Source organism: Brienomyrus brachyistius, chromosome 1 (assembly GCF_023856365.1).
Source record: "Brienomyrus brachyistius isolate T26 chromosome 1, BBRACH_0.4, whole genome shotgun sequence".
Lineage (NCBI taxonomy): Eukaryota > Metazoa > Chordata > Actinopteri > Osteoglossiformes > Mormyridae > Brienomyrus > Brienomyrus brachyistius.
In genome coordinates, this window is record NC_064533.1 from 24,075,833 (window position 1) to 24,182,280 (window position 106,448).

The 106,448-nt window shown below is 43.2% G+C and overlaps 4 protein-coding genes and 2 long non-coding RNA genes across 6 annotated transcripts; 3 read left to right on the forward strand and 3 right to left on the reverse strand.

Annotated features, from left to right (window-relative positions):
- The first annotated feature begins 1,293 nt into the window (after positions 1–1,293).
- acaa1 (acetyl-CoA acyltransferase 1) lies at positions 1,294–7,197 on the forward strand. Its single transcript, XM_048971026.1, has 12 exons — positions 1,294–1,693; positions 1,936–2,029; positions 2,246–2,303; positions 2,390–2,469; positions 3,215–3,257; positions 3,463–3,561; positions 4,438–4,518; positions 4,667–4,857; positions 5,402–5,581; positions 5,810–5,865; positions 5,974–6,119; positions 6,667–7,197. Exons 1-12 carry the CDS (start codon positions 1,514–1,516, stop codon positions 6,740–6,742), a joined length of 1,284 nt encoding a protein of 427 aa, XP_048826983.1. The 5' UTR covers positions 1,294–1,513; the 3' UTR covers positions 6,743–7,197.
- Positions 7,198–7,199: 2 nt separating this feature from the next.
- Positions 7,200–35,483, reverse strand: dlec1 (DLEC1 cilia and flagella associated protein). Its single transcript, XM_048970757.1, has 38 exons — positions 35,231–35,483; positions 34,833–34,973; positions 34,343–34,499; positions 33,545–33,655; positions 31,286–31,479; positions 30,423–30,604; positions 29,008–29,092; positions 28,388–28,475; positions 26,808–26,981; positions 25,915–26,051; positions 25,488–25,580; positions 24,934–25,024; positions 23,856–24,018; positions 22,063–22,255; positions 21,720–21,796; positions 21,027–21,189; positions 20,077–20,170; positions 19,705–19,835; positions 19,204–19,362; positions 18,945–19,075; positions 18,195–18,348; positions 17,992–18,105; positions 17,793–17,908; positions 16,879–17,118; positions 16,432–16,499; positions 15,948–16,099; positions 15,191–15,306; positions 15,036–15,106; positions 14,220–14,413; positions 13,995–14,132; positions 13,137–13,259; positions 12,108–12,202; positions 11,904–11,988; positions 10,092–10,286; positions 9,846–10,007; positions 9,483–9,636; positions 8,209–8,320; positions 7,200–7,551 (listed from the first exon to the last, which is right to left on the reverse strand). The coding sequence occupies exons 1-38, from the start codon at positions 35,315–35,317 to the stop codon at positions 7,434–7,436; spliced, it is 5,058 nt and encodes a 1,685-aa protein (XP_048826714.1). The 5' UTR covers positions 35,318–35,483; the 3' UTR covers positions 7,200–7,433.
- A 7,633-nt stretch (positions 35,484–43,116) lies between these two features.
- Positions 43,117–46,575, forward strand: LOC125704968 (uncharacterized). Its single transcript, XR_007381308.1, has 3 exons — positions 43,117–43,309; positions 45,525–45,654; positions 46,317–46,575. It is a non-coding gene; the product is annotated as an uncharacterized LOC125704968 (long non-coding RNA).
- A 5,592-nt stretch (positions 46,576–52,167) lies between these two features.
- On the forward strand, positions 52,168–81,145 carry plcd1a (phospholipase C, delta 1a). Its single transcript, XM_048970920.1, has 15 exons — positions 52,168–52,511; positions 55,454–55,612; positions 66,119–66,347; positions 67,175–67,304; positions 68,513–68,741; positions 68,880–69,081; positions 69,318–69,462; positions 69,560–69,712; positions 71,023–71,163; positions 72,048–72,204; positions 74,612–74,728; positions 76,410–76,588; positions 77,114–77,249; positions 78,645–78,794; positions 80,455–81,145. Exons 1-15 carry the CDS (start codon positions 52,460–52,462, stop codon positions 80,544–80,546), a joined length of 2,271 nt encoding a protein of 756 aa, XP_048826877.1. The 5' UTR covers positions 52,168–52,459; the 3' UTR covers positions 80,547–81,145.
- Positions 81,146–81,606: 461 nt separating this feature from the next.
- vill (villin-like) lies at positions 81,607–102,860 on the reverse strand. The gene is made up of 20 exons (XM_048970862.1): positions 102,717–102,860; positions 98,945–99,027; positions 96,879–96,953; positions 93,995–94,188; positions 92,790–92,898; positions 92,089–92,199; positions 91,651–91,856; positions 90,255–90,333; positions 89,608–89,706; positions 88,771–88,924; positions 86,983–87,083; positions 86,749–86,886; positions 86,496–86,654; positions 85,804–85,983; positions 85,411–85,556; positions 85,174–85,318; positions 84,138–84,326; positions 83,476–83,547; positions 82,888–83,142; positions 81,607–82,278 (listed from the first exon to the last, which is right to left on the reverse strand). The coding sequence occupies exons 2-20, from the start codon at positions 99,014–99,016 to the stop codon at positions 82,165–82,167; spliced, it is 2,598 nt and encodes an 865-aa protein (XP_048826819.1). The 5' UTR covers positions 99,017–99,027; positions 102,717–102,860; the 3' UTR covers positions 81,607–82,164.
- A 2,133-nt stretch (positions 102,861–104,993) lies between these two features.
- LOC125704974 (uncharacterized) lies at positions 104,994–105,932 on the reverse strand. The gene is made up of 2 exons (XR_007381310.1): positions 105,685–105,932; positions 104,994–105,368 (listed from the first exon to the last, which is right to left on the reverse strand). It is a non-coding gene; the product is annotated as an uncharacterized LOC125704974 (long non-coding RNA).
- Between the last annotated feature and the right edge of the window lie 516 nt (positions 105,933–106,448).

The window sequence follows — 106,448 nt, forward strand, 5'->3', positions numbered from 1 at the left end:
CATATTGAAGGCAGCACAGAGCAGGAAAGGATGCCAGGAGGAAACTGGAGTACCAGAAGGCTCCTACACAACACAGGAGGAACATGCAATCTCTGTTCATACGGAGTGGGACTCAGACCTCTACCACAGAGGTGAAAGCCAACACTAGTAACCAATAAGCCCCACCTCCCCACCACCGTAGTATGCGCAATCGTTCAACTTAATAAAGATACATTTAAAACACACTATTATGTAATATATTATAGATAAATATGAATTTATGACACTTTAAATGTATTGGAAAAGAGGTACACTTCACGAAAGAGTGACTTTCTGGATTTTATATTCCTATTTAAAATGCTGACATGATGGTTTTGTCTGTTCACAGATCAGTAATAGTTGTTCTGCTCATATATTATTGATAAGCCGTAGTACTATAATCTACTTAAAAGGTGCCTGGAAGCCGCGAAGGTTCACTGATGTTTGAGGCCTGTAAAACGGCCTTATGAACCGTATTTTCTAAACAACAGAAAACCGGTATAGCGAATACTAGCTGTTTAAGCAGCCAGTCTTCCACGGCAGAAAGATCAGACATTGCCTCGTGCTGCTACATCTTTCTGTATTTTCAGTTCATTTCCAATTTTAAAAAGGGGGAATCACTGTGACCACTGTGCATTTCATGAAGCACTTGCCCAATCACTCTTTTCTTTGATAGATTTCCCTCAAGTTCCTGCAGAGGTGCCACTTTCACACACGTTTAAACATGTTGATCGCTGCACAGAACAGAATTAACCACAGCTCCTAAAATAGCGAAGTGGCTTGCAGTTAAAATTGGGAAATCGTGCAATTAAAATTCCCTGTTAACTACAACAAAATATCGTCTCCTTCCTTAATATTCATACATAAACACTTAAAACACACACACACACACATATATATATATATATCCATCCATTTTCCAAACCGCTTATCCTATTGGGTCGCGGGGGGTCCGGAGCCTATCCCGGAATCAATGGGCACGAGGCAGGGAACAACCCAGGATGGGGGGCCAGCCCATCGCAGGGCACACTCACACACCATTCACTCACACATGCACACCTACGGGCAATTCAGCAACTCCAATTAGCCTCAGCATGTTTTTGGACTGTGGGGGGAAACCGGAGTTTCTCTCCCTCTCTTTCTTTTCCTTCATACAAAAATTATTATATAAGTGATTTTGTTCTATTTGGTGAGTGCACGTCTGAACCGACCTCAGATTCCGACAGTACAGCATAGTGTTTTAGAAAAACGCGGTTCAAACCGACTTTAATGACCCTCTTTACATTCCGTATTCATGGGTGCGTGCCAGGAGCTGTACAAGCCGTCAAAGTCCAGCTTGATCCGTGACAAGCAAACGTAGGAACATTTATCGTTTACGACCCTCCAAATTAATTAATTTTCACAGAAAGTCAGCGATTCCGTATACGCGGTGGGTGACCGCTGTCGATTCGCGTAACCGTAATTCGGCCGCTGTTTACTGGTGCAGGTCCTTAAAATGCATAGGCTAAGGGTCGTTTCTGGACACCTGTCACCCCAAAACCGGCTTGGACAGTACAGTCATGCCCAAATAGCCAGATCGGAGTGCAGCGCGTCGTTCCCAGTTTCTGCGGATGATATCGTTGTGGTCCACGGGCTGAGGACAGCCATCGGAAAAGCTAAGAGAGGATCCTTCAAGGTAATAGCTCACTTTAAAGTATATTAAGTTATATCTTGTTAATTGTACCGGGAATACCTTTCTCCAAACCTAGCTCCATGCAGCTGCACCCAAACGTGGCGTGTCGTGACTAATTGTTGCTCGGTTCCAAAACACTAAAGCAGAGGTTTTGAAGACCAAGATTGACGCGGATTACGGAACTCATAAACGCTTCCTGCCTCTTAGTTTGGTTGCTCAACTGAACGCGTGTGATTCCCCGGCAGGACACTACCCCCGATGAGCTGCTGTCTGCGGTGATGAGCGCCGTCCTGCGGGACGTGGGCCTTTCGCCAGACAAGCTGGGGGACGTCTGCGTGGGTGAGGAAGGCACAGTGTCGGCCTCCGTTGTCTGACTTGCGGCTTACGGTGTCGAGCCCAGCTTTTGTGATGGGCAGTCATAGTTTTCAAACTTTTATACAAACCATTGTGGGCAGAGAGAGATCCTGTTACAAATGTACACTGCCAGGGTTCCGTAGGTGGCGTAAAGGTGTCCTATGGTTATATATAGTACATCTTTCCACTCTTCTTCTGTAGGTAATGTTCTGCAGCCTGGTGCAGGTGCCCTCATGGCCAGAGTAGCTCAGTTTCTCAGGTAAACCAGCTCTGCTTCAGTTATGCTGCAGGATTACACCCAGCATCCTCTGGATATTTATACGGGGTTTCTTTCACCCTTAACAGTGGTTTCCCAGACTCCGTGCCCATCTACACCGTCAATAGAATGTGTTCTTCTGGCCTACAAGCCCTCTTCAATGTAGCAGGTAAAGTCCTTTTGTAATTAAAGTATGAAACATTTTGCTTCTTCCACAGTATATTGCTATTGTCTTAATAAACCTATTTAGAAAAGGTCCAAAGGTGAAACCACTCTGCTGACCTTGGGACTCGAACCAGCAACCTACCGATCACAGGCACAGTACCCTAACCCCATGAGCCATGCAACACCCTCCATTTTTAAAAGGTTTTGAACTTTGATTCAGAGCACAATTTACTCATAACATACTAATATGGTTGATATGGGGCGCCACACTGCCACAGCAATTAGTGCTGCTGTCCCACAGCAAGAAGGTGAGCAAGGGTCGGCTGTAAGACTTTGTGGAGTTCGCACGCTCTCCCTGTGTTCGCGTGGGTTTCCACCAGGGGTTCAGGTTTCCTCCCACGGTCCAAAAGCATGCAGGGCAGATTTATTGGCAAGTCTAAATTGGCCCTGTAATTGTGTTTGTGTCTGTGTGCCCTGCGGTGTGTTGGCGACTACCCTGGCTTGGTTCCGCCTGCCTCTTGTTCCCGTGACCCTGGTTGGGATTAAGCAGTGGTGGATGGATGCTTGATATGTTGCAAATCAAATATATTGGTTGGACCACCTTCATTTCCTTTGTCACTTGCATAAACAGTTATTAAAAGTAAACAGAAGGATGGTTTTATACTTGTATGGATGTGTTTGCCTAATGCTGCTGCTCAATTACAATAATACTTCTTCATGTAAACTGCAAATGATTGTTTCCTGTCCAGGTGGCATCAGGAATGGATCATATGACCTTGGACTGGCATGTGGGTGAGCTTCTCGAGTGAACATAGACATCACTCCTGCATCGTCCATGGCAACATAATTGGCAATTAATAAGTGCCGTGAGTTGGTCGTTTGGCAGCAGGCCTGTAATTGCAGTCACAGTACCAGTAGGGGGCAGGGCAGGTGATGAGGGACACGTTTGACACTCCGTGCCCTCTGACCTGCTGCTGTGTCTCTGTGTGACCGTCAGAGTGGAGAGCATGAGCCTACGCTCTGTGGGAAACCCAGGTGATGTCAGCTCCAGGTTAATGGACAACGCTAAGGCCCGGGACTGCCTCATCCCCATGGGGTAAGGATGACCCCGAATGACCCCCCCCCCCCCCCCGTGCTCTGCTTGAATTCCGATTACAGGCCTCACAAATGCTCTTCTGGATGAATGGGCAAAAAAATCCACAGATACACTGGAAAACCTTCCCAGAAAAGTGATAGCTGCAACTCCATATTGATGCCTATAGATTTAGAATAAAACTTCCTGTAAGTGTAATGGCCAGGTGCCGCAATACATCTGTCCATATATATATATACACGCACACATACAAACATTATTAAAGATGTTAAGTCTGTACTGTTTACTTTATTTTATTTTAGAATGTTAAGTCATTAATTCGTCTGTACTAACACTGCATAATCTTTAAGACCCAATCTATAACCATTGCAGAAAGGAGAGACAGGTGGGATTAATCAGTGCCCCAAACCTGGTCATGTGACTCCCAAGACTGCTTTGACCACCCATCCCCCACCTACAGGGAAACCCTGTAGATATTAACTTCCATAACTCATGCTGAAAGCATCAGATTTTAGTGCAGCTTCAAATTCTTCGGGGAAAAGTCTTTCATTCTTTGGTATCACTTTTGGAAAGCTAGTTAAATTCGTTTTTAGTGGATAGTGGATTCTTTTCTGAAACCACGCCTGCCGAGTCCTTTATACAAAATGACCTATTTGACCTTCAGCAATTGAGAGGCTCTACTTTACTTTTATGAAGCCTCTCTTCCTCAGTCACATGTACCAAGATCAGCCCCCCTGCCAGCAGAGCTGTACAGGTTTAAAAAGCGTCCGTGCTCAGAGATTGACTCTGCAGACTCTCCAGCTCTCATCTTGGGGTCCCTGTGGGAGCATCTGTAGCATCCGCCGTCTCTCTCAGTGACCGTCCATGTCCGTCACGCAGAATCACCTCGGAGAATGTGGCGGAGAGATTCGGGATCTCCAGGGAGAAGCAGGACACCTTTGCGCTGAGCTCCCAACAAAAGTACGATTAGCTCCCTACAGAACGGTGGCTTATCCGCCATTGTAGCTATCATTTGATGCATTAGGTGGACGTCATTGACCATTAATCGTTATTTAAGCTTCTGTCGGGCATTTCTTTGACCTGTAAAAGGATTGTCACTGTGTTAAAGAGCCAGCAAGGCGCAGGAGCGAGGCGTGTTCCAGCAAGAGATTACGCCGGTCACCACAAGATTTGTGGATGAGGACGGCAAGGAGCGGACCATATTGGTCTCCAAGGACGAAGGGATCCGGCCGGGAACTACCGTGGAGGGGCTTGCAAAACTCAAGCCGGCATTCAAACCAGACGGCAGTACCACCGCAGGCTAGTGAAGAGTCTGTGTACAAACTTTGCCTTTTGGAGACCATGTTTGAGAAAAAGTATCCACTAAGAGTTCAAAAAATTCTCTCTGCGCAACTGTATAAATGTGATGATGGACACACAAGAAGATGCACATAGTTCTATCGGGTGTATAATAATATTTAGTATATAGTAACATTAAGTAATCATAAAGGTGTCTTAAAAAGAGAGGAAATCTATGGAACTGTGAAGATGTCAAATGTATCAGCTCAGAGGTGATTCTAGAATTTTTAAAGGTGGGAGGCAAAGGATGGGCTAACCTCGTCATTAGCCAATGATATGTTTTGAATTGGTGAGTGACAGAGGGGGGCACTCTGGGGACCAATCAGCTTTTAGCTGGGGTCAGTGTGTCTGTAGCCCCACCTTGGTACATGCCCTTGTATCAGCTGTAGGTGGTTGTATAAATCAGGCATGTTTTTGCATGTGGATCTCATGTCACTCTCTCCATGCGCTTGAAGATCTGGTACGTTCCACAGAAGGTGGCTCACAATGGCGTGTCGACCCGCAGGAAACTCGAGCCAGGTGAGCGACGGGGCAGCGGCAGTGCTACTAGGACGCCGGTCCATGGTGGAGGCACTGAATCTGCCCGTGATGGGGGTGCTGAGGGCCTGTGCCGTAGTGGGGGTCCCCCCGGACGTCATGGGCATCGGGCCCGCCTACGCCATCCCTGCAGCCCTGCGGAAGTCTGGTGAGTTTGTTGCCTTGGCTTCCAGAAACACCCAGAAGGTGACGTCGTGCAAAAGGACGATCTTTTGGTGGTTTTATCCAAGGCTTCTTACAATCATCGTCCATTTATTCAGCATGTAATGTATATCGGAGCAGAACTTGTCTCTAGGACTTGAACCCATATCTTTCCGGTTACACTTCCACAACCAGAATCACCATGTCTTCTGACCTAAGCTATTTTATCCCTCAGGGCTGTCCGTGGCTGACGTCGACGTCTTTGAGATCAATGAGGCTTTTGCCAGTCAGGTAAGTTCACCTCGAATCTTAGATCACGGGTAGATTTCACTTATAGCATGGAGGGAGGGGGGGTCCTCTTGCTGGCTTCACATTGTTGGACGTGGCCTGATCCTCCAGGCTGTGTACTGCGTGGAGAAGCTGGGCATTCCTCGGGAGAAGGTGAACCCCAATGGGGGTGCCATTGCCCTGGGACACCCCCTGGGCTGCACCGGGGCCCGGCAGGTGGTCACCCTGCTCAATGAGCTCAAGCGGAGGGGCAAGAGGTGAGTCCAGTTGTACCAGTGATTGATTTGTAAGGGTTAATGCATGACAAGCCCTGCATTATATATTTTTAAATACATGCCTGCAGAGGCAACATACTTTGTTTACTAGCTGAAAACGCATTTATTAGTTCTTTCTTCTGCCAATGACCAAACATTTATGTTTAGTTCCCATTAATTTTAAACTGTGTGTTATGTCTGGAATTTTAAGTAATGTTAGTTCGAATTTTAGATTATAACAGTGTATCGATTTATTGCGGTTCACCTGGCTGGTACTACATGTGTAGTTATAGAGAATTACACATCCATCTTGACCAGTCAGAATCGAGAATCCTACAGCACCTTGCCATGCCCAGTAATGCTGGAGATTCAGGAGCTTCACTCCTTAACTGGTTCAGAAACCATCAACAGAAAATGTTTATATTTTATGTATTTTAATTAAATGACATGTTCATTTTAAAGGAAGCAGGATTGAAGTTGTAAGTTACAGAGTTTCTTTATTATATTTAAATATAAGCCTCTTTTTTTTTTAATCTTTCTAAACTTTCAGAGCATATGGTGTGGTGTCAATGTGCATCGGAACAGGGATGGGGGCAGCTGCTGTGTTTGAATACCCAGGGAACTGACGCTAAGGGGGGGGTGCGATTATCCCAGCAGACGCACACAGCGGCCTGAATGTGTAAACTGATGGACCATGGTGCAAAGAAAACGGATAATGAATGTTTATTACTGTAGTAGTAGGCTGTAGTTTCACACCGGGGGCCTTAATCTCACAAAAAATCCTTTTTGGTACATTACCTTTGTGCAAAAATGTGATTTAGTTAAAAAAAAAAAAACTAATGAAAACTTTTTGTGAAAACTTGGAAAAAAAAATGCACTAAAAGGATGGAAAGTTTCTCCGTGGACGGGACCAGAACACGTGACGGCGTGTGAATCCTGTGTCATGTTCCATTTTCACGGGAAGTGATTTGGGAATGAGAACCAGCTGCTGCTTTCTGGAGGTACAATAATCCAGGCTCTTCATTCTTGCGCAGTTGTATGGTCTCCACTGTACTCTGATGCTAATAAAACTTTGCTATGAGTTTCCTGATTCATGTTGATGATTTATGCACTAAACAATACAGCATACATTCACAGGTAGAAATACAAAGCACGTGATCATTTCTGAATTTACTATACCTGCAAAGGGCCATTTTAATAATAAATGTTGTAGTTATTGCTAGAATAATTCTTTGTATTTACCAGTTCCCAGCTGGGGTGGAGTGAACACAAGATGACTCAGATTTGTATAGTTCTGTCCAGATGCAGCACTGTCCTTTAGTCTGCATTGACATAAGCCTCATCAAAGGAGCCTCTTCCCCAAACTTGAAGGGAAATGGGCAGCTCTCCCAGAATCCCTTGCACTATAACAGTGGCTCTGGCCTCACTCGTGTCCCTGTGGTTGGGAAACACATGGTACACAATCGGAAGCTAGATAGTACTTATACATTTTGCAAGTCAACTAACGAAAAATTAGAAAAAAGTGGCAGAATGAAAAATGATTGGTCCAGAGAGACAACCAATTAGATTGTAGAGCAGGTGGGTCCAACCAATCAGATGTCATGATCCTGTCATCTCTAGCTACTCGGACCCAGCTCCTCTACAATCTGATTGCTATCTCTCTGGACCAGTGATTTTCTGCTCTGCCCTCAGAACATTTCTGTGTAAATAAAACTCCCATTAGTGTTTTGCCCACTCTCTGCTACTTATCACATCCATGTCTGACAGAACCTAGAACACGATGATCCTTCCACTGATGCCCCAGCAAATGTGGCCTTTGTTTCACACAGCCTATAGAACAACAGTCTGGGGGCAGGCTTAGTGCAAATTGGGCCAGTGATTTCACACCAATAATAGGAATCTGAAGGGCTCGGGGAAAACTGGACCAAGGACACTCAGTAATGACTTCCTTAGACACACCTCAACTTTTCTCCTGCTTAAATATAGTTTGAGCTATTTAACTGTGCATTTACAGCACACCTCTAACTGGCAGCTAACTGATGAGGTCTGTAAAAGGTTATCTTACAGTTAGCGAAGAGGGATGAGCCCGTACCTGGCAGTGAAGCTTATCTGGAGAGGGTGTCTACAGGAGCACAGCGGCAGCTTTGGCCTCAGGACACCACGGCTGGGGGTCACCTCGAAGGAGCCACCTCCCCCCACCGATTCTGCGAGGGGACAGAGATGGAGGACACATGTGGCTAAAGCCTAGTAATATGGCAGGTGTTTAAATCCAGATGGATGCTGGGTGGAAATGATGGATAACCAGTCTGGGGGATCATTTCTTCAGAATTTCTTTAAAGTCGAAGTACGAATGGGTGATCTTGCAATAGCTGTTACTGCTAACCTGCTAATTTTTCAGTTCAATTTATTTTTATATAGTGCCTTTCACAACAGAGTTATACCAAGGCATTTAACCAGAGTGCCATTCCAATACTACATCATTTATACAGAACAGAAACAGGGAAATTTTGTATCCTACGTTAAAAATGTATATGTACTAAATAATAAATTATAAAATTAACGGGCGGCGCAGTGGTTAGCGCTGCTACCTCGCAGCAGGAATGTCCTGGGTTTGATCCCAGGTCCTTTCTGTGTGGAGTGCCGCTCTCCCCGGGGGCTCCAGTTTCCTCCGACGCTCCAAAAGCATGCAGGATTGGTTCATTGGTGAGTTTAAATTGGCCCTATAATTGTGTGAGTGTGTGCACCCTGTGGTGTGTTGGCGCCTGCCCAGGGTTGGTTCCCACCTGCGCCCATTGTTCCCGTGATCCAGTCCCCCCCGCGACCCCAGTTCGGATTGAGTGGTTTCAGATGATGGATTATGGAAACATTTATATATGCAAAAATGTCTGCATTTAATTTCAAAAACATAAAACGGCATCCAATAGAGAGCAAAAACAAGGACTGACTGGGACTCCAGGTTGGGAAACACTGATCTGGAACCCAGAGATCCCACAGTCCATAGGCATCTATTTAGCAGACGCTTTTATCTGAAGCAACAAGCAGGGTCAGCCAGTCCCTGGAGTAACTGGCGGTTAAGGACCTTTCTCAGGGGCCTAATGGTGACATCACTCTGCTGATCCTGGGATTTGAACGAGTAACCTTCCATTCACAGGCTCAGCATCCTAACCTGCCAAACCACACTTTATCTCCCTGCGTACAGCACACTTGACGTCAATATACATTTATATTTTTAAAAAAGCAGCAAAACCACTGTCAGTGGTCAGATCAGCAGTATAACAGAACTCATTTAGTCAGCTGCAGGTGCGTGGGTCCCACTGCTGAGCTGTACAAGGCTCTGAGCCTCAGGACCCCATTGGCGGCCGTTACCTATAGTGGCTGCCCAGTGACTGCTGGACCTTCCGCGGTTGGAGAGGATGACTTCTTTGACACTGGTCTGTCCCACGTAACATGTGCCAAAGTCCAGGCTGTCGGGTATCAGGTGGAGAGTGGGCAAGGAGAGGAAGCCGCAAAGAGGCACCTCCTGGTGGCAGACGCAGAGCTGTGAGGCGCTATATCAAATCACTAAATCGATGTACTGGGAATATATGAATACCAGAGTATAATGTCTTCAGAACTGCATTTATTAAAAGCCTGTATTGGTCAGCAGGGGGCAGTATTGCCCATTTGCTGCATGGAAAACATCAGGGCTCATCATGACAGATGCTAATCTGCTGACTTGACACCACCCACCTGTACACTTCCATTGCTGTACTCCACTAGCAGGCTTTGATGGAATCGGAGGCTGCGCCCCCCTGTCACGCTGCTTATCAGCTGTGGAGTGGGTGGGGTTTCTCCTGGGGGTGAACCCGGAGTGGCCAGCAGGGACAACGAACAACAAAAGGCCACTTTGACCTGCGGGTCAAACAAGAAATCAGGAAGTGACATCAGGAGGATGGAAGTCCAGGGGGCTTTGTAGATATAGCGGCAGAATCTGACCTGCATGTTGTGCCGGGGCTGGAGGACCAAGTACGGGGGCTCCCTGGGGTGTTCGCATGGGCTTTGGGTGTTACTCCTCGGCCAAGGCGGAAGGACACAGAAGGGAGGCTGGACGCTGAGTCTGAAGTAGATAGGCATCTCTAGAGGGTTCCTGAGGCGAAAGCTCCGGGTCGTCGCCGCTGGCTGTTCCTCCACCTGCAAGCACAGCAGCTCAGCAGGTGGAGCCAAGCATCTCGGCCAGAGCTCTGCGAGGCATCCAGCAAGACCTCTGTCTGCCCCCGCGTGCTTCCTGAATCGTAAACAAGCGGTAAAGCTGCTTGCATTTTACAACATGGGTTCCAACACAGCCATGTAGCTGTAATATCTTTATTCATTTGTCTGATGCTTTTATCCAAAGTGACTTACAGCAGGAAGAATGGTTACAATTTATGTGTACTCCCTGAGTACTGAACCCATCACCTTGTGTCATTAGCGTAATGCTCCACTTATCGAGCTACAATAATAGTAAAAAGAAAAGTAGTAGTAAATAAGTTACAGCTTATAATGAAACACACTGAATTCTTTTTTTTCCTACCTGAGATGAAGAAAGGGCACTACTGTATATCCTAAAGGGCTTTTTTTTATCAACAAAAAAAACATTTTCAAGGTATGGAGGGTGTAAACATTTAAACTCAGTGGGCGGGCTCTAAACAACCTGACATCTGACTGGTTACATTGCAATCAAATTCTCATTTATAACCATAATTGTCTGTTCCATCCTGGCACTGTACTGCATGCTAACTTAATCTTAAATAAGCTTTCCTGCCTTTAGAATAACACTAAAGCTTGGCCACCGCACATTGCTGGCTATAGCTAAACTTATTGAATCGGTATGGCTGCTACAGCATTTACACAACCAAGAAAATGTATGGGGCTCTGCTCATGACATAACGATAAAAATGATATGCATCAATATAGATCATGTTTATGTTAATAAATGGTGGGAATGAATTACAGGAGTCCCCCTGTATCCATGGTTCAAGTTATCTGCAGTTAATCTTGGTACAGAAAAGGTTAAATCTGTAATAGTTACAAAAGAAAATAAATCTGTAACAGTATAGTTTTTCATACTTCCTTTGGGTATGAAAAGCATGATTTTCATTGCTCTGTCATCCTTTGATACATGATATTTTTTCATTGCTCTAACATCTCTTGACAATTAGGCTAAACATCAGAATACCTTTCATTTGAGAAAGAGTCTGGAAGGTGCAATTTACATTTCCTCAAAATCAAATAGGGTGATGCAAAGGCCATTTGTTGAGTTAAAATGGAATTACCTATATGAGATTTGCCACAAAACCCATCTCAAGGTCCTTTCCACAAATCGCCCAGCAGCCCAACCCACCCTCCCCCACCACCCACCCACCCTTTCTTCCCCAAGGTGTCCTTGGAACTGAGAAAAATGGGCTTGCGTACGACGCCGATTAGGCACCCCTAAGGTCAGCCGTGTGGGTCACCAAGAACGGGAACATCACTAAAACAGAAAGCCATACATTAAAGAACACAGCTGTACGTGAGCTGGGAAGTAATCAAGAAGATGAGTAATGAAACTGCACCCACATGACACACATATAAATCTCAGGCATGCAGAGAAATTAAATATAAGTTTCATGGGCGTAGTATGACCTAATGCTCATAAGAGTAATTGGTGTGGGAGGTTTTAAATGGGACAGAGAATCAGCGAATCCCTGGATGTGCAACTTGGAAGAATGAGTGAGATTTATTTCCAAACTGGCACCCCCTGGTGGTTTGCCTTGGGATATGTGTGCTCACCCCTTGCTCTGTTCCCGTCAACAGCAAATCGCTGGCAACGGCATAGAATTCGAGCATCTTGTCCTCCTCTGTTTCGACGCACAGGCTGCCAGGGGGAAGAGGAAGCAGGCTGATCAGAAAGCCTGCGTTGGGTTAGTGACCTGAGAGTGAACCCTCATTGGTGCTGTGGGCTCATGTGACACACTCGGGTGGGCAGTCACTCACAGGGCAGCCTTCACGTTGGCCTGCAGGTCCAGCCTTAAGGGTTCCAGCTGGAGGCCCTGTGCTCGCTCCACCCTCCCAGGAACGCAGCATGTTTCCTGAAACCAGGATCAGTTACTCAGCTTCTGTGATATGTATCGGATATAATAAAACCCAGGGTTAATGCATAGTCATCAATCTCCATAACCTTCTGAAGCATAAATACAGGGGAAAGGGACACCCTGGGCGGGAGGCTAATGTATTTCAGGGCAACATAATCACTAGACTATGGGCAATGTGAGAGACCAATTCAGCTTTATCGCACATGCAACCGCACATTTAAAAGAAACAAGATTAAATTAAAACATTGATATAATTTCTATGGGCAATTTACAGAAACAATTTCAGCCAAACCACAGACTTGAAATGCAATGAAATCATTTAATTTCACCATTTCATTTCATTATTCTGGGCAATTTAGAGTGACCAATTCAGCCACATATTCATACCACATATTCATTGCAATTCATACTACATATGTACCCAGACTGTCACATGCATATTCAGAATAAATGAAATTTATACATTCATAATTTCATTTCATGTCTGTGGCTAATTTAGAGAAACAAATTCAGCTAAACCACACATCTAAATTTAAATGAAATCATTTCACCATTTCATTTCATTCCCATGCACAATTTAGTGGCATGTTTTGACTGTGACAGGAAGTCCTCACAGGCACAGGAAGAACATAACGAGCCAGGGGTGGGAATCAAACCCATAACCTGGAGGTGAGAGGCCACAGTGCCAGCCACTAAGTCCTCAAAATTACCTTCTCACTATCTTTGAATATTTTGCATTAATCACAGTTTACAGTATTTTACATGATTATATTAGATAAATATCTCATTCTGTTTTTTAAAGAGTGAACCACCCCCCCGCCAATTCCCAATTTCCTGACTATCCTGTGACCAATATGGTAAAATGTGCCCCCGGCGATGTTTTGATTTAGCACACAGCCCCAAGGCACATCTGGCCCTAATGAGGCTTCACCTTGCAGTCCAGGCTCATGAAGCCCAGGCCAAAACCCAGACAGGCAAAGTCCCTGGTCGACCCCGAGAGAGTCAGCGGGGTGAAGGACACATGGACAGTGGAGCTGCCCCCTGCTGGAACCACCTGTAAAAAGACAGTGACACACAGTTCTGAGCCGGGCTTGTAGCCCAGAGCCAGATCTGGGTGCAATCCCGTCTGCTGGCAATTACTGCTTCATGGTTTCCAAGGACACAAGCAACAGGAACATCCATCCAGCCACCTTCCGTAATCACTTATCCAATGCAGAGTAGCGGTGAGCCTGGAGGCTATCCCAGAATGCACAGAGCACTAGGCGGGGGACACGCTGGATGGGATGCCAGTCCATCAATAGACATACACTGCTTAACACACAGATACAGACACATATACTGTCCTAAAAAGGCAAATCACAGTTAATACGTGGGCCCTGAAACTGAGTAAATAAGGGTGTTTTGCCTTGGTTTTAGTGTGGATTTTGTAGCTACTATAATATATATAGTATTTTCTTCAAAACCAAGCACCCTTGAACTAAAATATTTGTGTCAAAGTACACAAAGCCTAAGATACCCAATTTCAGAATTTTGATTAAATATGCAGTTACAGTGTTTTGTCTTTGCATAGCAGTATGAGAAATTTAGAGACAGGAGTGGGAACATCCATGACCTAAGCAGAGTCTTAATTAAATAATTAGTCAAAGCGGCCAAAAAGCAGTTCATCTTAAGTCCTTTAACCGCTAATGTTGTACAGAACAGTAGCACATTTCCTTATGGAGCAGAAGTGCAAGAGCTCAGGCCTTCAGGGCCACATCGAAACCCGCAGGCTCTGCGACGGGGCGGGTACCATCTGCTGCGGGGTGATGCAGTACGGGAAGTCCGACGCATTGCCCTCGTGGATTCTCACGTGCACCGAGATCAGCTTCCTGGGTGGCTTCAGCCCACAGCTCTCCGCCTCTTCCTCATTGGACTCCTCCTCAGTAACCTGTGGTGCGAGGAATCAACCCGCCTTGATTCCCTGGCCTCCTGCGGTCTTTGGGGGCACCGAGGCGGCACGTCGTCATGGACTCACACTCTCGCTCACGACAGAGGCACTTGTACCCCCTGTGCTCGCACCATTGTTCCCACCGGATCCAGACTCGCCTCCCAGAACCTCATTCCCATCGGCGTCCTTCAGGGGGAAGGGGTCCCCGTACGTCACCAGCAGGTCCAACAGCTTCATGTCGCCCCTCTCCTGGTTGAAGGTCTCCCAGTCCAGACGGATATCTGCCACACACCTGGGGCTTCACCATCCCTCCATCACAAGTTTCTATACAGCAATGTTTCTCAACTGGGGGGTCGCAACCCCAAAAGTGGGTCACAGGACCTTTTTGTATCTAGTTAAAAAAATATATATTTTTGATTCTTTTCTAATTTTAGATATTTTTTAAACAGTCTATGAAGGCTCTGTGCTACTGTTACTGCATACATTTTTAGTGAAATAAATTTGATTCAATATTTTTTGGTTCTTATCCCAGTCCTCAGGGACCCCCCAGAGGCTACAGGCACAAGGCTGGGAACAACCTAGGATGGGGTGCCAACCCATCACAGGGCACACTCACACACCATTCACACACTCACACGAACACCTACGGGCAATTTGGTAACTCCAATTAACTTCAGCTTATATTTGGACTTTGAGGGAAACCGGAGTACCTGGAGGAAACCCCACGATGAGTCATGGACCACATGCAAATTCCACACACATGGAGCCATGGAATAGACTAGAATCTCGCTGAGGAGTGAGACAACAGTGCTAACCCCCTCACCATCATGCCACCCCTATTCTGTAACTAATTCTTATAATTATAGTGGGGGAACATAAACGGTGTGAGAAAGGCAAACTTACCATAATGGCTGGTGTTGTTTATGCGAATTACCCGCGAGACCGTATCTCCCCCAGAGACATGAGTGCCAAACCTGACAGACCACCAGCATCGTTAATTACATGAAACCCGTCAGCCGCCTCTTAACAACTGCCCTGATGATGGAAAAGCTCTATACCGGATGACAGGTCCCTGTGTCTGATTCTCTGACTGCGGCCCCATCAGCTGGAAGTACAGGGGACAGCCTTTCACGGTCATCATCACGGGGATGAACACTGGCTCCAGGTCTCCCACCTAACACGCCAACAAAAGGTATAATAACTGGCAGAGGGTAGCTCATTAATATTCATAAAGTAAGCATCGCATAATTGGCTGGTGTGTAGGCTGCTACCTGATTGGCCTATGAGAGGCATTATGAATATTCATTCAGACTGTAACATATATACATATATATTCTTCATGAACTGGACACTGCCATGACGTTCTTGGGAACACTTTTAGTACACAACTGTAGTTAATATTACAGGTCTTTCTACTATACAACTGAAAATTGTTGTACCCAGAGTTGATATACAGACGATCCTCTACTTATGAACTTCCAACTTACGAACTTTCAGACATACGAACTAAGAGGACTGTAAGTCCAAATTGTGTTCCTTGGGCTCCCAATTCCTGTCTGCAACATCAATTTTATTTTCTGCGAGCTAATTCCGCCTAGTACGACTTCCGGTCGCTACTCCCTCCGCGCAGCAGCGTAACCTGCGTACTCCCAGCATCCTAGTTCTTTGTAATGGCATATACCCTTAAAATGATGCTGAATAACGACTGGTGAACATTTTAAGTTGCGAACGGCCGTGTATATATATATATAGCAACTCAGGGTACAATATATTGAGTGCTGACCCTGCAGTACAAAGCCCCGTTCCTGCACTTACTTTACACACGAGACGGTCCCTGTACTGGCCCCACATGCTGGTGAAGGCAGTGACATCCACGATCTGGGTTTCATAAGGTCCCAGTGTCCCGGAGGCCGGCTGGATGTAGAAGGTGGCACCTTTCCCATGAGCCAGCAGAGCACTCGCAAAGTCTAAGGGTACAACATCTGGGTCACTCTGGGATGGGTCACTTCTGGATGGGTCTCTGTTTATTGTTTTTTGGAGACCATATCCACCTACACGAAGGTACTTCACTAAAACAAACTGGATTAATTATCTCTTTAAAGGGAATGACAAGTATGTCTTTTAGGTACTTTTCACTAGCAACTTCACCTGTTTGATTTAAAGAGACCGTATCCAAAAACTTTCATTGGTTTTTCAATATTTTTGTCAGATTCTCAGAATCCCTTGCTCTGCCTCTGCTTGAAGGCTATTTTCATTTCATGTATGAAGATAGTTTGAGGGTTTCCTCAAAGTCACATACCATCATGTGCTTTCTTCTCCATTTTTTTGGCATGCAGAGAGTGCAGTGGCCTTCTTGAGTATGACGTCCTGAAACGTAGAGTCAATCAGAAGGAAACAGTGAATAACAACGAATTTGCAGAATATTCTTCATGAACCGGACATTGCCCTGACTTTTGGTGCCTAACTGTAGTTAATATATGACTTTCTACTATACAAATGGAAACTGTTGTACCCTGAGTTGATGTACGGCCGAGAAGTTTCTAAGATGAAAGTTCAGAAAAGGCCATGAAACTCATAAAGTACTTGCAAGTTTTTGGCTGATTTCAGATCTTTTTTGAACACACCTTTTAAATACACTCGTGATTTTGGACCATATTTGATCTCTACAGCTTGCTTTAAATTAAATTAATTCCCATTCACATTTATCTAACATCTGTCCCTGATTTCAGACATTCATGGGTCAAACCTCGTGCCAGGCACAGAGATGAGGCCTATCCTGTGGCCAAACCGCGAGACCTCATCTGTGGGTGGTGACGGAGCACGTGACACAGCTAAATACTCTGCCTCCACGGTAAACCCGGCAGTGACAGCCGTGTGATTGGTTATCGCCAGCCGCTTAGTGACGGCCCTTTTCAGCAGAATGTCATCTCCAAAGTCCAGCATCAGCGCAGAAGGGTCCTGTGCTTCTGGGCTGTGAAGGAGAATCCTGCAAAGAACATATGATTACAGTAGACGGGTGAATATGGTTCTTATCATATGAAAACTATTCCTAATCAGCAATTATTTTATTTATTTACCCCCAGACTACAATGATAACACAACAATAATAATACATTCTCAGCACTGTGTACAATTTGATATATTGAGGTAGACCAGGGCACTACAGTGTGTCTGTCTTTGTTCCAATTTAGCTATTACTGATTTTTTCATTTCAGTACAGATTACTAAATTAGATGAAGTAGGCAGTAAGAACTACAGTCTCCCAAGTATGATTATGTCAGGATTAATTGTTACTCTGTTATGATTTTACAAACGAGTAAACTGGCGTTTTTTTACTTTCTTATTGGTTGATACCCTTAAAAAATTGCAAACATCAATCCGCTGTCCAATCACTTATGCAGTACAGGATCACTGGCAGTCCTTGATAGTATGTTAGTCCATCAACGGGCACACACTGTGGGGGGAGGGGTGGTTCAGAACCTCAACCTTGGAAGTGTGAGGTAGCCATACTATTGTCTGACACCCACCCTTTGTAGGTATGTGAATGGCAAAGCAGCATCCTAACCCCACGCATCCAGGTCTCCAAACTACAAAACAAACTAATTTCTGTCCATAACTTGACCATCTGTTATTCTGTTGCAGCCTGTAGGCGCCTCGTACCCATCAGGGAGCGAAAAGGAGACGCGCAGCTTCTCAGCTTTGCAGAAGATCCCCAGGAGCAGAGGATCTCGCATGCCTTCAACTTTGCAGACAGCCACCACCTCTGTCAGCTGCATCTACAGAAACGCGGAGGAGACCCAAGCGTTTGACCTACGGAGCAGCGCAGGGTGGAAAAACGAGGCCTGCCTGCTGCACTTACGTCGGTGTGGGCTGTGAACTCCACGGCTACTTCCAGCTCGGCGTTGGGGCCTAGGATGCCAGTGCAGGGGGAGAAGGATGCCGTGCAGAGGGACGCTTGCTGACCTTGAAGTTGCTAAAAGAAAGGAAGGAAAGGAAAATAACTTCTGAAACTCCCCCACGAAGGCATCTCTGCATCCTCAACGGCTAGGAGAGTTTCCTCACCTCCATCCAGGAGAAGCACGTTGGTAGGAGGGTCTGGTTGAAGAGGGTTGCTGTTCCTTTGGCTGGGACACCCACAAAGAGCTCCAGGATCTCCAGCTGGCAGCGGAGAAGGCAGACCTGCGTGGACTGCACGTCGGCCTGCACCAGCAGGTTGCTGCAGCGAGCATGTTGGTGCCATTAACAACCGCATGTATGCAGGATGAAACGTTATACCCATAATGCACTGCAGCACTCCAGCATGCAGAAACATTATACCTATAATGCACTGCGGCATTTGGGCATACAGAAAAGTTCAAAAGCTGTAGTATATATTTATCTCAATATAATGTACACATGTGAACATAGAATAGTGAATATAGCTAGATCTTCATCCATCCATCCATCCATCCATTTTCCAGCTATTTATCTAGGATAGGAGCATAGCGAGCCAGGACAATATTCTAGAAAGTACCTGGTAGAATACAGGAGACACACTGGAAGAATGAGAGTCTATTGCTGGTTAATAAATAATCAGTTGTTCATAATGTTCAAGGTTATGAAACCAACTTGCCCTGGGTATTACACAATTAACAGAGTTAAATGTGTTTACGTGCCATTCAGGGTGTCCCCTGCCACGCATCCAAGCATTCCAGGTATAGGCATTTAAGCACTTTGTGGGTTTAGGGATTTGGTGAAACATTACACTGGTTTTATTGGAAATGGACTTGTGATGCTTGTCCCAAATAAAGGCCTCCCATTTGCATTCCTCACCAGCCGGTTCCATTCTGCACAGCCAGCTGCAGTACCGTCTCAAAGTGCTGGCAGGCCACAGGCTTGAAAAAGACATCTACAGCACAGGAGGACAGGGGGGGCAGGACTCCCCTACAGGGCTCCACTGTAACCTGTGTGCCCAGTAAAACCACAAACATCCCCACTAAGTGGCTGCTCCAATAAAGTCACCTGCTTTCTGCATGACATCACTATATATTTAGAATGATAAAATGGACACAGTGACCAAGAGGGGAGGTACCTGTGCATCCCCGGGGCCTCTCATCTCACAGCATTCCTGAAGCGTCCAGGAAGCATCCAGCTCAGTGCTATTGGTGACCAGGACACTGGAGCAGACCTGCTCTCCCAGCCTAATTAGCCCAAGGTCCAGACTGGGCACGCTGATGGACAGCTTAGGACCCTAGATCAGGACCCCCGATACAGCAATAATGAGGGTTTACCAAAGACAGCATCCACAGGGTATGTTTTCCAAAAGACATTGTGATACTGTTAGGAAGCCTGACTTTTGGTCACTGGGGGTCTCACCTCAACAATAACAACAACAACAACAAATTTTCAATTATGAGCATGGTTATCGGTATTTTTTCAACCAATCACAGAATATTTTACAGCAAAAATTAAAGATAAAACAGAAATACTGCATTATAGTTTGGATAAAGGAACTTGTTTTTTTCTCTAATGGTCACTCACACAGCACAGAAACGGCTGTACGGTTTCCTGCCTCCAAACCCCCCCCCCCCACCTTGAATGCGGCCTGCACCACGAGGACGGCAGCTGGCCGGCAGTGCTCTATGTGGCACGGCAGGTGGCACGTGAATGGCCCAGGCACCCGTCCAATCAGCACCAGCTCCAGATTGCAGCATTTGCTGACACCTGGGAAAACAGGTGAGCCTCGATTACGCCCACACAGGAGGGGCGAGCTGCCTGGTTAAGGCTTTCAAATAGGGAAATTATTTAATTCACATACACTATGAGACCAGCAGGTGGCATAGCGGCTAACAACATGAATTAATAATTAAGACTGTGGTTCCCATTAAGGACTCCTACTTCTATGCAAAGAAGTGATAATGGAATCTTCTTGGAGGGAAATAACAGTCAGTTTACGCAATCTTACCTATTTCACCTGCAGGGGGCTCCACTTCCACTGTGTGGCAGTCACTTATCCTATCCCACTGGAATCGAATTCCTGATTTGCTGTTGTTCCACATCTTTAAATAATATAGAAGTTAATGTTATATAAACCGATAAGGCAAAAAAGTCATGTAAATATAGACCAAATTTAAAGAGTAAGGATGGGAAATCAGGCCCCACCCAGAATGGGTGGGGTTACCGTATACCAGCAACCAATGAAAGCCCAATTGTCAAATAAAGTAATCAATGAGAAGGGGACCAAACCATCTGGTGATTTCCTGTATATGGTCATACCCAGCAAGGGTTCCAAAGCCAGGAAGCAATGTATACATATACAGATATCTGTTATTACATGAGTTTATATGGGAATCTCACATTCTACACCATATCATCCCCTACATCTTAACATTCTGCATTGTGGGGTAAAACATCTGAACATGCTGGTGCTTGTTACTCGGTTAATCCACATTGCTTATTTTTAATTTTTGAATATCCATTCCATTCCCAGAATTATGGGTGAACATGATGACAAGGAAGTGTTTATGAAGGGGGTTGGGACACTGTGCTTGTAATCAGAAGGTTGTCAGTTCAAATTCCAGGATTAGCACGGTGATTTCACAGTTGGGTCCTTGAGCAAAGGCCCTTAATCCAGAGACTGCCTGACTGATTTCTCAAATGTACATTGCTTAAGATAAAGGTGTCCGCTAAACGTAAAATGTAAAATGTCAGGCCTTCAACATTAAAAAAAACACCGATGGTAAAGATTGATCTTATAAAGAGTTTATTATGCTATATGTGCTAAAGCTTTGATCAGGTGTCTTGTAGTGATCTACCTGTCACACTCACTCTCCCATAACAGCCGTTATGTTCATTGTAGTATTCCGCATTACATGAGGCTCTCAGTCACCTTTCAGCAGAATGCGTATACTGTACCTTGAAGCTCTTTCTTACGGCTGCACCAACGTAGGTCTCCCCAGGGAAGTGGATGGCGTAGGGCTCCACAAGGACCTGGTGAGGCTCCGTCAAACCTTTGACCTCAATCTCCATGACAACCATGTCATTCACATTGGCCGCTCTCTCCAGATGATGAAGTGTGCTGTGGTTCCATGGCAACAGAACCGCGGAGTTACATATACAGTAGTGTATATATTCAATGTGTGTATGCACACACACATACACACACAGGACACATAACTGGTGCTCAAGCAATCATTTATTCATACCGTACATGTTAATTTCTTGTCATAATAGCTCACGTAATTATTTTCCATGCATTTCTGCTTTTATGACAGGAAGTTAACTTTACACCATGAATGTGTACTTGAGTACCAGTTACAGTTATGTCAATCCCTGCATATACATACATACACAGATTCAGGCATCCATAATAATTTAACCCCATTTAAAAGTTAGAATTCCTTGGCAATAATTCAGAGAGAAAATCAAATGTTACCATAACTGCAATTTAAACCAATATGACCCAACTTAACCTGGGATTAACAAAGCCATTAGCCTAAATATGAACTCCGAATTAAGAGCTCTATCTCATTTATACCGCGGCAGTAATATAGTAACTATTTTGCCCCAGAAATCCGAGACTTAAGCTTGTAGTAATTTGGCTGTTACCCATCGCTGTCGTGTTCCTCAGGAGGATCAGGGATGTCCATCAGCACCAAGTGAAGGACACTGTGGTAATCCTTCAGCTGAAAGGCAACAGCAAAGGACTTTGGGTAATTCTGGGGAATGACCGTAAAACGGTACCATTTCTTGAGGACAGCTTTAACCAGCTTATAGCCTAGTAGCTCCGCTTAAAACTGTCCATTTTTGAGAACTTAAAAAAGAATTGCTGAAATGAAACCCAAGGGAGTCAGAAATAAACAATGCAGGATTCACACCAGAGTTCTTAGTATTCACTCTACTCCATTTCAAGGGCGTCCAGTGGTGCTGATCGCCCTCAGGCTGTGGGTACCTCCTCAGGGCGATAGCTAAGCAGGAATCGATGATCCTGGTGGGGGAGCAGCTGGCCGTCTGCTGGGCTGATGTCGAAGGCGGAGTCCATGTCCACATGGTGCTCCAAGCAGGGGGGCTCCGCGCTCTCCCCGAAAATGTGAGGCTGTAAGTTGGGTTGCATGATTTGCCATCGGAAAGGCAGCACCAGGTGCCTTACAGGGACAAAAGCGATGACAAGCTGAATTTAGCTTGCATCTAACATAATACTTGATAATAAACAGGAACCACCTAGGTTATAAGCTTTGCTTAATTTAATTAGCTTCCCCAAAAGGTGTTCTGTCAGCTGAATGATAATGGTATGTGAATTTACATCCTCAGTCTGAGCTTTCTGTCAGCATCAATTTCAATTTGAAGAATTACTCAAGAAGTTCATATATCATATGTCTATACCAGTTTCTATACCCGCTTGTCCTATGCAGGGTTAGGGTTTATCTTATCATATTTTATCTAATCTAATCTAATAGGGTGCAGCTCTAGGTTTTACTATAACCTTGTCTTTTTTGGTTGAAGAAAACTAAATTTAGGATATGTGGTCCTTGTTTTATGTAAACTCTTTAAAGGGGAATAAATTTAATTATAATAGGAATAATAGGCATTATTTTATCTTTAAGTGTCATTTTCTGAAAAAAATGTAAGTAGGCAGGCCCATGGCCAGAAATAAATGTTATGGGGTGTCCAGCCAATTGAGAAGATTTTGCTGATTGGGAGGGGGGATGTCTATCATGAACACAACTGGGGGGTTCAGACTAATTTTGGGGGTGGAATTCAAACTAATAATTTTATTATATGTCAATGTCCTTGCAAATGATTCTTATTGCGTAAGTCTGTAGAGGGCAGCATTTTGTCATTCTAAAAATCTTGTATTTTCTGGATTTCAATATCAGCTCCTATGTGGGAGGCTTGTGTCTCAGCAGGCTAAGCCTCTGTGTCTGTGATCAAAAGGTCTCCAGGTCTGTGTTTGTAATCGCCAGGTCTGTTTCTGTGATCAGAAAGTCGCCAGGTCTCTGTCTGTAATCACCAAGTTTGTGTCTGTGATCAGAAGGTTGACAGGTCTGTGCCTGTAATTGCCAGGTCTGTGTCTGTGATCAGAAGGTCGCCAGGTCTGTGTCTGTAATCGCCAGGTCTGTGTCTGTGATCAGAAGGTTGTCAGGTCTGTGTCTGTAATCGCCAGGTCTGTGTCTGTGATCAGAAGGGCGTCAGGTCTGTGTCTGTGATCGCCAGGTCTGTGTCTGTGATCAGAAGGTCACCAGGTCTGTGTCTGTGATCAGAAGGTCGTCAGGTCTGTGTCTGTAATCGCCAGGTCTGTGTCTGTGATCAGAAGGTCGCCAGGTCTGTGTCTGTAATCACCAGGTCTGTGATCAGAGGGTAGCCAAGTCTGTGTCTGTAATCGCCAGGTCTGTGTCTGTGATCAGAAGGTCGCCAGGTCTGTGTCTGTAATCGGCAGGTCTGTGTCTGTTCACCAGGTCCAGCCTCAGCAGAATTGTCACATATAGTCACAATAGTCTGCAGGCCCTTTTGCACGGCCCTTAACCCCCAGCTCCAGCTGCTCTGTACACGGGTTGACCCTGTGCTGTGACCCCCAAGCTTGCTCTCACCTCTATATATGTCTGGGTGTGTCATGGAGAGCAATGTATGGTAGGTGAAAAGAGAACTCCCACTTTGGTATTAATAAAGGCTCAGTATAGTATACTACAGCATGTAAATGTGACTAATCATCCTTCATTCAATATGGGGAGCAGATGAGTGCCTCACGTATTGTTCCGGATGATGAGCTCCTTCTGAAGCGTGCACTGGGGGTTGGTGGGCCCAAAGCGAACGAGGTGCTCCGATGTGAAGTCACACAACTCGCCTGGCATGGGCCACTCCTCCCCACCGGTGACAGACACCAGCTGGAGGGTGACGAGCTGCCCAGTACCTGATGACACATACCAGAAGAAAGACCTTCACACAGCACTGACCATTCCATTTCAGACATACAGAGGCTAGATCTCAGCTTTCAGTTAACTAGTCCAACTATTTTCAACAATCTTTTATCAAATGAAGGCTAGAATGATTACAGATACACTGTGGGGTGTAAATCAGCCTATAAGAGGGCAATCATACACATTAACCCACACATATAACAGTCAAACTTAAATGAGAATTAGAACTAAAATTAGAATGAACATTATTCATCCTAAATCGATATTCTGGAATCCACAAACCAGGATCTGCGAAGCAACAATGCTACACAGTAAACCATTACTGTATCCTGCTAAAATAACTTAGCCCAAAACTAAGCTGGTTTCCCAGGCAATAATTCTCAGTTATAAAAGTTTAGAAAAAAACATTTCTGCTTCATTCAAGGAGTAGATTCATTTTCTGGGAACCACTGCCCCCTCTGTTTCCACTTAAACACTGCATGCACATGTCGCTAAATACATTTGCATTTATATTTCGTCATGATGTGAAACACCAATGGATTAATGTTTATTTGTTCAAATATGTTAGTCTGTAATCCCTAAGGACAAAAACATTTAGACATTTCTTAGATACAAAAGTCTGCCTAATTATCAATATATATAGATGTTAATAACAAAATCAGCAAATAAATCAGTGTGAAACCTAGCAGGAAGTACAGAGTGAATGTACACAATGTAATAAGCAACACATTAACTTAGAGTTGAAGAAAAATATTTCAATATCTTCAATACGTGTTACAACCATCATTATAATTTATTATAAATACTTCAAAACTTAGTACCTGTGCTTTGGTTGCATTTATTAGCAGATAAAATCTATTTGAGAAGGTAAAAGAGGACAATCTAGTCTGAGGAGCCCATGATCACACCTTGAATGCTGATGTCTCTCACTTGACAGTTGTCACAAACGACGGTGAAGACTTCAGAGAAGCTGTCAGCCATCGTGGGGAAAAAAGCTACCTGGGTGATGAAAAGCATTACAAAACTTCTCTTAACTCATCCCCGAAGGTCTGCACCCCGCAACACTCAGCTGGGGGGTGCGGGTATACAGGCCTGTGCTTGGCTAACTTTCAGGGGCATCATGACGAATGCAGTGATGGACAATTATGAAAAATTACTTACAAAGAATTTAATGAAAACCAATAAAACTTCATTAATAAACAACTGACATTTTTTTTAAACAAAAGTGTGATTTTTAGGTGAGGCAAATTTTATTGGCTACTCACTGGGTGTTGTGGTTTGATATCAACCAATCATCTGCATTTTTTGAATGTATGTTTAATCTCAGCATGCATCGTGAAGCAGAAAAATGTATGCTGAGGGGAGCAGGCTTCGAAAATTTCGAAAGCAAAAGAGAATAGACAAAGCTTTGCAGGCACCCCGACAAGCCCGAGACAGGTGAGCGGTGGGGGCTCCGCTTTACCTCCACAACTGTGTCCTGGCCGGGCAGGAGCTCAAAGAGCGAGGGACTGACCCCGAAAGGAGGCAACTCGGCAAAGCTGGCTGTCACCACAGCCTGGGAAGAGACACACAGAAAGATAGGATGGATGGATGGATGGATGGATGGATGGAAAAGCTCAGAATATAAAAATTCACATTGTTTACATTGTGCACTGCATATGAAGTAAGAACCCTGATTATTTGGCAGTAATGTGAACAGTATAGTTGCTGATACACAACAAATTATTCCTCTCAAAAAAAAACACTTTGACCAGGCTTGAGTTCCTTAAGGAATAATAAAGTTTAATGAAACATCTATAACAAACACATATATTACAATTATGATATGATTGATTGACTCCTTAACCTATTTACAATAAAAATAATATAAAACAAAACATGCGTATCACCCTGAGGCTGGATGCCGGCCACAGTTTCTTGGGCATGATGCAGAAGGTGCCTTCGCTTAGGCCCACGTTGCGACACTGGAGCTCCAGGACCTTGGCCCCGCCCACCAAGCAGTATCCACAGTCCAGCACCCGGGGCACTGGGGAGTGAAAGCAAGTACATGCAAGTGGTAACATACAGTACGAAAGGACAGCCACAGACACAGATCGGGAGAACCTGAGTACATTGAGACAACGCACACAGAGTTAGGCTTTTAATAAAAACTTTTTTTAAATGGTACAAGGCACAGTATGAGTGCATTACTCTGCTTACACCACAGTTATGACAAGTTTTGCTTACAAGTTTTTACCTAAATACATCAACTTTACATTTGCAATAACAGATTTACAGTATTAATACAGTACTATTGCTTTCTTCCAAAAATGATTAAACATTTCCATTTGGTTTCTGTATATTTTACATTGTGATCTACATACGGAATTTTAAGTAACATTAGTTAGAATTAAAGATTATAATAGCACAGTAATTTACTACTGTGATTCACCTGGCTTACACTATGTGTGCCGTTACAGAAAATGAATCGACAGACTGCCAACCAAACACATTTGAGAATTCACCAGTGCCGCTATAGAGTTATGTTTAAAATCACCAGCATGGGCAGGCAGTAACACGTAGTCCCCAGTGGGAATATTAGTATCTGAACCCAGAGGGCTGAATCCGTGTGGATTCTCAGCCACCCCCACAGCCGCAGATTAATCCATCCCTGGAGACTGGCAGCCCCCGCCTGCCTGTGGATTCAGACTTGAGTCGCAGGGCTCCATCTGTCCCCCGCTAATCTACTCCAAAGATTTGATTCCAAACAAATATGTCTGGGAGGCGAATGCGCAGAACTCACAAGTCAGGATGGGAGGAGGGCGTCGAGCCTCGATGGGAACAATGAGGGGATATGAGTCCTGAGTCTCCACCAGGAGGCAGTCCTGAAAATTGGCCAAGGAGTCCGGGGCGAACAGCACCGTGTAACGGCAGCTCATGCCAGGGGCCACGATACCCCCGTCTCCAGGGAATTTACCTGGAACACCGATGCTCTCATTAAAACGCAAAATCGATGCATCGCCAGCACAAAAACAGAAGAGCAGGAAATTAAAAACAGAGGAAACTGCACCAAACATTCCCAGCTGCTTCAGGAACAACAGCAGAATACTAAAAACGTTAGTGTACAATATCTACAGTATAAAGCTTAAACATCTGTATTTATTCATGTACAGTTTTTACTTTTCTTTTTTTTCTTTTCTTCTTTAGGTTTTAATTTTTATTGTCTTATAAATATCATTTTAAAGTACTTTGAACAGCATTGCATCTGAATTTTGCTATATAAATAAACTTGCCATGCTTTCCATTACAGGTATCGTCTAATCACAGGATCCCTTGCACCAAGCCGATCACGGCACGTATGATTTGTCACAAATAGCGACATCCATTAGATATGAATAAATATGATTGACAGTAACAGAAAGATGCACTACTGGATTTCACATTGCAAGAATCCACAGCAGCCAAATCAATACCCTAATCAGGTGGCATGTGTATTTCATATAAAGTTTATAACACTGGGCCTGCATTTTTATTCAAGCCTGTGTAAATTTTCTTGATGTAAGACATCCTACTGCTATTTCTTTCAATAGATGGCGCTGTCTGCTCATAGCAACCTTTAATACTAAATGGTGGTTACATGAAATGCAAGAGTGTAAGACAAGCAACACATATATATTAAAAGGCTAAAATATATAAATCAAACTGTGCCTGTATCAGCCTTTTACTGGATAGGACACTCTGAAAAAAACAGATGAAGAGAATGGTAAGTGTGTACTATACTGTTGCACTGCTGCAGGGCCAGTGTGTGGTTCAGTGGATTTGGGTGCTGTACCTGGGATCAGAAGGTCACTGGTTCTAATCCCAGATCTGGCAGCGCAAGTTCACCATTGGGCCCTTGAGTAAATCCCTTAAACCCCAATTGCTCCAAGGACTGTCAGCATTACATCACTTTGGATAAAAGCATCTGCTAAATAAATAAATTGCCTTTGGAAACAACTTACTAAGTAAGGCCTAGAACTTAACAGGTAAAACTCCATACTGCCTATAACAGGGGTGGGCAATCTTATCCAGAAAGGGCCACTGGGTTTGCATGTTTTTGCTGCAACTCCCTAATTAGATTACAAATTAGAGGACTGATTGGCTGAAGCGTCCTCACACCAGGGTTTGAACAGCTGACCTACAGGTTATCCCAAAAACCTGCATACACACCGGCCCTTTGCGGATATGATTGCCCAACCCTGGTCAATAAGTATCTAGTGCCCTTCCAAACACTAAGCCTAGATAGACAGTGAATGAACACCAGACTCTGGCAGAGGTGTGTGCAGGCCCAAATGCTGTGGAGGAGAGGCTAGAAGATGAGCGGAGCAGGAGGTGCAGCCTCACCCAGGCCGAGTGTGAAGTGAGGCGTGCTGGGGGGGATGACGCGGACATGCCGGCTGGCTGACGTCACGTTCCTCAGCTCCACTGGGGTCTGCATCCAGGAAGTGGCCCCACAGAGGGTTAGTTAGCCAGCACCACAACGATGGAGGGAAGGGAGTCTAATAACCACTCACCCCCAACTAAAAATTCACAGTTATAAAGTTTAGAAAACAACATTTCTGCTTCATTCAAGGATTAGTTTCCAAAACATTGATGCATTAATGCTTATTTGGTAATTCAAAAGTAAAGATGGTAGTCAATTATGGTTAAGGATGAAAACAGACATTTAGAGCAGTGTTTCTCAAGGCAGGCCTCAGGGACCCCCAAACAGTCCACATTTTTGCTCCCAGCACACAGCATACCTGCACTGGGCATGAAGTGTTCTTGACTGGCTGGGAGCTGGAAGGGAGCAAAAATGTGGACTGTCAGAGGTCCCTGAGGACTGCCTTGGTAAACACTTGTTTAGACACTTCTCACATGAAACAATAAGACTAATTAAGAAAATATACTGATCTTAAGGACTATCAGTAAAAATTACAGCAGGAAGTATAGATTGAATGAGTGCAAACACGATAAGGATGTACCTCGTAAACCTGTCCGACTCTGTATTGGGAGAAGATGATGGAGGAGGGGCTGGCGAGAAAGACGGGAGCCGATTGGTCGGGAACGCTGTTGGTCACATGGCAAAGATGATGTGACCGGACCACCGGGATGGGCCAACATAAAAACGAAGAAATCCTCCCGTATAACGTATCACTGGACTTTTGCTTTCAGGCTACCATTCTCAAGTTACAATTAGCCACGGCAGCATTTAGCGGGCAGTAAACAGAAAGAGGGCCTGTGTTTCATCAGGCTTTGGAGGGCCCTTTGAGCCCAGGCCTGCTGTTTTGTGTGTGTTATGAACATAAGGTTTCTTCATGGGTATAGTAGTGTACAAGGAAAATGAGACGCGAATGTACAGAGGGAGCCTGTTTGGCAAAACACAATGACAGGTGGTTTTCACTGCAATTAGTTTAGCTGGTTATTTACAGGGGTGGAACCAGGGATTTTCTCTGTCTGGTGAATGGAGGTGCTTGACTTTTCAGTGAGGGTACTCCGGAATTTAGGGTTTAAGGTTAGCCACAGTGTAATGTCTACCGCAACACCCCCGACACACGAACACAAACACACACACAAATGTGCAATACCCACTCCACCATAGTTACAATGACATCTAGATGGTAAACACATGGCGAGATACCTGAACTATAGTATTCACACATTATTATAATAATTTTTTTGAATGAACCACATACATTTCTTGAGGGTGCTAAGGGGGTGCTATGCCTGTGACAGGGATAGATACAGCACCGCCCCCCCCAATCCCCCCCCCGGCCCCGCGCCCAGTCCCTGAAGAACAGTTTGAGAAGTCGTACTTTTCTAGCTATCCAGCAAGATACCAGCAACTTTTCGGAGAACAGAAGACATTCTTTTTAGTTTCTATTGCATTACTCTTAAAGTTCATATGCTCAAATGTACATTTTTTTCTTGTGTTTTTCCCCAGAGTACATATACTGGGTTGTGGTGGCTTAATGGTTAGGGAAGTGCCATGTCATGATGTCACATATGGATTAAATGCAGAGGACACATTTCGAAGTGTGCTGTGCTGTGGTGCGTCAACACTGATCACGTAATTCTAATTCCAGATAACTTCAACCATTTTCTTTGACTGCCTAAGCCTTTTACACTCTGAACGATCACCGAAATGGTTATCATATGATACGTGTTGCAGTGTTTCTCTGTACCAGTTATTCCCTGTTCTTAATCGTTTGCTTTGGGTGTGCTGGGAACTGGGAGGGAGAAAAACTGTGGACTGTTTGAGGATCCCTGAAGACTGGGTTGAGAAACACTGGTGTAACTGGAAGGGAGTTGGTGGAAACTTGAGTAAACCTACCCAATCAGACCTCAAGCCGCATTTGAACAAAAAAGCCAGCGGGCGGAGGGTTAGTTTGGGACGCACCTCTCCCCCCCATCCGGCGCCTTGGTGGCCTGGACGAGTGACTTTCCCCCGCGGGACGCCCCATGAGGTAGGAAGCGAGGGTTGCGTAGGAAGTTTCCTCGCTGGTTCAGCCTGTGCAGGGCGGCCTCGACTTCAGCGCGGCTGCTCCCGGTCAGTACTGTGACCCCTGCAGGCCTGCCTGTCTGCGCACGTGTAGCAAACAAAAACGCACATGTGCAGAACTGCCCGTCGCTATGGATGCAGTTACTGTAACTAGTACAACTGTGTTTAAAGCAGGTGCCAGCTGGTGAACGCAATGACTGAAGGAAAGTGTTAAAACTGGCCCAAAAACGCTTCAGATTCAACTTCATTTCTCTGTCCAGAAATGTCACACGTAAGTAATGTTTTCACAAAAAACCGGCATCTCTTACTCTTTTTTTTCTTGTCATTTTCCACACTGAAATTATCCATTGAATGTCATCTTACAGCATTCTTCCACTGAAATATTGGTAATTTTCACCCTCAATTATCTCAGAAGGGTACGAAAACCCCACTAAACTAGGTAACAAAATAAAGCTTGAAAAATGACGTTTGTCAGGAGATTTGTAGCAAGTAAGAAGGCAGAGTCAAGCAGTCTCTAGAGCAACTGGGGGTTTAGGGTCTCAGGGGCCCAACACTGACATCGCTCTGCTAGGAGATCTGAACCGGTGACCATCTGATCACAGCATCCTAACCTGCTGAGCCACACATAGCCCCCTACAGAGAAGCTAAAGTAACGCACACAAATGTGGCACCCAAATTTCTGTTACACTTAGTCATACATAAGTTAGTTAAAAACTTGCCCACATAGACAGGATAATTATGTTAAATGCTAACAGACTCACTTTGCTGGGAACTTTGTTGCTTGATGCAATAGACTCTGGAGTCGAAGGAAGAGTTAGGGTCCCCTCAGACTCCGGCAGTTCCAGTGCCCTCCTGTCTGTTTCTGGGCTCACAGTGTACCCATCATCCTTAGCCAGGCTGCTTATGCGCATATTATAAGCAACGGTCGCATTGGCAAAGCCTGGGGCACATTTTCCTAGTGGGAGAAGCACAAGGGCAATTCTGGTGTTATGGATGTGATTTAGGCTCATTACAAAGAAATGGTCTCAGAGCATGAACACTGCGTGTCTTTCCATGTAACCTCTTGGGATGAATATGGGCAAATCCCCAAAACTCCATCCACTTTGTATAACTGCTTGTGCTTCCCAGGGTCATGGGGGGGTCTGGAGCCTAGGGGTGCAAGGCAATGACCAACCTAGGATGGGGCACCAACACAGTGCAGGGTGCACTCACACACCAACACACACACACACACACACACACACACACACACACACACACACATAGGATATTAGGTAACTCCAATTAACTGTAGCATGTTTTGGGCTGGGGATGGGGGGTTTGGGATACCTGGAGGACGACCCATGATGACATGGGCAGAACATGCAAAATACACACATGGCGCCATGGTGAAGACTTCAGTCCTGGTCCCAGAGGACTGAGACAACAGTGCTAACCACTGCACCACCGTGCTACCCCCTTCTCACACCTCATCTATCAATTTACATGTTAGAAACGTGGCATTTTACAAGTGTAATGGCTGTTACATCAAATGAACAGTTGCACGTTACTGCCCAAAAATCAAACCAATAGCCTGGAAGGACAAATGAAACAAAAGAATATATTGTTATGGGCGTATTATTATGATTCACGTTATATCAATTCGTCACATTCTCATTAAATATTTGGTAGGTGTATTGTAGCAGTTGTGTTGGGCAGGCTGTTACATTACAGACTTTGGGTGAGCCTGGAGCCCTTCCCAGGAAGCAGAGTGCCAAGGAACACCCTGGGAGAGATACCTGCCCATCACAATCACACACACACACACACACACACACACACACTGTGAGAAACTCACAGCCTGTTTCTGCCACTGTAACTACGGATGCACCCATCTGACTTTTTCAGTTCCAATAATAATACCAATACCTGGGTTTCGGGTATTGGTCAATCCTGAGTACCGATCCGTTACTGGTGTTTAATTAATAAACTGTATGTCTCACTGTGAGGAGGAGATAGATGATTCTGTTATGTTTACAGAACCATCAGTCTTAAATACTTGACAAATTCTGTTTTCCTAACTTTGTGGATTCTTAATCTTCTGGATTAAGAATAGTGAAAATGCAATCAGGGGCGGCGGTTAGCATTGTTGCCTCACACCTCTGGGTTCAAGTCTCCGCAGGTTCAAGTCTCCGCCTGGGTCACGTGTGTGTGGAGTTTGCATGTTCTCCCCATGTCGTCGTGGGGTTTCCTCCGGGTACTCCGGTTTCTCCCCACAGTCCAAAGACATGCTGAGGCTAATTGGAGTTACTAAATTGCCCGTAGGAGTGCGTGTGTGAATGCATGGTGTGTGAGTGTGCCCTGCGATGGGCTGGCCACCCATCCTGGGTTGTTCCCTGCCTCGTGCCCATTGCTTCCGGGATAGGCTCCGGACCCCCCGCGACCCAATAGGATAAGCCGTTTGGAAAACGGATGGATGGAAAATGCAACCAGACACGTACACTTCCCTTTCTTATCACAAGCTGTAGCGAGTGCACAAAACAGTCCAAGCTACCGACTCCAAATTCACCCATTTGCTTTTTATCATATTTCTCGCACTGTGTGTAATTGCGTGCGCTTTGTGTAGTGGGATTTTACACTAAACGCTACTGCAAAGGCTATGCACATGACGTCACAACAGGCGGAAGTCACTGCGCTCACACCCACTGAGTAGGAAATAGACTGAATGGCAACTAAAACACAACTAAAATGGGAAAGAGCCATCATGGCGGTTGATTGTGCAAATCGATTTAACAAGAAATAGCAGCTATGTTTTTACAAACTACCGAAAACTAAACAAGCTTTAGATGTGGACTGGTCACATATGGCTGATACCTGATCTGTCTAATTATGTTTGGATAGGTGCCAAAACCAATCTGAATATTGGATCGGTGCACCCCTAACTGTAATCCCTTGTGAACACGAGGACACACACAAAGGTGCGAGAATCAAATCTCTGGAGGCGTGAGACTGGTCAAACATTACAGACACACGTAATTTACCTTTAGGTGCTTTAATGAGCTGTGCAGCACCTGTGCTGTAATCCTCCGGGCAAATCAAGTTGTTGCTTTTAAGGAGGCTGTTGTCCACACTCCACCTGAAAGCCGATTTAACTAGGAAAAAGGACACAGACCTCTTATACATAAATTCTGTTACCTAGCAGCGGGTAACTCTGGTGCTTTGAGGGCATTATCTAGCTTCTCATACCCCCAGGCATTAAACAGCAGTATGCGGTATATTGACTTTATTTCCAAAAGCCACCATCATGTGGTCCCCCACAATAAATGTTGCCCATGGGGCCCCATGATAATATTTCTTCTAGTGTAAATACTGAGGTATATTCAAGGTACAGGTACTGGCACATGCGTGAGGAAGTGGGGTTTCTGAGAACTTCCATTCAAATGATTGTGCACTTTTCTGAGGTTGTCAATGGCCCTTCTTCATAACCAAAATGCAAAAGTCACCCGATGGGACAGCCCTGGATGGCAAAATTTACTGTTACCCAGAGTCCCATTCCTTGTCTTGGTGCTGCACTGCCCCGATGTACAGCAGTATTTCACTGTAATATCGCTCAAGCCTAGTTGCAGAGTTCTGCTCTTAATCCTATTAGATTATCGTATCACAGGCAACGTGACACCCCACCCCATGAAGGATAGTAGTCCACAACCCAATCATCAGCATAATTACTTTCAAGCAACTCCAAACCCTAAAATCAGGTGATCCCCTCTTGAAAAAGCAGGTAAATATCTACCTGAACAAACATCAGAATTCGTAAAGTGTTTCTCATAAAAGCAGAATACCTGGAGGTAAGCCCAGTTCACCGTAGGCCTCCCCTACACCTTCCAGTAAATTGGAGCGCGCAAACTCTTCCGCGGCCGCGGCTCGCACTCGCGCCTGTATGATGTGCTTCTCCAGCGCGTCCGCGTCCCTGAGCCGCCGGTTGTACTGCGCATGCGCCTGCACGGAAGCGCGGTCCAGCATATGGGTCAATGGCAGTGGGTTGAACCTACGTATATACGTATACTTATATGTATACTTATATGTGTTTGTAGTTATACATGCATGGGTGTAAATTATGGGGGAACGGGGTTCTACCCCCCCCTCCCCTATTATTAAAAACAGCCGATATAACCCCTTAAATGGGTGGAGACCTCAAGCACCCCAAAGCACGACCAAAAGTTATTCCTTTGTATACATGCGTTTATCTCAAGTATATTTCCCACTCAATGAAAAAACAAAAGAACAAATAAAACTGCATTACATGAAGTGCTAAAGATAAACTTTTAACACCTGTTCAAGGTCGTCCAGGTACTTTTCATGGTAGCTGTTATCTCCTCTTCGTGACTTCTTAAGCTTGGCGACAGTCTCTTTCGAAATAACCTCTGATGTATATATGTATTTGTAGATATTAGCCAGAAAATGGGATATGTCCTGATGGCAAGAAACAAAAAAAGCCGCCGTTTCAGGAAAAATTTGAATCTATTTATGGCATAACATAAATATACAGTTTATATGTTTATAAAAACAAACAAAAAGCTTTAAAATGAAGCTGAAAGCTGAGGATCTTCTGTTATTAGCAGCATATACACTGGTAGTTAACAGTTGAAATTAGTTACAAAATGATACGATCTACAAGATGAACGCAGCCACTTACCAATTTCACTTATGGTTAATAAATTATGTCCTACCTGGGATTTGTCTGAAGAAGGTCTGTGTCTGCTAACAGGTGGATCACAAACGTGATGAATTTGTGATTCGGATTTTTGTTCAAACATGGTACAAATTTTAGAAGAACTGCCAGTGACAACTGGTTAAGTAGACGAGCGTAAACTGCACACAACCTTAACAATTAGGACAGAACTTTTTTATGAAATGTTTTTATTAACCATTTTACGATTTTGGGAGACCTGGATAACTGTTTTGGCGTCTGGGCGGCCATTAATGTATACGCAAAGTTACCAAGGGAACCTTAAAGGAACGTGCTCATTAAAGGCACAACAATATTTATCCAACCGACTGAAATTCACTTGGATTGGCGTTTTGAAAAATACAACGTCTTTGTTTTAAAAAGGACCAAAACACACATGCAGTGCATGATCAATTAAACTGCAATTCAGTCGGTAATTATTCATGGTAAAAGTGCTTCGACTCTGTATTTCCTTGGTCTCTTGCTGCTAGAAAAAAGGTTACAGCTAAACTGTGGTAGCAGCCTTGGAAGACAGTCCTGTTCTTAACCTTGCAATCGTGTTAGGGTCAGGACCGACCCGTTTGCAAGTTTACAATGCATAAAAAAGCAGCACATACATTTGTGTACTGCATCAAGGCTTTTTGACTTACTTGAAACTAAACTTTTTTTTACTATTTAAACAAAATATATTAAACCAAACCAAGGCATGCACATGTAAGGCAAGATAAGACCAATTCAGTTTATTTATATAATTCTCTTGAGGTTTATTTTACCATTATTTTTTATATTGAAAACGAGAGGTATGCTGTCAAAAGAAAGGTCCAGAAAGCCTCACCAAAAATCTTAAAACCAATCTTTTCATGGATAAGGAAGCTTAGCAAGGTAACCAAGAGGTAAGAAACAAATTGGATGATAATTGTTTTGAGGGTATTTTATGGCTGATTTAAGACACGGGTCGGCACCCGTGGGCTGCCGAATGACGAGAATTGTTTTTTATTGGTGTGTTACACATGGGACTGAATCTTTATTAATGAATCTGAACTAAAGTAAGCAAGAAAAAAATCCCACCTTTACAATAACGTACCTGAGAAAAAAAGTTGTTAGACTGGAAGTACAACTTCTAGCAGTCTAAAAAACATGGCTGTAAATTGTAATTGTTCGCCTGGGCAAGACCACATACTTTTACAGTGACACATCACCACCAAAGTATCTTCAACTGCTCCTGTATTTTTGTCTGGCATTTCCGCAGCCTGACCGTAAATTTTGGGATCGTATTCATCCTTTTATTTTGCAAACATCGTCTCAGTTAGTCTTTACAGGGACATCTCGACCTTAGCTGCATTGCGTATGATTAAGCATATACTTTCCTTTTACCTTTGTGTCCAAATAGCATGTTGCAAGACTTTGCATGTTGCTAAATTAAAGAAAAAGAAGGCCAATTTATACAATACTACTGATCCCCCTCCCGCCCCAAAATACATTTATAACTTCCCGATGTCACAGTGGAAGGAGTACATGATGTTGCTCCCGGCTGTGTAGCAATACTATGTAACGCAGCGCGACCACCTGCCAAAACTGCACGTTCTATAGCCTCTAAGTGAGCGGAATTCGCCATGTTGTCCTGCACCAGGCCTAACCTCCAAACACTTAGCTCGCTCTCGTCGGGACCGCCCATTTTTACGCAGATGGGCGTGGCTAATTTACATACGTTCTCAACATTTAGAGTATATATTCCATCCATCCATTTTCCAAACTGCTTATCCTACTGGGTCGCGGGGGGTCCGGAGCCTATCCCGGAATCAATGGGCACGAGGCAGGGAACAACCCAGGATGGGGGGCCAGCCCATCGCAGGGCATATTCACACACCAGTCACTCACACATGCACACCTATGGGCAATTTAACAACTCCAAATAGCCTCAGCATGTTTTTGGACTGTGGGGGGGGGGGAACCGGAGTACCCACAGGAAACCCCACTTTGACATGGGGAGAACATGCAAACTCCACACACATGTGACCCATGAGACTGGAACCCCGGTCCCAGAGGTGTGAGGCAACAGTGCTAACCACTGCACCTCCATGCCGCCCCAAGTTAACATTTAACATTTATATTTAACATTAACATTTAATATTTATATATAGACATACCATTTATATTTACATATGATATATGAATTTTGAACATAATCTACACAGAAAAAAAATCAATTGACTTCTAACTAAATGTCAGAAAATTGCACTAAAAAAAGTGGCAAGTACAAACATTTTTAGTACCTTTACAAACGGCGCCCCGTATGTGTGTGTCTTTCTCTTTTGCTAATAAAAGGAGAAACCAACTGTTTAGATCTAATTATCACTCCCAAGATGAACAATATGAAGAATATATAATGCCGCGGCAAATCAGTAGCCCCTTTTAGCGAAGGGTGTCTATGTAGGGGGTGGCGCAGTGGTCAGCACTATTGCCTCACACCTTTGGCACCGGGATTCGAGTCTCCGCCATGGCTCCATGTGTCTCGAGTTTGCATGTTCTACCCGGGTTTCCTTCCCCAGCCCAAAAACAACTTGAAGTTAATTGGAGTTACCAAATTGCCCGTAGGTATGTACATGTGTCCCCCGCAATGGGTTGGTTTCCCCATCCTGGGTTGTTCCCCGCCTTAGTATCCATAGACTTAAGACTCCCTGCAACCCTAAATGGAACAAGCAGTCACAGAAGATAGATGTATATGTAAGCTTAAAGAACTCTGGTACTATGGTCATGATTATTTTAGAGTATACTCTTTCTACTTATAAAAACGTTTAGGTTTAAGTACACTATGATGTTTGAACAATGACAAAATCCCCTAAAGACACTTTTCTCAGAACATATTTATATCGGGACGAATTTGCGGATGACTACGTCACCTAGAATTAATTATTGTCCTCCTGTTACAGACATACATATGAGGTGATTGAGGTGTGGATTGATTCTGATCATGTATGGACTGATCATCCTGAGATTCAGATACGTCGTCCATGATTCACCTATAATATTATTGTATTATGGTTAAACTGCATAAGCATGTTTGTTTTCCCCTCTCTGATCACTTATAAAACTTGTTTTTCACAAATGACTGGTTTCAGAGTATCCTTATCTTATGTGAAAGAATCCTCGTTCTGGGACGCTTACCCTATTCAAGGACGTTCACCATGTTTCCCCGGGTTTGGAGGGGCTTGCTGAGGACAGGGAAAGGTGCTGCTCAATATGTTTTGTACGCCACTGGTCAGTGTATGAGACACCTGCCTTATCTTCATGGGAAGGGAAAGCACTGCTCAAGGATACCTGTTTAATTATTTTGGGAACTGCACTTAGTTAGTAAGTGTGTGATTATTTTGCATTGCCTTTGATCCAATGTCTTGGTATTGATTTTAATGTAAAGTCATTTTGTATTGCTTGTAATAAATAGTTTTTAGAAGCGAGCCTAAGTGTGCCTGTTTGTTCCTTCGAGAGTCCTATATCCAATCAAATCATCTTAAAACAATATTCCTGTTGTTACACAAGGCAAGGCATGACTGTATTTAAATTGCTGTGTGCTACTTGTGCTACTTGTGCCAACTTGCGTGAGCTTGCCCTGTCCTGAGTGTACCCCGCCTCCTACCCTCACTGCAGGTTTTAGGATCAGGTTCCACCACAAACCTTACACTACTGGTTCAAGGCAAGTGAATGGATGCAAACAAACAATGCACAGAAGATAAAACGAGTAGTGTTTTTTAAAAGCACATTTTAAATCAAACGTGTTTGAAAAAGGCTTTTGAAACACAGAGGTATATTGTTCGGTTGACTTGATCTGGTTCTACTGGTTCTCGACAAAAGAGAAGCAGTGAGAACAAAAGTGGGACACTTCCACATATAATACAAAAAAGCTCCAGTGTTTGGCAACCAAATGAACACAGGTACTACAGTGTCAGAACTTATATTTTAGATCAGGGGCACTCAATTGGGGAGTCCCCCACGATAAAAATGAAAAACAATAACTAATTATTACTTCTGTTCTAGTAATGGAATTGGTCTTTGGCAATGGAAGATAATGTAAAACAGGTACATGTGAACACAAGTAGCCTATGGTCAAGTATGCATATTGGCTGTGTCTGAACTGAGGGGCTGCATCCTTCTAAGGCTGCAATCAAAGACTGAATGCATCACAGGCTCCTTCAAATGCGATTTAGGAATGTGTCCTCCTTCTGCCAAGTTGCGAAGGATCTATCCATTAGAACCGTTTGCAGCCTAGAATATCCCAAGATTCACTGCATGGACTTTCAAAGGACGCAGCCTACAAAGGCTATATATACCGCGTCCTTCGAAGGATGCAGCCCCCGAATTTAAACACAGCTAATGAGAAACAATCTAAGAACAGAAGTACAGAGGACAGTAAAAATGCATGGATGTTGTCCTTAGTCTGCCCCAGGTATCAAGGATGCTTTGGTTGCATCCTTGGCAAACAATTCAAAAAGTTAATGGGGGGCACAGTCTAATTAAAAGGAGAAACGATCATGTAAGCGAATTTTAGCATTTTAAATATAAACTAACTGTCAGTGTCATGACAAGGGCAGGCAAGAGGGTGAAGGGAGTCGTGGAATCAGGGAACAAGGGATTTATTAAGGATAAACATGATCAGGAACACAAAGAACACTAATAACATAACGACGTCAATGACCGGACTGCGGAAACATACTCTAGCGCGGACTTAAATACACAAGACTAATTAACAACAACTAGAAACAGCTGTTAACACTGGGATTCCACACGAGGTAATAGGGTGTGGCAGTCAGCTTCCAAAATCCTGATAAAATCACAAGTAACTTTTTGCAAACATATAATCTAAAATGCTTTCATTGCAGGATAAATACCAGCACCAAAGCCACAACATACAAAATACAGCAAATGCCTTTTACAAAGGCTATTGAGATCGGCATATTTACTAACCTGTACCTGTACAGTGCTTGAATCTACAAGAAGTTCGATTATTTTCGATCTGAAAACTGGTTAGATCTATTCACTGAAAAGTACCGGTTTGAAAGAATAAATTGCACATCTCTATTAGCAAGACCGCTCTTGCCAAGACCACAAGTGTGATCCTTGCTTTCTTGATATTGAGAAACACCCATTTAGTTTTTACTGGTTAACTTGGAAAAATAAATGGCATACCTGATGATGGGGTTCTATAGGCCTACATATATATCCATCTTCTGTAACTGCTTGTTTCATTTAGGGTTGCAGGGAATCTGGAGCCTATGGAAACTAGGGCAGGGAACAACCCAGGATGGGGTATCGACCCATCGCAGAATAAAAATTTCACCAGTACAGATGGAAGCAGAGGTGCTGAGGGTGAATATGAATATTTGTTAAACATAAAATTTGTTAGTGTAAGTTCTGAGGGTGAGGGAAAAAATGTAGTGGTACATTAATTATATCACAATGGCTCAGAGGCTGCATCATGAAAATTTCTCCAAGAAGACTACTATTGTTGACTATTGTTGACTACCGATGATGGTCGTATGGGCTCAAAACATCTGTAGTTTAGCACTTCTACACTGAATGAACACTGGCTGAAGCAGCTAACATGAAGAGTTGATTCCGGTTAGAGAATCAAAGGACTGGAGGTCTTCTTATATTTCACTGAACTTTAATTAGCCTTGAAAGTAGATGAATGCCTATAGCACGGCAAAGTCTTTCCCCAACCCTCAAAAGGCCGGTAACTTCATCATACTCAGGTGCCAGGGAATACAGACGACTATCTGAGGGAACGGGCCATTTAGCCTTAAGAGCCTTTACTTCCTGTGGAAATGAGTCCTCTTGGGCCTGGGCCAGACAGATCCTCTCTGCTGCGATGAAGTCTGATGCCGTACATGGGAGGTTAGTATCAGAGGCAGCCACCCCGTGAAGCTCCTTCCAGGTTTCAAACTGTTTAGGGTCAGGCAATTGTGTATTAGTCACTGCTGAAACAATTGTAATGAAGGCACTCTTCTTGAGTAACCTTGATCTGGTTCGACCCAAGCACTAGGCTTGATCGGCTGTTGGTCAGGAGTTTTCAATAGGAAGTCCGGTCCTAATCCCCATTGGTGGGGCTGCATTAATGCGGCCAGGATCAAACCCCTGGTAATGTGGTCTGCTGGGTTTTGGGTTGAGTCGACATACCTCCAGCTATCCACGTCAGTCAGGTTCTGGATCTCGGCCATGCGTGTTCCCACAAAAACATTATAGCGACAGGATTCAGATTTCAACTAATGCAGTACGGTGGTGGAATCTGACCAGCAGACAACCTCGTGAATTGGGAGAGTCAACTCTGTCATTATCACCCTGGCTAACTGAGTACCGGTCAGTGCTGCACTCAGCTCCAGTCGAGGCATTGATAGGCATTTCTTGGGCGCTAGTGGGACCTGGCCAAGACAAAGGCAAGGTGAATATCCCTGCTGTCATCTGTAGTGCGCAGGTAGGCTACAGAGCCGTATGCTCTCTCTAGTGCTTGCAGAAAACATGGAGGGCCCTGATAGCAGTATGTGTATCAGCACATGTTGGCGTGTAGGGTCTTGGGAACTGTATCTGAAGGAGATTCAGGAGTTCTCCAACCCAATTAAGCCACTGGTCTCATAGGTATGGGGGTTCAGTCAAGTGATCCCAGCCTAAGTCTTGCTTCCAGAGGTCCTGAATGAGAACCTTTGCCCTGGTGGTGAACGGGATGATAAACCCCAGAGGGTCATACTGGTTGGTGTGGGTCTTGTACAGGTTCCTCAGCATGGGCTGAAGAGGGTCTGAGGTGCGGTGTTTATACCCTAGCGTATCAATGAGACAGTTCCACTGTAGATTAAGCGTGGGCTCTTGTAGGTCAGTACTGCTCCGTGACAGCCACAGTTCATTGCTGGAAGATCTGGCGTTCGGTGGGAGATGCTCTACGACTGAAGATAAGTTGCTTGCCCATTGCCTGATTTCAAAACCTCCCTCTGCCAAAACCTGTCTCAAACCACCCACCACGGCCCAACGGGATTCGGTGTGCTATGGAGGCAGTTATCAACATAGAATGCCTGTGTGACAACTTCTGCCAATCCCGCAATATTGGCCTTATGATTCTGGACGTGTCGTTAGAGGACGTAGATAGCACAGCAAGGGCTAAAGGTTGTTCCAAAAGGAAGTACTTGCCATTCATAGATAGCCAGTTCCTCTTCCTGTTGCATGTTCCTCCAAAGGAAGCGCAATACTGGTCGATCACGAGGCAAGAGGCGTACCTGGTGAAACATACTTTGTATGTCGCCACTGACTGCAACTGTGTGCTGGCAGAACCTCAGCAGGACATCTAGTAGAGATAGTCCCAGTGTTGGGCCAGGCAGCAGTTGTTCATTGAGTAACTGACGCTGATACTGGAAGGAACAGTTAAAGGCAATCCTGTCCTTACCATTGTGATGCATCATGTGGTGCGGGATATATCAGGACTCTGAGGTCTTATCAGCTTCCTCTGGTCTGATCTTGGCCACATACCCCGCTTGTTCCAACTTGCGCATTTCAGAGCAGTAAAACTCTGCTCTGGTGGGGTCTGGAGCAAGCTTACGCTCTGTGCTGCGGAGACTGGGCAGTACTGCTTCCTTTGGTGCATAAAGAACAATGACTGGTGAGTGCCAAAGGAGAGGTGTTGCATAGAGCTGTACACCGTCTGTGTCAACCCTGACAGTGGCAGTTTGCAGCAGGGTGTAAGCTTGCTGGTTTAACTTTGATCAGGTTATCGCTTTCTCACAATATGGCAATGTGTCAATTTGCCATAAGCGCTGTACATTTTGAGGCAGCTCTGAATTGGGTGAAGCAGTTGTAATATGTAGACATTGTTGTTCATCATGCATAGGACTCATTACGCCTTGAAGTGTCCATCCGAGTCGGGTGCATATTGCGATGGGTCCTCCTAATGGGCCTTGTTGAATGGGTTGTAAAGGAGTGAGTAGGTGAGGCATGTCGAACCCAATGAGCAGTAGTGGCTTCGCTGATAGGCTTAATCCATCTGCGGAGAAGGCATTGGAAATCAGGTATTTTTCAGAAGGCCTTGATAGCGAGGACACCTCAAGTGAGTGGTTATTCCCTTTAACTGTTTTATGTTGTAGTGGACTGTCTGCAATTGGAAGTAGATGAATTGTTTGTAAGTGACAGCTGGTTGTTCAGGATGTGAGATGCAAATGTGTGTGTGTGTGTGTGTGTGTGTGTGTGTGTGTGGTTTATGGGAACAGAAATAAAGTTTACATTAGTATTTAGCCATGTTATAGATATTACCACATCAGAACAACAAGTACTACAATGATACTATTAAACATGTTATCTACATAACAGCTGCATCGCTGTTTATAGCAATAGGAAAACTACGACGGTAAGTTTACTTATTAAATACTGCTCGTGTAATGCTAGGTGAACAGTAACCGGCAAACTGCATAAATGTCAGTTTCTTACTACATAACTTTAAGTCTAATAATCAGTGTAAGACAGGCAGAAATAAGTACAAGCAAGGTAATAAGCGCTCTTAACATAACTTACTTTCTTTCCATGAATGCACGTAAGGGACAACAAACAGCGAGTCTCACAGCATTCAAAGCACATTAAAGGGAAAATAGGAAAGGTAGCGAGTCTCGCAGTGTGCAACGCTTAAACCGAGAATGGGAAACAAAACACTTAACTTTAGTTCCACCCTTTAGACTTTCTGACATGATCTGTCATATCTTCATATTACTTTCATACTGCTGTGACAGAGAACTCTGGAGAGATCCCAGTGCCGAGCAAGCAGGTAGCTTTATTAGAACCAGGGCAAACAGAAGCAGAATAGAGAGACAGAGATGTGGTTGGGGTCATAGAGCGGAAGGTCAGATAGGCGGGAAGTCAATACAATAACCAATAAGATTGTAGAAAAGGTGGGTCCAAGCAACTAGAGGAGGTGGGACCAAGACTTTTGATTGGTTGGCCCGACCCCTCTAATTGCTTGGATGCACCTCCTCTACATTCCGATTGGTAATCTCTCTGAACCAATCATTTTTCATTCCACCCTCAGAACATTTGTTGTGCAAGTAAAACTCCCATGAGCTATTGGCAAAACGCAGATATTACTCCTGGAAAACAACTTCTTCTACTAGACCAAGCAGAGCCAGGGGTAGAAACATTCTTCATGTACAATTACAGATTTAGTCCATTAATTTATCATTTTTTCATACAAGTGCTATTACATGTGTACATAGTACCCATGACAATTCAGGAGGGCTGAATACTTTCTCTGCTGAACAAGAGTCAGGAATTCCAGTTTCCTAATGCAGTCCAAAGCATGCAGTTAGGCATAATAACACTGCAAATTGCACCCAGTGAGGGTGTGCATGTGCCCTGCAATTGACTTGGTATCCCATTCCAAATGTAATAAATTAATTAAAGTAAATGACAGTTACTCAGATTTGCCATGTGTGATGAAAACAGCAGCAAGTGTAAAGCCCTAAGCCCATTAAAAGTCTCATAAGAGGTTTTGCGTGTCTCTGATACATTTCATTATACACCACTCAAAAATTAAAGGAACACTATGAAAACACATCAGATCTCAATGGGAAAAAATTATGCTGGATATCTATACTGATATGGACTGGGTAATGTGTTAGGAACTAAAGGATGCCACATTGTTTGATGGAAATGGAAATTATCAACCTACAGAGGGCTGAATTCAAAGACACCCTGAAAATCAAACTGAAATAATGATGGACTAGACTACTCCATTTTGCCGAAATTTCATTGCAGCAACTAAGTAGTTTGTATGGCCCCCATGTGCCTGTATGCATGTCTGACAACGTCAGGACATGCTCCTAATGAGATGACGAATGGTCTCCTGGGTGATCTCCTCCCAGATTTGGACTAGGGCATCACTGAGCTCCTAGACAATCTGAGTTGCAACCTGGTGGTGTCGGATGGATCGAAACATAATGTCCCAGAGGTGTTCTATAGGATTTAGGTCAGGCGAGCATGAGGACCAGTCAATGCTATCAATTCCTCATCCTCCTGGAACTGCCTGCATACTCTCGCCACCTGAGGCCGGGCATTGTCATGCACCAGGAGGAACCCAGGACCCACTGCACCAGCATAGGGTCTGACAATGGGTCCAAGGATGTCATCCCGATACCTAATGGCAGTCAAGGTGCCGTTGTCTAGCCTGTAGAGGTCTGTGCGTCTCTCCATGGATTTGCTTCCCCATACCATCACTGATCTGCCACCAAACCGGTCATGCTGAACAATTGTTACAGGCAGCATAATGTTCTCCACAGCTCATTTCGTAGGGCTCTGGCAGTGCTCATCCTGTTGCTCAAAGGAGCAGATACCTGTCCTGCTGTTTCCTGGAATCTCCTCCATCTCCTTGAGACTGTGCTGAGAGACGCAGCACACCTTCTGACAATGGTACGTTATTGACTACCTGTGCAACCTCTGTAGGATCCAGGTATCACCTCAGGCTACCAGTAGTGACACTGACCGTCGCCAAATGCAAAACTAGTGAAAAAACCGTCAGAAAAGATGAGGAGGGAAAAATGTCAGCGGCCTCCACCTGTCGTTTAATTGTTGCCCCCCTAGTGTACCTGTTTCATTAACACCAAAGTAGCTGAAACTGATTGATAACCCCCTCTGCTACTTAACTGACCAGATCAATATCCCAAAAAATTTAACTGACTTGATGCTATACTAAAGTGTCCCTTTAATTTTTTTGAGCAGTGTATAATTTCATAATTTCTAAATTATTTACGAATCATCTAGGTCACTGGTTAAAATAGACTTATCACCTGAGAATGATTGGTATATGCACTGCTGCATAAAATGTACATAATACCCCCGTAGCGTAGGGTTCCCTACGAGTCCTCGAGATTCTAGTCACAGTCCAAAAACACACGACGGTGAACTGGAGTTACCAAATTGCCCGTTAGCGTGAATGGTGTGTGAGTGTGCCCCGCGATGAGTTGGCGCCCCAGTTGGGTTGCTATAGGCTAAATGTATATTTTGTATTGATATGCCTAAAAACATAACTGAAACTTACTTGCAATTTATTATGTCATGTATGCTCTTTTTAGACTCCTGGCGTGGCTTCACCGGCGCACCGAACGTTCAGCATGAATGCGGTCGCTCTGGGTGTGGATTACGCAAGCAGTGATTCAGGCGGTGCCACAAGTTTCTGCTGTCACTCATCTACTTTCATTTGATCGGGTGTTTTATCGTCGTGTTCATCTACTGGCAACTGAATATATGTCAATTTAAGATTTTACGGCGGCACGGAGATACTCAGATAAAACACAAATAAATGGAAGAATATGGCTTAGCTGCCAAATATGGTAAGCTATATGCACCATCAGCTTTTACGCTTCCATTTACGTGGTGTCTATACTGCAACGTATGGCAGTACTTAATGCTTGGGGTTAAAAGTTAACTTTTTATTTAAAGCCATGTTACAAATATTGAATGTCACGTTTGTGTTGTTTTTCTTTATCTTTGTATTCTTTCTTACTTGTATCAAAAACTTCCAACTGGAAATTCTCTATTAAGATGTACTAAGCCGGTTATTGTAATCACGGTTATAATGACAAATTCACACAAGAATGTATTCAAAATTGAAAGTTTTTTAAGCAACTGAATTATTCAGTAACTAAAGATATTCATTGACTACAAAAACCGGTTAGAAAATGTATGGGTGGATGGATGGATAAGGAGGAATAAATATGGATAAGGATATGGGCATATAAAACATTTTCACTACAGCACATTTGGATTGTTATGAGATATTAGTACTATTTTACGTTTCAGGACCCGTTTTTCTCAGTTGTATCAGGGCTCTGAAGTCTCGCGCATTGACCGTGAGATACTCATTTCGATTAATTCACACACTCACATAGCACATCTTGTGTTTCTCACGCTTAGAAGTAAGGACCGCGGTTAAGTTGGTTTTATATTCTGTATTCGCTAGGGTTTTGCCATTCAAACTGCTCTATCTTACTGAACATGGAAGTAATTCCTTTCAGATTATGCTCGGATTGTAAAGTAAAATGCGTGGAATATTTCACACTTATAGATATCAACATGAATGAAAAATACAAAGAAAGACACGACTATTCTATTGCTCACAAAAAAAAACTGCAAGAAAACGTAGGAACTGTCTCGAAAGTGCAAAGACCATCACCAGAACACCACTTGTATGTCACCTATAACCGTCTGTCAGTATTGCAGTTGGGTAAATTGTAATAACTCCTTCATTTTAAAACAAATCAACATTGAACCAAGTTCAGTGTGTTCACCAAGTCCTGTCTAATCTTTCACACCCTGAGTGAAAATTTTCTGAAGAGTGAAAGAACACTAACTAGTTTGATGGTATGTTACAGCCTGAAGATCCTATTAAAAAACCATATTTAATAACCACAAATGGCTTCCCTTCAATTTTTTAAAAAGAAAAATGGGTGTGAAAGATTATACAGAACTTGAGGAACTAATTTAACTAGATTTGATGTTTGATATACAATTTATCCAACTGCAATACTGATAGCCGGTTGTATGTCACATACAAGTGGTGTTCTGGTGATCTGCATTGTACTTTGAAGACGGTCCCTGAGTTTTCCGGCAGTTTCGTGTGTGCAGAAGGATATTCGCCTCTTTGCTTTTTATGTTTTTATTCATATTGCTGGACAATGTGAAGTTATCTAAAAGTGTGAAATATTCCCCTCGTTTTACTTTCCAATCCGAGCCTAATCTAAAAGGAATTACTGCCATGTTCAGGAACATATTGCCGTTGAGATTGCAAAAAACCTAGCAAATATCGAATATAAAACCAACTTCACCGCGGTGATGTACCGGATAACGCCCCCCAAGATGTCCCGTTATATGGAATTAATGGAGTAGGCGCAAGTATACGGAGTAGTTTTCCGCCGAGTTCATAGTTATCCCAAGTTATACAATGTTATATATAATAGCCATCTACTAGCCAATCAGGAAATAGCATTTGTTATTTCCGGGGGAATTACAAAACAAGCTACTATACTGTACTGTACTCCCGCTGCAAGCACGTTATTAACCATGTTATTAGCCATCGGCTAGCCAATCCGAAAATAGCATTTGTTTTTCCGGGTAAGTTTCAAAATAAGTTACATGGGATCTGGCTGCAAACACATTAGGTCTATTTAATGGAAAATTTGTGGTTGCCTCGAGTAATACAGCATAGCTGTCTTATAGCCTGCTGCATCACCTAGGCAACCCTTAGAGCTTAACAAGTAGCATTCAAGATACAATACTTTTACTTTTTTTTTTAAATTAATTGAGACATAGCAAGCATGTAAATTAGACACAGTTTAATGGGCATTTAGTAGCAACAGAAAACCCAGAGAGATTATTTTATCATGGTTAAATGGTTAACGCCTTGACTAATGTCATTCAACTACTGACACCCAGTAGCTCTGGCTCCATTGACTTCTCAGTTGATATGGTTTCACTTGGCATTACCGGATGCTCAGCTCTTGCATTTTACCTTCAGACTCTAGCTACCACTAGATTCTCTAGCTTTTTTGGGACTAAACACTGGATTTTTATAGCTGTTGTTCTTGTACTTGTTCCTAGTGACATCTTTGTTATTGTTCCTATTATTATTCACTATTTTTGTTGACAGCTGTATTCTTGTGATGTATTACCAGTAGGACTGGGAATTGATAAAAAAATAATGCTAAGTTGTCTGTGATTTATCGTGATTAATTAATCCTTATATCAAAAGTAAAAATTCCGTAGTAATAAATCCATTGCAAAAATTACTGCGATAAGAGAAAAAAAAACATAATGACATAATTTTAATATACCTAAAAAGTTAAGGTACTGTCAGTTGCTCTACCCAAAAAACACTCTATTTCACCATAGTATATTTCTTTCAAGCAAATTCACAAGTTTGTGAGAATGACCCATGTTTTAATATTTATTTAATGGTTTAAGTTAAACTTATGATATACAGATTATTAGTTTCAAACAAAAATACTTCTTTCAAGCAAGTACAGGATGAATTTTTGTGCTTTCAGAAAGACTCCATGTCACAATAAGAAAAGATAAGGTTTTGTATCAAAAGAAAGTTAGATGGATTTTTTTAAATCAGACACCTAAGCGAATATTTGCATATTCCACAAGCGTATATAATAGCAAGCGCTCAACAGACGAATCGACAGATAGTTTATTCCATAAGTTTTTAAGGCATAAGCCTTCAATAAAATTTAGCAAATTACGATATTTTTATACCATGTATGCGCTATGCTCCTACTAGCAATTATAAAAAAATTTAATAAACCAGGTAACATTGGCTTTCCATGGGACACTAATCTGAATGTTTTGATTTTAGCTCTAAATACTGGAATTCTATGTGACGTCATAACCTACACTGTCACTCTGTTTACAATGAGGAAGGAATACCATACACTACCAGTCAAAAGATTTTGCGCATCATCGGTTTTTACCACTTTTCCATATATTTCATAAACAGCATATATTTTTTATTTTTGTTAAGCATTCTTTCTAACATGGAAAGAGTATGTAACAGTGCATGTCTGATATCTGATTAACTGGTTGTGTGGTGATGGCATACTAAAATTCCTGGCTATGATTTAACTTTAAAACCACTAGTTAACTGTTTAATTTCAGAATGCCTCATTGTTTTCTGCTGTTATACCTGCTAGAGGAGGTTATTTTGATTAATCAAAGATATGACATCTTCTTGCTAATAAGGGTACTCAAATGGTGAACATACTGTAAAAAAATTTTGTTAGCAAAGAATATTGAGTGTATTTTTACTAATTATTAAGTGAGTAACATGCAAATGTAGAAAATTTCAGGGTGTGCAAAAACTTTTGACTGATAGTTTCTCTATTAAAATCGTTGCTTGTACTATTCTCCTTTCTGGGTAACAAAATGCTTTAATGCCGTCCAAGAAATAATAACAAGTTGTGGCTTTAAAATTAAGGCAATGCGTTAACGCCAACATTTCCCAGCTTTAAGTCATACTCGTGGGTTGTCTAGGATAAGGGCATCTGGTGACCCATTCACATGAGCACATCTGACTTTTGTAGTTTTGGATTTTAGCCTGTTGATTGTGATCAATTAAACGGGAATATTTGGGGCTTGCTGAAATTCGGAAACTCCCAAACAAGGCTTAAACCAAAAACAAGACTAAAAATAGTTTAGATCACATAAAATCATGTAATATATGATTATTAGTAATACATAGTATTTGATAGTGTGAGTGCATCTTTAGTGTTAAATGTCTTGGCTTAGGTAGGCCACGCTGCGCCTGTTTGTCTCACTCACGTGTTAGCTGCCTTTGGTAACCGTGGAATCTCGCGTTTCCCGCAGTAACTTTTAAACTCTTCAGTGGCGTTAGTTTTGCACTTTTATTAATTGATACAAAACATAGTGGTTCGGTGCGTGCAGTACAAACTTAATAAATAAAGGAGTATAATTAAGACGGTTTGCGTGTTAAACAAAAAGCTTTTGATAGGAAATTACAAAATTATTTGACATGCGAAGTGTTCAATACAGTACTGTTTGTTTAGAAATTGGTTATAAATAGACTTGTATGATATCGTTCAGGCTTGCAGACTGTTATGGGTTGAGGTTAGGGCTGCCTGTCCTTCGCGAATTTTAACTTTCCCGGAGATCTGCCGCCCCTACCCTCTCGAACGTGAGGGGGTTTTAAATAAGAAAATTTTGATGTGAATGCCTTCAGCTGACCACACACACATAGACTAACAAAACACACATCCAGTACATCAGGGTGTTTTCTTATGTGCAATTTTTCATTGATTGCAATTCCACGGTGTTCTACATATATTTTAATTAATATATTTTCACTCTGTGCTATAGTTTTTACCCTATTGTATTTTATTTTAGCTGCTCTATTCTCCCACTGTCCACTTTCTGCCGTGACTATGCAAATTTCCCACTTGTGGGACTAATAAAGGATTATCTTATCTTATCTTATCTTATCTTATCTTATCTTATCTTATCTTATCTTATCTTATCTTATCTTATCTTATCTTGTCTTAATGGAGTGTCATGTGCTGGCTGTTGTATTACTTAAATGAGGCCCAGTTAATTATTTACATATATTACACGGGGCAAAATCAAATATAGAGACTACAAGTTCTTTCAAAGTAGTTTCGTTTGCTCACCTGTACATATGCACTCCCTAGGATAGCCGTTCGGCTGCCTATTCTGGGTGTCTGTTCTCAGCAGAAGCAGCCCCCAAGTGGAATTGTCTTGGTGTTGATACGAAGAGAGCTGAGGTATTCAAAACGTTATATATTTGGGGTAATAACCACTGACACTCAAGATCCAATTACTGTATACCTGTTGTAATAACGTCATATTATCAGTCAGATACACTCTTTCAACGCTTATATAACAGCTTGGTGTATTTCAACTTGTAATGGTGCTAGTAATTGTTATATATGATTTACATGTAGTGTCAAACTACAGGTCCATATATTTCATTTCAATATTTTCAGTCCCTGGTAGTGCTCTTCTGAAACTCTTTGGAAAATCATTTAGCACAAAATGCTGCTGTAACACACTGTATACATCTGAACCTAAGGCGATCAGGCGACACTTACACATGATGGCCGGGATTTATTTAATACATTAACGGATGGCGAATGCAATCCTCTACAACGTAAACTTCTTAAGATAGCATTAAAGAAACGATACCAAGTAATAGCCAGCGTAAATCATATTTAAAGAACGTTTGGGAAAATGCTGTACACTTCATTTTAGATATTACTATATTTTAGATTTTTATTTAAGTCTTAATTCCAACATACAGTCACAATGCGAGCGGTTCGGCTGAATTCAGCCACGTCAAATTTCCTGTTGAGTAATTAATTTCGTGTCTTGTCCTTTTTCTTAGAATCGATTTTTGTTCTGTAATTGATAAAGGTTAGAATCGGTACAACAGGGTGAACGGAACACGGAACAAGGTGAATGTTCAGAGGCGTTTTGAACTTTCTTTTTCCTTTTTGTTTCTGGTCTTCACTGGGACTCCCTAGTCCGTGAAGAGCACACGCCCCGAAAGACTGGCAGGAATTGGGAAACGTCATGGATATTTCGTGCAAACTTTCCGGCCTTTGCTCAAAACCATACGCCGCAGTTTCGGGAAGGTTTAAATGCCTTTAGAGAAACATTTCGAATAGAACAAAACGGACAGATAATGTCGCAGGCGGAGAGTGGAAGTGTTGGATTTGAAAACGGGAAGATGACAGGTATGCAGAAACTGCATTCCTTTTCACAAAGCTAGTTATTTTTATGACATATGAGGGATTATACGACTGGTTATTCTGAGTTTGCGGGCGGTTTAGTTCCTTTCTGATTTGTAATAGGCTAAGTATTTCTAAGTGAAATAATCGCATATTGTTCTATATAGCTGTTCCTCTGTGGTCTACTCCCTTGTACGTGTTCTGACAAGACGTCTACACCGGGGCTTCAAAAAAATTGTTATGGCACTCGAAACGCCCGATAGTTTCCTTCTTCCAGGAACAAATCTTATGCGCTAGCACTTGGATGAAATGTATGACAGTAAATTGTGTTTTGCAGATTTTGTTGTACAGCACATGACGGGCAACCGTTACACTTAAACTTTACAAACAGTACTGTTCTTTTTCGTGAATAAATGGGGGTGTATTATCGCACAATGATCATAATCTTATGTGAATCAATGCAAATTGAAAGAGCATTTTAATGGAGTGCGATCTGTGGATGTCAAACTCTTTTAAGCTACAGTGACGCCATATAATGACCGATTGTTCTTTCGGGATCTACTGGAATCCTAAGTACATAAGAGAGGATTGGGATGAATTTAGGGCGAACTGATCATTTACTTAATTCGTCTAATTCCCTGATTCTAAGACACAACACATGTCGGCTAAAATGGCGACATTTAATTTTCACGTGAATGGTCGTGTTAAATACAACACTACAATTTAGTTCTTTCTTTTGATGAAGCAGATTTTACCTACAAACTGTGACTTGATTAAGTGAGGCACGATGTATTGCTATAGAAATGCTTCCCAGCCCTGTACTGTGCAGGACCTGCATAAGACAGGTAATTTCAGGCAGAGCAAAACAAGTTACAGTTAGCCATGCATGAGATGATGGACTGAGATTAACTTCTGAACAAGGCTTGTCAGAATATCAGTAACAGCGATTCTAGAAAAAGGGAAAATACAGATTGAATGAAATGTAATTTGTATGGTTTCCCAAATAGCGTACTGTAGCTAATTGTATTGTGCATAGCCAGATCTGTACTGGGATTAATTATTTTTTCCACTGGGGGTCTTACCTAGGGCCAAGATATTTGTGGTATATATTTTCTGCCTTCAGATTTTGTCCACAGTTGTATGCTCACTTGGGTCTTGTGTTCACAGCCGATGATGAGGTTCAAGACTTGAGGTCACATATTGGGGCTCAGACTTAGTGACGCTTCTTCTCACACGCAGACGTTTTAAATAGTGGTATTAAATAAAGAGGTCTGTACATCAGTCGCTTTATGTTGAATATAAGGCCACTAATTGACATCGGTGCCGCCATACGCACAAAGGATGGTCGTCCGTGGTAATCCATAACCTTTAATTAACCTTTAATAATAAACTTTAATTGCTGAACATGCTACGATGCCACCCATAATCGGTCCATGCCTTCCAGTTACAGCACCACTCCAAACACTGGTGTTAATGGTAGCCTATGCATGGGACGGTGATGCCGGTCGTTGAGACACGGTGTGGGATCACACGGGGTGCTGTAGAGAGTCCAGTACCTGTCTCTGGATGGCAGGCGCAGATGTCATGGGGTTCTGTAACGCTGGCCACACAATACGACGATCCTCCCTTGGTGTGGTCTGTGTTGGGCGACCGGAACCTTCACGACGTGTGTGGGTGCCCTCACGCGCCCATTAGTTCCAACATTGGGCGACTGTGACATCCGCATACCCCACATGCCGGGCAATTGGCCGGGCAATATGACCATCCGGCCTCATGCAAAGCCACAGTGCGACCCCTTTCAAACTCCGGGAAGCGCTGGTAATGCTGTCTAATGCGTCTACAAGGCATCCTCTGTGTCTCGTCACTAGACGTGTCAGGTCTTTGCAAATCAAATCATTTACATACCCACCGCCTTCAACACGTGTACCAAATTACATCCAAATCGGACCATTACTTCTGGGTGCTTAACTGAGTGTGTGTGTGTATATATATATATATATATATATATACTAGGCCTATAGGGAACATTTGTTCGGTTTGCCCCACATGTAGGGATACTGTTTAAAACCATATACAAACAAATTATTTAACCAATTTAGAGTTATATGTTTATTATTTATTATTATATTGTCGATAGGCCTAAATGGACTGCGATCATTGAACCACGTTCCAGTCTCAAACCAGCGTCCCGATGACATGTGTGTTCTCCGGATATGTAGGCTATGCATTAATAATAAACATAAGGGCTGTTTTCCCTATTTACTTTTATGTGCAGTAATTGGTAAACTAGTAGGCCTAACTGTACCTAATTACTAATTTTCAGTATCTTGATCCCGACTGTCCCCAAAATGAATGATGCGCAATGCCCTGGAGATATATCGTTCCACTATTCAGTGGCAATAAAATTAGTCGGTAAGAAATTTAACTGCAGCAACCACGCCACACGCCAAAATTTACAGTGAGAAACCCCCAGTAAGCCAGCATTAGGCTTGGGCGGTATGCTTAATACTGTCATATGTTGCAGACATCATACTGCAGTATGCTATGTGATCTGTGTGATAGTCTGGCAGTGTTTTTAAAGGCAGGATTATGGCATTTCCTGATAAAATTAGCCAAGCAGGGTTGGGGGGGGGTGTTACCCTAATATGTTTGTTTCCAAGTTAATTAAAGCTGCATTGTCAGCTTAGGCAGGTATAATACACAGTGAAAGGAAATGGCCGGACAGACTTTGCAGTGCTGAAGACAGAGTTTTGCTCTTCTGAATTTCTAACATTAATATAGCAAATAACCATGTCAATGCTTTAAGACTTAACACTTGCCTTCAAAGGAGTGACCTTGGAAACTGCAGGATCACAGAAATCCCATCCTGAATGAGGACTTATGGAAAGTACATGGATGGATGGATGGATGGACTGTTTGCTCGACATGACATTCTTTTCTGTTCTCAGGCTTAGAGGGGAACACAGATGTTACGTTCATACAGACGGGGGGGTACCTGACAAAGATACGTTCGGCCAAATGGCAGAAGGAACGCTACTACAAGCTTCTGGATGACTTCAGCACCGTGTGGTATGAGTCGAGGAAGATGGTGGGGCGCAAGCAGACCTGTAAGTGTCTTTTCTTCCTCACATCTGACAAGCTTCACCTTTAACATACATAGCAGATGCTTTTGTTCAAAGTGTTATATAAGTGAGACAAACGGCACATTGCAAACATTTATGCTGTCAAGGAGACGACTATACTGTGAGGAAATTACCAATATGTACCTTTGTTTGTCACTGGGGCTGTACCTTCAAGAGTCTGCCAGTTGTACCCTTAAAGCGGTTTTCAGGCCGAACGCAGCACGCGCTGCACTTTGAAACCTGTTATTTCGTATGGCTCCCGCAGCGCGTGAACGGTTTCGCCAGGTGTGTTTTGACAGTTAACGTAGTTTGTCGGCAGTCGTATGTGTGAGACAGCGTGTAATAACTTCAGACCTTCTTATGTTTCTTAATTGAAAGAATGACATACGGAGGTATAGTTTTAATACACATTGTATTGTTACAGTAAACTTACATTTTCTCCACTTATATAGAGGATGAGTGTACAATGAGCAGGGAGAACCTCAGGGACAGATATATAAAGGAAATAAATAAAGTGAGAGAGTGGTGCAGGGGAAGACCAGGAATCATCCTGGTCTTCCCCTGCAATATTTGACCATCATGAGCTTCCTGGAAGCCTCATGTCAGGGAGAGGGCCACCTCCTGTAACATGTCCCCATCCCTGGAGAACAGACCCTCTAGTCCCCAGGTCATCTCTGCTCCTTTGCCAGCGTCAGCACCTGGCCCCGCCTCTGATGCTGACAGTCAAGCTCTACCTGACTGCAGTATTTCCCAGCACCCTGACTACCTCTTCACTTCTGGCCCCTGAGTCTACATTACGGGAGCCTTCATCTTCAGCCCCTACTGTGTCTCTGGAGCCTGGACCATCCACCTCAGTATACTGCACCCCAAGGCCTTCCCCAGCACCCTCCACTTCAGAGGGGTCAAGACAGGCAAAGAAAAAGGCAGAGAGATGAGTCTGAGAGCAAGATCTTGAAAGTTCTCGAACAGTCTACGGATGTGTTATTTCTGCCCCACGTCTAAGAAACCCGCCACCAGAAAAAATAAGTGAATTGAAAACTGAGCTAGTGACAGCTTTACACAGGGAAGGCAGATTAAGTGACACATTTATTTTTGAGTGTTTCAGTTTTTTTTCCACTGTTACTTTTCCAAGCCGATTAGTTAATTCCTTAAACGTTCGTGGCCTTTCAAAAAAGATTTTTTATTATGAATTAAGCTACTGGATGTAATGTATATTATTATTATAATTATTATTAAACAAGTTCATGTTGCATTCCTCTCATGAAGTGATTTATAAATTACTGCACCTTGTCTATTAAAATTTGAAGTCGAGACAAATATTTGGTGCAATCACATTTCAGTTACTGTTTTTGGTTAATTTTATGGTACATATCTAGCCATGTGATGCTGCATTTTAAGATGCAATGGTTTTTTTCTATATAGTAATTTCAGTACTTACTTTCCATCAGCATTGATGAAGTTATTGCTTTTGGTTTTATAATCACTACAGAATGACTATGCTAGCAAAAATATGAGTTTTACCAATTGAGTTCTTAAGCTGGTCATACATGCTTTGGGATTGCACACAGTAGGGGATTGACTTCCTCTAACTATGAATGCACAAGCTGATCAAACCAAAAGTAAACTGCCCTTTACACGAGTCCATGTATGGTTCTTAAAAAAGCCTTTGTTATTTTGATGAGGAAGAGGAGCAGCATGTGTGGCTTGCAGAGATGATAGGTGGGTGTGTCAGGCTGCAGTCTACTGGCAGGGCCTCTCTCCGGCGGCGGAGGGAAAGTAGCTATGGCCTCCCGGGTGGAGGAGCTGGCACCCGCTCTTCTCAGAGGTTGAAGGGAAGGGATCTTCTCTTCTTCGTGTGAAATGGGAGCTTCTGGTGTGGAATTCCACCACTGAAGGTTGTGAAGGGACACTGCTGCTTTCACACTAGCGTCCACCATTGTGGAGCTCAGTTACTTTAAATAAATGCACAATGAGGAATATTTTTGTACCATTGGGGGTACATTAATGTTACTTGTACCTTGGGGATGTTCCTCAGAGTCCATTTCTGTACCTAAAACTACACTAAGACTTTACCTACAATTAGGGTTCAATTGGCAGACCATTGAGAGTGACAAGCAAAAATACAAATTGGTACTCTGACTATGTTTGTGTAAGTGCTGCTAGGCTGAGCTTCCAATAAATGGCCCGGTACAGAAACAAATAAGATTATTCAATGACCAGAAGTGCAACATAAGAACATTCAGGGAACCTAAAGAGGCATCGGGGTGGTAGAGGAATTCATGAAACAGATGGGTCTTCAGGCATTTCTTGAAAGTGGAGAGGGAATCTAATGACCGAATGTGGTTTGGTTGCTCATTCCACCATCAGGGAACCAGACAAGACAACCATCAGGAGTGACTCTTCTTGCATGGTAGAGGGAGCTCTAAGCACTGTTGGCTTGCTGACCAAAGGGGGCGAGATGGAGATGGTTGGCTTTTTGATGGAGATGGGTGCTTGTCCATTTATGGCCCTGCAAGCAAGCACTGAGGACTATAATTGATGAGAGCACCAATAGGGAGCCAATGAAGATAGAGAAGGAGGGTGTGGCATGAGGACCCTTAGGCTGAATGAATATTAGATGTAGTGTCATTTTATGAACTCTTAAAGAAAAGTAAGAAATCCTGAAGTATTGGGGGGGGGTTGTGAGAGGCACAGCAGGTTAGTCCTGCGCCCGCTACCCCCAGGAGGTGTCAGATAAATGTTCTTACCCTGCATTCAAATCCCAAGCTCCCCTCTGAATTGGAATTGTATACAACTCCGGAAAAATTAAGAGACCACTCCATATATTTTTTTTTAAATCTGAATTTTTAAATCATGGTTTGATCCTGGTTCCGCTGGCAGAAGGCTACACGGCAGGTCACTTCCAGGCTCAAAATTTCTAAGACAGCAGTACATGAGAACAAGGTGAAGCAGGAGAAACCAGCCAGGCAGTGGGCAGAAGCGACTTTCTAATGTCAGAGATGACGTCAACTTATCCGACAGCTTCTCATGAACCGGAGGATGACATCAAGTGACCTTCAAAAGGAATGGGAAGCATTAAGTGCAGGTGTGAAGTGCACTGCTGGAACAGTTCTTGTCAGGCTATTAGAAGTAGGACTGTAGTCCCATAAAGCACAGAAGAAGCCCTTCATTAATGAATCACAGACACAAACCCATAAACTGAAAAATGAGTGAAACTGTGCTGTGGTCTATTAATTTTTTTTCAGAGCTGTATATTGCCTTGTGCAGACCAACGTGGCTCCGGAGCTGGTACCGGGCTTCATCCCCAATCCAGAACTGGTTCCACATGTTTCCACCACAAAAAAATGGCCCTAAGCCAGAAACAATGGGTCCAGCACGGCAGTACAGAAAAACAGGTCTCAGAATTTGAAACCGTAACATCAGCAAAAGTGGGACGAGGTATCGCGTCCAAACCTTCTGCATACCCGGAAAATTCAATCCATAATTGATATAGTTTTGTCTAATATTACCCATAATGACAGGGAAACTTGCCAGATGATTAATGGAAAAATGTTATATGGTTTTTTTTTTTTTATTTTGTGGAAAATGCAAGATTGACTTGCTGGCCAGATTTAATAATACATAATAAACATGTCAGAGGTCGAATAAATAAAATATTGTGGCGTTCGAGTGGTGAAGAGTTAAGTGTCTAGCCTATTATTGTGTGATGCTTTAAAGGACATCGGTAAAGCAGTGAGCGAGAATAAATTCACTAAGACACAGAGACTTTATGGAGACAGACATGAAAACATGCAGTAGAGACAGAGCACAACAAGTCATATCCTGAAAACTTTGGTCCGGCAGCTTATAAAATTTTTTAATGTGGAACAGACCTGTCACGCCAAGGCTCGGGCGAACAGGCGATCGTGTGGGCGGTTGGCCAGAAACCAGGCAGGATCGGGGAAATCGGGGGTTTATTTGGGGAAAGGATCACGGGGAACATGCAAAGGCTAGGGCAGACCAACACTACGCACATGAATCACGTAATGACGGACAAGGGTAACCAGAAGGACCAGGACTTAAATAGGACATGACAGGATCAAAGTAATCAGACACAGGTGGAGACGATCAGGGAAGCACACGTGGGTAAGCAGGGGGCGTGGCACACACGAGGAGCGGACGAGCCGGGCATGACAAGATGAAAATGAATGAAAAAAATGGAATACATATGAACCTTTACTATACTCTCACTTCAGCCTATGTAGCATTTCTGTTCCATTCTTTGTGGAAATCAGTGGAAATGTGGGCAGGTTCTCAAAAGGTACCAAGCAAGAACCAGCCCAGCATCTGCACTAGCATTGGCTCCGTGTTTGTGGAAAGGAGGCATATGTGCGTGCAAAGCAGAGTAAGATGGGATATGTGAAAAGAAAAGATACAGCATCGCAAATACAGCATCATGTCATTCTGTAGTAAGAGCAACATGTGAGAGCAATAAACAGCATGAAAAAGTGTCCTCTATTCTCATTGCAGATGTTTTCAATGGAATTTTAATTGGATATCGGCCAAGAGAAAGAGGAAATTAATACTATAGATTTCTAGCAATCTAGGCTGTGTCTAGATTCTCCGAGGGTGGGGTGTGTGTTTCTGAAATGTTTTTCGGCTTACTGCATTCCTGAAATGGTCAAAGTTCAAATGGAATGCTGTAGAAAAGCAGGTTTGGACAGGAGAGACTGACACACACTTTGTCAGTGTGTGGCTCAGCAGGTTCAGACACTGTACTGCATGATTGGAAGGTTGCTGGTTTAAATCCCAGGGTCAGCCCAGTGATTTCACCATTGGTCCCCTGAGCAAGGCCTTTAATCCCCAATCGTTCCAAAGCCTGGCTGATACTGCTTTCCCAACTGTACGTCACATCTGCTAGATCAAAGTTCCCCAGTCCTGGACAACCCAAATTAACCGGAGATGTCAGCTTTTAGATATAACCTCTTATAATCTCTTATTTCAAATATGAATCCATTACGATAATTTCTACTCTTAGCAAAAACTCCACGCATAATATGTTGTTTAATAAACTGCTCAGTCATGCCTTAAATTGAGATTAAATTCTGTGTTTCTTCTTATTGGTTTGAAAGGAAGCTATTTCCTTGTAACTTGTTTTTTACTTTTTAACATAATAGAAACACTGTATGCTAAGAATAAGAGTAACATGCAATTAATTATACAACCATTATCATAAAGCCAAAGTGCTTCTTAGGTCTGTGTGCAGTAGTTAATGCAATGGAACAGCTGTCATCAGAACAGAGGTAGTACTCCAACAAGGTTTCTAATATTTAGAGGCTATATGAAGTTTACAGAAATTAAGCAGTAATCTTTGAATAACGGAACACAGGTTGGAAGTCTGTAATATGGCTGGAATAGAGTACAGTCAAAGAGTTTAGTAGCGCATGACAGTTGCTGCATGCTGGGGGACTTGGAGGTTGTCTTCATGAGTGTCACTAGGGTTTTTAGTGGTACTGTAGGTGTAGATACTGTCCTGTTGACTGACAGGTGATTTTTCTTAATTGGATGGCATCCCAGCAGATGACGAGCATCATTGTGTTTGGCTGTGAATATTGAATAAAGTGGAGATACTGCTTGGATTGGATGTGACACAGGAGGACGTCCTCCTGTAGGGAAAGAGATCGTTTGCCGGAAATAGGATTCCACATAGCAGCAGCTGAATACCACCTGGGAAGAGACAGCAGCATTTAGGGACTCTGGCCCCAGCTGAAAGTTTATTGGTCACCAGCAGAGGTGGAGATTTCAGGTCCAGAGAGTACAAATCCAAACCAGGTTTTTGTTTCAACCAACCAGTTGAGCATAAAGAGTCACAGTCACAGAGTACTGAACTGGTTGGTTAAAACAAAATCCTGGTCTGGATTTGTACTCTTTGGACCTGAAATCTCTGGTCTCCAGGGTGCCCACCTCCCCATCCCTCATTAGTTATTTATCTGGATCATTAGCTAGTGATAAGGTCGTTGTATGAATTATGGCCGCTCTTATGCCCCCCACCATAAAAAAATGCTATATAATTGCCCCAGGGAAAATATTTGGTGAAGAATGGTGAATAGGAGTGTCAAATGCTGAAGATAGAACCAGGAGAATGATTGCAATGGTTAGAAAGGGTATGAGATAGGAATGTTTCTGTTTGCTTTGTTTCAAGAGCTCTGAGAACAAGAAAGAGTTAGCCGATAATACTAGTGTTTTGACAACAGATGGGCAGGAGCGATTTTGGGTGGAGTTCCTCAGGAGAGATGACTCATGAATCTTTGTTGGCCCTGAGTTACGAACCAGCAGACGGGGACACGATGACGTTAAAGAACTGAAGTTACAGGAGACTCCGGAAGGGTGGGTGTAGGGTTGAGAGTAACTTGAGCTCAGAGCTGAGTTTAATAATAAAATCTGCACTATCACAGAAAATGGCAAAGTAGCTCAGAGTGGTGGCACGCGAATCTAACCCCAGCTTTCTTTGTATGGAGACTGAATGTCCTGCCAGACATTCCTTTAGGTCTTCTAGTTTCCTCACACAATCTAATCAGACACGGTCAGGTGATCTGGCTTATCTAATTTACCTTTCAGGTGGCCGCATGTAAAACAGATCAACGAGAACAATCTGTCAGATACTTAAACTGACGCTGCAGCCTTGTTTGTGCAGTCATGCCACAACCCTTGAAAGCGTGGGATGTTTTTGATGCAGCAAACCCATACACAGAGTGGAAATACACAAATGCTTATTTGTAGTTTCTGCCCATGAATTGCAGGTTGTCTGCACATCTTTAAATTTCGATGTGACCTGATATATAAATGTGGATGAACTTTTTCAGACAGTCTTCCTTCAAAAGCATTCATGATTGCAAAGTCTTTTGTTGTTATTTCTGCATCATTGCAGTAGTGATGCATGAGAGCACATGTTCTGTGTAGCCAGTCGTGGACAATGGGTAGTATCCAAGCAAAGAGAAACACATCACCCCAGGGTATGCCAAAACGGTGATCACCATTCATTGACGTTGCATTGCTACTGTAAAAGGACATCCATCCCACCGATTTTGTCTGATGCATGCCGCTATCTGTAGTCTGTTATTCTTTTCTGATTGACTAGTGAACTGCTAATGTGGAGCCATAACTGGACGAAAGACTGAAGGGCAGGTAGAGCTTAGCATAGTCTCCATCGATATGGCCGTGACTAACTTATCTCCAAACACATCGTCAATTTTCATTGACCTGAAGCTGTAGAGTTTGAACTTTCATCCATCCTCTAGGGTTATGGTCACAGTGGAACTGGAATCTGTCTTAGGCAGTATAGGATAAAAGGCTGGAGTACAAAAGCAAATCAGTATTTCAGTATCAGTATGAATCAAAAAGTCGAGGGGGATTTTTGTTTACTTGTTATTTTTTCTAAATGGTGTGATTCTCCTTCCCATTTCTCAGTTAAAGCATCTGTTGGTAGTTACGTATGTAGACAGTGTGGTGATTAATAACTTAACAGCAACGACTTTGCCTCCAGATGCAGGAATCTTGACATTGACTGTTCATGAATGAACTATATTAGTAGCTTCCCCACTCAGGATGAATATGAACAGTCACATGCCAAGATCTTATATTACATTGCGAATATATTTCTATTAGGCCAGTTGTCATTTTATGGTGCTTTGGGATTGTGTTTTGCATGGTTTTTCTTCTTTTTATTTTCTGTTGAAGACTCTTCATTATAATTAACATATTTTATGTATAATGATACTTATGAGTTTATTTGTTTATTACTTCCAGCTGCACTAAATAAATCATGGATATGCACTCAGTTTTGTTAAATTGCAGGTATTTCTATGTTAAAAACTTAAAGTCTTATATTGTAAACAATCTTTTTTGCTGTTCAGGGGCTTGGAAACACTATTACACTTTCATTCTGATTTGAATGTTTCTAATATGTTGCTTTTGTCTTGCGTGCCTTTCTGTGTCCTGACAAGGTCTCTGTTCACAATAGCCTACACAATTTGCGATACCCGCAGGCTCACTGGGCGCCACAGACAAGATAAGAGGATAAGAGGGGGTGCTGTAGCGCGAGTTTGGTAATCAACTCCTTCTGTCTGCTTCTGGCTTCTTGGAATGACAAAGTCAGCAGTATGGAGACTAGATCAGCCAAACTTACTTTGCATTAGCTTTCTGTAAAAAAATGACTTATTTCTTTAGCTCAGCACCACCCCAGATTTTGACTGAAACATAAACAACAACATCTCTAAGATAGGGTGGTTAATCAGTGGGGAAAATGGGGATAATGTCTGTTTCTCACACATAAATGCAGACTTATATCACAGACTACTCCCCTCAGCTACTTCCTCTCCAGCCTCTTTCTGATTGGTGGAGAGCTAGAGGCAGCCGGCACTTATCACAGCCCAGGAATTATCTCTCCTTAGAGGCACATCTGGTGTCCCGAGGCGGTGTGTCCGTGGAAACTGGGGAGGGCAGGCATCGATAACCTTCTCTGCTTTGGGCTGGTGCTTCTCTTTAAGATAGCAGGCTGAGGTCTCTGACAATTCAGATAAAGTAGCTGAAGGACTTGTGTAAAAGTTTTTTGCAAAGATGTTGTAATCTGTTGGTGTAACAAATAGATGCGTAGTGAATTGGTTTAAAATGGCTAATTAATTTTGCCATTGAAGGGATAATATCCCACCACCCAGTTTCCAAACATTGATCCAATATATGGTCAAGGGCTGGAAGTAGAATATATTATTTGGTCCTGCTCTGATATTTCATGTCTCTTTCAAGTTCAGAGATCAGGGTGATGAAGGAGGTTCTGTTTGCTTTGATTCCTTTTTTAGAGAAAGATATCGTGGTCAGTCTCTTATTTATTGTGCATACAAAGGATGAACATGTTTAATGCGCACACTGCAAAAGCAGGAGATGCTTTGCATGCTCCTATTGACATTCTGGATTAGTGGCTGTCACTCTAATAAAAGGGCTTGCAATTAATGCCAGATTGGTTTTCAGTCACTGCAGCATCTGAAACACGCTCTTTGAATCACACTGCTCTGTAAGCAAACAATATGCTGGCCTCCGTTTTCCAGGCCACTGCAGAACAGAGATAACATGCACTCCTTTGTCGTGCTGCCTGAACACTGACGTCACACCTCAATTTATGCATAACGCAAACATACTGAGTCCATTTTTTGTTGCTTTTGAGACAAGACCTCCATTGACCTAAAGTCAGGCTTCCTCAGCATACAGTACATGCAGAAAAGTACTGGGACACACTTCTTAATCATTGAATTCAGGTGTTTCATTCAGACCCGTTGCCACAGGTGTATAAAATCAAGCCCCTAGCCATGCAGTCAGTCTTTTACAAACATCTGTGAAAGAATGGGTCGTTCTGAAGAGCTCAGTAAATTCAAGTGTGGTACTGTCATAGGATGCTACAGTTTGTGAAATTTCTTCACCGCTAGATATTCCACAGTCCACAGTAAGTGATATTATTGCAAAGTAGAAGCATTTAGGAACAAGAGAAACTCAGTCACAAAGTGGCAGAACACATAAAGTAACAGTGGGGTTGCCGATTGCTTAGGAGCATAGTGTGAAAAAACACTGCTGACTCAATAACTGCAGAGTTCCAAACTTCCTCTGGCATTCCCCATAGCAAAAAACTGTGTGCCATGAACTTCATGGAATGGGCTTCCATGGCCAAGCAACTGCATGCAAACCTCACATCATCAAGCACAATGCCAAGTGTTGGATGGAGTGGTGTAAAGCACACTGCCAGTGGACTCTGGAGATGCTCTGTGTTGTGACAAATCCGGCTTCTCTGTCTGACAGTCTGATAGATGAGTCTGGGTTTGGCAGATGCCAGGAGAATGTTACCTGACTGACTGCATTGTGCCAGCTGTAAAGTTTGGTGAAGGAGGGATAATGGTGTGGGGTTGTTTTTCAGGGGTTGGTCTAGGCCCCTTAGTTCCAGTGAAGGGAACTCTTAATGCTTCAGCATACCAGGACATTGTGGACAATTTTATGCTCACAACAGTTTGGGGAAGAACCTTTTCTATTGTAGCATGACTGTACTCCAGATGTCCGAGTACTTTTGTCCATATAGCATATGTTGCAGCATTGCGAACCAAAACTCATTCAGCATTCATGTAATCCAGCGAAGAATATTAATTTTTAAAACTCCGGAAATTGTTATCAAAAACATATTCATGACTTTTTGGACATTTGCTCTTCATGTACAGTTAAATCACATGAAAGGTCAATGATAACTGTTATTATAATAAAATAACAGACTATGTATTAAATGTTAACATGCAACTGTCTAAGATATTCAGAGTGTGTTTTTGTCATTGTAGCTTGCAGAGCATTGTGTGTTCATCCATTAATTGGTCACCACGAGACATTGCATGATATAATTCTTTAAAAGGTGTGAAGGAACACAGGGCAGACATTTACTGAGGAGATAGTTGACGTAATTCCTGTCTTTTTCCTGATCGCAAGTCTCCGTCACCGATGTCGACTCGGTGAGGCACGGCAGGCAGACGGAGGGTCTGCAGCGGTTCGTGGGGGAGAAGCTTGATGGCCGCTGCTTCTCCATCATCTTCAAAGGCCGGAAGGAGAATCTGGACCTTGTCGCAGGATCAGAAGAGGATGCATCGCACTGGATCTCAGGCCTTGAGAAGGTTGTCAACATGATGCAGCACTTCAGTCGACAGCAGAGCAGCGAGCAGTATCCTTCCATGATCCCCTACCCTTCTGTCTTTATATGCTCTGAGGAAAACAGGGTTATATCCAATACGATAATAGATGCCCATATATGAAGAGTGAACTCTGTCCTTATAGGATCAAGGGTAATGGTCACACCCACTGTGATAGATGATGCCCATATTTGGGGAGTGAAGTATGTACTTATAGAGTCAGGGGAAAACAAACACCCACTGTGATAAGTAATGCCCATAAATAGAGAGTGGGCTCTGACTTCATAGAGGGTATGCACTTGATGGTTCTGAATAAAAGCAGTTCACAGCAAGTGTGATAGGTGATGTCCAAACGTTTGTTAAACATGAACAATCTACAGCATGGGTCTCAAACTCCAGTCCTGGGGGGCCAGAGCCCTGCACAGTTTTTGGTTTCCCCTCATTTAACACACCTGACTCAACTCCTTGTGCTAATTACCACACAGCTCTTGAGCTGAATCATTTATGGTGAAACAGAGAAAGAACTAAGCCAAACAGGGCTCCGGCCCCCCCAGGACTGGAGTTTGACACCCCTGATGTAGAGGATGTGCCACCAAAATTTATATTTAAAAAAATCCTTTCAAAATGTCAATTTAAACTTGTTCAAAATTGTTTTGCTGAACCTAAACTGGTAACAAAGCTTGCCTAATGCCAATAGTGGGCATTGAGAAATTATGTAACCTAATATTTTTTTGGCTGATTGGTCCATTTTTCAATCAGCCATTACATGGCGTGACTGAGCTTCCTTGATGTAGCGCAAGGCTATTTTCTTAATTATATTTTCTTGATTTTGGCTAGAATCCTTACATTAGTTGTTTAGCTGGATCTTCACCTGCATGCGCAAAGCAGACAAGGACAATGACAACAGGATGAACCTGAAGGAAATCAAACACTTTCTCAAGCAGATCAACATCCAGGTGGACGACCATTACGCAGAGCAAATCTTTAAGGTGAGGAAGAAAGACATTCGGCACATTATATTATATAGAGCATTTATAACATTTAGAAGACACTGTAGTTTTATATATACAGTACTGTACAAAAGTCTTATGCAGTTAAAGAAAATCTTTAAAGCTATTTATCTAGGTAGTAAATGTAAATATGTACAAAAGTCTTATGCAGTTAAAGAAAATCTTTAAAGCTATTTATCTAGGTAGTAAATGTAAATATGTCCAGAAAAAAAATGTGATATGCCAGGAAACGGTAACAAATATCAAGAATTTCTTCTGTACCTCAAAATGTTACTGATTTTGTTGGATTGCTAGATGAACACCGCTTCAGTTCCCAAACCTCCCCACAGGGGCACCCCAGTCAGTCCATGTATCCACAAAATCTTACCAGCAACTTTTAATTAGTTAAATTATTTGATCAGGTAATGTGCGCGAATGGTGTTCACACCCGTCAGTTGGTCGGTACCCTGTCTTGGTGCCCCAGGATAGGCTCTGCGACCCTGCATAGGATAAGCAGATATGGAAAATGGATGGGATGGATGGAATATGATGAGGCATTCATTAGCTGAAAGTTTTATGTCAGTAAATTAGTCAGCAAGTACTTGGATATATTGTGTTGTTGTATGGTGACTCTAGTATAGGTATCGAAATGGCTAAACTGACACGTTTTGATCAATATAACACAACCACTCTCGTTTAGCAACTACCTCAGTTAGTCACCTTCCACAAATTTGACATCAATAAAATTCATGTTCCCAATGCAGGCATTTATGACCAAATTTCATATGCCTCACAACAACGTGCATACCAGAGTCAGAGAGATCTCTGAAGTGGAATGTACAAAGTGCGGGTAAAAATGTCCGCTTCACGAAGGATTAAAGGACAGCCGCAGTCACGCCCAGGCAGGCATGATTTTCACTTAGCGGCCATTTTGTGTTTTCCCTTAAATACAATCATATCTAGACATATAACAGATCTGCATGCAGTTAATTGTGAGACAGCTGGTACTTTTTGGCACATATATTCATTATAGAAAGTCTATACCCAGTCCTCAGGGGCCCCTGACAGTCCCCATGGTGGCTCCCTCCCAGCTCCCGGCCAATCAAGCACAGCAAACACCAGATACTGGTGTGCTGGGAGATGGGGTCCCCAAGCACCGGGATGAGAAACATTTATAACAATTACTCAAATTTTGATGTGATACCTAGCAATGCGACACCAATGGTTCAGGCACGCTGGAGGGGGCCGAGATCATGAAGTTTTACAGCATACTGACCAACCGGGAGGAGATCGACACCATCTACAATGAATACGCCCACACGGACGGCCTCATGGGTGCCACAGACCTGCTTGACTTCCTGCTGAATGAGCAACGGGAGCAGGCGTCCTTGGAAAATGCTCACCAGCTGATCAGGAATTATGAGCTGGACGAGACAGGTGAATGAGTTGGAAAACTCAGCCCTGACTTGGGCTCGATTGTATCCCATCTTTGTTCTTGTTTGCTCATTGCCAATATGCAGTACAATTCCACAGTGTGGTATTCAGTTTCAAACCTGTTCTTCTTTTGAACTGCAGCCAAACAAAACCAGTGCATGACCAAAGACGGCTTCCTAATGTACCTGCAGCAAGATGAGGGTATGATATTCAATACTGCGCACAAGGATTTATATCAAGACATGAATCAGCCCCTCAACCATTACTTCATCTCATCGTCCCATAACACTTACCTAATGGAGGATCAGCTGAAGGGGCCCAGCAGCACCGAGGCCTACATCCGGTACGTATGCCGAACCTGAAGAGTTAGTGTCACCTCTGAGCCTGGCAAATGGGGGGCAGTCTTCATGTGTCAGGGAGCCAATGAAATGCCGAAAGGCTGGTGCCGGTCCTCTTGATGAATCATGTGTCGCGTAGTCCTGTCTTCTGGTGATGATGTCTTCTCTTAGTATCTGTTAGGACAATGGAAGTCCAACTTGTTTGTTGGGCTGTGGGCCTCACTGCTGCCATCTTTCTCAGAGCACTGATGAAGGGCTGCCGCTGTGTGGAGCTCGACTGCTGGGACGGGGTCGATGGTGAGCCGGTCATATACCACGGCCATACTCTCACCTCTAAAGTCCTCTTCAAAGATGTCATCAAAGCCATCAAGGAGTACGCCTTCAAGGTGTGTCAAGTGTGTCCACTGCACAGTCTTCACACAGAGATTTATCATGACATTCATCTCTGAATACTCCATTTGTTTGGCTTGTCTTTGTCCCCAGGTCTCTGAGTTCCCAGTCATCCTCTCCCTGGAGAACCACTGCTCCATCGAGCAGCAGAAACGTATGGCCTATCACATGATCAATATTCTGGGCAGTGCCCTGGTGACGGAGCCCTTGGGAGACACGATGCCCGCCAGCCTGCCCTCACCACATGTGAGACACTGCATTCCTAGTAGCCTTGGACCCACACCTTCTAGAATATTCTACTACAATCAACTACTTATGACACATTGCACGTTAGCTGAGAAACACTTTCCCTTCTGTTGATACAAAAAGCTTTTAAAACAGTATAATTGGTCCTGAAAATAGTATTATCCAGTGCCGTGGGACTGTAAATGCTTAATCCACTGGTTCACTGTTGACATCTTAGGCAAATTTGTATGTGTATTTTCCTTTATACCCATCTCATTGGTCCTAGAAGGTATAGTTATAGGTACTATTATTAACTTTTTATTGCTCTGTTTCTGTGGATAGCTTATATGCATGCATACACTGAGGATCATCACAGGACAGACCTTCATTGGGTAGCTGAGATGTAGAGTGTGGATGAGTATAGTTTCATTAGAAAAGGTGTACAGGCTTTGTAGTAATTGCAAGAAAACCACAAAGTAAATCTACGTGTAGCTCCTGCTTCCTCCATCACTGGAGATACAGAAAAGAACTCTGTGCAGCTGGTTTTAAACCATTTTGCAGATATTTCTGTGTACTTAGACTGAGATAAGTATATCGATTTCTCATTTTTGACTTTGAAACAAAAATCGAGCAAATTAGAGCAAATTTTTCATCTTTAAGTAGCTGGTTCCAAGTTAGGATCGTTGCTTACATGATCGGCTGTAAGATGGCCCCTCTGAAAACCACAACTTAACTGGCTGCTGCTCAAAATGGTAGAGTGGAGACCTGACATGGGCATCTCAAGTGGTCACCTTTGGCATGATTGGCCTTCAAATCGCTCTTTGTACAAGGGTTTCGTTCAGTACACTGGGAAAGAATAGTGAGGAAAATGTCATGTGAAATGGAGATGAATCTAATGGCTTGACCGCAAAGCATGTAAAAAATGTGAGCAGCTGGTTTCAATTTGGGTCCGTTCTTATAAGCAACGCTTGTTGTGTGACGAACTTGTAAATGGACCCTCTCTTATATGGATGGGATTTTTTTTGTTTTTTAGATTCATGCTGAACATTGCCATAACAGCACATAAGTTATGCATCAATATAATATAATAAACACCTCATATGCTAAGTCAAAGCTTATTATACTAGTTTATTATTGAGACCCCATGATAGATTATTTACCTGGTTATTTATGGGTGAAAACATACATTTCTGAGTGCTTGTGGATGGTATTGGTGTAACGCTTGGAAGCGTAAAGGAGGTCATCTTTGTTAACCGGAAGCTTTATGTTCATTGACGTCAGCAGAGATAGTATGAAATTCTAACTGCACTGCTGGCTTTGGTCATTGGCAGGAACTGAAGGGCTGCATCCTGGTCAAGGGTAAGCGCATGAACAAGTTGGACGTGTTCTTCAACCCCAACAGCGCGATGGATGAAGGTAGTGTTTCCGAGGAAGACGAGGCTGCTGAGATGAAGGAGGAGTCCAAGCCCAAGGTTTGTAGGCCCTGCTTCCAAAGCTAGGATGTGTGTTTCTGTTACTATGTAACGTCTTAATGGATGTCCGGGTCAAAACAAGGAAGGAACTAAGCAGAGGAAATCATGCTGTTCATATTGGTTGAGTGTTCGTGCCATTTGTTGTGCACGTCTTCAAGTTTCAAGTTTTACTGTCACGTATTCAGAGGAACGGTCAAATTTTTATGCCACAGTTGCAAGGTGGGGGACAGGTACATGGGGGAACAATGGGACAAATGATGGTGCAATAAGACAGACACTACAAAACAAGATGCTGCAGTTATAGGTGTTGGGGGACGTTTCATGCTCAGGATGCTGAAAGTCAGAATGACCAATAGACTTTACTGAGGTTCTTTTGTATAATTAGCAACCATCAACATATAGCTACACATAGTGCTATTTTTTTAATGAAACTAACGACCCGGGTTCGCTACCCTACAGATAATGCATTACCACCAAGAGCCAGAGGGGGTGCTGAAGCACCCTCAGCACCCCTACTTCCAGTGTTCCTGGGTGCAATATAAGAATTAGTGAAAGAAAGAATTAGTAATAAATAGGTGATGCAATGGGGATACAGATGTGCAGATAGACCACAGTATAGTAAAGGAATTATGTTACATGGAATAATGGAATAATACGTCACATTATCACTTTTCTGGGCACGGTGGAGTAAAAAAAAAAACCTGAATATTGGTTTTTCCACAATTGCTATTAAGTCCAAATTAGACCATAATTCCACCTAATCTAGACCACACACACACAAATATGCACAAAATAAACAAACATGATTGCAGCAAATTCAAGATTCAAAGTGATTCTTGGCTGAGTGATGTCAGATGTTTAAGTAAGGCATGATTGATTTCCAGAAATCCAACATGAAGCTGGCAAAGGAGCTCTCTGATGTGGTCATCTATTGCAAAAGCGTCCACTTTAAAGGTTTCGAGTATGCAAGGGACAACCAGAGTTTCTACGAGTTAGCGTCCTTCAAAGAGAGCAAGGCGAACCACCTTGGCAAAACATCAGGTGAGGCCATGAGTCGCTTTGTGACAGCTCTTCTTAAACACTTTTATCTTTCAGGAACACAGTTTCATTATGGAAACCCTGAAGGGCAAAACACACCAGCAAATATGAAAACACACCAGCAAATACAAAAACACAACAGTAAATAAAAAACACACCAGCAAATATGAAAACACACCAACACATACAAAAACACAACCGCAAATACAAAAACACAACAGCAAATATGAAAACATGCCGGAAAATACAAAAACACTACAACATTAGCAGCACTGAAAACAGAAAGCGTATGTATTTACTGATCCTCACGTTCTTGATGCTGATTGGACAGGCAGCCTTCCAATCAGCTGATATTCATAACCATAGTTAATGCAAAGGTACATCCTTAGGAACTTTGAACATGCTCTTTTCATGTGAACATACACTGCTTTGTCTGTATCTTCTCACTGCAACTCTGCATCACGACTTATTTTTCTCGTGATCTAAACATAGCCTAAGTTGTTTTCTCAAAATCACAAAATAAAAGTTATCTCGGTAAAACAAAAGTTGTAATTAAACACGGGAACGCCATTTGTCTAGAGTAAGAGGGAAGCAGATTCCATCTACCATAGGCTACGATTGAACTTAGGCTTAGATGGTGAAAGCCACTGCAGAAAACTTGTAAATCTCCATATCCATGCAGAAAGAGAATCCGGTCATCAGGAGGAAATACTCCATTTTTTCCATGGCACTTTACCTTTGGAAAAGTTAAATATAAAAGACGGAGACAAAGAGACTCAAGTAAGCAAAATAGTGTGAATATGGCGTGCCTTAAATGTCAGTCTATTGTTCCATTTGAGTGAGAATTTTCTTCATGGTTCCAGTTGGAGGCTTGTTTCATATTGTGCCTTTAAATATGTTTCAATGAGAAATCTCTTAAATCATGATCACTTTATTTACATGCATCATAGAACTTGGTGAAAGTGAAATTCTTGTGCCACAGTCGCAGGGGAGGGAACAGGTGCATGGGGGACAACAGGACAAAACAGTATAATTGGTGCAATAACAGATGGGACAGTGTGGGGACTGGAACAATAAATATATTCAGCATGCATAAGTTTGTGCAGATTAGGCTCAGTGCAAAGACTATCGATAAAAGTGCAAACAAATACGCAAACAGTACACACAAATGTGTGAACTTCTCCATCCTTCTTGGCAAGGAAACAAGTTCTCCCGGGAGTAACGGACGTAGGAGTGGCTGACTTAGTGAGTGATTATAAGAACACAACAGCAAATTAATGGATGTTGAAACAAATCTATCTGCAATTTAGCTATAAAACACAGTCATTTATGTGAGATCAAACCACAACAAAAACAGGCAGAGCACTGTAACGTTCACATTACAGCCCAGAACAAAGTAATGGCTTAATGCTGCCATTATATGACGAAATTAAGACAATAATATATAAATGATGGTTAAGCAAGTGATTTATACTTGTGCTGATCTGTGAATGAACCAAAATATTTCATCCCCTTCAAGTCATCCATGACATTTGAAAAACCGTATTATTCACGGTATCCTCATAACTTACAGTGGGAGGTTCACATCCATCAAAGTCTTTTGATTTCGCTGCGTATAGACATATCTAATGACATCCGTTTTCTCTTTGTATCTTTTGCTTGCATCTGGTACCTAAAGATGTTCCTAAAGTATTAACTATAGCTACGACTGTGAGCTGATTCACAGGCTGCCTGTTCATTCAGTAATAAGCAGGTGATAATCAGTAAGTACATCCATTTTCAGTGCTGCTAATGTTGTACTGTTTTTGTATTTCTTATTTATTGGTGTGTTTTCATATTTGCTGGTGTTTTGCCCTTCATATTTCACAGTAAAGTTGTGTCTTCATATTGAGGGTTACATCAAAGTTGCCACCTTGGATAGTTTGATAGTTTGTGTGTGTGTGTGTGTGTGTACAGCACTGTGCAAAAGTCTTAAGCAGTCAGAGTAAATGATTTTTAAATGATCTTCATGTTGATGTAAAACCATGATGTCAAAGTGTGTCAGCTTTCAAAACCTCTCTTTAAACTCACCCCAGGATACCCAGGAACAACCATACAAAAATTTTTGACCCAACCACTAGCACATCTAGTTTGGCTAATCAATACCTCACTGAGTCATTTAACGCCTTTAATAAATTAAGTGAGCTGGTAATGTCATTTAACAAATACATGGAATGGCTGAGGTGCCCCTGAGCAGAGGTTTGTAAACTGAAGCCGTGTTCATCTAGCTATCCAACTTTTTTTTCTAATGTAAAACTGTATATATTTTTTTTTCTGGAGAAATATACACTTACTAAAATTATCTTAACCACAGGTCCTCTGTATGTTAATGTTAATGTTAGGGTGTTTATTCTGCTCTCCTGTCTTCCAGCCAACGCCTTTGTTCGTCACAATGCAGCCAAGCTGAGCAGGATTTACCCAGCAGGCTCCAGGACGGACTCGTCCAATTATAATCCTGTGCCCATGTGGAACGTCGGCTGTCAGATAGGTAACAGGCCTCGCCCAGCCAGCCGCTAAAATCAATCGGCTTTTAACAGCATATCAATCACACATGGCTTGAGAAAATAAGTACTGTACTTACAAGCTTCCTACATACCTGGCCTTTCAGGAATGGGCCAGAGACAGATGATAAGCCCACTCAGATTCAATTCAGCCACATTTATTCCTTTCGGCTGCTATCAGAAGTCTACACACCCTTATTGCATTTTCTGCTTTTGTTGACAGAAAGGCGCAATTGGAGTGGGATTAGTTGTACTTGGGGACGTAATGTAATTGAAGCAATTACCAATGAGGTCCATAATTTTAATTCAATCTGAATGTTCCACGTCTGTAATCACTGCAAGTCTCCAAAGTAAAAATTCTGCAGTGAAATGGCCATCTTTGTTTCAGTGAATATGGACGTCTGTGATAATAGCAGTTCCTGTTGGAATTATCATATCGGTTATAAGGTCATGTAAAGGCACACATTTTTTTAAGGCAGAAACAGCATTTACCCCCTAAAAATGGAGCCTGAATGGGTTCTGGTTTTTCCGTATAAATGTGTGACAACCTAAACCTCTTCTGCGGTAATATTTTCAGTAGGTGCAGCGCAGTACACCAATTTGTAAGCTACTGTATGGTTGTGTTTCATTAGCATGCTAACGGGATATATAGCCCAATGTTGAAAATTGTATCGTCATTTGCTTACGATACTCACTCGCTACAGCATTAACTTTTAGATGGGATTATTTTAATCTCAGCTATCTTTGGTAATTTGGGGAAATTACTCACGTTTCTTATGCTGTCCAAATTCACCAGACCACTTTGCAAACTACATACTACAAACTACATCTCCTTAGGTAAAACTAATCCGAATATAGCTAAATTATAAAATCATAGCAAATGACATCAGACCATTTTCCACCTTTATAAAACATCTTGATAGTGTTATAGCCAGCATCATTATGGTTAAACCCAAAGAATTTTAGAAGAAAAACTTTAGTGCAAACTTACCTTTTCACAGCAAATTACCTTTCACTTCACTTAAGGTAAGTCTTTTTGGGCAGGTTCCTCCCACCTCAGAACTCCAAGATTTTACAGTTTTTCTCTGACTCTCTGCAAAAATGTTCAAGCCCCAGCAGCAAGATAATCTCCTACATACAGGGCTCTTAGGTCACAAAAGTTTAAACAGGCCCAGAAGTACTTTTTAGGAAGCAATAGCTTCCATGCCCTACAGCTTAGACTGATGGGAAATATTCAAAATGGCTGCAATATGCAGGGAGTGGATATCTACTGTCAAAAATGCCTGCAGCTGCTTTAAGGTTTCCTGTATCCTAACTGACAAGCTGTTTATGTACCTGGCCATCAGTTGAGAAGGAACCAGATCAGTGTGTTGTTTCGGTGGGGTTAGATCTTCTCTACTCCTTAGAGATGGCCTCCACAGCGTACCCTGACATAGCTAATGTGTTTGAATTCTTTCATATCTCTCTGCTGAATTGCATCATTCAGAGATAACATCTTGTAGCCAACGACTAGGTCAGCATCATACAACCAAGAACCATGCAGGAGAAACCTCAGATCTGCTGATTTGACAAGGGGTTGGACCTGTTCAGTGTGGCCGCTTGTTGCCATTTATCTTCTGTTCAGACTCTCTCTGCTCACCAAAATCCTCTGCCCCATCCTGTCCACAGTGGCACTGAACTTCCAGACACCGTGCTGCGAGATGGACCTGAACCAAGGCCTCTTCCTTCCAAACGGGCGCTGTGGATACATCCTGAAACCCAACTTCCTGCGTAACAAAAACTCGGGGTTTGACCCCAATGGCCTGTCCCCGGAGCTGAGGATGCAGACCACGATCTTCCATGTGATGGTAGCAGAATCTTCACATTCATGTTATTATTTTGGGATCATTTAGAATTAGGGTTATCTTTGCTCATCTTCACTGCAGTGTCATTCTGGTCATTAGGGGCCTTTTAACCTTGCCAGTCCATTAAAGAGCAAGCTGTAATATGTTTGAGAATTGAACCTGGCTTGAAATGCTCCAGTAAAACATCTGTCCGTACATGGTTGGTAACCTTTAGTCACTTCAGAATAACTCACAGTAAGGAAATATTTATGTCTACATTTTATTGATTTAAGTGATTCTTTTATCTAAAATGTCATACATTTTTTGAGAAAGCAGGGTCAGATGGTCACTGGAGCAGTTAGAGGTTAATCACCTGGGATTTGAACTGGTGACCTTCATCTCACTGGTGTAGCATACTAACCAACAATGCCACATAGCACCAACATTGCTGCATGTTAACGGTGGACCTTGGTGCTTCAATGTAATGTGTGTCATCCTGCTTCAGTTCATGCTCACTTTCAAGTATGTAATCAGGTTCTGCTCCTGCAGGTCATCTCAGCACAGCAGCTGCCCAAACTGAACAAAGAGCAGCCCAGGTCCATTGTAGACCCCCTCGTGAAGGTACAAATCTTTGGCGTGCCCAGTGACACGGCAGAGAAGAAGACACACTACATCAACAATAACGGTAAGTCTCCTTCACCTGACAATGATCCTGTTCCCTAGATGCTGGTAAATCCCGCCAACCCTGGAGTATCTACACCACTCAGATTTTCTGAAGCTCTTCAAATACAGAAGCAGTATGATATCTTCTGTAACTTAGTGTAACAACGATCCAATCAAATGAAGACCAGTTCAGGTAGAACGAAAACCAGAAGCATGTCTGTCAAGCCTCAAGACATGTTTATTAAAAACTCATCCATCAGTTTATCCATTAATCCATTTTACAACCACTTAATCCCATTAGGGTTGCAGTTTGTATATTTAATCTATTTAAGATCTTCACAGGTATAGCAGTAATTATCATCATCATCTGCCTGTCAAACTGGCATTTCCACAATTGCAACCATAACCAATAGGATGATAAAAGCAACTTGAACTGTAATGAATAAAAAATGCAAATAAATCATGATCTACAAAAAACATGTAAATTCCTGATCTCAGGAGTGTTAATGCAAATTTACAGAGTCCTGTGTCATGCTAACTGTGGCTTGCTAACACGCTAAGCAAAATATTTCATATTCGTCCTTCATATTCGTCCTTACAACTGCTTATTCTGAGCAAGTTTGTGGGACATTTTGTGTCAATATTAAAAATTGTTTTTGTACAACATCCATCCATCCATCCATCCATTTTCCAAACCGCTTATCCTATTGGGTCGCGGGGGGTCCGGAGCCTATCCCGGAAGCAATGGGCATGAGGCAGGGAACAACCCAGGATGGGGGGCCAGCCCATCGCAGGGCACACTCACACACCATTTACTCACACATGCACACCTACGGGCAATTTAGCAACTCCAATCAGCCTCAGCATGTTTTTTGGACTGTGGGGGGGAAACCGGAGTACCCGGAGGAAACCCCACGACGACATGAGGAGAACATGCAAACTCCACACACATGTGACCCAGGCGGAGACTCGAACGTGGGTCCCAGAGGTGTGAGGCAACAGTGCTAACCACTGCACCACCATGCCGCCCCCTTTTGTACAACATATGTGGTATATTATCATTTAACTGTACTTTGCTTATTTTTGTGTTATGATTTTAAACAAAAAACAATCATGGTACATGTTTAAAATGTACAACTTCTGATTTCAAAGTCTTTTGACGAGTGGTAAGCAAAGCCTTGACAGCTCATCACCCCCCCCTCCCCCACCCCCATCGTATACCCCAGACTGATTTCGTGCCTGTGTCCAAAACTGCTAAAATGATTTAGCCAAGAGTGGGAAGTTAGTCCGGATACATACGTGTGGTGTTACAGTACAGTCATCCATACGATAGCAAAGCTCCCTACAGACACAGCATCTACAAACCACCTGTGAAGCTCCTCAGGAATCACAAGCAAACTTCTAAACATCCATGCAGGTTTCAACCCCATGTGGAATGAGAAGTTCAAGTTCATTATCCACGTCCCGGAGCTGACTCTGGTGCGCTTCGAGGTGGAGGACTACGACACCGCGACCAACAACGACTTCATCGGACAGTACACTCTGCCGTTCACCAGCATACAGAAGGGTGAGTACAGCAGGGGGTCTCACCCTGGTCACATCACCTTCAGCTGCAGAGCCTTATGGTCACAGTGAGCTTCTCTGGGAGCCACCAGCCAAGTTAGATACTCAGAGATGGCCGGCACATTTATCCCAGTGTTTAGCTTTTTTTGTCATTTAGCCCTCAAAGCACTAGGCAGAAAGTCTAAGCGATGGTAAAGGACGAGGCCAAAACATCTTAGATTTCTTCCATACCTCACCAGAGGGGTTTCACATTTTTGCTTTTTTGACTGCATTCACTGATGTTTGTGGGGACCCAAAAATGGTCCCCAAAGCATCAAAAAATTTGGTTTTTATTACATTGTGGGGGACATTTGGTCCCCACGCAGGAATATAAACCTAATCCACACGCACGCACACACACACACACAAACAAACACACACACACAGACACACACTACTATTATCATTAGTGGTGTAACGGACCGTTGTTGACTCGGGATCTGTACTGATCCCCCCCGGTTCGGCACGCATGTGAACTGCAGATTAATTGCAAAGTTTAACCATAAGAGTGTGAAATACATTTTTTTAAAAGCTGATTTTTGAAGCAATAATTCCCTAAATCTTTATCCTACTGAAGTCCAAAAAGGACATGCATTCAAGGCTTGAAATTAATTTTTCACAATGGCGGAGAGAATTCCTCCCTTGTGTGTAGCACATGGGGGGGGGGGGGGGGGGATTTTTGATCTTTGGTGGGAATGCAATAAAAAAATACTGAGTGGATTTAATGGCATTAACCCTTTCTGGTGGAATCTGCTTTCTTCTCTGCTGACAAACTCTGTTTGCATGTGTCTAGTTACAACTTCTGTTGTTTTGTGATATCAAAAAAACAACTTTGGCTATGTTGATATCATGAGAGATATAAGCCGTAATCTCAGCGTAACAACACGGAAGACGATAAAAGAAAAGAGTTACAGTGACGAGATATAGACAAAGCAGTTGTGTGTAAATTCCTTGCTTTTAGTGTTAAGTAATAAATGAAAAAGAAAGCTACATTTCTCTCCCCCCACCATTTTTTGCTTCATGATACAATCCAAACCATGAACTTTTGTATATGTCATACTCCAAATATACTATTAATTGTATGAAGCAGCAGGGTTGGACTGAGATTAAATTTCAGCCCTGGACTTACGATAAATGTTGCTGAGTCAGTTTGCCCCCCCCCCCCGACCCCCCCTTACAAATTGTTTGCCAAGCCATGCATTTTGCTGACTCTGTGGGGGAGGGGCATAGTAATTTTTGCTGTTCAACATACCCTTCAAGCCCTAGATAAAATGTATCTGCCCAGTCCAGACAGTGAACATTTTTGCTCTTTCCCAGCAAACCTGAATCAAACAATCTAGAATGGGCCAAACAATCAAGAACTGTTGGGAGCTGGGAGGGAGCAAAAATGTGGGGTGTTTGGGGGTCCCCGAGGACTGGGCGGAGATCCCTGGCATATGGAGATTGATCGGCAACCACAGCCTTCCAGAACAAGACAGGTAGAGGTAGCTGTCCAACTCCCATGGTAAATATTCCACTGCATGACAGGATGAAGTGTAAAGCTGCTGCCATGGGTGAGACCGTCGCCTAGCAACACAAATAATCCATGGAACACACTGGTTGAAAGTATCTTCCTGTTTCCTTAGGGTACCGGCACATTCCTCTGTACAACAAAAGGGGAAATTTAATCCCTTCAGCTGGACTCTTCGTGCACATCATGACCATGACCTCCGAGTAGAAGCCACCTTCGGAAGCATTTGCACCTTATCATGTACCCAACAAAGGCCACTATTATCGCAGTTCTGTAAAATTGGGCTGCCGATTTTCTTCCTTTTTTTAACAAGTTGGATGTGGGACTCCAGGTTAAGTGTCTGTCATTTTCTTTGAATTTAGTGGTGAGTTGTCATTGTTGACACACCACAGCACACACTGCACAATAATGAAATGTGTCCTCTGCATTTAACCCATATGTGACAATGTGACATAGCAGGGGGCACTTAATTCATCACCCGGGGAGCAGTGCTTGGGGCCGGTACCTTGTTCAGGGTACCTCAGTGGTGTCTTGTTAGTTGGGGATTTGAACCTGCAATCAGATCACAAGTGTGATTCCCTAACCATTAAGCCACCACTGCCCACTTGCAGGGACTTCATTAGCATATTTATTCTAATCAATATTTAAGATGCGGTTTGTAGTCTGTAAATGGTTCTAATTTCATATACAAATATATAGCACTGCATTGTCAGACATTTAAAATCAATTGTACTTTATTATATTTCAATTGTGTTCAGTTCTGATGGGTTGTTTGTAAATTACAATAAAGTGGAACCGTCTGCTTATTCTGGTCAGAGTCACGAGATGGCTTGAAGTGTCTCGCAGGCAGCAAGGCTGGGGGACACCATAGATAGGATGCCAGTCCATGGCAGGGCATGTGTCTTTGGACTTGGGGAGTAACAGCGTACCTGGTGAGCAAACAAACTCCACACAGACTCAGAGGGACAGATTCAAACCCCCAACCCTGGAGGTATGAGGCTGCCCCCTGAGCCACCTTCCCCCGGCTGCTTTACAAACTGAAGTTAAGAACGGCTGTGAATTCCCTTTCACAATGCCGGCAGTTCCTTCAGTTGACCGTTTCCCCCTCAGTGGAATCTTTCTCGATATTTGAACTGACCAGAGTCCATTTGTTTTGGTTACTTTATATATGGATTTACCAGAGCAGAAGCTTGTGCTGAGAAACAAGCAGCCAGTCAGGAATCACAGATCAGGTGGGATTTCACAGCAAAAATAGTCAGCATACAGCTTATTTAGGAACGCTTGGTTTGACATGTTTATTAGGCCTAATGACACTAGAAAGAGTTCAGCAACCAGCCAACGCCAGTGTATGATCCCAGGTATCTCCCACACACGTCAGTACACAGGACCATTTAAAATTACACAGGTGGCAGTGATTTTAATGTTCAGATTATGTGACATTTATCTGCTAAAGAAAGACAGCAAAGGCTAAGTATAAGGCAGAATGCATATATACAGGAAGTTACAAAAAAAAGGTTTATAAGATGCTTGGCTGTAATTATATATGTTTCAGGCACATTATTTCTGTAAGAATTCAGTATTACAGTTTAGAGTAGACATTAGGCTAATTGATAAAAAATTCCACTAACCGGTAACATGAGCATTAATACCTTACCCCTGGAGACCTGAAGGGTTCGGCAGCACTTAACAGAGTGTTATGAATTTAAAGATCAGCTAGTTTATGTAGGAAGTTCTTTGTTGAGCCCTTGGTCTCCAGGATCCGCAATGTGTGAATGCTAATTTAACAGTAGCGTAGCATTCGCTGTCGCCTGGAGCTCCTCCCACTTCAGAAGAGCCCCGCCTCCTTCTTCAGGTGATTTTGCCTCCACTTCGGCAGGCGGCTGAAATCTGTCCTGGTCGTACCAAATAAGCTCTCGAAATCCGCATCAGACAGGTACTCCTGTAAAAACAAAGGCAAATAAGCGAAACAGACAAAATAATACAGTCTTCTGAAGGACTTGCTGGATTATATTTTTAAATTGATCACCAGCCATGGGAAGTGACCTTCTGACCATAGGCACAGAGCCACATATCAACCACACTTTGCTAACAACATGCAATGGATTCCACTATGTCACTACTCATTCCATTCATGTATCCATCTATCGATCTCTCAACTGCTTAACCTGGTCAGGGTCATATTGGGGGGGCTGGAGCCTATCACAGGCAGCTCAGGATACAAGGCTGGGGTACACTGGGATGCCAGCCCATCACAAAGCATATAAAATCATAAAGTACTTTAAATTCATTTTAAGGGCCATTCAAGAGCCCAACTGTGACGTCACCCTGCCAACCACAGGATTTGAACCAGCAACTGACCCACTGAGCCACGCACTTTAGACATAAAATGCTAGCAATCTCAGTTTGGCACACAGGGCGGGTGTAGCACTAGGCTGGCCAATACCTAATACAGAGTGTGACTCCACCTAGCGTCTGACATGCAAATCAGTCGTCAGGTTAACCTGAATCACACGTCCAGAGCACTGCACCCTCCTGCCCATTTGCTCACCTCCTTCTTGCTGGGATCCACGCCCGTGGGCAGCTCCCCTGTGTCTTTGTTGACTAACAGCTGGGGGGAGATGCCAGTTTCCTTGCTGGCTGAGATACTGGGGCCTGTACTGGGAGGTGGGGTGCTTTGGCTGGAAGGTTGGGGACTTTTTAGTGTGGCTTTGTAAGCCGGCGGGGAGCTGACTGGGCCGCCCGGAGCGCTGTATGGTTTTTGAGGGCCCCCGTTCTTCTGGTTGAGGCTCGTGTTGTTCAGATTCTGGAAACACACAAGAGACATTCATTCTCATTCTTTCCCATTTTTTATAAATGTATCGCAGAGGGCAAAGAAACTTTAGAGTTTAAGGATCTGACCAGAGTTCCAGACGGGCTAATTAAAATGCATCGTACATACAAACAGGTACGATCATGATTGTTGTGATGGTTTGTGTTACAGGATTACAGAAATATCCTTTTAAGAACGTATTTCGTTTACAGAAGTTTTTGTCCTGTGCTCATCTCAGCATTACTGCCATAAGAGCTTGATAGTTTAGTTACGTCTACAGTGAAGCATGCTTACAACATACGTTCAAGCCCAGTAGGAAAAACTTACAACAGTTATATTGGAGATGGATGCCCCATCGCCCAGTTTATTCTTCATTTCCTCATATGAATGGGCGCCGTGCTAAAAAGACAAGAATTAGAGAGTAACCCTGTCTGACAGGGAAGTGAAGAGGACCTCCAACAGAGGGCAGAGTTTGCACAATGAATAAGGAGGCATAGTCTACAGAAGACAGAGTTTCTATATTACATAAAAATATAATACAGGCAGATACTGCAACATATGATAAGGCATGATCAGTAGAGGGCAGACAGCACATACTGTAAAATCATCAGGCATAACCAGTAGAGGGCAGAGAGTGTGCATTTAAAACCCCATTTCGATCGCAGTCGCTGCCCAAATGATTCGGCCTTAGCTGAAGTTTAAAGTATCCAAGCAGACTCACATGTAAAAGTGAGCAGGAAACATTATCAGATAATTTGCAAGAAGTAATTGAAGTTAACTAAATATAATAATTACAATGAACATTGTTTAGGACCCCTTTGTTTAGCTGTTCAGAATATTAACTATGAATATCCAAGGAGAATACACAGTTCTGGAATACTGGACAGAACATTATTATTATTATTATTATTATTATTATTATTATTGTATACTGGGATATAATGGTGACAGCTTATCTGCACTGGCTCAGTCTGTCCAATGACACTCACACTCCACTTGTGGGGGTCCCAGGCATTGAACCAGCCGGTGAAGGTGGGGGGCTCGGAGCCCTGCTTCACCGTGATTACGGGCGTGCCGGGATCTCGGCCGGCCGGGTGGGTGCTCAGATACTCCACCGCGCTGGTGGCCGATTCCTTGATCTCATAGTCGTTTGCCGACCTGCCAATCCACAGAAAGATCTGGGAGGGGGGGGACAGTGAGTTGCGACCGATTAGATGTGTAAACAAAGGTTTCCCCTCGCGGGACGAGAGTTCAGCTGGGGATGAACAGAACATAATGCGAAGGTGTAAACTGCACAGAGATAGCAGGACAGCAGGATCTCAAGCACAGAAATCATACAGATATAGCCTTTTATTTAACTCATTTACATTTTATTTAAAAAGGTTAATTTTGCTGTCACATCAAAAGAAAAGAGAACTTTGAAGATTACTGACGTGCACCCAGCAGCATGCTGGGAAATTCATTCTCAGCGAATTAGAAAGCACAGATAAGGAAAATGCATTTCAGTGTCACTACAAATAAAATGCGATTTTACATTTGAAAATAGGACAGAGGTTTTGTTCTTTTCTAATGATATGTGCTATACAGTAAATACTTGAGTGCTACCCTAAGTACACCTCCAGATAGGATATACATATTTTATAGCAGACATTTTGATCCGAAGTGATGAACAATTGAGAAGACGGGGTCAGCCAGTCTCTGAAGCAACTGGGAGTTAAGGGTCTTGTTCAGGGGTGTAATGGTGAAATTACTCTAACAGCTAAGCAATACCCCCCCCCCCCCCATATGGCAGAGGTGTACCTTGTCACTGGTAGCCATCACAAGCTGAAACCAGGTGTTCTTGGAAATGCTGAAGCTTTCGTGACATTTACAATCTTAAAACAACAATAATTTCTACTGCTAGTTCTTCTATTTGTGTCAATAATATCAGCAAAAAGGAGATTTAAACAATGGCAGAGCCTCCTCTCTGCTCCTCAATGCCTGCCTCGGGTTCACAGTTGGGAGGACAGGAGGGTGGAATCTCACCTCATCCCAGGTGTCCAGCAGCATGACGTCATCCTCATCCAGGTCCTCCTGGGCAAAATCGCCTATCTCGGTCATCAGGAAGCGGCCCGTCTGGTTGGAGCACTCGAACAGCCTCGGCGTATGGGCGACTTTCTCCTGCTGGAATCTGCAAAGGACACCGGCGTCACAGGACGGTTGGCGGTAACCGCGGGACCTGCACATGACCCCAGGAAGTTCTCAATCAGACGGCAAGCAAACCTCTTATCACTGGCATAGGGAGCCTTCCCTCCCAAACACACCCAGAAATCAGCAGGCTCCTGTCCCTCCATTACAATCTGTTTGTCCTGCTTAGAGATGATGTCAGCCAGCGACTTGCCCATCTCCCTCTCATCCCCACTGCAGCCCTGCACCAGGATGAAATTAAAAGTTACATGCCTTACTTGCCATTTGCATTGGAATGCTTATTTTTGTGCATCTCCTTTGAGATGTACACACATATGAAACAGACCCCAAGTCCTCTGAGCCGCCCACCCCCTAAATGTGCCAGTTGAGAATTAACCCTCCCAAACCCAAAAGTTGACAGCATTAAGCCCCACAGATACAAACAGGTCTACAAACCACAAGCGAAAAGGTCTAGGAAGGTTGGCCCACCTTGCCGTACCACAGGTAGCAGACCTTGTCGGTCTTGAGCAGGAAGACGTCATTGCTATTGAGGGAGGAGGCACGCGTCGGTACCTCTATGGCCTTGGTGTTCCACTCATGTTCTCCTCGTACCTGGAAAAGCCTGGCACCCGGGTCGGGGTTCACCACACCTGGACGCCCGGTGCCACCCTGGACAGGATGACAAGTTCCTTTCATATCTTTCATAATCTCTGAAGCAAGAAATGCTCATTTATCGGTGCATAATTTCCCATAATCCATCCATTTCTATTAAAAAGGTATCCCGTCAGAGTTATAGTGGTCCAAAGCTTATCCCAGAAAGCGTGGGTAGTACATGACAGAATGCCAGTGCATTGCAGAAGGAGAGTTTTAAAATGAAACAACAGCTCAAAATATCCAGCGCAGAGTGACAGACATTACGCAAGTACCACAAAATGCCGAGGCCAGAGGGCCACGAATTCCACATATTCTAATCTGTGACCTTCACATTGAAACACAAGCCCTCACCGAGGGCATCAACAATTACCCTTTACACAGCCTTGACTGAACTAGAACTCATAACTATGACAGGATGTAGATAAGACAAAAACTAGAACTCACCATATCAACATAAGTGCAAATGACGTGTGGCTTCACAAGTTATAGGACAACTGGATCTTTCATTACTTTCTGAGCGACCTCACCTCGTAGACGATGAGTTTTCCTTTGAAAATTGCCAGGAAGTGGCGTGGTTCTTTGCCCATGGTCACCCTGACCTGGACAGGTGCTCCGTTGTACTTATTGTCCACGTTGACGGCCTGATAAGCGCACGCGGTGATCTCATCCTGGGTGGCATGACGGCCCTATGGTACCACACCATCCACGCAAATGAATGTTGGTTAATCAACTAATTGACACCGAATAGCCATGAATAAACCACCAACCCCAGCCACATACCAGCCACATATAAAGGAGATACTGGGCCCGGTTGGACTTCATGTAGGTGTACAGCACCAGGTAACAGTCCCCTCCATAGAACTGACCATACGTGTTACGGGGAACCTCCCGGAGCTCCAGGTTCTCAATGCGCCACACCTAGGAAGTGAACGTCACGGGTGGTGATGGAAGGAGCAAATGGGAGCGACGTTTTAACAAAGCAGGTTACCCAGGACCTCCTTCCAGGTCACTGACCTGCACCTCTCCCGTGGCGTCATCCACCATGCGCTCCTGAGCGGCCAACTCGGGACGAGCGTGAAGCTCCATCACGTCAAACTTCTTCTGGTCCACCTTAGCTGTAGAACAATGAATCAGGGACTGAACCTTCATACTACAAGGCGTGACAGAGCAAACAGTCTTCCCCTCTTTGTCTCTGACGAATTTCTTTACCTACTGTAGACCTTGTCCTTCACGGATAACTTATCTTCAATGCACAATGCGGTGTACAATCTGTCATTATTTAAACAGTTCCTATTATTTTTGTGTGATATTCCATAACACCATTTGCTCTCAGAGCAATTTTGGGATATAGACTGAACAAAATATGAGACTTTTGGCATGTTTAGATTTTTGGTTGCCTTCTCAGATCTTTGTGGGGACCTGAAAAATTGTCTCCCCAATGTCAAAATAACAGGTTTTTATTACATTGTGCGGAACATTTGGGCCCACAATGTTATATAAACAAAATCCACACACACACACACACACACACACACATTTGGAGGATGGCCCATTCCCCATACACACCGGGAAACCCCAGCTGCACTGCAGTGTTTGACAAACCTGAACTGACAATCCTGGCTCTCACAGTCAGATCTCCAGTAAAGGTATCTTTTCTCCCACTTACTCTACCACACAGAATCAATCCATCTCTATGATCTCAAGCCATCCTAACTCATCTCCTACTCTTCATCTACCATTTGATCGAGTGACTCCTTAAGACCTATGTCCTACTTCTATTCTGCCATCTTCTGTCACCAAAGCAACGCCACATGTAATTCCCTCCACTACGTAAGTCTCACTCCAAACATTTCTCATGTGTGGTTGCCCAAAGAACCACATCCAGTCATCAGATTCCCTCTCCATCTTTGAGAAATACTTCAAGACCCATCTGCTCCAGGAATATCTCTGCTAGTCTGATATGTTCTATAAATACTCTTAATGTGACACTTTATGTTGATTTGATCAGTCGTCTTAATAAAGTTCTTGCTTTGTTTAAACTTGCTGTGTAGTTTCCCTCACCCATATGTCACTTTGGCCTAAAACATCTGCTAAATGAAAATACATGCAAATTCAAATAATTGTACAGAACCAGTCAAAAGCCTGGACATACCTGCTTTTAATGTATATCTCTGTTTTATCCTTTATGTTATTCACCACGTAAAAGATCTCGTGGCAGAGAAGTAATATATATCAAATATTGCAATGACCATGAGAAGTGTTCAACATCTCAAGATTTTTTGCAGACTCTCGGCATTCTTTCTACCGGCTTCCAGATGTAGCCACCTGGAATGCTTCTTCAACAGTCCTGAGTGAGTTTCCACAAGTTCTGAGCGTAAGGTGGCTACCCGGCTTTTACTCTTCGATCCACCTCCTCCCAAACCAACTCTATAGGGTTTACGTCCCGGGATTGTGGGGGCCAGGTCAGCTGTTACAGTCCTATATCTCTTTCCTTGTTCATAAGGTAATACTCACTACATAAACTTGGGTCATTATCTTGTTGAAAGACAAATGATTTTCCAGAGGTGCATCCAGACTATTCACTGGTACTGTGAATGTTTGAAGTAGATTTACCAGGTGAAATCAATAGGGGATCATAGCGTTCACCTGAATTCAGCTGGTCAGTCTATTTCAAGGAAGGAATTAGCATGTTTTATAAACTTAGATGAGATCATATACGAGCCAGTTTATGAAAGAACTGCTAGCATGTGGGCATGAATTATGACAACAACATAGGCTCTCTGTCATTTTAGGGGCCAATACCGATCTTTCCGACAGTGTAGGTGCTCCCCAGGCCCCGTGTTTGGCCCTTCTCCTTCCAGGACTTGAATAGCTGTTTGAACATAGCAGACTCGCCACCTTCACACATCACTTCCACATGGGTGGTTGAGGGGTAGTTCTTTGCTTTGATGAAGCCCTGAGACAAAAGAGGACCAGGGGCTTGATTTCAGTCACATGCCAATACGATGCTGTCCAACAACACATTTGAGAAAATCAAGAGTAAACAAACAAGCAACCAACCAAACAATGACATACATAGAGTACAGCAACTAACGGTGAGACGTACTTTTTTGCTAAATAAATGCGATACCCTTGGGACTTAAGATATTAAGGTACTTCATTTATCCCTTTGGGGGAGGATTTCTTTGTGCTCAAAGAGGAAATATGACAAAGGAGGAAGCAGAAATTAATACTGCTACTAAAACAGCAAAAGGATAACGTAAGTAAAGATAGACAATAAATAAGTAAAGGGCATATTAAAATAATAAAAAGCAAGCATATAATAAATACGAGATTTGTGTAAAAATATACCACTATGATAAATATAGTGCAAAACTGCCGTTGTGCAAATGGAACATGAACATTCAATGTCTAAGTACAGCAGGGTTGTCAGCACTGTATGTTTCTATGGCAGTGCGTAAACCTAAATATAGGATTTATATGGACAAACTGGCATTTTGACATGATCCATGTTGCTCCAACTTCCAGTTTTTAAATACAAAGGGTGATACACAGATGCTGGATGGTGATGGGGACCTGTGTCATTTTTATGAATAGTCACTCGGGTAAGTGGCCCTGTGAGGCCACACAGTCACTCACCACGGCATTGGACAGGGCTGAGCGCCTCTCTTCTGGTGACGCATTCTTCCCCTTCCACACTGAGATACAGCTGCCACCCTGGTCCAAAATGAAGCAGTCCTGGAGGAGAAGGAGTGCATGGGAAAGCTTAGGATAGTGGTTCTCAAACTGTGGATCACAAAATAACCACCCATCCATTCCACAACACAAATTTAATCTCAAGCAATCCGTATTATGTCATTGGAGACTACTCCCCCAAAGTGGTGTAGCCCCCCCCCCCCCCCCTAAAAAAAGGGTCTTAAGACTAAACTGGTGACCAGTGCTTTTTGGGGGAAGTCCCTAAAACCAGACAGGGATTTTACTTCAAAGCCCAAGTAAATGCTACAAGATCAGAGGCTGGATTCACACGGAAACCCTTTAAAAGGCGGAGAACATGACAAATGAATTACACCCCCCTTTTCAGCGGATAGGAAGTACAAAGATGATTCATCCTTATTAAATGAGGATGGCTTAGCTACAGCACCACAAAGGCCATTGCAACGCTAATACTGCACTTAAAAACTAGTTTAACGGAAAGTATGTAGAGAAAATCCCCAGCAGTATGAGAGTGTAAAAAATACACCCTTTTGTTACATAGAGATGGGAGTGAAGGCCAGGGCCACAGTTACCGAAGAATTAAGAAGGTCTTGCGTCAAGGGCTGTGTGGCAACCTCTAGAACCACCAGACTACCACTGGCATCCGAGACTCTGACAGAGACAATAGAAGGGGGAAAAAAAAGTGGTAAACAAATCCAGAAGCACGCAATCGCCAAAGAATTCCCATGGGACCATGACGACAACATCAACAATGGCACAAGATGAAAACATAACTGATGATCGAATTGCATTACTGTGCTGCAAATTACCAGCTTAAATACTTAAAACCCAGAAAAAAATCTGTAAACTTCACATACATACATACATACAGTACATACACAAACTATTATATTATATTATATTATATTAGGGGGTGGCATGGTGGTGCAGTGGTTAGCACTGTTGCCTCACACCTCTGGGACCTGGGTTCAAGTCTCCGCCTGGGTTACATGTGTGTGGAGTTTGCATGTTCTCCCCATGTCGTCGTGGGGTTTCCTCCGGGTACTCCGGTTTCCCCCCACAATCCAAAAACATGCTGAGGCTGATTGGGCTTGCTGAATTGCCTGTAGGAGTGCATGTGTGCGTGAATGGTGTGTGAGTGTGCCCTGCGATGGGCTGGCCTCCCATCCTGGGTTGTTCCCTGCCTTGTGCCCATTGCTTCCAGGATAGGCTCCAGACCCCCCACGACCCAGTAGGATAAGCGGTTTGGTACATTTGGACAATGGATGGATGGGCGTATGTATATAAAATCTATATGCCATTTTTGTAGTAGTGGGTGTGGCTAAATGAGTTTGTTTTCAAACTCATTAATTTTGATTCTTTAATGATTATGTGTAATTTGAATAGTGATGTGATTCACCCAGGCTTATGTTAGCTACTCAATGAATTTAATTTCATTAACAGCTGCAGCCTCAAAAAAGCAGGTATTTACATCCCCTACTGGTCAGATGAAAATGCTATTTGAACATATTAGACAAGCAGGTATAAAAAAAAGGATGGATATTTTATTGTAAAGGTTTATTTGAAAATATGGCTTGTTCTAGTTATATCAATGTGAAATTACTAATTTATTGTAAAGGTATGTCTTATGTTTATATATGTAGCTCGGTTTGGTTTAGCCCAGTGGTTCTCAAACTGGGTCCTCGGGACCCACTGACCTGCTTGTTTTCCAGCTATCCCTGCCCTACACACTGCTGATTCCCTGGATCAGGTGTGTTCAGTCAATCAGAAGCTGAAAGACAGCTGGGACTTGTGTGTGGGGCAGGGATAGCTGGAAAACAAGCAGTGAGTCTTGAGGACCGAATTTGAGAACCACTAAACCAGTGGAATTTGAGAACCACTGGTTTAGCCTTTAATGAACGTCCAGTTGAGCTCTCTAGAGTTACCTGTGGAGTAGCTAATGGCCTCAGTGGTTAAACAGATACATACTGATATAGCCTGATGTTGGACATCTGATATACATCTGGCTTGTCATCAGGGATGGCCTCCTTCAGTGGAGCTTCCCTCTTCCCCAGAACTGCTTCCATGACCTTCATCAGCTCCGGAGACTCATTCTCCTTATCGCCCTCCACAACCCCGATCTGGGCCCGCCCACCCCGCTCCCGGTCGCGGATGTCCTGCCCCAGAAGCATCGCCTGCAACGGGAGTCACACATTCCTTTAAAACCAGTTCATTGCCACACTGCAATAACCAAAATTTAAGTTCATTGCTGATCCTCAAAACATTTTTGAAATATCAGCACATTTAAAATGTTTACATTAAAGGGCCACAAAACTAGTTCAGAGCTGAGTAGAAACACAATTCGCCGTGTGCAATCAAACGCAGATCACACAAGGTTCCTTGTTTATAGACAAAACATCATCCAACCTTGAGTTTCTCTCTCCTGTTGCTTTCAGGGCCATTCCACTGGACAATCACCTTCCCCATGTCCAGCAGAAATATATCTCCCTTGTTAAAACTGTTCCAAGACACGTCCACCTATGAAACAGAGAATACCTTACATTTTATATCCTTGATCCTTTTAAACATGGCCTGATAGCAAACATGACCTAATAGTGGATATAATGGTACATTTCAGACCCATCATACCAAGTCTTGGGGGGGGGGATGGTTAAGGTGGATCTGGCCCAACCAATCATCGTTTGTCCCACCCCAAGGCTAGGTGAATGCCAACCAACCGCATTTTTATTTTTTTTACTGTTACTGTAAATTTGAATCAAAATCAAATCTTCAACCAATCCTGTTGCCCACTCTGCATTCTAAAGCTGGGGCCAGGGTCACACCCGGCGCTCTCCAACGGGCCCCTCCCCCAGGGACTATTACTAATAACAGAAAATTTTATTTGTTTAATAATAAAATGGTTGTTCTATTATGTTTCTACTCTTTGAGCTACACGCATGACAGCCAACAACAGATGCGATCTAGTAGTCAGACTGTGTTAAGGAGGCAGATCTGACTGTGGTGAACACCTCAACGTATGTGGGGGCTGGGGGCCACTGGGGTGTGGAACTCTTTGGCTTGCATGCTTGTCTCAGTACAGATGGTTGAGGACAACTGCCTTGTCATACCTCCGTAGCCGTGATCTGCTTCATCCCTTTGATGTGCATAAGCCTCAGGATGTTGAAGACGTTGCTCTCCACGTGATGGAACCCGGATTCCACTCCTCCTTTCTTGTAGCTGAAATGAGATATGGTCACATCACGCCTGGCATGAGGAACAGAGCTTAGAAGTTTTAAAGTTTTCTGTTAATCTCGACTGTCTGCGGCATCTTCTTGTTGAGTAGGAAGGGAGATGACAAGTGCTTCTCTGGTTCACGTCCACTTTCACCTACAAACCTATTACCATGCAGAAGAGCCAAATGACAAGGAGCGGACCTGCACCAGCTCAAGTCTACCGGTTACTGCAGCAACAAGACAGAGTTAAATATACGACTTTATTAACAAAGTACAAACAGGATACACTCAGTAAGGGCAAAGGACAAACCCTGAGCTGCATATACATTCATTAGCAGGTCATCTGCCTGTCATATCTTTCCACTTCCACAGGCAAGCCTCCTAGTACCTGGTGCTGATGAGCTGGGGGGCTTTGAGTGCAAAGGGGCACAGCTGAGGCAGCTGAAAAGCACCAACTTGAAACGGAAATAGCAATGGTCAAAGTTGTAGAGCAAAATGGAATCGGATGAGAAAAAACTGAAACCAGAAAATCAAGCAAGACCTCAACACTAAACAAAATCCAAAAATCACAGAACCAAACATTACCATAAGAGACAATAAACCAATTTTCCCCTGGACCAAGCTCACCAAGACCAAACCAAAACTTAAGCAAGAAGCATCGATAAGCATGATAAATAGCCCGATAGAGTGCTAGATCAGCTGTAGGCTTGAGTGCTTATTGGTTGGAACTTTGGCTGTGGAGGACAACCAAGCCTTTAGTAGTTAACTTGTATCATAGATTCTGGACTGGATGTGACACCCAGGGATGCCATAAAGGGGGGAAGTTTCAAGTTTCATGATTTCAAGGGGACAGGGACCCTAAAAAATGTGGAGCATAATTTGATTGGGGGCCCAATATGATATGCTTTCATAGCAAGATTACTGCTGGTTTATACGCAATTTTTCAACCCCCAAATTTTTGAGTTGTAGAGGAAGAAACTCAAACACAGTCTGTGGAGGGATACTCTGGGTGCCCAGTTACCCCACTTAAGTGGTCCGCTCCCAGGTAAGGTTTTATGGGAATGCATCTAAGGCATCACAGCTGAAACGAGTGTACCCACATGATGCCATTCTTAAAGTAGCTCAGGAACTTGGGCGACTCGCAGCCCTGGACTTCTCGGTGCTGGATGGGCTTTCCACCGAGGAACTCGTCCATCTGCGTGACGTAGATGGCTGCTGCCCCCTGCTCGTCCTGCGAGGAGCTGCTCCCGATCCAGTAGTGGATGTCCATGACTCCAGAGGATTTCTGAGTTACCTGAAAAGGCAAAAAGACATCTTCAATAAGGCAAAAAAAGCATCTTTAGGATGATCTGGCTGAACGGTACCTTCTAGAAGCAGAACTGATCTAGTGTGACCTTTTGTAGTCATAACCAGTGCTGGTGCTGAAAGGGTTAGGGGGGTGGGGGGTGGGCTTTTATTGGTCATCAAAGGGTCTTTTTCCTTTCCCCTGCATGACAGAATGACCAGACTCACTCCCAAGACACCTCGCCTGACAGCCCCAGGTGAAAAGGGACCCCACAGCATGAGCCCTTGCTATCCGATCGCGAGAGATCTTGGAGCAGATCTTCCCGCCTGATGACTCGCTCCTTACGGAGGAGGTGTGAGCCAACTTGCGGAAGCTGAGGGGCGGAGTGGCAGACATCATGATCCGGCAGGTTCAACTGGATAGTGGACTGCCTCTCCCCCCGCTGTCCGGGCAGCCCGAACTCTCCGTCGCCCCCGCTGAGTCTGCTTGGCAGAAAGGACGGAAGAAATGCGGATCCCTCGGAGAATTCCCCGCTGGCTGATGCAACTCCCGCTTGCCTCCTTGTGGCCCTTAAAGGGGCATACCCCATGTTTCTCGACCCCGCGGTGTTCATCGCGCTCAGGTTGCCCACCTCCAGTTCCAGCCAGCCAGCTCCCAAAGTGCCTGATCCTGCTGCGCTGGCTCCTGCGCTGGTGGCTGACAACCCGCCCCCCGTGGCTCCTGTGCCGGCGGCTGATGCTCCATCCCTCTTCTGCTTGCAGATTCGCCTGCACCTGGGGCTCATCTGCCCGCAGCATCACTGTTGTCTGCACCTGAGACCCTGGTCAGACGCTTCTTCACCCCCCAGGGGCTTTAGTAGCGGGTAATGGGGGAGTCAGAGGTGCAAGCCTCCCCAGGGGCTGCACTGCTCCTGGAGCAGCTGACAAGGGAATTTGCGGCGATCACTCCAACTTCTCCACCCCAGAAGCTGGACAGAGCAGAGGAGACCCTGAGGAAGCTGCTCCAGCGGAGGAAGAGGCAGGCTCCCTCATAGGAGATGCAGCGGCGCCCAAGGTCTCTGCTGTGGCCGCACCTGAGGCACACATTCCTGCTGTGCCCCCTAAGGTTCCTGTGCTGCACGTTCCTGCTGCGCCCCCTGAGGTTCCTGCTCTGCCCCCAGAGGGTCCTGCTGTGCTCCCTGAGATCCCTGTTCTGGTCCCTGCCCCTGTCCTTGTGGTTCCTGTTCTCGAGGTTCCTGTGCCAGTCCCAGCGGTTCCTGCTTCACCCCCGTGGTTCCAGTTCCTGCTCAGGCCCTGTGGTTCCTGTGCTGGCGGTGGATGCTCAGTCCCCCGACGTTTCTGCACCGCCCATTCCGGCTGCACCCCCGGAGGTTCCTGTGGCACTGCCCAAGGTTCCTGCAGCGCCGCCCACCCCCGAGGTTCTGGCTGCGCCCGTGGTTCCTGCTATGCTGTCGTCCAAGGTTCCTGGCCCGGCGACCCCTGCAGTGCCTGCCGTGGTTCCTGGCCCGGTAGCCCCTGCAGCGCCCTCCATGGTTCCTGGCCCGGTGCCTCCTGCACCACCACCTTCCTTGAAAATCCCTTGCTCCCCAATTCTCCATCTCCCTGCTCCTGCTTCCCTGGTCCGCTGCATGACCAGCCTTCTCCGAGACTATCACAATCATTTTCATCCTTGCTGTTAAAATCACTCGAAGACGGGCTTGAGAGAAATTTATAAACTCCTTTTTTACAGCAAAATCACATCGCTATACAGTATTTATAGCAAAATCACATCACTAGTATATTCAACAAAATACTTTTTAAATGTCTTTTTCATTGTATATATTCTTATGACTAAATCACATTTTTCTTTTACTTAGTTTATCGTTATTTTCTGAGTTTGTAACTGTTTTCAAGGCAGCGTTTGTATTGTGTTTCAGAGGCAGGCTATTTGCATAACCAGTCGACAAAGAAAGAGTTTCAAGTCCCACCCCAAAGCATCGAAGTACCAAAGAAGTACCCCAGCTGGAACTTTTGGTACTGGTACGCAACAGGAATGAAAAAGCGAAAGTACTGAAAGTATCATACCTAAAGTACCATATTTACACACTTAGAACCTCAAAGGGGGGGCACTTTCAATTGTTTGGGCAAAAGGGGCACGTCAGTAGCCATCCCACATATGTCTCGTTCATACAAAATCATGACACAAACCTCTGTTTTCATATAAGAGGAGTGTAAACTTAATTTGGGCTCCTGGGGGGTGTTCCACAAAGACGGATTTGTCGATTAGCTGGATAACTTAGAGCAAACATGAAAACTGCCCAGTAGGACAAGAGGTAAGTGAGATTCCTATTGGAAAATCCTTAAATTTGGTTTAAGTTATCCGGATAAAGGAAAAATCCTGCATGAGTACTACCTCCCTGAGCTCCTGAAGATCAACAAGTAGCACATTATGTTAACAACGCAAAGGTCGTGGCTTCAAATTACAGGAAGCACACACAAATTCCCTGTTCTGCAAGTTGCCTTGAATATAAGTGTCAGATAAATGAATAAAATAAAATGTCACTGTAAATTTCATTGGATTAAGGTGCCCTCCACAAATAAAAGGCTCTGAGACACAGGAAAGCAGATGATTACTTGGCAAATGATGTCCTGCATTGTCATAGTCTGAAATCTCAAAAAAGAACTTAAAGTAGAAAGTAAATATGCAAAGGCTATACTTACGTAGAGAATAACGTAGCAATCACCCTCAAAAAAGTTACCATAAGCCTGTTCTGGGACAGGGACCATCTGCATTTTCTGCAGGAGGAAAATAAAAATAAAATATCTTGCATGAAAATCAATGAGACATAACAGGATAACAGTCAAAAATACTTATGAACTGCAGCTCTGTATGAAAGACAGAAAACAACAAGCTAAGCTCCCCTTTTTTGTGGGATCACATGCATAATCGAAATGATATCGTATGTAAAGCTAAAACAGCAATGTTGCATTTGACATGGTTATACACAAAACCATGAATGTGTACAAAAATTCCTTAGCAATACATTTAATCTGTAGCACACAGGAACCGTTTTCTTTGCAATACGCTTAATCCTAAATAAGATCAAACAAATTCTGCCAGGGGTTTTGTTCTGAGAGTTCATCTGCAGGTGCACCTCATAGCCTATCTCCCGACACACCCTTACACCCACCTCCTCATCCAGTAACAACTGCTTTGCCCTATTCTATAATGTCACATCTATAAAAGCAAAGGGAAATGCACTGCCATCTAGGCCCACTGTATCAGGGGTGCAGGGTGAACTTTTGTTGACAGGATGATTTTATTTATAATGCTAAATTTAGACGTTTCACATACAGGACAGGTAAGACTTTAAACGTATTGTAAACAGGTAGGTTGTGCACTCCAGATTCCCGGAGGCAGACATTTGGTGTATAATTATTTTAAAGTGGCAGTGTTTGTATAAGCAGTACGGAATGTGGCCGAAGTAACTGCACCAGGACTTAGGTAGCCCTGATCCTGAAGTACCGGTATCCAGCAGGTATTCTGTTCTACTTTGCCTCTGATGAACAACACCTCAGGCAGATTGTAACTCATCAGGTATTACAGAAAACCTGCTGGATACTGGTGCTACAGGATCAGAGCTGCATACCCTTTAATAGCAATAATGGCGAAATGGTTCTTGACTTTCAGCTTGTAAAAATGCTGTGAAAACATTGCTGTTGTGTAATCTCATCACAGCACCAGCTGGGAAAAGGTTGAGCACTATTTTATAAAAAAAATAATAATTGGGGTCAAAGCTTTGGAACTGCAAAACAATACCCAGTAATAAAGCATTGATTGTGCATTTAAATTAACATGAAAAATGAAAACAGGTTTAATGCACATATGTTACGCTTACGCATGAGAAGGTAATGACAGATTATTGATATTATATTATGGGTGTGAAGCACAATTGTGTTAGTTAGGAAACTATACACAGTTTTGCTAATATGCTCCAAAGTGAATGAAATTAAACTTGAAATAGATTTTAATAGCTGACTTGATTATTTTTAATACTTATACACATGGGTGTCGCCGCCATTAAATCTGAGGGTAATGTGTCCCCTTCCCATTTCATAATTATTCGTTTGGACCCCTCCACATTTAACATAACATATTAGTTTTATGCCAGTGTGTCCCCCCCACATTCAAAATGCTTCTGACGCCCCTGCTTATACATCCCTGATGAGATACACTCATTGCCGGGCATATACATACACACATGGCTCTTTATGTTTATTGAAAACTTCCATCCATCCACCTTATGGTTAGTGCTGATGGAGACGTACGTGTGTGCGTGTGTGTGTGTGTGTGTGTGTGTCTGTGTGTGTGTGTGTGTGATCTTTAAACCTCACCAAACAAGAAACTTCCTGGATGTTTTCCATTTGTATTATTTCCTTCATGTTAAGTGTCATTTAAATAAAATATCTCAATTTAATGAGAAACAAAAATTTTTTATGTTTTATTTAAAAATATAATGTACTGTGCAACCCAGTAGGATAAGCGGTTTGGAAAATGGATGGATGGATGTACTGTGCAAAAACTTAGATTACAGAATGATCCTCTGTGAGTACCTACTCCTTTTTCATGCAGCTTATAGTGAGTTAAAAAGTAATTCTCCCCTGTTCAAGATAAAGTACGTAGTTTAGAAATTAGGCCGAATATGAGTACTCACACCATGAATATATTTACAGTCCACAACACTGCGCCCTATGTTTATAGTAAGGATAAGCTCAACGCTACTCACGTTCACAGTCCATATCTGCAGACCCGGTGTCTGGCGGATACTTTTGAAGACTTCGGGAATCCCTTCAGACATTGTGCGAAGCTCTGAGAAATAAAACAGAAATCAGTTAAAATACACACTTGCCGTGGTACGTGGATGCATGCACTGTGGGGGGGTTGGGAGTTATATATTAATGACCGTGAGTGGCTCTGATTTCTGGGACTCACACTAAATGAACGATGGTTCTGCTTCTGTGGGTGTAATTAACGACAGCCACTTTCTTTATGGTGTTTGTTGGAAGTCCCCCAGTGTGTGTGTGTGTGTGTGTGTGTGTGTGTGTGGGCGGGGGGGGAGGGGGGGGTGCAAGTCCCCCGCGACTCTCGAGACGTATAATCAAGCTGTCAAGGCGGAGGAGCTTTCAACTTCCCAAAACACCTTCCATTGCTTCATTTGAACTCATCTGCTTAGGTAGCAAAAGCTGTATTTCCGCAATTACAGGTAGTTAATTGCCGTATATTTCCTAGGAATGCACAGAAATTTGCAATTATGGAGATTACAGTCAGTGACGCAATTGTGTTTTTTTTTTCTCTATATTTAAACGCAAAGTACTGGCGTTTGTGTACTTTTAAAGTCTTTTAAGTCGATCTAAACCACACTGAGTGTGTGTGTGTGTGTTTGTGTGTGTGTGGGGGGGGGGGTTGGGCGGACATCTCTGAACAGGCTGGTTCAGTTTCATAAGGTAACCAGTAATGTCAGCATTGTTTAGCAGCAACTCCGGCACAAAGGTATTGCTGAGGCAGATAATCAACGTACTAAAATAGAGCTACGCTAAGCTATAAACCGCAAATTGAAGATTAAATGGTAAATGTGGCAGTCAGTCAGGATTAGGCATAATAAAGGTGCTGGCGTCATTTTGCACAGATGTCTAAAAGATGAATTGCTGAGAAAAAAAGACTTAAAACTTGCTGCTACTACACATGACGCCCTTTACCCTGAGACCAGGGTTAATCAATACCAAAAAATAAGTAAAACACAGGGTACGGACACTCTACACGCGGTACTCGTGGTGGGAATCCTCTGCAACCTATTAATCATCATGTATAGGTTCATCTGTTTCCTCTTTCCAATCTTTCGAAAGCAAAATGTAAATTAGAAATAAAATCGACCAGTGGCACCATTGATCTCCTGGTGATTCATTTTAGAATTTGTGGCCGAAAACATTTACACAGCCAGCGTGACAGAAACTTTTCATTTGTTTAACATGCCCTTCCCCCCCCCTACAAAATATTACCTTTACAAATATGAGGGTGACTTTCGACTGCCATGGCAACCGTTACTAGGCGAGGAAAACAGAGTGGAAGCGGATTGGTTAATGTCAGCACAGTCGGAACAGCATGGGTGTGTTTGTTTGGCTAATCTGGAGCAGGCTAACAAGGGCTTCCTGAACTTTCTGCCCTTTATTTAATACTTTCGCAGGTACGGGTCGCATTCTGGGGCCATACAGAATAGAATGACTCACACTAGTGAATCCAGGAACAACCCTGGGAACATATTTTCAATCGATCAATTAAATTGTCAACCAGGTATGCAAAGTTTGTGGTGCAAGTTCTTCAAGTCCTTCGCGGCTGGCTGGAGATGATGGTTAGTATTAAATTACACAACTGGCAGTTCATTTGTGTTTGGAATAAATGTGTTCTGGTGTATCCATTTCACCACCATATATCATCCTCTTTGGATCTTGGTACTGAAGTTCTGGTAGTATGAGGCTAGTATATTTAACAGGAATTAAAAATGCAAAGGCAGCTTGATGACAGAAAATCAAATAACGTTTGGTGAAACAAGATCAGTGTGACATTTCAGAAATTTTCCTCAATTGTAATTATTTTGCTACTAAAAATTAGTTCCTAGCTTGTCCTGAGAAAAATGTCTTCACAATCTTACGGATGGAAAATGTTGTGTTCATTCTATGCATTTCAGAATGTCCTTGAAAATCACCTCCCCTACTCCTCCTAACTCTGATTCATCACAATCTCAGATATTCAACATTTATACCAATACAATATGCAGGTGAAGCATTCAAGTACCCATCCAAATTCCAGCTGCTTATCCTGAACACCCCTCCCCCAAGAAAAACAGCGGCAAGCAAGATTTTGCTGTAGGTGACGGAATACTCCATGAAAAACACACAACAACAGCGACGGCAACAACGAGCTTGAGTCAGACGCCATTACATACCACTGTGAATAATATGATAGGGGCATTACGAAAACTCTGATAACTACTATTTCAAACTGCACAGCCAGGATACAAGGGCAAAAATGTCAAGTCACTGCAGCCAGGACTCTTTTATTACCAGCAAACAGACATCCTGGCCGGAGACACGAGTTTTTCCCTCAGTGAGTCACTGTAGCAACAACAGTGTGGAAGACCTCACCACTTATGGTATTAGTAGTGATTTTAAGGAGCATCATTCTGAATATAACCCAGGCGAACTAGCAAGGCTATCATTTGTAGCACACTAGCCAGGAATTGAAGCCTCCAGTGTAATTGTCATATTAGACGGTCTGATTGGGGGGGACAACTTCACTATTTGCCTCATACTATTGAATAGAAACTCAAAACCCTTTGATTCCATAAGAATGGGATAATAAGGACCTGAATTCCATGCAGGATTAAAAAAAATACATGCTGTCAAACAAAGGGGTACAACCCTGTTACAGTTTTGTTCCCCAAGGTACGAACAACATTAATATACCCTCAATGGTAGAAAAATATTCCTGAGTCCATTTCTACAGTTTGGGTACAAGTGATAGACCCTTGAGGATACAGCCCCAGTGACAAGTAATTTTACCCTCAGGTACAAACATACTTCTTTCCCGACAGTGCAGTAGAGAGTCCTGATTGGTCAGTTTTGACTACTCAGAGACGGTCTGCCAATCTCCATTTGGGATATATTATAACACTATGTTTGAGAACACTTAACTATACAGAATACATTTAGTATGTGACTTCCCTTAACAGAACAGTGAACACAATGAAAACAGCTTTTAGGAATAAACGTAATTTGCAAATTATGGCATTTTGTTCCTCGTTTTTCACCAATAACTTCTCAAAAAAAAAAGATTCAGTGGAAAAAGCACAGTTCAGCACAGTTCAGATAATCGAAACACATGAAATACTTTTAGGAAATAACGGATGTGTCCAGAAATGCTGTAGTATATTTACAGCGTTGAAGACAATGATTAACGTAAAATTCCAAACTTAAAGCTCCAGGTCCGTAAGACAGCTTGTTTTTCCCCCGCTGTCTTGTATACAGTATTTCTCTGTACTCCGTCTTGCCATTCGGTTGTAACACACTTTCCGCACACGTTTGGCACTTTAAAGCAGCCTTTTCAAGCGTAACTAGGAAAATGTTTTAAAATCCCATAAATGGATTTTCTAAGGCGGGCCTGTTTTGGAACGTTTGACAAACTGGGAATCAGTTTTCATAGATCTTAAGGTCATGTTGCCTAAGCACACAAACTGCTGTTTAATGCCTGTACAATCAAAGAACACGCTGTCAGAAAAAAGGTACAGTCCTGGTACAGTTTATAATGTACAAACAACATTATTGTACCCCAATGGTACAAGAATGTTCCTCAGGGTCCATTTCTATATCTTAAAAGATACCATTTTTTGCAGCTAAGGTAGAACTGGCAGACACTTGATGGTACAGCTCCAGTAATAAGTAATTGTAGCCTAAAAGATACAAATTTGTATGTTTTTCTAACAGTACAGAGATAGGGAGCCTTACCTTTGGCAGGTGAGTATGCGCGTATAGGTGCCTGCGGCTTGTCCGGAGAGCGTCCCTGCGTTTGGGTTGGTGCTCCCTTACAATCCGATCAGGGCGTGTTTGACTCTCCCACCAAGCCGGACACACCTATACACACACGCAGTTCAGCTGAGCAGAAATAATGAAGCCCTAACTTGCGCCCGTCACCGTATCTGAGTCAACAGACTGAAAGCACGATTCATTGCAGCTTATTTCATTACGCATTACTTTGACCGCATATTCAGCTGAGTTCCACTGTTATCGTCGATATTTTGACTATTTTCCATACCCTTCACATTATTGGATAATTTCAAAAGGATATTTTCCTTTTGTTAATCCTGAATAATAAAAGCCAATGTAAAGACAGAAAAACATTAAGGAACATCCACTGCACGGCAAGGACAACAGAGTTTGAAAAACCCACAGGAAGTTTTTTTTTATGTGGATCCACAAACAGTTAGTAATTTGGCCCTTGGAATAACTTAATTTCATTCCAGTCACTTTTTACAAATAAAGAATTGCAAGGGGAAATCGCACATGCAGCGAAACCATGATTGATTCCATGCGATATTTGCAAGAGTTGTTTAAAATCCAACAAGAAATCGATATTAAAATCGACGATAGAATTAGGCTGGCGTCTAAGGTACAATGCATCAGGAAAAAAAAACGCCGATCGCCCAGTGGGGGAGGGGGCGTTCCTCACAATATAATTTTGTAGAGCTGGGAGGTGAATCGCGCGGTCTGGATTCTGTCAGTAGTACGTGGGTTGGTGACCATGCAATGGCAGAAACTGACTTTGTGTGTAATTAACATATTTGTGTTATTCAATTGGTACTTTAAACTGGCAAGATTAAAAAGCCCAACCTTTCAATTTCAGTGTCATGACATGCCTGTCTGTCCCTTCCTGTTCCTGCATGGCCAGCAAATGTTGTGGCTGTACGTCCTACTGCCGCCTCTTGATTTCATTAAGTCCAGCTGTTTTCCCTGACATGTGATCTGTCAGTTGTTATGATCCACACCTGCCCGGGTGTGTAAGCCTCGCTTTGAGTGTACATATATGTTCATACTTGTGCCTTACCCATTAGTCTGGTCATTATAGATACTGATATTAGTCTCTGTATTTGTTAATGCTGTTCTGTATAGTTAGTATTTCCTGTTGCATTGTATCTCACCCCTGGGACTATGTACGGTCTTAGTCCCCCTTTACTCTTCCTTCCCACCTCTCGTTTGACACATTGCTGTCCTTTTGTTTGTCTTCTTGTGGTGTTCAAATAAAACCCCTTCAGTTTATCCAAAGGCCTGCATTGTCTGGATTGCCCTTCTCCTTCGCCTGACAGCCACGCTTATGGAAACGTTAAGTTGTTTAGGAACAATGATTATTATATGCAAATGTCTGAATCTGTCCTGGGATGGACTGTCGTCCTATCTGGAATATCTTTTTTTTCTCACCTATACTTTGTGGGACGGACCAACTTGCCCAAGGTAAGCAGTTGTAAGACAGCTGGATAGAAGGAGGAGCCATATTCACATATGTACCGATGTTTACGTCTGATGTAGTGGTTCTTAAACACTGAAAGTCCCACGAACACAGACGATTTGCCATGAACTGTAGGACAAATGCAATGTGTGCAGCTTTTACCTAGGAGACACAAGGACCCTTTCATGTCCAGCCTGGTGCCAGAGGAACCACATCAATATGTGCAGCATGCAGTGGTGGGAGTGTCTCATGTCTGGCTCTGAAAGCATGAGGCATAGCAGGATGGTTGGTGCAGTAAATGGCACAAACACACAAGCCTGAATCCCACGCCTTAACAGAAAGATGACCAAGAGCACCGAGTCCTGTTTGCATCATAAAGATTCATGGCAGATTCAGGGCCCCCAGCACTTTACAGGAGTCATTGAATATATAAAAACTGGAAGTGTGGTTGTGTGAGGTGGTGAGTGTGTGTGTGTGTGTGTGTGTCGGGGGGGAGTTGGGCAAAGTGATGTCATGGTTTCATTATGACACAGCTTACAACAGTCTACAGTATAATATGGGCCATAATATATTAATGCATAGTAGACTGATATTTTGACTACTTTTACAGATATGCCTTATGTTACAGATGGTGATTACAACCCATGCAGTACTAGTATAACTGATAGGCAATACTTAAGTGTAGACCAGTGGTAGTTCCAGCTTTTATGGCACATAAAGCCATAAGTGAAACCCCCCTTCAACACCCCCCACCCTCTCCCAACATAAAAAAACAAACACCATTCAGTACAAGATGTCACTTTTATTAAGAAATTTGGAACGATTCAAATATGTCATGATATATTTAAAGATTATTTTACTAATTGCTTTTGTACTGTACAAAGTTAGAAATGGGGCTGCCAGCGGGGCGACCTGACGTCAGCCGCCCCGCCCCCCATCTCGTACTTTTTAGTGGTAATTTGTCTAGTTGACAAACTAGAATCAGGGCACCCACGTTAATTGACCCACACTGTCACATGATATCATTGACGTGATGTGCGAATGGACCATAGAAAACCGATCGCGAAAATATCACAACTTTTTTTCGTTTGTGGAGGCGCCCCAGGCAAGATGCTGTCCGTGTTGCCTGTACCTAAAGCCGGCAGTGGCGTACACTTCTGCAAAAGACAGCAAAATTTATAAACAGGTGGTTGGAGATCATCATAAAATGGTCCAGGAATATTTATACACTAGATCTTCATCCACTTATCTTCTATATAGCTGCTCATCTAGTACCATATGAAACAAAGCACCTGTCTCAGAATGCCTGTCCATTGCAGGGTATGCACGTATGCACACACACACGCACAATGGGCAATTTTTGCATTGCGGGAGGAAACCAGAAATCCACATAAATGGAAGAATCCTCGCACAATCCACACATATGGATTTCAGCCCTGAACCCCCAACCTGGAAGCGTACCGTGTTACTCACCGTGCCACTGCCAACTAAAACAGAAACTGGTAAACTCAAAATGGAAAAGCGTAAAAGTAGCCTAAATCACGCGACAAGGTGAATTCCAACAGACCCGGGTTTTATTTCCCCTTTTTAGGGACAGACGGGAAGACACAGAGAGAAAGAATAAAAGAAAAACAAAAGGTAAACTACACGTCAGCACCAATCCCCTCTGCTGGCGACATGCTCCAGTAAAAATTACCAGGCGAAACAAAAGCGGAACACACCAGTATATACAAAGGTGCGCGAGGACATGCGGAACAAAAACCAACACAAACTGGTTTAACAGGAATGGTTACCTGGCTCTCCCAGGTGGAACGGACAGCTCCCACCCCGATTCAGTCTCGTCAATATATCGTCAATATATATAGCGCGTCTTTAAAAGATATAAAGTAGTCCATTAGTCAGCTAGGGAGTATATATAGAACACAGACTGGTACTGGTAATAAAGATTTTGTCCTCCAAAATAACGACTATATTTTGGTGTTTGTATAGTCGTTACGTACATTGCGAATGGTACTTACGTGCTGTTAAAATACGTACACAAACTTAGGCCACTTAAAAAAATGGTTCTCGTCCCCTCCCGACCCGCCGAAATGCCTCCGACCCGAATTTTTTTAATTTTTTTATTTCGTTAAAATCGCATGGAAAATGCCCAAGAATGACGAAATTTGAATTTCCCGCGCATTCCACATCGACGATTGATCCACATTGTGTAATCCTAGTCTTGGAATGGTTTCATG

What these genes read in the sequence shown, in the direction of transcription:
- dlec1 (XM_048970757.1), bottom strand. Translation starts at nt 35,317, where the DNA reads ATGTTTGAACAAAAATCCGAATCACAAATTCATCACGTTTGTGATCCA. An exon ending in CTTCTTCAGACAAATCCCAG is followed by an intron (nt 34,974 to 35,230) that starts GTAGGACATAAT and finishes TCTTGCCATCAG; the next exon opens with GACATATCCCATTTTCTGGC. An exon ending in TGAACTGGGCTTACCTCCAG is followed by an intron (nt 33,656 to 34,342) that starts GTATTCTGCTTT and finishes CCTTTTTCCTAG; the next exon opens with TTAAATCGGCTTTCAGGTGG.
- acaa1 (XM_048971026.1), top strand. Translation starts at nt 1,514, where the DNA reads ATGCATAGGCTAAGGGTCGTTTCTGGACACCTGTCACCCCAAAACCGG. An exon ending in GCGCTGAGCTCCCAACAAAA is followed by an intron (nt 4,519 to 4,666) that starts GTACGATTAGCT and finishes ACTGTGTTAAAG; the next exon opens with AGCCAGCAAGGCGCAGGAGC. An exon ending in TGCAGCCCTGCGGAAGTCTG is followed by an intron (nt 5,582 to 5,809) that starts GTGAGTTTGTTG and finishes TTTATCCCTCAG; the next exon opens with GGCTGTCCGTGGCTGACGTC.
- plcd1a (XM_048970920.1), top strand. Translation starts at nt 52,460, where the DNA reads ATGTCGCAGGCGGAGAGTGGAAGTGTTGGATTTGAAAACGGGAAGATG. An exon ending in ACGCAGAGCAAATCTTTAAG is followed by an intron (nt 67,305 to 68,512) that starts GTGAGGAAGAAA and finishes TGTGATACCTAG; the next exon opens with CAATGCGACACCAATGGTTC. An exon ending in CCAGCCTGCCCTCACCACAT is followed by an intron (nt 69,713 to 71,022) that starts GTGAGACACTGC and finishes GGTCATTGGCAG; the next exon opens with GAACTGAAGGGCTGCATCCT.
- vill (XM_048970862.1), bottom strand. Translation starts at nt 99,016, where the DNA reads ATGTCTGAAGGGATTCCCGAAGTCTTCAAAAGTATCCGCCAGACACCG. An exon ending in TACTTTAAGAATGGCATCAT is followed by an intron (nt 92,899 to 93,994) that starts GTGGGTACACTC and finishes ATCTCATTTCAG; the next exon opens with CTACAAGAAAGGAGGAGTGG. An exon ending in GCTACCTGTGGTACGGCAAG is followed by an intron (nt 85,557 to 85,803) that starts GTGGGCCAACCT and finishes ATCCTGGTGCAG; the next exon opens with GGCTGCAGTGGGGATGAGAG.